General features: G+C 45.7%; 1 protein-coding gene across 1 annotated transcript; it reads right to left on the bottom strand.

The window, feature by feature from the left end:
* Positions 1–48,372: 48,372 nt before the first annotated feature.
* LOC145338784 (NACHT, LRR and PYD domains-containing protein 3-like) lies at positions 48,373–120,450 on the bottom strand. Its single transcript, XM_080183177.1, has 11 exons — positions 120,281–120,450; positions 110,714–110,885; positions 110,546–110,611; positions 106,896–108,633; positions 102,262–102,348; positions 93,363–93,533; positions 80,001–80,171; positions 66,621–66,783; positions 55,675–55,685; positions 54,774–54,941; positions 48,373–49,073 (listed from the first exon to the last, which is right to left on the bottom strand). Exons 1-11 carry the CDS (start codon positions 120,359–120,361, stop codon positions 48,986–48,988), a joined length of 2,916 nt encoding a protein of 971 aa, XP_080039303.1. The 5' UTR covers positions 120,362–120,450; the 3' UTR covers positions 48,373–48,985.
* Between the last annotated feature and the right edge of the window lie 23,581 nt (positions 120,451–144,031).

Below are 144,031 nucleotides of genomic sequence, written 5' to 3' on the forward strand. Positions count from 1 at the left end.
TCCCTCCCTGCGACTCAGGGTAAGGATGTGGATATGCCGGCATTGCACTGGGGTAAACACGGTTAAAAAGTCTGACAACAGGTTTGAATCCAAACGATTTATTTGATAGTACACTCACAAGCTTTCGAGTTTAAGCTCTTCATCAGGTGAATGGAGAGTTCTGGCCTCAGACAGAGCATATAAAGCACAGACAGTTTATAGATTACTGATTAGAATACGAATCTTTACACCTAACCTGCTGTTCAAGTCCTAAAGTGGCCGACAATGTGTGTGGAAGGAGCACTGATCACAGGTTAAAGAGATGTGTATTGTCTCCAGACAGTGCTCCTTCCACTCACATTGTCGGCCACTTTAGGACTTGAACAGCAGGTTAGGTGTAAGGATTCACATTCTAATCAGTAATCTGTAAACTGTCTGTGCTTTATATGCTCTGTCTGAGGCCAGAACTCTCCATTCACCTGAAGAAGAGTTTAACCTCGAAAGCTTGTGAGTGTACTATCAAATAAATCGGTTGGACTTAAACCTGCTGTTGTCAGAGTTTTTACTCAGGGTAAGGACATGGGAATCCTGTGCTCTTCCCTTTCACCATCATCCTTTTTATCATTTAATCACTCCGACACTTCCAATTTATTCTTTCCTTGTCACCCGCCCATCCCCAGCTCCCTGTCACTTCAAACAATTTAATTCACTGCTACTTCCACGTTCTAATTTTAACTAATTAAACTGAAACTAAATCTGTTTCTCTCTTCACAGATATTGCCTGACCTGATGAGAGTTTCCAACATATTTATTCATATTTCAGATTTACAGCATTAATCTAATTTTGCCTTCTGTATCAACTGAAGTTGTGTTTCTTGAATGTCCCGCGCTGTACATTATTATTGTTAATGATCTTATTCTTAAAAACACTGTGGATTTACCCTTATTCCTGTTATTTTTCTCTCTCTGATCTCCAGTCTCTGGGGTAATGATCTCACTGATTCTTGTGCCGAGGACCTGGCCTCTGCTCTCAGTACAAACCGCTCACTGATAGATCTCGATCTGGGTAACAATAAACTGGGAGATTCAGGAGTGAAACGGCTGTCTGAGGCTCTGAGGAATCCGGACTGTAAAATACAGAAACTGTAGTAAGTAGCAGACTGTGTGAGATTGTGTTTATAATAACTGAGTATTCAACAATATAATTTCACCACTGGTATTTGTATAAAAACACTGCCCATTACTATTGGTGTCAGTTATGAATAAGGAAAATTGTTTTTCCTCTGACTCCTGTTGCTTCTCTCTCTGATCCCTGAGCAATGGGATGTCAGTCCCACAGATCCTTATGTTGAGGGTGTGGGGGAATAATGTTATGGTTCACCCTCTGAGGTTCTCTCCTCCTCCTCAGATGTGTACAGCTCTCCCCGGACACAGCATCCATTGATTTGTGAAAGTGGGGAGAGTGAATAGATGACAGTAAATGGAGGACAGGACATGGTGGTGGAGTCTCGCTGTTAGTAACAGATGACAGTACAGCAGCGAGAGGTGAACTTAGTTCCAATGATCAAGATGCAGAATCAGTTTGGGTAAAGATAAGAATTAACAACGTTAAAAGGTCGCTTGTGGGAATTATTTATAGACCGCTAACAATATTCAGAATCTCTGACACAGGAAAAATAATGGGGTCTTGTAAAAACAAACTGCAATAATCACGGGCGATTTTAATCTCCATTTACAAAGAAGAACAAAGAACCACACAACACAGTAACAGGCCCTTCGGCCCACCAAGCCTGCGGTGACTCTTAATCCTTATGCAAACCCAGTACTTACTGCCCAATTTATATTCCTCTGTTTATCTCCTGTTCGTGTATCTATAAAGATGTATGTTGGACATTGGTAACATGCCTGATTCCATCACCTCCATTGGCAGTGCATTCAAGGCACCCACCACCCTCTGTGTGAAAAGTTTTCCATAATTGTGTAACCTCCATCAGGTCATCCCTCAGCCTCCCTTTTTGTAATAAAAACAATCCATGTTTATCCAACCTCTCCTCAAAACTTAACCCCCCCTTGACCAGGCAACATTCTGGTGAACCTTATTTACATCCTCTCCAAAGCATCCCCATCCTTCTGGTATTGTGGCAAACAGAACTGCAACCAATATTCAAATGTGGCCAACTAAAGTTTCATACAACTGTAACATAACTTGCTAACTTTTATACTCGATGTCCCAGTCGATGCTGTCTGCCTTCTTCACCACCTCATCCACCTGTGTTACCATTTTAGGGATCTGTAGACTTGTGCACACAGATCCCTCTGTAGGTCAGTGTTCCTATGGGTTCTTCCACTTACTGTATAAATCACTCAGATTGTCAAGTGTTGAATAGAAGATTAGTTCACAGAATTCAAGTAATTTCCTGGAGAAGCACGTTCCAGTGTCAATCACAAAACAAGCTGTTTTAGACAGGGTGATGTGCAAATGTGTGGCGTTTCCAACAAAAATAGATTCCTTTCATTTGAAAAAACAGCAGCAGAAGTGTTCCAACTGTTACTAATTCAAGGATTGTATTAGATGAAGTGAAGATGTGGCACTGGGGTTGGCACTGCTGCCTCACAGCGTCAGGGACCCGGATTCATTCCAGTCTGTGGAGTTTTCACGTTCTCCCCGTGTCTGTGTGGGTTCCACCGGCTGCTCCCACAGTCCAAAAAATGTGTAGGTTTGGTGGATTGGCCATAATAAATTGCCTGTTAGTGTCCAAGATGTGTAGGTGGGGGGATTAGCAGCGTTAATATGTGGGGTTACCGGAAACCGGGCAACTGCAGATCTATTAGTCTGACAGTGAGAGTATGGAAGATCCTATAATAATCCACAATAAAGGAAGTGAGAACAGAACATTTCAAAATTAATGTCAGGATTAGACAGGGCCAACATGGATTTATGAAAGACTGGCACGGTGACACAGTGGTTAGCATTGTTACACCACAGCCAGGGGCCCGGGTTCAATTCCAGCCTTGGGTGTCTGTGTGGAGTTTCTACATTCTCCCACTGTCTGTGTGTGTTTCCTCTGGGTGCTCCGGTTTCCTCCCACACTTCAAAGATATGCATGGTAGATGGATTCACCATGATAAAATTGCCCTTACTGTCCCAAGATGTGTAGGTTAGGTGGATTAGCCCCAGTAAATTGTGATGTTGTGGGGAGCGGATCTTGGTAAAATACTCCATCCGTGTGTATCCTACACTCGGGATTCTACAGTTAGATGATTCACACATAAGAGATTATTAAAGAAAATTGGAGCACATGGGATTGGGTGAAATATACCAGCATGGATTGAGAACTGGTTAGTGGACAGAAACAAGGAGTTGGAATAAATGGGTTATTTTTGGATTGACAGCCTCTAACTAGTGGAGTACGGCAGGGATCAGTGTTTGGGTCTCAGCTATTCAGAATCTATATCAATGATATGGATGTGAGGATCAAATATAATATTTCCAAATGTGCGAATAATAGAAAACCATGTGGAAATCTGAATTGTGAGGAGGATGCAGTGATGTTTGAAAGGGATGTGGAGAGGCTCAGGGAGTGACCAAACGTTTACCAGCTGGATGACAAGGTGGAAAAATATGAGGTTATCGAATTTTGTTAGAAAATAAAACTGACATTGAGACAACTCCAAAGATATACATGGTAGATGGATTCACCATGATAAAGATATTTTGATGTCCTTGTTCATGAGGAACTGAAAGTGAAGATGAGAGCAGTTAAGATAACAAATGGTATGTTAGTCATTATTCTAAGAGGATTTGAGTTGAGGAAAAAGATGTCTTCCTGTAATTATATGCAGCCTTGCTGAGACCAACCTGGAGAATTGTGGACAGTTTTGGTCTCCTGATCGAAGCAAAGATGTACTTGGCATGTAAAGAAGGTTCATTAAAATAGGTCCAGGGACAGATGGGTTGTCCTCTGAGGAACAAAAACACTTTATTCTCAGGCCTTTAAAAGAATGATAGCTGAACTTATTCAAACCTACACTATTTTACAGGGTTCAATAGGCCAGATGCAGAAAGGATGTTTCCCCTTGCTGGAGGGTCTGAAACCTGAGACACAGTCTGAGAATAAGGGAAAGTTATTTAGGCTGAGATGAGGGGTATTTGTTTCCCATTAGAATGCTGGTGAATCAAGGAATGCAGGGATAATGTTGGAAATGGTGTTGAAGCAGAGGATCAGCCATGGTCACATTGAATGATGGAGTGGATTTGAAGGACAGAATGGATGATTCCTGCTCCTGTTTCTTAAAGTTCTTATTGCAATAGGAATGGGAGGTAAGAGTAAGGAGGTTTTGCTGCAGCTGTACAGGACCTTCATTAGAACACAACTGGAGTAATGTGTATAGGGTTGAGCTCTTTACTGAAAAAAAAAGATAGAATTGTATTAGAACCAGTTCAGAACATTTATCTACTCCCTGAGCCTCTCCACATCCCCTTCAAACATCACTGCATCCTCCTCACAATTCAGATTTCCACATGGTTTTCTATTATTCACAAATTTGGAAATATGATATTTGATCCCCACATCCATATCATTGATATAGATTCTGAATAGCTGAGACCCAAACACTGATTCACTTGGCCGATTCCTGGGATGGAGAGGTTTATTTTATGAGGAAAATTTGAGCAGATTGGATATACATCTGGGAAAGTTCAGAAGATTGAAAGGTGATCGTATTGAGGTGATGAGACAGAGTGGTTGCTGAGAGGCTGTTTCCTCTTGTCAGAGAGACCAGAACAAGGGGACAGATTTTCAAATGTAATTATCAGTCCCTTAAGACTGAGGTGAGGAGAATTTATTTTTTAGATGGTTGCTGGTCAGTGGAATTCTCTTCCCTGGAGACTAGTGGAGGCAGAGTCATTGAATATATTCAAGGCTGAGTTAAGAATGATTTTGGATTGAGAAGTGAATAGGGGTTACAGGGAGCGAGCGGGAAAATAATTGTGACTCCAATTCGATCAGCTGTGATGGAGTCTGCTCGAGGGGCTGAATGGCCTTCTGCTGCTCCTAGTTATTTTGTTCTTATCCCAATACATCCTTCAGACTGCTCTCTGTGCCCAGTGATGGACACACAAGCTCTATGTTTTGTCCTCACCAGACTCTCTCCTGTGCCCATTCATTAGGCCACCCACTCAACCCATCTCACCAGCAGTAATGACCCACTCTGTCCCCAGGCCTTCCTGATCCAGCACTTCATCTTCCATTGGTGTAAGAATGGTAAGACCTGGATGTCTCCAGTCTTCTTCACTCATTCCCTGATGATGTTTGCTCTCTTTCCAAACACATAAATTGTTCATCACCATCAAACACATGCTCTAGCCCAGGGCTGTCCAACGTGTGGACCAAGGGGTGAATGTGACCCTCGAAGCCCCTCAATGCGGCCCCCGGAGCGAGTTTCCAGAATCTCAGTCACACAGTTCAGTTTGAATGGAAGAACCTGTATGGAGCTCCTCCAATCACAGGCCGTTTCTTTCCCATGTTTGCTGCTGATGGGTTTTTGAGCCAATCTGCAGCAAATGTGGGAGAGAAACAATTTGTGATTGATGAGGATTAAACTCTAATCATCATCTTTATTTATTCCTCATTATTGTGCTCAGCAAGTTGTTTCTTTTCATATCTCAGTTTAGTTTTTAATTGAAATTTCTGCTGTGCCAAACTTGATCATTCTGAAATTTACTCATTGGCCCCTTGAGTGAGAAAAACATTGCCATGTGTTTGCCCAGTGAATATGTTGGTGAACCCTGCTCTAGCCTATGCTGGTGCCAGCCTAACGGACATGTCTCTGACAGTCAATGCTGCTGCCTTTGCATTGCCGGTGTCTGGGTGGAGATGTTCTTTCTACAATTTCCCTCTCATCCTTATTCACATATCAGACTGTGCTGCACTCACCGTGTCAGAACACATCAGGACATTGATCCTTTTCCACACTGTAACCACGTGTCTTAAACCTGCTCACCTCCCGGCAATCTCCATCCAGACTGGCTTGTAATGATGGGATAACCTCCTCCCATCCTGAGGGAACAGGACCTCCCTCCGAGCCTGAGCAGCCGGGAGGAGCCCCTCCAGGGAGGAATTAGTGATTGGGGGGTAACCCTTGCTCTGGTTTCTGACATTTCAGCCCCTCATTCAGTAAGCAGAGCTCCCTCACTGCTCCCTCCAGAGCTGCTGTGTTTGAAAGTCCTGCTGGCTGCCTTTGGAGATGGTGCCAGCATTGCCTGAACCGGGACTGCCCCCTGCCCAGGCTGCCTCAGTGGGCAGCTCCCCCTGCCTGCCAGCCGTTAATTGTCCACCTCTGACAATATCACCTTCATAACTCTGCCTATCCTGCCCACACAGACACACCACCCATTTCCAATCCCCATGTTGGGAATTCACAGCTTCTGGTAAAATCACAGCCATTATCTTCACCCTCACCACAAACTGCATTCCCAAACCACTGACCATCCCATGTCCCTCCCGAGCCACTCCGAGTAAGGACATGGGGATCCTGTGATTATGGTCCTGTCCCATCATCACTTTTACCATTTAATCACTCCTGTCATTCCAGTTTGTCCTTTCTTTGTTTCATCCCCAGCCACCCACCGCTGTCCCTTCAAACCTGTCAATTCACTGCCAGTTCCCAGTTCCAATGGAAGCTCAAACTTTACCCCTGTTTCTCTCTTCACAAATATTTCCCTAACCTGCTGAACATTTCCAGTTTATTTATATTTCATTTTCAGCATTGAGTATTTCCTCATTCTACAGAAATGCAAGTTGTGTTTTTGGAATGTCTCCTACAATACATTATTATTGTTATTAACAGTATTATATAAAACACTGGGGATTGAGCCTGATTCCTGTTATTTCTCTCTCTGGTCTCCAGTCTGGAAGATAACCATCTCACAGATTCTTGTGCTGAGGATCTCGTCTCCGCTCTCTGTACAAACCAGTCACTGAGGATTCTGAACCTGGGAACAAACTGCTTCACAGATCAATCTGTCCCGGCTCTCCGCCGCCTCATACTGACCTGCAGGAGTCTGGAATGGATCTTGTGAGTGTTTGTGTTAATTTTTAGTGTAATAATTAAAATATAAATGGATTTAAAATATAAATGGGCCTGAATCTTCCAAGCAGCAGCAATGGTAAGCAGATTGCCGGAATGTGTGAAAATTCCCCCAACCTGAAACTGCTGCATATTTCTCCCAGAATCTTCAGCACACTGACCCCGGGGAGCTCCATCAGAGCAGAGTCGGGGAAGAGAGAGCACACACCCTATTTACAGCACAGTGACCCCGGGGAGCTCCATCAGAGCAGAGTCGGGGAAGAGAGAGCACACACCCTATTTACAGCACAGTGACCCCGGGGAGCTCCATCAGAGCAGAGTCGGGGAAGAGAGAGCACACACCCTATTTACAGCACAGTGACCCCGGGGAGCTCCGTCAGAGCAGAGTCGGGGAAGAGAGAGCACACACCCTATTTACAGCACAGTGACCCCGGGGAGCTCCGTCAGAGCAGAGTCGGGGAAGAGAGAGCACACACCCTATTTACAGCACAGTGACCCCGGGGAGCTCCATCAGAGCAGAGTCGGGGAAGAGAGAGCACACACCCTATTTACAGCACAGTGACCCCGGGGAGCTCCGTCAGAGCAGAGTCGGGGAAGAGAGAGCACACACCCTATTTACAGCACAGTGACCCCGGGGAGCTCCATCAGAGCAGAGTCGGGGAAGAGAGAGCACACACCCTATTTACAGCACAGTGACCCCGGGGAGCTCCGTCAGAGCAGAGTCGGGGAAGAGAGAGCACACACCCTATTTACAGCACAGTGACCCCGGGGAGCTCCATCAGAGCAGAGTCGGGGAAGAGAGAGCACACACCCTATTTACAGCACAGTGACCCCGGGGAGCTCCATCAGAGCAGAGTCGGGGAAGAGAGAGCACACACCCTATTTACAGCACAGTGACCCCGGGGAGCTCCATCAGAGCAGAGTCGGGGAAGAGAGAGCACACACCCTATTTACAGCACAGTGACCCCGGGGAGCTCCGTCAGAGCAGAGTCGGGGAAGAGAGAGCACACACCCTATTTACAGCACAGTGACCCCGGGGAGCTCCGTCAGAGCAGAGTCGGGGAAGAGAGAGCACACACCCTATTTACAGCACAGTGACCCCGGGGAGCTCCATCAGAGCAGAGTCGGGGAAGAGAGAGCACACACCCTATTTACAGCACAGTGACCCCGGGGAGCTCCGTCAGAGCAGAGTCGGGGAAGAGAGAGCACACACCCTATTTACAGCACAGTGACCCCGGGGAGCTCCATCAGAGCAGAGTCGGGGAAGAGAGAGCACACACCCTATTTACAGCACAGTGACCCCGGGGAGCTCCGTCAGAGCAGAGTCGGGGAAGAGAGAGCACACACCCTATTTACAGCACAGTGACCCCGGGGAGCTCCATCAGAGCAGAGTCGGGGAAGAGAGAGCACACACCCTATTTACAGCACAGTGACCCCGGGGATCTCCATCAGAGCAGAGTCGGGGAAGAGAGAGCACACACCCTATTTACAGCACAGTGACCCCGGGGAGCTCCGTCAGAGCAGAGTCGGGGAAGAGAGAGCACACACCCTATTTACAGCACAGTGACCCCGGGGAGCTCCGTCAGAGCAGAGTCGGGGAAGAGAGAGCACACACCCTATTTACAGCACAGTGACCCCGGGGATCTCCGTCAGAGCAGAGTCGGGGAAGAGAGAGCACACACCCTATTTACAGCACAGTGACCCCGGGGAGCTCCATCAGAGCAGAGTCGGGGAAGAGAGAGCACACACCCTATTTACAGCACAGTGACCCCGGGGAGATCCATCAGAGCAGAGTCGGGGAAGAGAGAGCACACACCCTATTTACAGCACAGTGACCCCGGGGAGATCCGTCAGAGCAGAGTCGGGGAAGAGAGAGCACACACCCTATTTACAGCACAGTGACCCCGGGGAGCTCCGTCAGAGCAGAGTCGGGGAAGAGAGAGCACACACCCTATTTACAGCACAGTGACCCCGGGGAGCTCCGTCAGAGCAGAGTCGGGGAAGAGAGAGCACACACCCTATTTACAGCACAGTGACCCCGGGGAGCTCCGTCAGAGCAGAGTCGGGGAAGAGAGAGCACACACCCTATTTACAGCACAGTGACCCCGGGGAGCTCCATCAGAGCAGAGTCGGGGAAGAGAGAGCACACACCCTATTTACAGCACAGTGACGCCGGGGAACTCCGTCAGAGCAGAGTCGGGGAAGAGAGAGCACACACCCTATTTACAGCACAGTGACCCCGGGGAGCTCCGTCAGAGCAGAGTCAGGGAAGAGAGAGCACACACCCTATTTACAGCACAGTGACCCCGGGGAGATCCATCAGAGCAGAGTCGGGGAAGAGAGAGCACACACCCTATTTACAGCACAGTGACCCCGGGGAGCTCCGTCAGAGCAGAGTCGGGGAAGAGAGAGCACACACCCTATTTACAGCACAGTGACCCCGGGGAGCTCCATCAGAGCAGACTCGGGGAAGAGAGAGCACACACCCTATTTACAGCACAGTGACCCCGGGGAGTTCCGTCAGAGCAGAGTCGGGGAAGAGAGAGCACACACCCTATTTACAGCACAGTGACCCCGGGGAGCTCCGTCAGAGTTGGGGAAGAGAGAGCACACACCCTATTTACAGCACAGTGACCCCGCGGAGCTCCGTCAGAGCAGAGTCGGGGAAGAGAGAGCACACACCCTATTTACAGCACAGTGACCCCGGGGAGATCCATCAGAGTCGGGGAAGAGAGAGCACACACCCTCTTTACAGCACAGTGACCCTGGGGAGCTCCGTCAGAGCAGAGTCGGGGAAGAGAGAGCACACACCCTATTTACAGCACAGTGACCCCGTGGAGCTCCGTCAGAGCAGAGTCGGGGAAGAGAGAGCACACACCCTATTTACAGCACAGTGACCCCGGGGAGATCCATCAGAGTCGGGGAAGAGAGAGCACACACCCTCTTTACAGCACAGTGACCCTGGGGAGCTCCGTCAGAGCAGAGTCGGGGAAGAGAGAGCACACACCCTATTTACAGCACAGTGACCCCGGGGAGCTCCATCAGAGCAGAGTCGGGGAAGAGAGAGCACACACCCTATTTACAGCACAGTGACCCCGGGGAGATCCATCAGAGCAGAGTCGGGGAAGAGAGAGCACACACCCTATTTACAGCACAGTGACCCCGGGGAGCTCCATCAGAGCAGAGTCGGGGAAGAGAGAGCACACACCCTATTTACAGCACAGTGACCCCGGGGAGCTCCATCAGAGTCGGGGAAGAGAGAGCACACACCCTATTTACAGCACAGTGACCCCGGGGAGCTCCATCAGAGCAGAGTCGGGGAAGAGAGAGCACACACCCTATTTACAGCACAGTGACCCCGGGGGAGCTCCGTGTTAGTTGATTGGGGGAGTGAATGGGTTGGTGTGTCGCTGGATGAATGGTTAGTCAGGGAGCTGGGGAGAGGTTGGAGGATTAGTTCTGGGTTTCGGGGGAGTGGACGAGTTGTATTGTGTTGGGTTGGAGGGTTAATCGGGAGTTTGGATGGTGGCTGGGAGTTGGTCATGTTGTTGGGGTCTAAACAGATGTGGTTGTGTGGTGGGGGGTTGGGATTGGTTAATAGCTTTGAAGAGGGTAGTGGGGTGGGGTTGGTTCTGGGGGAATGAGTTTAAGTCAGAGGTTTAGTCAAGAATGTATTCAAGAGGCAGCTGGATAGAGCACTTGGGGTGAACGGGATCAAAGGTTATGGGGAGAAAGCAGGATGAGGCTATTGAGTTGGACGATCAGACATGATGGTGATGGATGGTGGAGCAGGTTCGAAGGGCCAAATGGCCTCCTCCTGCTCCGATCTTCTATGTTTCTATGTCAGGTGAGGAGAGGTTGGCTCAGGATGAGGCCAAGTTGGGAGGGTCAGTCCGATTAGTTTAAGGGCTCATGGGAGGTCGCCAGGCTGGAGGGGAGGTAGGGATGAGTGGGTCTAGTCAGATTGTGGGAGGTGTAGTATGGGGGATCAGTGGGAAGTGACTGGGGGACTCGGTTGTGCTATTCAGGTATTAGCCCAGGTGGTGAGCTGTCTAACATTACCTGAGTAACTATCCAGGTAAATTTTGTGGATCTGTCCCAAGTCTCTGACTCTAACTGCAGCAGGGGACTTCCCCAATAGTAGTTACTACCTCTGGGACAATTCCCAGGTAGATCAGTGTGTCAGGACATCCACAGGGTCCCGATGCTCATCTTCAGTTGTGTGTCTGGGTCTCTGGTGATCCAGAGACCAGAAGATTTGTCCCATTAACTCCAGTCTCCTGTTATTTACCCTGTTGTTCAATCTGTTTATTTCCTGTTTCATCTTTAATCTGTTTCAGGCTGTGGGGAAATCGGTTCAGTTCAAATGGAAAGAGACAGCTGGAGTCACTGCAGGGATTCAGATTGGGACTGAGAGTGGAAGTGTGAACATTTCAATCTCTGAACATTGCTGCTCCACCGGTTACAGTGAAATCCTGAATTGTGAAGATCTTCGACAGCTCCTTCCAAACCCTTCATTCCTGCCCCTCTCCCTCCCTATTCCATCAGCCCCTCCGGCCTGGCAGTGATTTCCCTGCTTACCTGGTTTCCCAGCTGGAAAACTGTTGTAGTTTTAGTCTCCACATTGAAGGAAAGATTGCTGCAAACCATTGTTTAAGCAGCAATGTGTTGTCAGTGTTCTCAGTAACAGAGTCTTCACCCTCCTTTCAAAATGGAGCAGCAGAGATCATTCTCCAGAGAGAGGGAACAGTGTGTGTGATTCTGACAGTACCCAGCAGAGGACAGATTGGTCAATCTTGTCAGAGTTTCCTCTCTGTCTCTGTGAATGAATTAAAGGCTCCACCAGCCTCTCCTCAAAACCTCTTTCACTATCTGGGGATTAAAGTCACACAATGCCACCATCTGCTGGTGGCTCACACCTACTGCAGGCGCTGCTCTGTGTGAGCCTCAGACAAGTTCAGTCAGTCCCATGTCTGCATCTGGGAACCGGTTACTGCAGTGTGAATATTGAACAATATTGACAGGGATTGGAGTTTACAGCAGGAACCTCGCCTGGTGAATTAACCCTTTTATCACCAGACACTGTACATGAACTCTGTTCCCTCATTCCCTATGGGAGATATTGTCTGGAGATTGTCCTTAGGGATGATCTCAGACTGTAATGTGTACATTTGGTGCAGTTATTAGACACTAATCCCATTCAGAATGGGAGTGGGTAAACTGTGCTGCACTCTGTAATTCCTGTATCAGACATTCAGTGTTTAATCTTCCACAGTGGATCTTACTAATGGATCTTTTAATATTTCCCAGATAATAGTCTCAATCTCACAGACTGATACTTTGAAAATTGGAAATACAAACATTTTGAGACTCAATTACAACCATTCATCAATTTTGTCCACGCTCAAACAGAAAATAATTTCCAAACAAACTATTCCCCTTTTCCTTTTGCTTTACAATTCCACAGGTTGACACAGAGAGCAGTTCCATTGGAATCCAAACCTGCCAATTATCAACATCAACACAAGTTCCCACATATTTACCTGGGAAAGTTTCAGTGTTGACTTTGGTGAAGCAGGGTGTTGATTCCTTAACCCACAACACGCACGCACACACACATACACACACACACATACACACATACACACACACACACATACACACATACACACACACATACACACACACACATACACACACACACACACACACATACACACACACACATACACACACACACACACACATACACACACATACACACACACACACACACATACACACACACACACACACACGGTAAATGTTAATTCAATTATTTCTGGAACTGTTAAAATCCCAAATGCACAGGTTGATTAAAGTGTTTCCAAACCAAAGGTGGAATATGTTTCTGATTTATAATCTGAATCACACAGGGGCACTGACATTCGCCCACAAAAACATACAATCACAAGCATAATCTCACACACACACACACACACACACACACACATTCACACAGAGACACAGTGGCACAATCATGGAACCAAACATACAGATACATAATCATACACATACACACATCTGTGCATCCTACACACATCCCTCCAGACACACACACTGATACACACAGACACAAACTGACACCAACACACACACATTCACACACTGACAAACTCACACACAAGTTCCAGGCCACAGAGATACACACTCCCTGAAACACACACATACAAAGCTGGACAAGTCCACACTCTTACCCATGTACTGACACACAGAGAGACTTCAGAGGGAAACACAGAATCTCTCTTAAATACACACAACACACATCACAAACCCATGCATTACAGCGGTTAATAAATTCTCAGCACCCCATAAACAAATGAAATTTAATTTAGACAACAGGGGTAACATTTCCTCTGAAACCGACATCCCTAGACCGAAAATAACAAATGGACACTGGGGCAGCACTGGACACGATCGGAGCCTCGGAAATACAGTTTCCTCTTTCCTTGTTCCTTATATCTCACTGAGCAGATCCAGAGCTATCGCACAGAAAGCTAGAATTCACAATTTCACTCTGTCCCTGCACAGTCACCTCAGCTTTATTTAATTTCTGAATGTATGATTTATTTTGGATTGTCCCAAATATCTCAGGACTGATGCATGATGTCAGATATGACCATTATTTATCAAACTGTTTATTTTACCATGACAGATATTACCTGGGGTTTGTCAGATTGTTGTTTTTCATCCATCTGCAGTTGCAGATGTCAGCACTGAAAAGAGGAGAGATATTCTATACCATTAAAAGCATCACATTGAATGAGGGAAATTCTTCAAAGACTATGAATTAATCACTTTCAAATTAGTATCATTTCTTCAGAACAAACTATTCACATCATCTATTATTACAATTTAAACTCACTTTATTGTGTTGTCTGTACTAGTTTTAACTGAATACTGCTCAGTATGTGATATGATCTATGTTATTGAGTTTTGAAAGAGAAAGGGTTAATGTTGCTGCTCTGTAATTGTAATGGATATTCCTCATTTTATCATCTGTATCACTGTAGGTATTTGTAATTAAATATTGCATTTTTTTATGTTCAATGCTAATTGGTAATCACTGCACTCCTGAAACTAATACATACACAAGCTAATAAAGAGTGGGGGACTAGGATAAATACTGTAACTAACAGAGTGAGAGTGAAACTAAAAAGACCGTAAGATACAGGAGCAGAATTCAGCTGTTCTGCTCATTGAGTCTCCTCCGTCATTTAATCACAGCTGATAACGTTCTCAACCCCATTCTCCCACCTTTCCAATCAACTGCCTGTCTTTCCCTGTCTTAAATACAATCAATGAGAGAGACAGTAAGCAGAACATGTGAGGGGGAGGGTCGGTGAAGAGTGAGGGTGCGGGGAGAGGGCGATGGGAGATAGTGTGAGGGAAGGAAGTGAGGAAGGAATAAATTCAGAGTGAATGAGGAGGAGAGATGGTGAGGGGAGCTGATGAGAGAGAGTGATGGGGAGAGACAGAGGAGAGAGCAAGAGGACAGGGTGTGAGAGAGGGATGGGGAGAGTGTGTCAGGAATGGAGCGAGCTGGTGTGAGTGAGGGGGGGAATGGGGTGGGAGTGATAGGACAAGAGGCTGAGGGAGAAAGGGTGATGTCAGTGAGGGGGAGACACTGAGAGTATAGGGGAGAGAGTCGGGGAAGATTTTAGAAGAATAGTGTGAGATGCGGTGACTGAACAGGAGATATTGTAAGGGACAGATAGAGTGGGGGGAGGGATCATGAGGGTAGATAGAGTGAGGGGAGAGATAGGGAGGGGCGAAAGTGAAGGGAGGGAGCATTGGGAGATAGATTGAATGAAGAGGGGAGGGAAGGGGCAGGAGTAGTGAGAGAAGGTGAGAGAATGAGGGAGAGTGAGTCGGAGGGGGAAGAGGGAATGACTGGGAGAGAGCGCAATAGGAGATAGATTGAGTGAAGAGAGAGGGGGAAGGCATTCTGTGGGGGAGAGAAGGTGAATGAATGAGGGAGACAGAGGAAGGAGAGTGTAAGGGGAGAGAGTGAGAAGAGAGAGCAATGGGAGATAGATTGAGTGAAGAGAGAGGTGAGGGGGAGAAAAGTTGACTCAATGAGGGAGAGAGAGGAGGGAGAATGAAGGGGAGAGAGTAAGGGCAAGAGTAAGTGAGAGAGTGAGTGAGGGGTAGAGTGTGAAGGGAGATGGAGTGCTTTATCCAAGGAATGTTTCATCATATTTTTATTAATGTAGGAAAAGCAGGAATTAAATTGCTCAGCATCCCAGTGTGGCCTCGTGTTTATTTCAATCAGCCCCTTCACATTCAAACATGAAGTTGAAGTTTCAAATACTGTTTGTGTCAGTGTTTGTGGATTCAGTCCTTCTCTCACTTTTTTCACCTGTCTGAAGAATTTGAATGATAGACATTGTTGAATCATTCCTGGAACTGGTGAATCTTCAGGGGTGACAATCTCATCAAACTAACAAAGAACTGTATCTTTATTCATCCATCATTTCCAATCTCTGAATAGCTCACACACATTTCCAGAATGCAGGAAGCTCTCAATAATCTCCAATTATTTCCCAAAACAATTGTTCCCACTTTACTGTGAGCTACATTCCACTGACACTCCCAAAGCAGCAACAGAAAAGTGACTGGTTATTTTAAACCTTTAACCTGAGCTCTTTGAACTTACCATTCACTCACATTGTACAGAAATGTTGTCCCTGTTTTGATGAGAGTGACCAGATTAACATTAAATCATGAAAGCAGTTTCCGTACTGAGATTAACCACATTGGCAGCAATTCCAGAATATCAGAGACATTGCTGTGTGTACTGTGTGAATCCAGCTGTGAAATATCGGAATATTTTTCAGCTTCCACATTTTATTGTTTAATAAAAGACATTATTCCATCCATTTTCAATCTAAATCGTGTCAATTTACATCTCCCTGCACTGAAACTCTCCACGGAATAACTCTTTGCAATTTGATATTTCCAGCTATACTGCTTCCAGTGCTGGCTAATGTTTTGTGTCCTTGGCAGACCAGGGTGTTTAGCATTCTGTCACATTAAATGGTCAACAAATATGTCAAAACTGTGGATACATTTCAGTGTGTGGGGGTGGGGGAGGTTGTCAGCATGTGGGTCAATGTATTTAAATCTCAAATATGTGCAGTTCTCGGCCGTTTGACTGAACGAACCTGATCCGGTGGTGAAAATGCGGAACAAGAATTTTCAGAGAATAATATGAGACAGATGAGGCTCTTCGACCTGTTCATGGGACAACTAATATCATAATTAATTCAATATCTGGCTCACAGCTATGCATGTTATGATGCACCAAGTAATCATCCAGATTCTTTACAAAGGATGTGACACAACCCACCTCTACCAGCCTCCAGGAAGTAGATTTCAGACCATCACCGACCACCAAGTAAAACAAAATGGTCACATTCCCCACACGTCCTGCCTCTGACCCTTCAATTAATGGGAACGGATAGAAACGGATGCTCCTTATCCACTCGATCAATGGCCCTCATAATCTTGCACGCCTAAATTAAGTCACCCCTCAGTCATTGTTGCTCCAGTAAAAACAATCCAAGCCTCTCAATTCTATTTTCACAAGACCCTTGTCAGACCCCACTTGGAGTACTGTGTGCAGTTCTGGTCGCCTCACTACAGGAAGGATGTAGAAGCTATTGAAAGGGTACAGAGGAGATTTACAAGGATGTTGCCTGGATTGGGAGGCATGCCTTATGAAGATAGGTTGAGGGAGCTGGGACTCTTCTCCCTGGAGAGACGAAGGTTGAGAGGCGACCTGATAGAAGTTTACAAAATGTTGAGTGGAATAGATAGGGTGGATTCTCAGAGGCTATTTCCCCGGGTTGAAATGGTCGCTACGAGAGGACACAGGTTTAAGGTGCGGGGAGGAAAGTACAGAGGAGATGTCAGGGGGTAAGTTTTACACTCAGAGGGTGGTGAGTGAATGGAATCGGCTGCCGTCAGTGGTGGTGGAGGCGAACTCGCTGGGGTCTTTTAAGAGACTTCTGGATGAGTACATGGGATTTAATGGGATTGAGAGTTACACATAGGCCTGGTAGGTAGGGATATGATCGGCACAACTTGTGGGTCGAAGGGCTTGGTTGTGCTGTAGTGTTCTATGTTCTATAACTTCAATCTTCTAACACAGGCAACCCTCTTGTGAAGCTCCTCTGCGTTTCCATACACTGTCTTGGGACTCCCTGGCCTGTAGTTCGCTGGTTTGTATCCTCTAGAATATCTTCCGATTTTCAGTGCTTTTACCAGCCAGAGTATACCCGTGTACCCTCTTTACTTTTCTAATTACTTTCTTAAGCTCCGTTCTGTACTTGAATAATGCATCCAATCGTTTTAGTGCTCCTTCACAACTAAAAGTACATTTATTTTCCTTGTCGTGCTAACCTGTATATCTCTGGTCATTATGGATATTCGAGCTAGTTAGTCCTTGCTAACATACTTGAGGGAATATTTTGGGATTGCACTGTCCCCATTTCCTATTTCAGAATCCCCACCTGTACTTCAGCAGATCCTCCAACAATCGCTGCTCCTCTCTACCTCGGCAAGATCATTATTGAACCAAACGCCACTCCTGCTCAGTCCAAAGCAAGGTTTTGTTGTGAAGTGCTGAAGGTTTTATCTATACCAACTGTGCCTGAATGGAGTTTTAAGTTCAACATGCTGAAAGATCGCCAATCAGTCCAATTTATTTTTTTGGTTACAGTTGATTTATTTTGCATTACGTTGGGATTTCCATGTGGCTCGCAGCCTGGAATTTGTCAAAGAACAGAAGGTTTCAGATTCAATCCCTTTCCCTTGGCAGAGACGAGTTCTGAACAGGCTTTAGGGAGCCTGTGTTCCTTATCTGGGCATTGGAATGGAAACAATATGCACTGAATTGGCCCAGAGGTGACGTTTGGAGTGACCAATTCTGTTTGTATTGAATCGAACGATCCACGTGGGGTTCTGATCAATTCATTGTCGAGTTAGCAAGGAACATTTGGAGTTTTAACTCTGCTAACAGTCCATCTTGTTCAGAAAGTCGGGATGAAGAACCTGGGAATCAAGCTCACAAGGAGAGACAACATCTGGAAGACGAGGGCAAAAAACTGACTCTGTGTGACAGTGAAATCCTGAGCAGGTTTTAATTGCAAGTGGAAATCAATCGTAAGTTAAATACGGTAAGAGATAGTGAGCATTTCATTTATGTCTCACATGTAGCTTCAGGAAAAAAAAGGAAAAAGTATTTAAAATCAACTTTGTGTCTTTATTCTCTGCAGACTTTAAAACACAGGTTTGGAAACATAAGTGGCACCCGAGCTGTGACCCGACAAGAAATAGAGGTGGAAGTTGCTCCGGGTTAGACTCTGAAAACTTTTGAAGTGATTTTGACAAACCTGATATTGACTCTGATCCAATAAATGCAGTAAATGGTATTATAGCTTAAGCAATGGCGGGGGGTGGGGGGGTAACTCTAGAGCCGGCTGCAAGAAGAAATGATCTTTTGATAGTATTGTGGGGGTAAGGAGTGGATAGATTCACTTGTCTGATACCCCAGGCGTTCAGGGAATAGAAGATATTTCATTAGCACAAAGCGAGTTCCTGAGCTAAATGGCCTCATTCCCTCTCTTAGTTTACACCAGATGGAACGGAGAAAATGGCAGAGTGTTAGAAATGGGAAGAAATGTTGAGAAATAAACTCCATTAAAAAAAAATGGCCACATTGGGTGGAACTTGGCATCAATAGTGAAGAAGATCTGGGATCCCTCAAAAAGGGTGTGGAGCCCAAGGGGGGCGAGCAGATGAAATGATTAAAGTTATAGTGATTGTGAGTTGTTTGGGGGCAGTTAGAGGGAAAAATAAAGGGAAGTTAAGTGATGAAATGATAAACTGGAGAAAGCAGATTCAGCAATAGAGTAATAATGAAGATGAGTGAGCATATTGTAGATACAAAAGCAAAGGACGTGTAGGAGGATGCTAAAATTAAAATGGATAGAATGTAGGAAAAGGTGAAAGAACTTTGAGTTGAAGTGGCAGATCAAGAAAAAAAGAAACCAAGCTAATATGAGAAGATAAGAACTAAGAGCAGGAATAGTAGGCCATCTGGCTCCTGGAATCTGTTCTGCCATTCAATAAGATCATGGCTTATCTTATCGTGGACTCAGCTCCATTATCCCGCCTGGTTACACTAGCCCTTAAACCATCTACTGTTTAAAAAATGGTCTATCCTTGCCTTAAAAACATTCAGTTATGTCGTCTCAACTGCTTCACTGGGCAGAGAATTGCACAAATTCCCAACACTTTGAGTGAGGAACTCTGTCCTCAACTCAGTCCTCAATATAGGGGCACGAAGTGGGCTTGGCAGACAGGATTAAGGAAAATCCAAAGGCATTTTACTCCTATGCTCGGAACAAAAGGATGGTTAGAGGAAAAATCGGTCCCCTCAGGGACAGAGGAGGGGAACTGTGCTTAGAGTCCGAGGGAATGGGGGAGATCCTGAATGAATACTTTGTGTCAGTGTTCACGAAGGAGAGGGACTTGTTGTCTGGTACTGTCTTGGAGGGAGCTATAGACCAGTTGAAGGAAATATCCATTACGAGGGAGGAAGTGTTGGGATTTTTAGGTAGTATTAAAACCTCGTGTCGAACGAGGGACATACACGTGATGGGTTATACTGGGGCTGCTCTTGGTTGTTTGAGATTGGCCTAGTGCTTCATGTTGTTAGTGTGTGCCTAAACTGGACCAGATACTGGGCAAGACGACAGCTCAGTGACTATCACTGATTGCTGTGCAGACACATGGATTTGGGCCAGTGTCTGTGGGAGTTTGCGCATTCTCCCCGTGCTTGCGTGGGTTTTCTCCGGGTGCTCCGGTTTCCTCCCACATCCCAAAGATGTGCTGTTAGGCTGATTGGCAGTAATAAATTGTCCCTAAATTAGTTTCCCTCAGTCTGGATGGCCATAAAACATTAGACAGGGGTCATGGGGGGAGAGGGGGACTGGTGGTGTTGAGATCGCGGCGCGGGCTCGTTGGGCCGAAGGGCCTGTTTCCCGGCTGATTTTGTTCTTTATAAATCTCCAGCTCCTGATGGTATTTATCCCAGGCTGCTTAGGGAGGCGAGAGATGAAATTGCTGGGCCTCTGAAGCGAATCTTTGTCTGTTCTTTGGACACAGGTGAGGTCCCAGAGGACTGGAGGATAGCGAACGTGGTACCGTTGTTTAAACAGGGCAGTAGGGATAACCCGGGTAACTATAGGTTGGTGAGTTTGACATCAGTGGTAGGGAAGTTGTTGGAGAGGATTCTAAGAGATAGGGTGTATAAGCATTTGGAGAGTTACGATCTGATTAGGGATACGCAGCATGGCTTTGGAAAGGGGAGGTCGTGTCTTATGAATCTGGTAGAATTTTTTGAGGAGGTGACAAAAACGGTCGATGAAGGACAAGCCATGGATGTCGTCTGTATGGATTTCAGTAAGGCGTTTGACAAAGTCCCTCATGGTAGGTTGGTAGTAAAGGTTAAGGCTCATGGGATACGTGGCCAGGTATCTAGATGGGTAGAGAACTGGCTTGCAAAGAGGAGTCAGAGAGTAGTAGTGGAGGGGTCCTTTTCTAGCTGGAGGTCTGTCACTAGTGGTGTGCCGCAGGGTTCAGTACTGGGACCTCTGCTATTTGTAATATATATAAATGATTTGGAAGAGGGAGTAGGTGGTGTGATCAGCAAGTTTGCAGATGACACGAAGGTGGCTGGACTTGCTGATAGTGAGGAGCAGTGTCAGGCAATACAGCAGGATATAGATAGGCTGGCAAACTGGGCAGAGAAATGGCAGATGGAATTTAATCCAGATAAATGTGAGGTGATGCATTTTGGAAGAAATAATGTAGTGGGGAGTTATACAATAAATGGTAGGACCATCAAGAGTATAGAAACACAGAGGGACCTAGGGGTGCAAGTCCACAAGTCCTTGAAGGTGGCAGCACAGGTGGAGAGTGTGGTGAAGAAAGCCTGTGGTATATTAGCCTTTATAGGAAGGGGTATAGAGTATAAAAGCTGGTGTCTAATGTTGCAGTTGTACAGAACACTGGTTAGGCCGCATTTGGAGTACTGCGTCCAGTTCTGGTCGCCTTACTACCAGAAGGACATGGAGGCCCTGGAGAGAGTGCAGAGGAGGTTTACCAGGATGATGCCTGGTATGGAAGGACTAATATATCCTTTCTCAAGTAAGGAGACCAAAACTGTACACAGTACTCCAGATGTGGCCTCACAGCTGCAACATAATCGCTCTGTATTTAAACTCCATCCCTCTCGGGATTAAGGACAAAATTCCATTTGCTTCTTAATTATTATCTGTGAAAACTGCAAAGCAGCTCCTTGAGATTCCTGCACAAGCAAACCCAGGTCCCTCTGCATCGCAGCATGCTGCAATTTATTCTACAATTTAAACAGTCCATTCTGCTGATATTTCTACCAATATGGAAGAGATTGATTTTACTGCCATTGTACTTCATCTGCCAGACCCTCGCCCAGTCCCTTCAGCGTTCTCTATCCTTTGCAGACTTTCAGCGCCCTCTGCACATTTTGCCCTTCCAACATCTTATGTCGTCTGTGAATTTTGAGACACTGCACTTGGTCCCCAAGTCCAAATCATCGATAGAAATCGTAAACAATTGCGGTCCCAACACTGATCCCTGAGGCACGCCACTACTCACTGATCGCCAAACAGAAAAAAACCTACTCATGGACCATTCCCCCCACTCCTTCTTTCTGTTAGTTAATTAATCCTCTATCCATTCTAATATATTACCCGTAACAGAATGCACCTTTATCTTATCAATCAGTTTTTGCAGCTCTGCTGCACACAGCTCCGTTTCAGATTCAATGAGAAAAGTCTCACCATGAAAAGTAGCGAGTTATTCATGGAAAGGATGAGGCTGAAAAGCTGCCACTGCGTTAACAGAGAAATGCACAAATCTGCCGTCAGAGTTGAGTGTTTTTACACCAAGTCAGTAATGAAAAGCAGGTGCCTGCTGCTGCTCATTCAAAGCCCCAGTGAGAAACTGAAAAGTTGAAGTCACAGTGATCGATAGGGCAGGGAATGAAGTGTGTGTTTGAGATAGGATAGAGCCATGCAGGGTGAGGAGAATGCCTGTGCTGTCTTGCAGGTAATCAATGTTTATAATATGATGAAAATTGGGGAACCCCCCCACTTCCCTTCAGGGCCACATCCCGTTCCAATGCACCCGATAATCATTCTACGTAACTGGGACGATGGGTCGTATACAGTCACAAATTTAACTTTTTTTACGGTAGCTGAAGTAACAAATCCTATTTGGCCATCCAACTGCCAAAACGTACAGTTTCAAAGTGAATTTAACAAATGTAAGTGGAGGGGTAAAATGTCTCTGAGTGAAAAGGAGAACCCAACCAATCAAACCCACTTTTAATGGACAGATCCTCTCCTGTTTTTGTATTCGGTGACACGAGCCTCCATCCCTCAGGCACATAGAACATAGATTTCAACATCTATGTTACAGATCATACCGTACACATCTCACCTGCAAAGCACACGGCTCTGTCCCAATAAAAAACCTGTCATACATGTTTCTGTCACAGTATCAGCAGGCTTGGATTCCATTCTGTTAACATAGGGGGCTGTTTAGTTTAGCTGTCTGGATCGCTGATCTGTGACACACTCTGATACCAACACTCCATGTTGACTGAGGTATATGAAGGCCCACCAGTCCCACACTGCCCATCACCTGAGGCTCTGTCATCCTCAGCTTAAATCAGCACTGGTCAGCTCTCCCCATCAAATGGGGGAACAGAATATTGTCATAAGAACACAAGAAATAGGAGCAGGAGTAGGCCATCTAGCCCTTCGAGCCTGCCCCACCATTCAATAAGATAATGGCTGATCTGTCGTGTCTCAGTTCCACTTTCCTGCCCTCTCCCCATAACCCTTAATTCTCCTGTCTGTCAGAAACCCATCTACCCGTGACTTAAATATATTCAGCGAGGAAGCCTCCACCACTTCAACGGACATCCAGAGATTCACCATCTTTTGAGTGAAGACATTCCTCCTCAACTCCGTTCTAAACCGCACCCCCCCTCCCCACCTTATCTTGAGGCTGTGCCATCTAGTTCTGTTTTCCTTTCTAAGCGGGAAGAATCTCTCTACCTCTACCCTGTCTAGCCCCTTCATTACCTTATATATCTCTATAAGATCCCCCCTCAGCCTTCTAAACTCTAAAGAGTACAGGTCCAGTCTATTCAATCTCTCCTCATAAGATAATCCCCTCAACTCCAGTACCAACTGGTGAACCTTCTCTGTACTCCCTCCAAGTCCAATATATATAAATAGGAGCAGGAGTAGGCCATCTAGCCCCTCGAGACTGCCCCGCCATTCAATAAGATCATGGCTGACCTGATTGTGGTTCAGTTCCACTTGTCCGCCTGCTCCCCCTAACCCTTAATTCCCTTATTGGTCAAAAATCCATCTATCTGTGTCTTAAACATATTTAACGAAGTAGCCTCCACTGTTTGAATGGACAGAGATGTCATTTGTGACTACGAGGGCTTTATCTTACCTTTATCATAGAGACTGCACTTCTTTTATATTCCCACATGGCCCGACCCACCACATCCTTCAAACCAATATAGGAAACTACTGTTGGAATAGTACAGCAAACGTAAAACAAAACATGTGGGAACTTAGCGGCTGAGATGTTCCAACAATTGAACCACTCACAGAATTCAAATAAAGGGAGATTTCAGGAATTTCTTCAACTGCTCTCTGAACTTCGTCTGGGTCACTACATAAATAAATGTGTTTGTGCAGCAACTCGTGAGCTGCAACATGAATCCCAATTCCAGAACGTAATATGGCACAAATGTGTAAGTATATCCCATCCAAACCATTCGGTTCAAAATGGAGAATACCTTTAATGTTGACCATAGCAGGATGAAATTTGCTGAAATTACAAACAGTAAAACAATGGATTTCCTCTGCTTATCCTTCTCTGGGTCTCTGGGAGCCTCCCCACTGGTGTAAGTCCGGAGTCTTCTCCGGGCTCTGCTGGTCATTAAAATGTGTTGCACTGTGATAACATTAAGCAGCAAAATCAGGACAAATGGGACAAATGGTGTGAGAATATAGTGCAAGAATGAGATTGTTGTCCATGTCCGAGAGAACAGAACATCAATTGTTGTGAAACAAAACCTTGGTGAGTTCTGCATCATATACTCACCTGTTAACATAAAATACCAAAAACTGTTCTTTAAACAGCTCAGCACGGCCACTGTTCCCAACACAACAATCGCTGTTTTCTCAGTGCAATATTTACGGCTAAGCTGATGGCAACAAATGGCCACAAGTCTACCGAAGGTGAAAGAAATGGTAAACCAGACAGAACAATCAGCGGCTGTAAAAAGTAGAACGGCATGGATATTGTAAACAGGATTGATTTCAGGAAGATAAATTGCTCTTTATAAATAATTGGAATCTGTCTCATTATTAGGTCCAGTATAAGGAGTAGCAGATCTGCCGTTTCCATGGCCACTAAATAACAGGCGATACATTTGGAGAGACCGCGTTTTCCACGAGAGAGAACGATAATTGTCATTATGTTTACTGTAAGAAAGGGAAATGAAGATTAACATTACAAATCAGAATGGAGGAAAATTTAAGATATGATGAATTAATCATTTGGAACGCTTTCCAGAATTGGGTGACTTGTTACAATGTTTGTACATGAGCAAACAAACAGCCGTATATCTGCTAGATTCGAACCTACTCTGGTGTTGCAACTTACCCAATGACTGGGTCATTGAATCTGCTTTTATTCACACTTTGTGATGGGCACGGTTTGAATCACCGACTCCTCGTTGTTGACGGCTTTGCTCGGTGAGTCGACTGTAGTTAATTGCTGGCGCTTGTTCATTCTCCTTCTGATCCTGGCACTTGGTGCATTGAAATTACAAAAAAATGTTCAGAAACACGATTGTAAAGGAATCCGAGATTTTCGCAGTTGAATGCAAAAGTAAAACCATGTGTCTTGCAGCTACGAGGCTGTGTGTTGGCCTGTATTGACTCTTCACTTGTACAATTCCCCTTCCTCTTCTGCGGACAATGAATGACTTCTTCTACAGGCTGGGACTGACATTTATGTGTGTAAGAAAAGAAAAACATTTATCAAGTTGGTACAGAATGTTTGGGAGCTTTCTCTGTCAAAGGTGTTCCCAACTCAAGGAAGAGCGTGACTTTGCAGACTCCATCTCATTTGCTGATGATAGAATATGAGTTTGAAGATTAATAATGAATAGAACAGAAGTAATTGCTAAAGAACAATTTGTGGAACTCGCTGCCCCAGAGTGCGATGTAATCTGAACAATTGAATGGTGTCAAGGAGGCGATGGATATATTTCTGATAGCAAACAGTTACATGAATATATGGGGAGAATTTAGGGAGTTAAATTTGACACAACGATAAAGTTCAGCCATGATCTGATTGAATGGCAGAGCAGGCTGGGAGAGCTGACTTCGCCTAATCTTGCTCCGAATTCCGATGTTCCTATGGAATATTTTGGTGACTCATCAGTTTTGCAGCTGGACTGTAATAGGCACACGGTCAGGATGTACTGAGAAACATAATATTATTAAAAATAACAGAACTTGTTGAACTCTGATATAAAAGGTAATCTGGTTGCCCCGGTAACTGGACCATAAAAAGTTTACAAGAATTTAGAGAGAGTAATTACGAAGAAATATGTCTCAATGTCGCCCATTGAAAGTAGAATTTAATCCGACACAGAGGCTTTGTTGAGATAACATGTCGATTATTGTGTCAGTTGCTGTCCGGCAAAATCAGATTGATTGAGAATGAGCGGAGAGGAGTTTCATTGGGCTGGTTCCTCAGTTAAAAGGGTTCTCAGATCAGGCAGGATCTGCCCCACTGATTATTGGAAACCCGTCCTGATGGAACGCATATGATCCTGAGAGGTAGTGGGAGAATCGACGCTAAAAGGAATTTCCCCTTAATGTTGGAAACAGAACATGTGGACGTAAGTTTAGGAATTGTGTTAATGAAGAAGACTTTACTTGTTCTCATCACCTTGCCAGCTGCTTGAGGCAGGTCGAAGTCTGCTCACTGAAAGTATTGAGTTTTTGATTGAAATGATGGGGTGATAAGGTGTGTGTGGTAGTTATAAAAGCGGTGTGGAAACCACAACTGACCAGCGATGATTTTATCAAGTGCTCCAGGAGGGGCGGGAGAGCAGTTATTCAGAAGATGTCTTATTGAGTTGGCATTGCCCTCGGTGAGTGTATGTGAGGGTTTAGACCGAAACCATTCCTAAATCTCACTCACCCAGCACCCCATGGGGAGCAAATCCGCCAGCCCCCCCAGTCCCAACCCCACCTCAGCACCTCTCCAGGAAATTCCAGTCGTTCCAATCACTGGGAAGGAGGCATTTGTACAGAACAAATTCAGCACAGCCGCCTCCAGATCAACATACAGACTAAAGAGAATCCATTTCTGACGGCAATTTGAACTGCCCCGTTTTTCATCTCATTCCCTCCACAAGTGTTAACCGCTATGCCATGCCTTCGAACCCCACATGCTTCTGAACAGCACGATCAAACCTTATCTGAAGCATCTCCAATTAAAACAGTCCAGCATTCTCCAATAGGTTTGTGTAAAGGACATTCCCATCCCTGCAATGATGCTTGTGAATATTTCCTACTTTGGAATCAGTTTGGGTAAATTTGAATAGATTAGCAGATGGAATATGCAGCGTGTCTTAGGTGGAAAAGGTTGGACAAACTGTGCCCACATCGGTTGGAAGTTATATGAGTAGCCGGCGATTTATGTTAAACACACAATATTCTCAGGCATTTCAAAGGTGTAGATATGGATCCGATATTTCCCGAAAGGGGACTAAAGAACTCGGGTTCACTGTTACTATTAAAGGTTTACCATTAAGACCAAAGTGAATACATTGTTTTCCTCTCTCAGGGAGTTTCGGGATTCCCTTCCTCCAAAGCAGATTGGAACCACAGATATTGAATAAGGTTCATGCACAGACAGATAGATTATTGGGAAGCAAGTGGCCATTGGCTGCTTGCATATGTGAGGTCACTTCCTTTGACTGTGTCAAATGTTGAATGGAATGGGATGTTGGCCTTTATAACGAGGGGGATAGAATATAAAAGCAGGGAGGTCTTGCTGCAACTGTACAGGGCACTGGTGAGGCTGCAGCTGGAGTACTGTGTGCAGTTCTGGTCGCCTTACTACCGGAAGGACGTGGAGACTCTGGAGAGAGTACAGAGGAGGTTTACCAGGATGTTGCCTGGTATGGAAGGACTGGGTTATGAGGAAAGATTGAGCAAATTGGGGCTGTTTTCCCTTGAAAGACGGTGACTGAGTGGGGATCTAATAGAGGTATATAAGATTATGAAGGATATAGAGAGAGTAAACAGAGGTAAGCTATTTCCTATGTTAGAGACACACAGTACGAGGGGCCACGGGCTTAGGGTGAGGGGGGAGAGGTATAACATGGATATTAGAGGGAGGTTTTTCACACAGAGGGTAGTGGGGGTATGGAATGCTCTGCCAAATAAGGTGGTGGAGGCAGGCACACCGGAGTTGTTTAAGAGTAACTTAGACAGGCACATGAGTGGGTTGGAGATGGGGGGATATAGGAGATTGTTTTAAATAAGGTTCATTAGCATTGGGACGTTCCTGGTAATGTAGAAGGATGTGGAATGATACTAATGTTTTTCTCTTTTCATTCACAGGTTTTAAGTCGGTCCACCTCGTGTCCAACGAGGGACATACACGCGATGGGTCGTACTGGGGCAGCTCTTGGTTGTTCGAGATTGGCCTAGTGCTTCATGTCGTTAGTGTGTACCTAAACTGGACCAGATACTGGGCAAGACGACAGCTCAGTGACTATCACTGATTGCTGTGCAGACACATGGATTTGGGCCGGTGTCTGTGGGAGTTTGCGCATTCTCCCCGTGCCTGCGTGGGTTTTCTCCGGGTGCTCCGGTTTCCTCCCACACCCCAAAGATGTGCTATAAGGCTGATTGGAGGTAATAAATTGTCCCTAAATCAGTTTTCCCTCAATGTGGAATGCGATAAGCATAGATAAGGGTCATGGGTGGCGGGGGAACTGGTAATGTTAAAATGGCGGCGCGGGCTCGTTGGGCCGAAGGGCCTGTTTCCCGGGATGTTTTTGTTCTTTGTTCTTGGCAGTCGCTTATACATTCCTACCCTGAATGATATGCATCGAATGTTATAACCATCGAATCCCACGGTGCAGAATGAGATCATGACAATCTGCATCATTGAACCTATAATGGGAAGCGACCAACAGGGAGCATTGTAAACATGGAAAAGAAAGAACCTTTGCTGAACTGCTCAGAAAAAAGAGAAAGCCCCAGCCAGCGCAAGATCATTCAACATGTTTACTTCTCTGCTGGAAGATAGACTCTCACCCACAGGGTGTACTTTAGTCAAAGTCACCTAACAACACACAATCAAGGACAACACAACAAACTGCATCACCACAACCTAGTTCCATTCTTAGCAACAGGAAGATGTAATGTTATGTGAATTAGCAGAAGAATCTTCATTGACCAGTGGAACAATGGCACTCATGCGAACAGATATACTCTGGCTATGATCTACACTATATATGAATTATTTATTTATTTGATCATATCCCAATAATGTATTCAATGTGTTTAAAGAAGATGATGACAACACAATTGTGAGTACATTTTCTTTTCACATAAGCTGTTCAGCCTCATCCCATCCTTCTATGACAACATGCAATGCTCTCATAATTTCAATTCTCCCATTCTGCTCAGACTAAAGAATGAGGAATGAGGTGAAATATGCCCTCTGTTCCACACAGTTGTGTCATTTCTTTCCCCACCATTCCAATCTGTAGATACTAAAGGCATTCATATACTCACTTGGTCAGACAATAAGATCTGTAACCTGGAAAGACATTCAGTGCAGACAAAATAGACACAATTTCACATCTTGAAGAAACGAATCATTAGGGCTGGAAATGTTGTAGTAGTCATGGAAACTTTGTGAGTCTCTCTCAGATAAATTGAACTGTTTCCTCCTGACTAAACTGACTATTCAAGCAGTGAGAATGAGGCTAGTTTTCAGTTTGTGTTTGTGCCCCTGTTGAAACTAAATGAAAATCCACAGGAAGAGGATAGCCGATGCAACTAAATTGGTTTCAGGCTGAAAGACATCACTATCCTTGAAGCAGAGCTCAAAGCACGGATAGGTAAAGTAGTCAATATCTTTGAACAAATCAAAACACATGTACAGGATGACATGGAGCTAAAACTTAGGAACAATCTGCTGGATTGTAACGTTCGCATTCCCAGCACCAGATGCAATGGTTATGGAAAGTTGGTGGTGCATGGTGACTTAGAATTTAATTTTGCCTCCTTTCGTCTGCTGGCTTGCCATAGGTCTGTGCCGATTGAAAACCAATCACGAATTCTGAACTCCAACAAAGGAAGAACTGGGAAGTTTTGTGGGAATTGTCACATAGAGACAACTTTGGAGGATCACGCACAGCAACAGAATGGAACTATTTTGCAGCAATGTTGCCTCTTAATACGGTGAGATTGCCACAACTGGCGTCAATGTTCAGCTGAGGAATGCTGGAAAGAGGTTAAGGCTCGAAACATCGACTAATGCGGAGTATAGCCGGAGAAAAAGGGAAATAGCGACAGCTCATATGAGCTAACATCCATCGGGACAATTTGCAGTAACGATGGGATCTTGGGAAAAGGTGCCAAAGTCCAATATTACTACCAACCATGTCAGTTGACAGCAGAAGTATCGCAGTTTGTGGCAGGATCTGCCTCTCAAACATCTGCCTTGACAGGCACCAGGAAAGTTGCAATAAATGACGAGTTCATTGCTTCTTCCCTGCATGTTATCTCTCGGAGACGGAAATATTCATGGCCAGTGAATACATCGTGGATTGTTGTGTCCAGAATGAGGCACATCACGCCAGCTGAGACCTAACAAGTCATCGTTAATACTTTAATCTGATATTTTTACCATGTATCTCTCCTTATCTCCAAAGTATATTCTTTTTCATTTCTCTCTTCCTTATGAACATTTCCAACTGCCGATCCTGTTTCACCAATCTTTATCTTTAATACCCTGCATCCAACCAACTCACTGTTTATCACTTACACAAAAAAATGAAGTCATGTGAAAAAGACCCTTCTCCATTCACCTGTGATTCCTGTTTTATGGGGAAAAGAAAATAACCTCTATGCGGATACTGCCCGTGAATTGATACATTGCAGTTTGTATGACAACTCTGTTAAATTGCTCTTGATTGCACAACTTTTCGAAGCCCGTGCACACAACACCGACATCTCTGTCTCCTTCTGCCATTTCAGAAAATAAAGCTGTGACTTGATTACGTTCATGAGACAAAATTTTCCAATCACATATCTGCGCTGATTTCCATTTATTAAAGCATTTTTCTTACCAACAAACAATCCTGCTGTCCTTCATTGTGGCCTCGGACTTCCATCACCAGTAAAATCAGACCAACAGGCTAAAATTAGAAGATTCACAACCCTTAATCTCGCCATTAAGAACACACGTTCACACCCTGAGAATTAACCATAAACTATCGTGACGGACAGGTTTGCCAATGCATCCAGTATTTTCATCTTCTTTCCCTCAGGCATCCAATGTTATAGAACATAGAACATAGAACATTACAGCGCAGAACAGGCCCTTCGGCCCACGATGTTGCACTGACCAGTTTTTAAAAAAAAACACTGACCCACTAATCTAAACCAATCCCTTTTCGTCCATAAACCTATCCACGGATCTCTTAAACGCCCCCAAACTAGGCGCATTTACAACTGCAGCAGGCAGGGCATTCCAATCCCTCACCACCCTCTGGGTAAAGAACCTACCCCTGACATCCGTCCTGTAACTACCCCCCCTTAATTTAAAGCCATGCCCCCTCGTGCTAGATTTCTCCATCCGAGGAAAAAGGCTATCACTATCCACCCTATCTAAACCTCTAACCATCTTATATGTTTCAATAAGATCCCCTCTTAGCCGCCTTCTTTCCAGCGAAAACAACCCCAAATCTCTCAGTCTCTCCTCATAGGACCTCCCCTCCATACCAGGCAACATCCTGGTAAACCTCCTCTGCACCCTCTCCAAAGCCTCCACATCCTTCCTGTAATGTGGGGACCAGAACTGCACACAATACTCCAAGTGCGGCCGCACCAGAGTTGTGTACAGTTGCAACATGACGCTGCGACTCCTAAATTCAATCCCCCTACCAATAAACGCCAAGACACCGTACGCCTTCCTAACAACCTTATCTACTTGATTCCCAACTTTCAGGGATCTATGTACACATACACCTAGATCCCTCTGTTCATCCACACTATTCAGAGTCCTCCCGTTAGCCCTATACTCGACACATCTGTTATTCCTACCAAAGTGAATTACCTCACACTTCTCCGCATTAAATTCCATCCGCCACCTCTCGGCCCAGCTCTGCAATCTGTCCAAGTCACCCTGCAAACTTCGACACCCTTCCTCACAATCTACCACACCTCCGACTTTGGTGTCATCAGCAAACTTACTAATCCACCCAACTATACCCTCATCCAGATCATTTATAAAAATTACAAACAGCAGTGGCCCCAAAACAGATCCCTGAGGCACACCACTCGTAACCAAACTCCATGACGAATATTTACCATCAACCACCACCCTCTGTCTCCTATCTGATAGCCAATTCCTGATCCAATTACCTAGATTACCCCCAATCCCATACATCTGCATTTTCTGCAGAAGCCTACCATGGTGAACCTTATCAAACGCCTTACTAAAATCCATATATACCACGTCCACTGCCTTACCCCTATCCACCTCTTTGGTCACTTTCTCAAAAAACTCAATAAGGTTAGTAAGGCACGACCTTCCCGCTACAAAACCATGCTGACTATCTCTAATCAATTCATTACTCTCCAAATAACTATAAATCCTATCCCTAATAATTCTTTCTAAAACCTTGCCCACTACAGAAGTGAGACTCACCGGTCTATAATTCCCGGGGAAGTCTCTGTTCCCCTTCTTAAACAATGGGACAACATTCGCTATCCTCCAATCTTCCGGTACTATACCAGAGACCAATGACGACCTGAAGATCAGAGCCAGAGGCTCTGCAATCACCTCTCTTGCCTCCCAGAGAATCCTAAGGTAAATCCCGTCCGGACCAGGGGACTTATCTATTTTCAAGCCCTCTAGAATATCCAGCACATCCCCGGTATCAACTGCAATACTGTCTATTTTACACCATTATCCCACCATTCGTTGTTCCACTTTATTTTGGTACATTTGGATTGTAAGGGAATAACTGAACCAGTTTGTTCAGTGACTGTTAATTAATGTCATTGCCCCTGGAACCCAGCAGTGCCTCTGGAGTGATTGCCACGTCTATTAACAAGTCGAAGAATGAGGGTTGGTTCAGAATCTGAGGGAAAGAGTCTCGTATTTTAACAACACGCTGTGATGATCTGAGAATAGTCGATCGAATGGTTCAACAGTGGACAAGAGTCTTCGTCACTGTCCGCTCTGCCACAGATTTTGACATCATTTGCAAACTTGCTAACCATGCCTCCGAAATCCTCATCCAAATCATTAATATAAATGACAAATAACAGTGGACCCAGCACAGATTCCTGAGGCACCCTGCTGGTCACAGGCATCCAGCTTGAACATAAAACCCTCTACAACCACCCTCTGTCCTCTGTCATCACTGTATTTTGTATCCATTTGACGACCTCACCCTGGACCCTGTGAGATTTAACCAAATCCGGTCTACTTTTGTTTTTAAATGTGTTCATTTTTAAACATTGAAACCTCTTGCCTTTGTTGGGAAATATAAGTGCGGGTTGAGAAAAGCAAATGGTGATCCCACACCCAACACAGGACTGAGCAGAGGTTCTTGTATGTTATACAGACAAAACATACCGTACAGAATACATAGGGGAGAATGAGAGCAGAGGATGCAGAATATAATGTTGCAGTTACCGATAGGGTATAGAGAAAGATCAGCTTAATATATGGTGGGTCCATTGAAAAGTTGACATTCTCCCCAAGCACTAAAGCTTTCCACAAGGCAAGGTTCACAAATTCAACCCCACTTTCCTTTGTCCCCTCTCCCATCATGCTGTGTTCAGAGTCTCTGATCGATGCTCAGGGTCTAGTATTTGAGGCTCTGAGCTGAACCCACAATCTGATTCTGAGAGAAGATTACTGCCCACTCAGATACAGCTGGCTGCAATATCCCCTTGAAATATATCTATTGTGTACAGAGTTGTTTCTTTTTTTCACTGTGTCTGCTACCCTTAAAGAACTACTGAATCATCTTTAAACATCTGTATTAATTATCACAGAACAGGGCCAACATGGGGGAATCTAGTATCAGGGAGGGAATCATTTTAAATTCATACAGCTGCTATTAAAGAGGCAGATGAGGAGGAATTTTTCTTTCTCTCAGGGGGTGGTTAGTGTTTAGATTTCCCTTCCCCAGAGTGCAGTGGGCATTGGGTCGTTGAATACATTCAATGGGAACAAGTTAAAATGTTCTGCAGAAGGGAGACCTTGTATACCTCTCTCAATCTCTGTCTCGCTCTTTTCTTCAATCTCTGCGTCTGTGTATTCTGTCCCATCTCTCTCTCCCTCTCTGGGAATCTGTGAAAAATACCCACAAGCATCAGTCAGCCATTTGGCATTGCTTCACAGTGGCCATTCTATGTGAACACAACACTGAGTTATTTCTGACAGAGTTGTCTCATCACCAAGGTAACATCGTATTTTAAATGTGACAGAGATGCAGCTTTGGAGACAAAAACCAACCAGCTGGCAAGGTGATGAGAACAAGTAAAGTCTTCTTCATTAACACAATTCCTAAACTTACGTCCACATGTTCTGTTTCCAACATTAAGGGGAAATTCCTTTTAGCCTCGATTCTCCCACTACCTCTCAGGATCATATGTGTTCCATCAGGACGGGTTTCTAATAATCAGTGGGGCAGACCCTGCCTGATCTGAGAACCCTTTTAACTGAGGAACCAGCCCAATGAAACTTCTCTCCGCTCATTCTCAATCAATCTGATTTTGCCGGACAGCAACTGACACAATAATCGACATGTTATCTCAACAATGCATCTGTGTTGGATTAAATTCTACTTTCAATGGGCGACATTGAGACATATTTCTACGTAATTACTCACTCTAAATTCTTGTAAACTTTTTATAGGTCCAGTTACCGGGGCAACCAGATTACCTTTTATATCAGAGTTCAACAAGTTCTGTTATTTTTAATAATATTATGTTTCTCAATACATCCTGACCGTGTGCCTATTACAGTCCAGCTGCAAAACTGATGAGTCACCAAAATATTCCATAGGAACATCGGAATTCGGAGCAAGATTAGGCGAAGTCAGCTCTCCCAGCCTGCTCTGCCATTCAATCAGATCATGGCTGAACTTTATCGTTGTGTCAAATTTAACTCCCTAAATTCTCCCCATATATTCATGTAACTGTTTGCTATCAGAAATATATCCATCGCCTCCTTGACACCATTCAATTGTTCAGATTGCATCGCACTCTGGGGCAGCGAGTTCCACAAATTGTTCTTTAGCAATTACTTCTGTTCTATTCATTATTAATCTTCAAACTCATATTCTATCATCAACAAATGAGATGGAGTCTGCAAAGTCACGCTCTTCCTTGAGTTGGGAACACTTTTGACAGAGAAAGCTCCCAAACATTCTGCACCAACTTGATAAATGTTTTTCTTTTCTTACACACATAAATGTCAGTCCCAGCCTGTAGAAGAAGTCATTCACTGTCCGCAGAAGAGGAAGGGGAATTGTACAAGTGAAGAGTCAATACAGGCCAACACACAGCCTCGTAGCTGCAAGACACATGGTTTTACTTTTGCATTCAACTGCGAAAATCTCGGATTCCTTTACAATCGTGCTTCTGAACATTTTTTTGTTATTTCAATGCACCAAGTGCCAGGATCAGAAGGAGAATGAACAAGCGCCAGCAATTAACTACAGTCGACTCACCGAGCAAAGCCGTCAACAACAAGGACTCAGTGATTCAAACCGTGCCCATCACAAAGTGTGAATAAAAGCAGATTCAATGACCCAGCCATTGGGTAAGTTGCAACACCAGAGTAGGTTCGAATCTAGCAGATATACGGCTGTTTGTTTGCTCATGTACAAACATTGTAACAAGTCACCCAATTCTGGAAAGCGTTCCAAATGATTAATTCATCATATCTTAAATTTTCCTCCATTCTGATTTGTAATGTTAATCTTCATTTCCCTTTCTTACAGTAAACATAATGACAATTATCGTTCTCTCTCGTGGAAAACGCGGTCTCTCCAAATGTATCGCCTGTTATTTAGTGGCCATGGCAACGGCAGATCTGCTACTCCTTATACTGGACCTAATAATGAGACAGATTCCAATTATTTATAAAGAGCAATTTATCTTCCTGAAATCAATCCTGTTTACAATATCCATGCCGTTCTGCTTTTTACAGCCGCTGATTGTTCTGTCTGGTTTACCATTTCTTTCACCTTCGGTAGACTTGGGGCCATTTGTTGCCATCAGCTTAGCCATAAATATTGCACTGAGAAAACAGCGATTGTTGTGTTGGGAACAGTGGCCGTGCTGAGCTGTTTAAACAACAGTTTTTGGTATTTTATGTTAACAGGTGAGTTTATGCTGCAGAACTCACCAAGGTTTTGTTTCACAACAATTGATGTTCTGTTCTCTCGGACATGGACAACAATCTCATTCTTGCACTATATTCTCACACCGTTTGTCCCATTTGTCCTGATTTTGCTGCTTAATGTTATCACAGTGCAACACATTTTAATGACCAGCAGAGCCCGGAGAAGACTCCGGACTTACACCAGTGGGGAGGCTCCCAGAGACCCAGAGATGGATAGCCGGAGGAAATCCATTGTTTTACTGTTTGTAATTTCAGCAAATTTCATCCTGCTATGGTCAACATTAAAGGTATTCTCCATTTTGAACCGAATGGTTTGGATGGGATATACTTACACATTTGTGCCATATTACGTTCTGGAATTGGGATTCATGTTGCAGCTCACGAGTTGCTGCACAAACACATTTATTTATGTAGTGACCCAGACGAAGTTCAGAGAGCAGTTGAAGAAATTCCTGAAATCTCCCTTTATTTGAATTCTGTGAGTGGTTCAATTGTTGGAACATCTCAGCCGCTAAGTTCCCACATGTTTTGTTTTACGTTTGCTGTACTATTCCAACAGTAGTTTCCTATATTGGTTTGAAGGATGTGGTGGGTCGGGCCATGTGGGAATATAAAAGAAGTGCAGTCTCTATGATAAAGGTAAGATAAAGCCCTCGTAGTCACAAATGACATCTCTGTCCATTCAAACAGTGGAGGCTACTTCGTTAAATATGTTTAAGACACAGATAGATGGATTTTTGACCAATAAGGGAATTAAGGGTTAGGGGGAGCAGGCGGACAAGTGGAACTGAACCACAATCAGGTCAGCCATGATCTTATTGAATGGCGGGGCAGTCTCGAGGGGCTAGATGGCCTACTCCTGCTCCTATTTATATATATTGGACTTGGAGGGAGTACAGAGAAGGTTCACCAGTTGGTACTGGAGTTGAGGGGATTATCTTATGAGGAGAGATTGAATAGACTGGACCTGTACTCTTTAGAGTTTAGAAGGCTGAGGGGGGATCTTATAGAGATACATAAGGTAATGAAGGGGCTAGACAGGGTAGAGGTAGAGAGATTCTTCCCGCTTAGAAAGGAAAACAGAACTAGATGGCACAGCCTCAAGATAAGGTGGGGAGGGGGGGTGCGGTTTAGAACGGAGTTGAGGAGGAATGTCTTCACTCAAAAGATGGTGAATCTCTGGATGTCCGTTGAAGTGGTGGAGGCTTCCTCGCTGAATATATTTAAGTCACAGGTTGATCGGTTTTTGGTGGGCAAGGGGATTAAGGGTTATGGGGAGAGGGCGGGAAAGTGGAACTGAGCCACGACAGATCAGCCATGATCTTATTGAATGGTGGGGCAGGCTCGAAGGGCTAGATGGCCTACTCCTGCTCCTATTTCTGATGTTCTTATGACAATATTCTGTTCCCCCATTTGATGGGGAGAGCTGACCAGTGCTGATTTAAGCTGAGGATGACAGAACCTCAGGTGATGGGCAGTGTGGGACTGGTGGGCCTTCATATACCTCAGTCAACATGGAGTGTTGGCATCAGAGTGTGTCACAGATCAGCGATCCAGACAGCTAAACTAAACAGCCCCCTATGTTAACAGAATGGAATCCAAGCCTGCTGATACTGTGACAGAAACATGTATGACAGGTTTTTTATTGGGACAGAGCCGTGTGCTTTGCAGGTGAGATGTGTACGGTATGATCTGTAACCTAGATGTTGAAATCTATGTTCTATGTGCCTGAGGGGTGGTGGCTCGTGTCACCGAATACAAAAACAGGAGAGGATCTGTCCATTAAAAGTGGGTTTGATTGGTTGGGTTCTCCTTTTCACTCAGAGACATTTTACCCTCCACTTGCATTTGTTAAATTCACTTTGAAACTGTACGTCATTGCTGGGATTTCTCATTGGTCAGGACTGGAAAAATACAACACCCTCTCCCACCAGTGCCTCGGTGTTTCGATATCCCGTTAATTAATACATTTCTCCTCCACAGTTTTGGCAGTTGGATGGTCAAATAGGATTTGTTACTTCAGCTACCGTAAAAAAAGTTAAATTTGTGACTGTATACGACCCATCGTCCCAGTTACGTTGAATGGTTATCGGGTGCATTGGAACGGGATGTGGCCCTGAAGGGAAGTGGGGGGGGGCCCAATTTTCATCATATTATAAACGTTGATTACCTGCAAGACAGCACAGGCATTCTCCTCACCCTGCATGGCTCTATCCTATCTCAAACACACACTTCATTCCCTGCTCTATTGATCACTGTGACTTCAACTTTTCAGTTTCTCACTGGGGCTTTGAATGAGCAGCAGCAGGCACCTGCTTTTCATTACTGACTTGGTGTAAAAAACACTAAACTCTGACGGCAGATTTGTGCATTTCTCTGTTAATGCAGAGGCAGCTTTTCAGCCTCATCCTTTTCATGAATAACTCGCTACTTTTCATGGTGAGACTTTTCTCATTGAATCTGAAACGGAGCTGTGTGCAGCAGAGCTGCAAAAACTGATTGATAAGATAAAGGTGCATTCTGTTACGGGTAATATATTAGAATGGATAGAGGATTAATTAACTAACAGAAAGAGGAGTGGGGGGATGGTCCATGAGTAGGTTTTTTTCTGTTTGGCGATCAGTGAGTAGTGGCGTGCCTCAGGGATCAGTGTTGGGACCGCAATTGTTTACGATTTCTATTGATGATTTGGACTTGGGGACCAAGTGCAGTGTCTCAAAATTCACAGACGACATAAGATGTTGGAAGGGCAAAATGTGCAGAGGGCGCTGAAAGTCTGCAAAGGATAGAGAACGCTGAAGGGACTGGGTGAGGGTCTGGCAGATGAAGTACAATGGCAGTAAAATCAATCTCTTCCATATTGGTAGAAATATCAGCAGAATGGACTGTTTAAGTTGTAGAATAAATTGCAGCATGCTGCGATACAGAGGGACCTGGGTTTGCTTGTGCAGGAATCTCAAGGAGCTGCTTTGCAGTTTTCACAGATAATAATTAAGAAGCAAATGGAATTTTGTCCTTAATCCCGAGAGGGATGGAGTTTAAATACAGAGCGATTATGTTGCAGCTGTGAGGCCACATCTGGAGTACTGTGTACAGTTTTGGTCTCCTTACTTGAGAAAGGATATATTAGTCCTTCCATACCAGGCAGCATCCTGGTAAACCTCCTCTGCACTCTCTCCAGAGTCTCCACGTCCTTCCGGTAGTAAGGCGACCAGAACTGGACGCAGTACTCCAAATGCGGTCTAACCAACGTTCTGTACAACTGCAGCATTAGACACCAGCTCTTATATTCTATACCCCTTCCTATAAAGGTAAGCATGCAATATGCTGTCTTCACCACACTCTCCACCTGTGCTGCCACCTTCAAGGACTTGTGGACTTGCACCCCAAGGTCCCTCTGTGTTTCTATACTCTTAATGGTCCTACCATTTATTGTACAACTCCCCCCTACATTATTCCTTCCAAAATGCATCACCTCACATTTATCTGGATTAAATTCCATCTGCCATTTCTCTGCCCAGTTTACCAGCCTATCTATATCCTGCTGCATTGTCTGACACTGCTCCTCACTGTCAGCAAGTCCAGCCATCTTCGTGTCATCTGCAAATTTGCTGATCACACCACATACTCCCTCTTCCAAATCATTTATATACACTACAAAGAGAAGAGGTCCCAGTACTGAGCCCTGCGGCACACCACTAGTGACAGACCTCCAGCTAGAAAAGGACCCCTCCACTACTACTCTCTGACTCCTCTTTGCAAGCCAGTTCTCTACCCGTCTAGATACCTGGCCACGTATCCCATGAGCCTTAACCTTTACTACCAACCTACCATGAGGGACTTTGTCAAACGCCTTACTGAAATCCATATAGACAACATCCATGGCTCGTCCTTCATCGACCGTTTTTGTCACCTCCTCAAAAAATTCTACCAGATTCATAAGACACGACCTCCCCTTTACAAAGCCATGCTGCGTATCCCTAATCAGATCGTAACTCTCCAAATGCTTATACATCCTATCTCTAAGAATCCTCTCCAACAACTTCCCTCCCACTGATGTCAAACTCACCAACCTATAGTTACCTGGGCTACCCCTACTGCCCTGTTTAAACAACGGTACCACGTTCGCTATCCTCCAGTCCTCTGGGACCTCACCTGTGTCCAAAGAAGAGACAAAGATTCGCGTCAGAAGCCCAGCAATCTCATCTCTCGCCTCCCTAAGCAGCCTGGGATAAATACCATCAGGCCCTGGAGATTTATAAAGAACAGAATCAGCCCGGGAAACAGGCCCTTCGGCCCAACGAGCCCGCGCCGCCATCTCAACACCACCAGTCCCCCTCTCCCCCCATGACCCCTGTCTAATGTTTTATGGCCATCCAGATTGAGGGAAACTGATTTAGAGACAATTTATTGCTGCCAATCAGCCTAACAGCACATCTTTGGGGTGTGGGAGGAAACCGGAGCACCCGGAGAAAACCCACGCAAGCACGGGGAGGATGCGCAAACTCCCACAGACACCGGCCCAAATCCATGTGTTTGCACAGCAAACAGTGATAGTCACTGAGCTGTTGTCTTGCCCAGTATCTGGTCCAGTTTAGGCACACACTAACCACATGAAGCACTAGGCCAAACTCGAACAACCAAGAGCAGCCCCAGTACGACCCATCACGTGTATGCCCCTCGTTCGACATGAGGTTTTAATACTACCTAAAAATCCTAACACTTCCTCCCTCGTAATGGATATTTCCTTCAACTGGTCTATAGCTCCCTCCAAGACAGTACCAGACAACAAGTCCCTCTCCTTTATGAATACTGACGCAAAGTATTCATTCAGGATCTCCCCCATTCCCTCAGACTCTAAGCACAGTTCCCCTCCTCTGTCCCTGAGGGGACTGATTTTTCCTCTAACCATCCTTTTGTTCCTAACATAGGAGTTAAATGCCTTTGGATTTTCCTTAATCCTGTCTGCCAAGACCACTTTGTGCCCCTATATTGAGGACTGAGTTGAGGACAGAGTTCCTCACTCAAAGTGTTGGGAATTTGTGGAATTCTCTGCCCAGTGAAGCAGTTGAGACGACATAACTGAATGTTTTCAAGGCAAGGATAGATCATTTTTTAAACACTAGATGGTTTAAGGGCTAGTGTAACCAGGCGGGATAATGGAGCTGAGTCCATGATAAGATAAGCCATCTTATTGAATGGCAGAACAGATTCCAGGAGCCAGATGGCCTACTATTCCTGCTCTTAGTTCTTATCTTCTCATATTAGCTTGGTTTCTTTTTTTCTTGATCTGCCACTTAAACTCAAAGTTCTTTCACCTTTTCCTACATTCTATCCATGTTAATTTTAGCATCCTCCTACACGTTCTTTGCTTTTGTATCTACAATATGCTCACTCATCTTCATTATTACTCTATTGCTGAATCTGCTTTCTCCAGTTTATCATTTCATCACTTAACTTCCCTTTATTTTTCCCTCTAACTGCCCCCAAACAACTCGCAATCACTGTAACTTTAATCATTTCATCTGCTCGCCCCCCTTGGGCTCCACACCCTTTTTGAGGGATCCCAGATCTTCTTCACTATTGATGCCAAGTTCCACCCAATGTGGCCATTTTTTTTTAATGGAGTTTATTTCTCAACGTTTCTTCCCATTTCTAACACTCTGCCATTTTCTCCGTTCCATCTGGTGTAAACTAAGAGAGGGAATGAGGCCATTTAGCTCAGGAACTCGCTTTGTGCTAATGAAATATCTTCTATTCCCTGAACGCCTGGGGTATCAGACAAGTGAATCTATCCACTCCTTACCCCCACAGAGTTACCCCCCTACCCCCCGCCATTGCTTAAGCTATAATACCATTTACTGCATTTATTGGATCAGAGTCAATATCAGGTTTGTCAAAATCACTTCAAAAGTTTTCAGAGTCTAACCCGGAGCAACTTCCACCTCTATTTCTTGTCGGGTCACAGCTCGGGTGCCACTTATGTTTCCAAACCTGTGTTTTAAAGTCTGCAGAGAATAAAGACACAAAGTTGATTTTAAATACTTTTTCCTTTTTTTTCCTGAAGCTACATGTGAGACATAAATGAAATGCTCACTATCTCTTACCGTATTTAACTTACGATTGATTTCCACTTGCAATTAAAACCTGCTCAGGATTTCACTGTCACACAGAGTCAGTTTTTTGTCCTCGTCTTCCAGATGTTGTCTCTCCTTGTGAGCTTGGTTCCCAGGTTCTTCATCCCGACTTTCTGAACAAGATGGACTGTTAGCAGAGTTAAAACTCCAAATGTTCCTTGCTAACTCGACAATGAATTGATCAGAACCCCACGTGGATCGTTCGATTCAATACAAACAGAATTGGTCACTCCAAACGTCACCTCTGGGCCAATTCAGTGCATATTGTTTCCATTCCAATGCCCAGATAAGGAACACAGGCTCCCTAAAGCCTGTTCAGAACTCGTCTCTGCCAAGGGAAAGGGATTGAATCTGAAACCTTCTGTTCTTTGACAAATTCCAGGCTGCGAGCCACATGGAAATCCCAACGTAATGCAAAATAAATCAACTGTAACCAAAAAAATAAATTGGACTGATTGGCGATCTTTCAGCATGTTGAACTTAAAACTCCATTCAGGCACAGTTGGTATAGATAAAACCTTCAGCACTTCACAACAAAACCTTGCTTTGGACTGAGCAGGAGTGGCGTTTGGTTCAATAATGATCTTGCCGAGATAGAGAGGAGCAGCGATTGTTGGAGGATCTGCTGAAGTACAGGTGGGGATTCTGAAATAGGAAATGGGGACTGTGCAATCCCAAAATATTCCCTCAAGTATGTTAGCAAGGACTAACTAGCTCGAATATCCATAATGACCAGAGATATACAGGTTAGCACGACAAATAAATGTACTTTTAGTTGTGAAGGAGTACGAAAACGATTGGATGCATTATTCAAGTACAGAACGTAGCTTAAGAAAGTAATTAGAAAAGTAAAGAGGGTACACGGGTATACTCTGGCTGGTAAAAGCACTGAAAATCGGAAGATATTCTAGAGGATACAAACCAGCGAACTACAGGCCAGGGAGTCCCAAGACAGTGTATGGAAACGCAGAGGAGCTTCACAAGAGGGTTGCCTGTGTTAGAAGATTGAAGTTATAGAACATAGAACACTACAGCACAACCAAGCCCTTCGACCCACAAGTTGTGCCGATCATATCCCTACCTACCAGGCCTATGTGTAACTCTCAATCCCATTAAATCCCATGTACTCATCCAGAAGTCTCTTAAAAGACCCCAGCGAGTTCGCCTCCACCACCACTGACGGCAGCCGATTCCACTCACTCACCACCCTCTGAGTGAAAAACTTACCCCCTGACATCTCCTCTGTACTTTCCTCCCCGCACCTTAAACCTGTGTCCTCTCGTAGCGACCATTTCAACCCGGGGAAATAGCCTCTGAGAGTCCACCCTATCTATTCCTCTCAACATTTTGTAAACTTCTATCAGGTCGCCTCTCAACCTTCGTCTCTCCAGGGAGAAGAGTCCCAGCTCCCTCAACCTATCTTCATAAGGCATGCCTCCCAATCCAGGCAACATCCTTGTAAATCTCCTCTGTACCCTTTCAATAGCTTCCACATCCTTCCTATAGTGAGGTGACCAGAACTGCGCACAGTACTCCAAGTGGGGTCTGACAACAGCCTTGTGAAAATAGAATTGAGAGGCTTGGATTGTTTTTACTGGAGCAACAATGACTGAGGGGTGACGTAATTTAGGCGTGCAAGATTATGAGGGCCATTGATCGAGTGGATAAGGAGCATCCGTTTCTATCCGTTCCCATTAATTGAAGGGTCAGAGGCAGGACGTGTGGGGAATGTGACCATTTTGTTTTACTTGGTGGTCGGTGATGGTCTGAAATCTACTTCCTGGAGGCTGGTAGAGGTGGGTTGTGTCACATCCTTTGTAAAGAATCTGGATGATTACTTGGTACATCATAACATGCATAGCTGTGAGCCAGATATTAAATTAGTTATGATATTAGTTGTCCCGTGAACAGGTCGAAGAGCCTCATCTGTCTCATATTATTCTCTGAAAATTCTTGTTCCGCATTTTCACCACTGGATCAGGTTCGTTCAGTCAAACGGCCGACAACTGCACATATTTGAGATTTAAATACATTGACCCACATGCTGACAACCTCCCCCACCCCCACACACTGAAATGTATCCACAGTTTTGACATATTTGTTGACCATTTAATGTGACAGAACGCTAAACACCCTGGTTTGCCAAGGACACAAAACATTAGCCAGCACTGGAAGCAGGATAGCTGGAAATATCAAATTGCAAAGAGTTATTCCGTGGAGAGTTTCAGTGCAGGGAGATGTAAATTGACACGATTTAGATTGAAAATGGATGGAATAATGTCTTTTATTAAACAATAAAATGTGGAAGCTGAAAAATATTCCGATATTTCACAGCTGGATTCACACAGTACACACAGCAATGTCTCTGATATTCTGGAATTGCTGCCAATGTGGTTAATCTCAGTACGGAAACTGCTTTCATGATTTAATGTTAATCTGGTCATTCTCATCAAAACAGGGTCAACATTTCTGTACAATGTGAGTGAATGGTAAGTTCAAAGAGCTCAGGTTAAAGGTTTAAAATAACCAGTCACTTTTCTGTGCCTGCTTTGGGAGTGTCAGTGGAATGTAGCTCGCAGTAAAGTGGGAACAATTGTTTTGGGAAATAATTGGAGATTATTGAGAGCTCCCTGCATTCTGGAAATGTGTGTGAGCTATTCAGAGATTGGAAATGATGGATGAATAAAGATACAGTTCTTTGTTAGTTTGATGAGATTGTCACCCCTGAAGATTCACCAGTTCCAGGAATGATTAAACAATGTCTATCATTCAAATTCTTCAGACAGGTGAAAAACGCGAGAGAAGGACTGAATCCACAAACACTGACACAAACAGTATTCAAAACTTCAACTTCATGTTTGAATGTGAAGGGGCTGATTGAAATAAACACGAGGCCACACTGGGATGCTGAGCAATTTAATTCCTGCTTTTCCTAAATTCATAAAAATATGATGAAACATTCCTTGGATAAAGCACTCCATCTCCCTTCACACTCTACCCCTCACTCACTCTCTCACTTACTCTTGCCCTTTCTCTCTCCCCTTCATTCTCCCTCCTGACTCTCACTTCCTCATTGAGTCAACTTTTCTCCCCCTCACCTCTCTCTTCACTCAATCTATCTCCCATTGCACTCTCTTCTCACTCTCTCCCCTTACACTCTCCTTCCTCTGTCTCTCTCATTCATTCACCTTCTCTCCCCCACAGAATGCCTTCCCCCTCTCTCTTCACTCAATCTCCCATTGCACTCTCTTCTCACTCTCTCCCCTTACACTCTCCTTCCTCTGTCTCCCTCATTCATTCACCTTCTCTCCCCCTCAGAATGCCTTCCCCCTCTCTCTTCACTCAATCTATCTCCCATTGCGCTCTCTCCCAGTCATTCCCTCTTCCCCCCCGACTCACTCTCCCTCATTCACTCACCTTCTCTCACTACTCCTGCCCCTTCCCTCCCCTCTTCATTCAATCTATCTCCCAATGCTCCCTCCCCTCACTTTCGCCCCTCCCTATCTCTCCCTTCACTCTATCTACCCTCATGATCCCTCCCCCCACTCTATCTGTCCCTTACAATATCTCCTGTTCAGTCACCGCATCTCACACTATTCTTCGAAAATCTTCCCCCACACTCTCTCCCCTATACTCTGTGTCTCCCCCTCACTGACATCACCCTTTCTCCCTCAGCCTCTTGTCCTATCACTCCCACCCCATTCCCCCCCTCACTCACACACCAGCTCGCTCCATTCCTGACACACTCTCCCCATCCCTCTCTCACACCCTGTCCTCTTGCTCTCTCCTCTGTCTCTCCCCATCACTCTCTCTCATCAGCTCCCCTCACCATCTCTCCTCCTCATTCACTCTGAATTTATTCCTTCCTCACTTCCTTCCCTCACACTATCTCCCATCGCCCTCTCCCCGCACCCTCACTCTTCACTGACCCTCCCCCTCACATGTTCTGCTTACTCTCTCTCTCATTGATTGTATTTAAGACAGGGAAAGACAGGCAGTTGATTGGAAAGGTGGGAGAATGGGGTTGAGAAAGTTATCAGCTGTGATTAAATGACGGAGGAGACTCAATGAGCAGAACAGCTGAATTCTGCTCCTGTATCTTACGGTCTTTTTAGTTTCACTCTCACTGTTAGCTGCAGTATTTATCCTAGTCCCCCACTCTTTATTAGCTTGTGTATGTATTAGTTTCAGGAGTGCAGTGATTACTAATTAGCATTGAACATAAAAAAATGCAATATTTAATTACAAATACCTACAGTGATACAGATGATAAAATGAGGAATATCCATTACAATTACAGAGCAGCAGCATTAACCCTTTCTCTTTCAAAACTCAATAACACAGATCATATCACATACTGAGCAGTGTTCAGTTAAAACTAGCACAGACAACACAATAAAGTGAGTTTAAATTGTAATAATAGATGATGTGAATAGTTTGTTCTGAAGAAATGATACTAATTTGAAAGTGATTAATTCATAGTCTTTGAAGAATTTCCCTGATTCAATGTGATGTTTTTAATGGTATAGAATATCTCTCTACTTTTCAACGCTGACATCTGCAACTGCAGATGGATGAAAAACAACAATCTGACAAACCCCAGGTAATATCTGTCATGGTAAAATAAACAGTTTGATAAATAATGGTCATATCTGACATCATGCATCAGTCCTGAGATATTTGGGACAATCCAAAATAAATCATACATTCAGAAATTAAATAAAGCTGGGGTGAGTGTGCAGGGACAGAGTGAAATTGTGAATTCTAGCTTTCTGTGCGATAGCTCTGGATCTGCTCAGTGAGATATAAGGAACAAGGAAAGAGGAAACTGTATTTCCGAGGCTCCGATCCTGTCCAGTGCTGCCCCAGTGTTCATTTGTTATTTTCGGTCTAGGGATGTCGGTTTCAGAGGAAATGTTATCACTGTTGTCTAAATTAAATTTCATTTGTTTATGGGGTGCTGAGAATTTATTAACCGCTGTAATGCATGGGTTTGTGATGTGTGTTGTGTGTATTTAAGAGAGATTCTGTGTTTCCCTCTGAAGTCTCTCTGTGTGTGTCAATACGTGGGTAAGAGTGTGGATTTGTCTGGCTTTGTATGTGTGTGTTTCAGGGAGTGTGTATCTCTGTGACCTGGAACTTGTGGGTGAGTTTGTCAGTGTGTGAATGTGTGTGTGTTGGTGTCAGTTTGTGTCTGTGTGTATCAGTGTGTGTGTTTGGAGGGATGTGTGTAGGATGCACAGATGTGTGTATGTGTATGATTATGTATCTGTATGTTTGGTTCCATGATTGTGGCACTGTGTCTCTGTGTGAATGTGTGTGTGTGTGTGTGTGTGTGTGTGTGAGATTATGCTTGTGATTGTATGTTTTTGTGGGCGAATGTCAGTGCCCCTGTGTGATTCAGATTATAAATCAGAAACATATTCCACCTTTGGTTTGGAAACACTTTAATCAACCTGTGCATTTGGGATTTTAACAGTTCCAGAAATAATTGAATTAACATTTACCATGTGTGTGTGTGTGTGTGTATGTGTGTGTGTGTGTGTGTGTATGTATGTGTGTGTGCGTGTGTGTGTATGTGTGTGTGTATGTGTGTGCGTGTGTGTGTATGTATGTGTGTGTGCGTGTGTGTGTATGTGTGTATGTATGTGTGTGTGTGTGTATGTGTGTGTGTGTGTATGTGTGTGTGTGTATGTGTGTGTGTGTATGTGTGTGCGCGTGCGTGTTGTGGGTTAAGGAATCAACACCCTGCTTCACCAAAGTCAACACTGAAACTTTCCCAGGTAAATATGTGGGAACTTGTGTTGATGTTGATAATTGGCAGGTTTGGATTCCAATGGAACTGCTCTCTGTATCAACCTGTGGAATTGTAAAGCAAAAGGAAAAGGGGAATAGTTTGTTTGTAAATTATTTTCTGTTCGAGCACGGACAAAATTGATATGGTTGTAATTGTGTCTCAAAATGTTTGTATTTCCAATTTTCAAAGTATCAGTCTGTGAGATTGAGACAATTATCTGGGAAATATTAAAAGATCCATTAGTAAGATCCACTGTGGAAGATTAAACACTGAATGTCTGACACAGGAATTACAGAGTGCAGCACAGTTTACCCACTCCCATTCTGAATGGAATTAGTGTCTAATAACTGCACCAAATGTACACATTACAGTCTGAGATCATCCCTAAGGACAATCTCCAGACAATATCTCCCATAGGGAATGAGGGAACAGAGTTCATGTACAGTGTCTGGTGATAAAAGGGTTAATTCACCAGCTGAGGTTCCTGCTGTAAACTCCGATCCCTGTCAATATTGTTCAATATTCACACTGCAGTAACCGGTTCCCAGATGCAGACATGGGACTGACTGAACTTGTCTGAGGCTCACAAAAAGCAGCGCCTGCAGTAGGTGTGAGCCACCAGCAGATGGTGGCATTGTGTGACTTTAATCCCCAGATAGTGAAAGAGGTTTTGAGGAGAGGCTGGTGGAGCCTTTAATTCATTCACAGAGACAGAGAGGAAACTCTGACAAGATTGACCAATCTGTCCTCTGCTGGGTACTATCAGAATCACACACACTGTTCCCTCTCTCTGGAGAATGATCTCTGCTGCTCCATTTTGAAAGGAGGGTGAAGACTCTGTTACTGAGAACACTGACAACACATTGCTGCTTAAACAATGGTTTGCAGCAATCTTTCCTTCAATGTGGAGACTAAAACTACAACAGTTTTCCAGCTGGGAAACCAGGTAAGCAGGGAAATCACTGCCAGGCTGGAGGGGCTGATGGAATAGGGAGGGAGAGGGGCAGGAATGAAGGGTTTGGAAGGAGCTGTCGAAGATCTTCACAATTCAGGATTTCACTGTAACCGGTGGAGCAGCAATGTTCAGAGATTGAAATGTTCACAGTTTCACTGTCTGTCCCGATCTGGATCCCCGCAGTGACTCCAGCTGTCTCCTTCCATTTGAACTGAACCGATTTCCCCACAGCCTGAAACAGATTAAAGATGAAACAGGAAATAAACAGATTGAACAACAGGGTAAATAACAGGAGACTGGAGTTAATGGGACAAATCTTCTGGTTTCTGGATCACCAGAGACCCAGACACACAGCTGAAGATGAGCATCGGGACCCTGTGGATGTCCTGACACACTGATCTACCTGGGAATTGTCCCAGAGGGAGTAACTACTATTGGGGAAGTCCCCTGCTGCAGTTAGAGTCAGAGACTTGGGACAGATCCACAAAATTTACCTGGATAGTTACTCAGGTAATGTTAGACAGCTCACCACCTGGGCTAATACCTGAATAGCACAACCGAGTCCCCCAATCACTTCCCACTGATCCCCCATACTACACCTCCCACAATCTGACTAGACCCACTCATCCCTACCTCCCCTCCAGCCTGGCCACCTCCCATGAGCCCTTAAACTAATCGGACTAACCCTCCCAACTTGGCCTCATCCTGAGCCAACCTCTCCTCACCTGACATAGAAACATAGAAGATCGGAGCAGGAGGAGGCCATTTGGCCCTTCGAACCTGCTCCACCATCCATCACCATCATGTCTGATCGTCCAACTCAATAGCCTCATCCTGCTTTCTCCCCATAACCTTTGATCCCGTTCACCCCAAGGGCTCTATCCAGCTGCCTCTTCAATACATTCTTGACTAAACCTCTGATTTAAACTCATTCCCCCAGAACCAACCCCACCCCACTACCCTCTTCAAAGCTATTAACCAATCCCAACCCCCCACCACACAACCACATCTGTTTAGACCCCAATAACATGACCAACTCCCAGTCACCATCCAAACTCCCGATTAACCCTCCAACCGAACACAATACAACTCATCCACTCCCACGACACCCAGAACTAATCCTCCAACCTCTCCCCAGCTCCCTGACTAACCATTCATCCAGCGACACACCAACCCATTCACTCCCCCAATCAACTAACACTGATGGAGCTCCCCGGGGTCACTGTGCTGTAAATAGGGTGTGTGCTCTCTCTTCCCCGACTCTGCTCTGATGGAGCTCCCGGTGTCGCAGTGCTGTAAATAGGGTGTGTGCTCTCTCTTCCCTGACTCTGCTCTGATGGAGCTCCCGGTGTCTCAGTGCTGTAAATAGGGTGTGTGCTGTCTCTGATGGAGCTCCCGGTGTCTCAGTGCTGTAAATAGGGTGTGTGCTCTCTCTGATGGAGCTCCCGGTGTCGCAGTGCTGTAAATAGGGTGTGTGCTCTCTCTTCCCCGACTCTGCTCTGATGGAGCTCCCCGGGGTCACTGTGCTGTAAATAGGGTGTGTGCTCTCTCTTCCCCGACTCTGATGGATCTCCCCGGGGTCACTGTGCTGTAAATAGGGTGTGTGCTCTCTCTTCCCCGACTCTGCTCTGACGGGGCTCCCCGGGGTCACTGTGCTGTAAATAGGGTGTGTGCTCTCTCTTCCCCGACTCTGCTCTGATGGAGCTCCCCGGGGTCACTGTGCTGTAAATAGGGTGTGTGCTCTCTCTTCCCCGACTCTGCTCTGATGGAGCTCCCCGGGGTCACTGTGCTGTAAATAGGGTGTGTGCTCTCTCTTCCCCGACTCTGCTCTGACGGAGCTCCCCGGGGTCACTGTGCTGTAAATAGGGTGTGTGCTCTCTCTTCCCCGACTCTGATGGAGCTCCCCGGGGTCACTGTGCTGTAAATAGGGTGTGTGCTCTCTCTTCCCCGACTCTGCTCTGACGGATCTCCCCGGGGTCACTGTGCTGTAAATAGGGTGTGTGCTCTCTCTTCCCCGACTCTGCTCTGATGGAGCTCCCCGGGGTCACTGTGCTGTAAATAGGGTGTGTGCTCTCTCTTCCCCGACTCTGCTCTGACGGAGCTCCCCGGGGTCACTGTGCTGTAAATAGGGTGTGTGCTCTCTCTTCCCCGACTCTGCTCTGACGGAGCTCCCCCGGGGTCACTGTGCTGTAAATAGGGTGTGTGCTCTCTCTTCCCCGACTCTGACGGAGTTCCCCGGGGTCACTGTGCTGTAAATAGGGTGTGTGCTCTCTCTTCCCCGACTCTGCTCTGACGGATCTCCCCGGGGTCACTGTGCTGTAAATAGGGTGTGTGCTCTCTCTTCCCCGACTCTGATGGAGCTCCCCGGGGTCACTTTGCTGTAAATAGGGTGTGTGCTCTCTCTTCCCCGACTCTGCTCTGATGGATCTCCCGGGGTCACTGTGCTGTAAATAGGGTGTGTGCTCTCTCTTCCCCGACTCTGCTCTGATGGAGCTCCCCGGGGTCACTGTGCTGTAAATAGGGTGTGTGCTCTCTCTTCCCCGACTCTGCTCTGATGGAGCTCCCCGGGGTCACTGTGCTGTAAATAGGGTGTGTGCTCTCTCTTCCCCGACTCTGACGGAGCTCCCCGGGATCACTGTGCTGTAAATAGGGTGTGTGCTCTCTCTTCCCCGACTCTGCTCTGATGGAGCTCCCCGGGATCACTGTGCTGTAAATAGGGTGTGTGCTCTCTCTTCCCCGACTCTGCTCTGATGGAGCTCCCCGGGATCACTGTGCTGTAAATAGGGTGTGTGCTCTCTCTTCCCCGACTCTGCTCTGATGGAGCTCCCCGGGGTCACTGTGCTGTAAATAGGGTGTGTGCTCTCTCTTCCCCGACTCTGCTCTGACGGAGCTCCCCGGGGTCACTGTGCTGTAAATAGGGTGTGTGCTCTCTCTTCCCCGACTCTGCACTGATGGAGCTCCCCAGGGTCACTGTGCTGTAAATAGGGTGTGTGCTCTCTCTTCCCCGACTCTGCTCTGATGGAGCTCCCCGGGGTCACTGTGCTGTAAATAGGGTGTGTGCTCTCTCTTCCCCGACTCTGCACTGATGGAGCTCCCCAGGGTCACTGTGCTGTAAATAGGGTGTGTGCTCTCTCTTCCCCGACTCTGCTCTGACGGAGCTCCCCGGGGTCACTGTGCTGTAAATAGGGTGTGTGCTCTCTCTTCCCCGACTCTGCTCTGACGGAGCTCCCCGGGGTCACTGTGCTGTAAATAGGGTGTGTGCTCTCTCTTCCCCGACTCTGCTCTGACGGAGCTCCCCGGGGTCACTGTGCTGTAAATAGGGTGTGTGCTCTCTCTTCCCCGACTCTGCTCTGATGGAGCTCCCCGGGGTCACTGTGCTGAAAATAGGGTGTGTGCTCTCTCTTCCCCGACTCTGCTCTGATGGAGCTCCCCGGGGTCACTGTGCTGTAAATAGGGTGTGTGCTCTCTCTTCCCCGACTCTGACGGAGCTCCCCGGGGTCACTGTGCTGTAAATAGGGTGTGTGCTCTCTCTTCCCCGACTCTGCTCTGATGGAGCTCCCCGGGGTCACTGTGCTGTAAATAGGGTGTGTGCTCTCTCTTCCCCGACTCTGCTCTGATGGAGCTCCCCGGGGTCACTGTGCTGTAAATAGGGTGTGTGCTCTCTCTTCCCCGACTCTGCTCTGATGGAGCTCCCCGGGGTCACTGTGCTGTAAATAGGGTGTGTGCTCTCTCTTCCCCGACTCTGACGGAGCTCCCCGGGGTCACTGTGCTGTAAATAGGGTGTGTGCTCTCTCTTCCCCGACTCTGCTCTGACGGAGCTCCCCGGGGTCACTGTGCTGTAAATAGGGTGTGTGCTCTCTCTTCCCCGACTCTGCTCTGATGGAGCTCCCCGGGGTCACTGTGCTGTAAATAGGGTGTGTGCTCTCTCTTCCCCGACTCTGCTCTGATGGAGCTCCCCGGGGTCACTGTGCTGTAAATAGGGTGTGTGCTCTCTCTTCCCCGACTCTGCTCTGATGGAGCTCCCCGGGGTCACTGTGCTGTAAATAGGGTGTGTGCTCTCTCTTCCCCGACTCTGCTCTGACGGAGCTCCCCGGGGTCACTGTGCTGTAAATAGGGTGTGTGCTCTCTCTTCCCCGACTCTGCTCTGATGGAGCTCCCCGGGGTCACTGTGCTGTAAATAGGGTGTGTGCTCTCTCTTCCCCGACTCTGACGGAGCTCCCCGGGATCACTGTGCTGTAAATAGGGTGTGTGCTCTCTCTTCCCCGACTCTGCTCTGATGGAGCTCCCCGGGATCACTGTGCTGTAAATAGGGTGTGTGCTCTCTCTTCCCCGACTCTGCTCTGATGGAGCTCCCCGGGGTCACTTTGCTGTAAATAGGGTGTGTGCTCTCTCTTCCCCGACTCTGCTCTGACGGAGCTCCCCGGGGTCACTGTGCTGTAAATAGGGTGTGTGCTCTCTCTTCCCCGACTCTGACGGAGCTCCCCGGGGTCACTGTGCTGTAAATAGGGTGTGTGCTCTCTCTTCCCCGACTCTGCTCTGATGGAGCTCCCCGGGGTCACTGTGCTGTAAATAGGGTGTGTGCTCTCTCTTCCCCGACTCTGCTCTGACGGAGCTCCCCGGGGTCACTGTACTGTAAATAGGGTGTGTGCTCTCTCTTCCCCGACTCTGCTCTGACGGAGCTCCCCGGGGTCACTGTGCTGTAAATAGGGTGTGTGCTCTCTCTTCCCCGACTCTGCTCTGACGGAGCTCCCCGGGGTCACTGTACTGTAAATAGGGTGTGTGCTCTCTCTTCCCCGACTCTGCTCTGATGGATCTCCCCGGGGTCACTGTGCTGTAAATAGGGTGTGTGCTCTCTCTTCCCCGACTCTGCTCTGACGGAGCTCCCCGGGGTCACTGTGCTGTAAATAGGGTGTGTGCTCTCTCTTCCCCGACTCTGCTCTGACGGAGCTCCCTGGGGTCACTGTGCTGTAAATAGGGTGTGTGCTCTCTCTTCCCCGACTCTGCTCTGATGGATCTCCCCGGGGTCACTGTGCTGTAAATAGGGTGTGTGCTCTCTCTTCCCCGACTCTGCTCTGACGGATCTCCCCGGGGTCACTGTGCTGTAAATAGGGTGTGTGCTCTCTCTTCCCCGACTCTGCTCTGATGGAGCTCCCCGGGGTCACTGTGCTGTAAATAGGGTGTGTGCTCTCTCTTCCCCGACTCTGCTCTGACGGATCTCCCCGGGGTCACTGTGCTGTAAATAGGGTGTGTGCTCTCTCTTCCCCGACTCTGCTCTGACGGATCTCCCCGGGGTCACTGTGCTGTAAATAGGGTGTGTGCTCTCTCTTCCCCGACTCTGCTCTGACGGAGCTCCCCGGGGTCACTGTGCTGTAAATAGGCTGTGTGCTCTCTCTTCCCCGACTCTGCTCTGATGGATCTCCCGGGGTCACTGTGCTGTAAATAGGGTGTGTGCTCTCTCTTCCCCGACTCTGCTCTGACGGAGCTCCCCGGGGTCACTGTGCTGTAAATAGGGTGTGTGCTCTCTCTTCCCCGACTCTGCTCTGACGGATCTCCCCGGGGTCACTGTGCTGTAAATAGGGTGTGTGCTCTCTCTTCCCCGACTCTGCTCTGATGGAGCTCCCCGGGGTCACTGTGCTGTAAATAGGGTGTGTGCTCTCTCTTCCCCGACTCTGCTCTGACGGAGCTCCCCGGGGTCACTGTGCTGTAAATAGGGTGTGTGCTCTCTCTTCCCTGACTCTGCTCTGATGGATCTCCCCGGTGTCACTGTGCTGAAGATTCTGGGAGAAATATGCAGCAGTTTCAGGTTGAGGGAATTTTCACACATGCCGGCAATCTGCTTACCATTGCTGCTGCTTGGAAGATTCAGGCCCATTTATATTTTAAATCCATTTATATTTTAATTATTACACTAAACATTAACACAAACACTCACCAGATCCATTTCAGACTCCTGCAGGTCAGTATGAGGCGGCGGAGAGCAGGGACAGATTGACCTGTGAAGGAGTTTAATCCCAGGTTCAGAAACCTCAGTGACTGGTTTGTACAGAGAACGGAGACAAGATCCTCAGCACAAGAATCTGTGAGTGTGTTCTTATACAGACTGGAGACCAGAGAGAGAAATAACAGGAATCAGGCTCAATCCCCAGTGTTTTATATAATACTGTTAATAACAATAATAATGTATTGTAGGAGACATTCTAAAAACACAACTTGCATTTCTGTAGAATGAGGAAATACTCAATGCTGAAAATGAAATATAAATAAACTGGAAATGCTCGGCAGGTTAGGGAAATATTTGTGAAGAGAGAAACAGGGGTAAAGTTTGAGCTTCCATTGGAACTGGGAACTGGCAGTGAATTGACAGGTTTGAAGGGACAGCGGTGGGTGGCTGGGGATGAAACAAAGAAAGGACAAACTGGAATGACAGGAGTGATTAAATGGTAAAAGTGATGATGGGACAGGACCATAATCACAGGATCCCCATGTCCCTACTCGGAGTGGCTCGGGAGGGACATGGGATGGTCAGTGGTTTGGGAATGCAGTTTGTGGTGAGGGTGAAGATAATGGCTGTGAGTTTCCCAGAAGCTGTGAATTCCCAACATGGGGATTGGAAATGGGTGGTGTGTCTGTGTGGGCAGGATAGGCAGAGTTATGAAGGTGATATTGTCAGAGGGGGACAATTAACGGCTGGCAGGCAGGGGGAGCTGCCCACTGAGGCAGCCTGGGCAGGGGACAGTCCCGGTTCAGGCAATGCTGGCACCATCTCCAAAGGCAGCCAGCAGGACTTTCAAACACAGCAGCTCTGGAGGGAGCAGCGAGGGAGCTCTACTTACTGAATGAGGGGCTGAAATGTCAGAAAGCAGAGCAAGGGTTACCCCCCCAATCACTAATTCCTCCTGGAGGGGCTCCTCCGGCTGCTCAGGCTCAGAGGGAGGTCCTGTTCCCTCAGGATGGGAGGAGGTTATCCCATCATTACAAGCCAGTCTGGATGGAGATTGCTGGGAGGTGAGCAGGTTTCAGACACGTGGTTACAGTGTGGAAAAGGATCAATGTCCTGATGTGTTCTGACACAGTGAGTGCAGCACAGCCTGATATGTGAATAAGGATGAGAGGGAAATTGTAGAAAGAACATCTCCACCCAGACACCGGCAATGCAAAGGCAGCAGCATTGACTGTCAGAGACATGTCCGTTAGGCTGGCACCAGCATAGGCTAGAGCAGGGTTCACCAACATATTCACTGGGCAAACACATGGCAATGTTTTTCTCACTCAAGGGGCCGATGAGTAAATTTCAGAATGATCAAGTTTGACACAGCAGAAATTTCAATTAAAAACTAAACTGAGATATGAAAAGAAACAACTTGCTGAGCACAATAATGAGGAATAAATAAAGATGATGATTAGAGTTTAATCCTCATCAATCACAAATTGTTTCTCTCCCACATTTACTGCAGTTTGGCTCAAAAACCCATCAGCAGCAAACATGGGAAAGAAACGGCCTGTGATTGGAGGAGCAGCTCCACACAGATTCTTCCATTCAAACTGAACTGTGTGACTGAGATTCTGGAAACTCGCTCCGGGGGCCGCATTGAGGGGCTTCGAGGGTCACATTCACCCCTTGGTCCACACGTTGGACAACCCTGGGCTAGAGCATGTGTTTGATGGTGATGAACAATTTGTGTGTTTGGAAAGAGAGCAAACATCATCAGGGAATGAGTGAAGAAGAGTGGAGACATCCAGATCTTACCATCCTTACACCAATGGAAGATGAAGTGCTGGATCAGGAAGGCCTGGGGGCAGAGTGGGTCATTACTGCTGGTGAGATGGGTTGAGTGGGTGGCCTAATGAATGGGAACAGGAGAGTGTCCGGTGAGGATAAAACATAGAGTTTGTGTATCCATCACTGGTCACAGAGAGCAGTCTGAAGGACGTATTGGGGTCAGAACAAAATAACTAGGAGCAGCAGAAGGCCATTCAGCCCCTCGAGCAGACTCCATCACGGCTGATCGAATTGTAGTCACAACTTTTTCCCGTCACTCCCTGTAACCCTTATTCACTCCTCAATCCAAAATCATTCTTAACTCAGCCTTGAATATATTCAATGACTCTGCCTCCACTAGTCTCCAGGGAAGAGAATTCCACTGACCAGCAACCATCTAAAAAATAAATTCTCCTCATCTCAGTCTTAAGGGACTGACAATTACATTTTAAAATCTGTCCCCTTGTCCTGGACAAAAAGAAACAGCCTCTCAGCAACTCCTCTGTTTCATCTCCTCAATGCGATCACCTTCTAATCTTCTAAACTTTAACAGATTTTGTTCCAATCTGAAATTTTCCTCAGAAAATAAACCTCTCCATCCCAGGAATCAGCCATGTGAACTTTCTCTGAACTGGTTCTAATACAATTCTATCCTTTAGGTAAATAACTCAACACTATACACATTACTCTAGTTGTGTTCTAATGAAGGACATGTAAAACTGCAGCAAAACCTTCTTACTCTTACCTTCCATTCCTATTGCAATAAGAACGTTAAGAAACAGGAGCAGGAATCATCCATTCTGTCCTTCAAATCCACTCCATCATTCAATGTGACCATGGCTGATCCTCTGCTTCAACACCATTTCCAACATTATCCCTGCATTCCTTGATTCACCAGCATTCTAATGGGAAACAAATACCCCTCATCTCAGCCTAAATAACTGTCCCTTATTCTCAGATTGTGTCCCAGGTTTCAGACCCTCCAGCAAGGGGAAACATCCTTTCTGAATCTGGCCTATTGAACTCTGTAAAATAGTGTAGGTTTGAATACGTTCAGCTATCATTCTTCTAAAGGCCTGGGAATAAAGTGTTTTTGTTCCTCAGAGGACAATCCATCTGTCCCTGGACCTATTTTAGTGAACCTTCTTTACATGCCAAGTACATCTTTGCTTCGATCAGGAGACCAAAACTGTCCACAATTCTCCAGGTTGGTTTCAGCAAGGCTGCAGATAATTACAGGAAGACATCTTTTTCCTCAACTCAAATCCTCTTAGAATAATGTCTAACATACCATTTGTTATTTTAATTGCTCTCATCTTCGCTTTCAGTGCCTCATGAACAAGGACATCAAAATATATTTGGAGATGTCTTAATGTCTGTTTTTCCTACACAATTCGATAACCTCACATTTTTCCACCTTGTAGTCCAGCTGGAAAACATCTGTCCACTCCCTGGGCCTCTGCACATCCCCTTCAAACATCATTGCATCCTTCTCACAATTCAGATTTCCACATGGTTTTCTATTATTCACAAATTTGGAAATATTACATTTGATCCCCACATCCATATCATTGATATAGATTCTGAATAGCTGCTGTACTCCACTAGTTCGAGGTTGTCAATCCAAAAACAGGTAATTCTCTCACAGCACCAGGTTGAAGTCCATCAGGTTTATCTGGAAGCAAACGCCACTAACTTGCTACCAAATAAACCTGCTGGACTTTAACCTGGTGTTGTGACACTTCTTACTGTGTTTGTCCCAGTCCAACGCCGGCATCTCCACATCATAACCCAAAAATAACCTATTTATTCCAACTCCTTGTTTCTGTCCACTAACCAGTTCCCAATCCATGCTGGTAAATTGCTCCCAATCCCATGTGCTCCAATTTTCTTTAATAACCTCTTGTGAGTGAACCATGCAACTACAGAATCCCTCGTGTAGGAGGTCGTCATTCCACCTATCAAGACACTCTGACGGAGTATCTTACCAAGGTCCGCTCCCCATAACCTCAAATTTACAAGGGCTAATCCTCCTAATCTACACATCTTGGTTCACCAAAGACAATTTTATCATGGCGATTCATCTACCATACATATCTTTGGAGTGTGGGAGGAAACCGGAGCACCCAGAGGAAACACACACATAGAACATAGAACATTACAGCGCAGAACAGGCCCTTCGGCCCATGATGTTGTGCCGACCAGTTAAAAAAAAACAAACAATGACCCACTAACCTAAACCAATCCCATTTCATCCATAAACCTATCCACGGATCTCTTAAACACCCCCAAACTAGGCGCATTTACAACTGCAGCAGGCAGGGCATTCCAATCCCTCACCACCCTCTGGGTAAAGAACCTGCCCCTGACATCCGTCCTATAACTACCCCCCCTTAATTTAAAGCCATGCCCCCTCGTGCTAGCTTTCTCAATCAGAGGAAAAAGGCTATCACTATCCACCCTATCTAAACCTTTAATCATCTTATATGTTTCAATAAGATCCCCTCTTAGCCGCCTTCTTTCCAGCGAAAACAACCCCAAATCCCTCAGCCTCTCCTCATAGGACCTCCCCTCCATACCAGGCAACATCCTGGTAAACCTCCTCTGCACCCTCTCCAAAGCCTCCACATCCTTCCTGTAATGTGGGGACCAGAACTGCACACAATACTCCAAGTGCGGCCGCACCAGAGTTGTGTACAGTTGCAACATAACGCTACGACTCCTAAATTCAATCCCCCTACCAATAAACGCCAAGACACCGTATGCCTTCTTAACAACCTTATCTACTTGATTCCCAACTTTCAGGGATCTATGTACACATACACCTAGATCCCTCTGCTCCTCCACACTATTCAAAGTCCTCCCGTTAGCCCTATACTCAACACATCTGATATTCCTACCAAAGTGAATTACCTCACACTTCTCTGCATTAAACTCCATCCGCCACTTCTCGGCCCAGCTCTGCAACCTGTCTAAGTCTTCCTGCAAACTATGACACCCTTCCTCACTATCTACCACACCTCCAATTTTGGTGTCATCAGCAAATTTACTGATCCACCCAACTATACCCTCATCCAGATCATTAATAAAAATCACAAACAGCAGTGGCCCCAAAACAGATCCCTGAGGCACACCACTCGTAACCGAACTCCATGACGAATACTTACCATCAACCACCACCCTCTGTCTCCTATCCGCTAGCCAATTTCTGATCCAGTTCCCTAGATCACCCCCAATCCCATACATCTGCATTTTCTGCAGAAGCCTACCATGGTGAACCTTATCAAACGCCTTACTAAAATCCATATTCACCACGTCCACTGCCTTACCCCCATCCACCTCTTTGGTCACTTTCTCAAAAAACTCAATAAGGTTAGTAAGGCACGACCTACCCTCCACAAAACCATGCTGACTATCTCCAATCAACTCATTGCTCTCCAAATAACTATAAATCCTATCCCTAATAATTTTTTCCAAAACCTTGCCCACAACAGAAGTGAGACTCACCGGTCTATAATTCCCGGGGAAGTCTCTATTCCCCTTCTTAAACAATGGGACAACATTCGCTAACCTCCAATCTTCTGGTACTATACCAGAGGCCAACGACGACCTGAAGATCAGAGCCAGAGGCTCTGCAATCACTTCTCTTGCCTCCCAGAGAATCCTGGGGTAAATCCCATCCGGACCAGGGGACTTATCTATTTTCAGACCCTCCAGAATATCCAGCACATCCTCCTTATCAACTGTAACACTGTCAATTCTACTCCCCTGCAACCCAGTGTCCTCCTCAGCTATATCCATGTCCCCCTGCGTGAACACCGAAGAGAAATATTGGTTCAATGCTTCACCAATCTCCTCCGGTTCCACACATAACTTCCCTCTGCCGTCTATAACTGGCCCTAACCTTGTCCTAACCAACCTTCTGTTCTTGACATACCTATAGAACGCCTTAGGATTCTCCTTAACCCTATCAGCCAAAGTCTTCTCATGTCTTCTTTTAGCCCTTCTTAGCTCGCTCTTCAACTCCCTCCTAGCCAATCTAAAGCTCTCTAGTGCACTATCCGAGTGCTCACGTCTCATCCGAACATAAGCCTCCTTTTTCTTTTGAACCAACGAATCAACTTTTTTGGTGCACCACGGTTCCCTAGCCCTACCAATTCCACCTTGCCTGACAGGGACATACCTATCACAGACTCGCAGTAGCTGCTCCTTGAAAAAACTCCACATTTCAGACGTTCCCAGTCCCTGTAATCTCCTAGTCCAACCTATGTTTCCTAATTCTCTCCTAATAGCCTCATAATTACCCTTCCCCCAGCTAAAACCACTGGCCCGAGGTTCATGCCTATCCCTTTCCATCACTAAGGTGAACGTAACCGAATTGTGGTCACTATCACCAAAATGCACACCAACTTCCAAGTCTAGCACCTGGTCTGGCTCATTTCCCAGCACCAAATCCAATATAGCCTCACCTCTAGTTGGCCTATCTACATACTGAGTCAAAAAACCTTCCTGCACGCTTTGTACAAAAACTGACCCCTCTAACGAGCTAGAGCTATAACAATTCCAATCAATATTAGTAAAGTTAAAGTCCCCCATAACAATTACCCTATTACTTTCACTCCTAACCAGGATCGTCTCTGCAATCCTTTCCTCAACCTCTCTAGAACTTTTTGGAGGTCTATAAAAGACTCCCAACAGGGTGACCTCTCCTCTCCTATTTCTAATCTCCGCCCATACTACCTCAACAGACAAGTCCTCATCAAACTTCCTCTCTGACACTGTGATACAGTCCTTGACCAATAAAGCTACCCCTCCCCCCCCTTCTACCTCCTTCTCTACTCCGACTGAAGCATTTGAACCCCGGGACCTGCAGCATCCATTCCTGACCCTGCTCTATCCATGTCTCTGAAATGGCCACAACATCAAAGTCCCAGGTACTGATCCACACTGCAAGTTCATCCACTTTATTGCGAATACTCCTCGCATTAAAGTACACGCATTTCAAACCCTGCTCCGCCCCACCCCCACTATGCCGTGCATTGCAGTCCCCATCAATGCCCCCCTCACTTTCAACCCCTCTACTCAGGATCCCTCCCCCCCTCCGAATCAGTTTAAACCTTCCTGCATCGCTTTTGCAAATTTACCCCCCAGGATATTGATTCCCCTCTGGTTCAGGTGTAGACCATCCCTCTTATAGAGGTCCCACCTTCCCCAGAATGAGCCCCAATTGCTCAAGTACCTGAACCCCTCCCTCCTGCACCATCCCCTCAGCCACGAGTTCAAACTTTCCCTCTCTCTATTCCTCTCTAAACTATCCCGTGGCACAGGCAAGAGTCCAGATATAACTACTCTTTCTGACTTGGCCTTTAGTTTCCACCCCAACTCCATAAATCTTTGCTTAATATCCCCTTCCCTTAGCTTCCCTATGTCATGTGTCCCCACATGAACTATAACTTGGGGTTGATCTCCCTCTCCCCAAGAGTCCTGAATACCCTTTCCGATACATCCCGGACCCCAGTCCCTGGTAGGCAACACACCAGCCCTGAGTCCCTACCCTTACCTCCGACTCTCCTATCCGTCCCCTTAACTGTGGAGTCCCCAATCACGAGGCCCAATCTCTTACCCCTAACCACCTGAGCTTTTACAATAGGCTCACCCCCAGTGACCTGCTCCCTTTGACTATCCCCAGTTGTTACCTCCTCAACTGTAGCCTCCAGGACCGAAAACCTATTCTGGAGGGGAACAGCCCCAGGGGATTGATCCCCCCACTTGCTTCTTTCCCCTCTTCCTGGCAGTGACCCAAGACTGGTTTCTAGGAGTGACTATCTCCTTATAACTCCTATCAATGTCCTCCTCCGCCTCCCGAATTATGCGGAGTTCCTCTAACTCCACCTCCAGCTCCTTTACACGCTCCTCCAGAAGCTGCAATCTAACACACTTCCTACAAGTAAAATCCCCTGAAACACTACTAGATTCCCTCACCACATACATCCCACAGGAGATGCAGCTTACTGCCTGAACTGCCATCCCTGAAGCAATTACCAGCAGAAAAATAAATTTAAAAACAAAACAACAAACTTCCCCCACTCTTATAATTAGGTTAGAGGAGGTGGGAGGGTGGGATTCTCTGCCAGTGTAGAGGATCGGGTATCCTCTCTACACTAATTTATAGGGTTAGGGGCCCGAGAAAAAAAAACTACAACTCCCGGCAAGCGTCCTAGTCACACAGACACTGGGAGAATGGAGAAACTCCACACAGTCACCCAAGGCTGGAATTGAACCCGGGCCCGTGGCTGTGATACAACAACGCTAACCACTGTGTCATCGTGCCAGCCTTTCATAAATCCATGTTGGTCCTGTCTAATCCTGACATTAATTTCGAAGTGTTCTGTTCTCACTTTCTTTATTATAGATTATTATAGGATCTTCCATACTCTCACTGTCAGACTAATAGACCTGCAGCTGCCCGGTTTCCTGTAACTCCGCATATGTTGCTAATCCTCCTAACCTACACATCTTGGACACTAATGGGCAATTTAGCACAGCCAATCCACCTAACCTGCACATTTTTTGGACTGTGGGAGGGAACAGGAGCAGCCGGAGGAAACCCACACAGACACGGGGAGAATGTGCAAACTCCAGACAGTCGCCCAAGGCTGGAATGAATCCGGGTCCCTGACGCTGTGAGGCAGCAGTGCTAAAACTGGTGCCATATCTTTGCTTAATCTAATACATTCCTTGAATTAGTAATGGCTGGAACACTTCTGCTGCTGTTTCTCAAATGAAAGGAATCTATTTTTGTTGGAAACGCCACACATTTACACATCACCATGTCTAAAACAGCTTGTTTTGTGATTGACACTGGAACATGCTTCTCCAGGAAATTACTTGAATACATTCTGTGAACTAATCTTTTCAACTTCTGACAATCCGAGTGATTTATACAGTAAATGGAAGAACCCATAGGAACATTGACCTACACAGGGATCTGTGTGTACAAGTCTACAGATCCCTAAAATGGTAACACAGGTGGATGAGGTGGTGAAGAAGGCAGACAGCATTGACTGGGGCATCGAGTATAAAAGTTAGCAAGTTATGTTACAGTTGTATGAAACTTTAGTTGGCCACATGTGAATATTGCTTGCTGTTCTGCTCACCTCACTACCAGAAGGATGGGGATGCTTTGGAGAGGGTGTAAAGAAGGTTTACCAGAACATTGCCTGGCCAAGGAGGGTTGTTATGAGGAGAGATTGTATAAACACGGATTGTTTTCAGTACAAAAAGGGAGGCTGAGGGGTGACCTGATGGAGGTTACACAATTATGAGAGGCATCGACATGGTGGATCGTCAGAGACTTTTCCCCAGTGTGGAATGGTCAACTACAAGAGGGCACAGGATGATGGTGAGAGGGGCAAAGTTTAGGCGAGATGTGTAGGGAAGGTTTTCACAGAGAGTGGTGGGGTGTGGAATGCACTGCCAATGGAGGTGGTGGAAGCAGACATGTTACCAATGTTCAACACACATCTTACAGTTTCCTCGAACAGTGTGTGTTGGAGCCGACGACGGAGCGAGCTGTCTTGGATCTGGTGTTATGTAATGAGGCGGGTAGAATTAGGGACCTTGTGGTGAAGGATCCTCTTGGGGAGAGTGATCATTGTATGGTGGAGTTTCTGGTGCAGATGGAGGAGGAGAAAGTGGGTTCCCGGACACGCGTCCTTTGTTTGAACAGAGGGGAGTACGGTAGGATGAGAGAAGAATTGGCGAATGTTGACTGGGGGAGCGAGTTGGAGGGAGGGTCTGCTGAGGAGCAGTGGAGGATCTTTAAGGAGATCTTTCTTGGTGCTCAGCAGAAATTTATTCCGATGGTCAAAAAGGACTGTAGGAGGAGAGATAATAAGCCGTGGATAACGAAGGAGGTGAAGGAAAGTGTTAAATTAAAAGCGGAGGAATTTAGAGTAGCTAAGAGTAGTGGGCGAGAAGAGGATTGGGAGAGGTTTAAATGTCAACAAAAATTGACAAAGAAGTTGATAAAGAAGGGTAGGAGAAACTATGAAGCTGGGCTAGCGCTTAATATAAAAAAGGATAGCAAGAGTTTTTATAAATATATAAAAAGGAAGAGGCTGGCTAGGGTGAATGTTGGACCGTTAGAGGATGAGAGGGGGGACTTAGTGGTAGGGGATGGGGATATGGCTAAGGTCTTGAATAACTTTTTTGTTTCTGTCTTCACGGAGGAGGACGTGAATAATTTGCCGGGTGTTAGCGATGGAAAGGTGGTAGGACTGGAGGGTCTTAATGACATTACTGTTACTAGAGAGGCGGTGCTCGACAGACTGGAGGGGCTGATTGTGGACAAGTCCCCAGAACCGGATGGAATGCATCCGAGGGTTCTGAAAGAAATGGCGGAGGAGATAGTGGATGCCTTGGTGGTTATTTTCCAAATGTCGCTGGATTCCGGGGAAGTGCCGGAAGATTGGCAAATGTGAGGTTGTCCACTTTGGTCGGAATAATGGTAGGAAAGACTCTTACTTACGTGGCGAAAAACTGCAGCAGGCGACGGTGCAGAGGGACCTCGGGGTCCTTGTGCATGAGTCGCAAAAACCCAGCCTGCAGGTGCAGCAGGTGGTCAGGAAGGCGAATGGGATGCTGGCCTTCATAGCGAGGGGGATAGAATATAAAAGTAGGGAGGTCTTGCTGCAGCTGTATAGGGCATTGGTGAGGCCCCAGCTGGAGTACTGTGTGCAGTTTTGGGCGCCGTACTTACGCAAGGATATTTTGGCCTTGGAGGGAGTGCAGAGGAGGTTTACTAGGCTGATACCGGAGTTGAGGGGGTTGAGCTATGAGGAGAGGCTGAATAAACTACGCTTGTACTCGTTAGAGTTTAGAAGAATGAGGGGAGATCTCATTGAGACGTATAAGATGATGAATGGGATGGATAGGATAGAGGTGGAGAGATTCTTCCCGCTCAGAAAGGACAGTAGGATTAGGGGGCACAGCCTCAAGATAAAGGGGGGGTGGTTTAGAACGGAGTTGAGGAGGAACTTCTTCACTCAAAGGGTGGTGAATCTCTGGAATTCTCTGCCCGTTGAAGTGGTGGAGGCTGCCTCGCTAAATATATTTAAGACGCGGGTTGATGGGTTTTTGATAAGAGAGGGGATTAAGGGTTATGGGGAGAGGGCGGGAATGTGGAACTGAGCCACGACAGATCAGCCATGATCTTATTGAATGGTGGGGCAGGCTCAAAGGGCTAGATGGCCTACTCCTGCTCCTATTTCTTATGATCTTATGGACACAGGAACAGGAGACAGAGGAATAGAAACCACGTATGGGCAGTAAGGACTGGGTCTGAATAAGGATTAGGAGTCAGGCTTGGTGGGCCGAAGGGCCTGTTACTGTGTTGTGTGGCTCTTTGTTCTTCTTCATGGATGAAGATTAAAATCGCCGTGATTATTGCAGTTTGTTTTTACAAGACCCCATTATTTTTCCTGTGTATTGTGTCGGAGATTCTGAATATTGTTCGGGGTCTATAAATGATTCCCACAAGTGACCTTTTAACTTTGTTAATTCTTATCTCTACCCAAACTGATTCTGTATCTTGATCATTGGAACTAAGTTCACCTCTCGCTGCTGTACTGTCATCTGTTACTAACAGCGAGACTCCACCACCATGTCCTGTCCTCCATTTACTGTCATCTATTCACTCTCCCCCCTTTCACAAATCAATGGGTGCTGTGTCCGGGGAGAGCTGTACACATCTGAGGAGGAGGAGAGAACCTCAGAGGGTGAACCATAACGTTATTCCCCCACACCCTCAACATAAGGATCTGTGGGACTGACATCCCATTGCTCAGGGATCAGAGAGAGAAGCAACAGGAGTCAGAGGAAAAGCAATTTTCCTTATTCATAACTGACACCAATAGTAATGGGCAGTGTTTTTATACAAATACCAGTGGTGAAATTATATTGTTGAATATTCAGTTATTATAAACACAATCTCACACAGTCTGCTACTTACCCCAGTGTCTGTATTTTACAGTCCGGATTCCTCAGAGCCACAGACAGCCGTTTCACTCCTGAATCTCCCAGTTTATTGTTACCCAGATTCAGATATGTCAGTGAGCGGTTTGTACTGAGAGCAGAGACCAGGTCCTCGGCACAAGAATCTGTGAGATCATTATCCCAGAGACTGGAGATCAGAGAGAGAAAAATAACAGGAATCAGGGTAAATCCACAGTGTTTTTAAGAATAAGATCATTAACAATAATAATGTACAGTGCGGGACATTCAAGAAACACAACTTCAGTTCATACAGAAGGCAAAATTATATTAATGCTGTAAATCTGAAATATGAATAAATATGTTGGAAACTCTCATCAGGTCAGGCAATATCTGTGAAGAGAGAAACAGATTTAGTTTCAGTTTAATTAGTTAAAATTAGAACTTGGAAGTAGCAGTGAATTAAATTGTTTGAAGTGACAGGGAGCTGAGGATGGGCGGGTGACAAGGAAAGAACAAAATGGAAGTGTCGGAGTGATTAAATGATAAAAAGGATGATGGAGAAAGGGATGAGCTCAGGATTCCCATGTCCTTACCCTGAGTCACAGGGAGGGACATGGGATGGTCAGTGACTCAGGAATGGAGTGTGTGGTGGGGTTGAAGATGATGAGAGAGAAACCTTTTTCACACTGCCAGTGGTTCGGGTCTGGAATTACAGCCGGGAAGTGTGGTGGAGGGAGGCTGTATCGAAACAGTCAGAAAGGAATTAGATGATTATTTGAATATAAACAATGAGCGAGGATACGAGAAAAAGGCTGGAGAATGACACACATTCCTAATGCTAATTTGGTGAGCTAGTACAGACTCAATGGGCCAAATGGCCTCATTGTGAACCGTAACAATTCTGTGAAGATAATGGTTGGAAACGTATCGATATTTCAGCTGGGAGTTGGTGATGTTGCCGTGTGGACAGTGTTAGTAGCCATAGTCCCCAATGAAATATTAATATTTCTCTCCAATAGAGAGAGAGACAATTTGTTACATGGAGCTTCAGGGTGACAGGTCTCCTCCTCCACTCCTGAGGGAACAGAACCTCCCTCCAAACCGATATATATATATATATATAGCCGAAGGGCCTGTTCTGCGCTGTAATGTTCTATGTTCTATGTTCTATGTTCTAATTGGGTTTAATCTGCCTTCTGCCTTTGTTCATTAACCAGGGCTCCCTCACTGCTCCCTTCAGAGCCTTTAAAAGTGCTGCTGGCTGCCTTTAAATCTGGTGCCAGCTTTGCCTGAATGGGATCTTCCCCTGCAGCCAGTGGTTAAGCTCTGGAACGACCAGAGCCCCGGAATAGATCACCAAACTTAAAAGAATGGGTCAAAGTACAGTAGGTGCAGTAGATGTTCATCTGTGATGAAAGAGTGTGAGAGTGTGTAAGAGGTCTGAACTGAACATATACGGACAAGGAGGCATTTGTCTTTACAGACCCAGCCTTAGACCGGTAAGAGGAGTAGCCCCCCCCCACGTGAAGATCAGGATGTTGAAATGGGTGTGGAGAAAGATGCCTGGGGTGTGATGTTCAGATGTGAGTAAGAACGAACCTGAGTGGACAGTGTTAGTATCCACAGTCCTCAATGAAATATTTGTATTTCTCTCCAATAGAGAGAGAGACAATTTGTTCCATGGAGCTTCAGGGATAAAACTTAGTAAACGTGGGGCACTGGGAGGAGATGGGACTCCATGAATCCCACAGCCGGTACGAGGACCAAACCCTCAACATTAGCATCATTCCACATCACACTCCAGACACCAAACCAACTGAACTAACCAACTCCACACAGAACCAGAACGGACACATTAATATCTGACAGGTTAGGGGAATCCGTCCACTCAGGCAGCACAGGCAGAGTCACAGAATTGTTACAGAGCAGAAGGAGGCCATTCGGCCCATTGTGTCTGTACTGACTCTCCGAATGAGCAACTCACTAAGTGTCATTCCCTCACCTTCCCCCAAAACCCTGTGTATTCCAGAGTTTAACCACTGGCTGCAGGGGAAGATCCCATTCAGGCAAAGCTGGCACCAGATTTAAAGGCAGCCAGCAGCACTTTTAAAGGCTCTGAAGGGAGCAGTGAGGGAGCCCTGGTTAATGAACAAAGGACTGAAATGGCAGAAGGCAGATTAAACCCAATTCACTGACACTACCCTGGAAATTCTCAAGGCTATATCGGTTTGGAGGGAGGTTCTGTTCCCTCAGGACTGGAGGAGGAGACCTGTCACATCAACCCAAGCAAGTCTGGATAGAAACTGCCGAGGGCCAGAGCAGGCAGCACGTGGCGGCAGTGAGGCAAAAGGATCAATAACCTGATATGTTCTGACAAGGTGAGCGTTAAACTTACAGGCTGATATGTGAATAAGGATGGAAGAGAAATTGTGGAAAGAACATCTCCACCCAGACACTGGCAATGTCCAAACAGCAGCATCAATCTTCAGGAACATGTCAGCCTCTCTGTGAAGGGTTCCGGTCAGTCAGAGATGACTGCTGCACTGCCCACACTGAGTGACCATCCTGGTGGGCCCATGATGGGCAGTCTGGCAGCACCATAGGCTTGTGTGTGTCTTTGATGGGTGAGTAACAATGGAAATTTATGTGCTTGTAGAAGAGGGCACAGAGCATCAGAGAAGGAGCCAAGAGTGAGAGTGTCTGGATTGTGTTATCCTTATGTCAATGGAAGATGAAGTGCTGGAGCTGGGAGACCTGGAGACTGGGTGGGCAATCACTGATGGTGAGATGGGTTGTGGATCCAGAGAGAGTGAGTGAGTGATGGGCACAGGAGAGACTCTGCTGCTGAGTCCAAAACCTGGTGTTTGTGTGTTCACCATTGGTCAGATGGAGCTCTGGGTTAGGAACAGTCTCCAGGACATGTTGGAATGTGCATTACCCTCTAACAATCTTCACTCTCTCAGATCAACAGCTGTGGTGAGTGGGAGACAAGTGTCTACCTTGGAAGAGGAGGGGTCCTCAGAGGGTGTTCTGTTACATTATTCCCCATAACATCCGCCAGAGCAGATACTGTCTCACACGAGTAGCAAAGGGGTTACAATCTGGCAGCACAGGACAGCACACACAAACCCGAGCAGCTGATGGGGGCAGCAATAGCTGAGTTCACTCACACTCTTGAGGGGAGAGAGCAGAGCCAGCTTGTGGAAGGTGAAATGTGACTGGAGTCTTTAACAATACAGCAGATACTGGAGCTGCAGTGTAAGGTATTTTAACATCCGGTGGAGTTTCCAAAGGCTGTGTGTATCCATACACAAAGGATGGAGGAGTCAATCCAGACCAGCAGTGTTACCATGTCTCAGGTATGAACACAAATAACATCCTCCACAGAGAGATTGGTGACCTTCATGGAGAGTCACATCCAGCCTCTCACCCACAGGAAATACACATGAGCTGCATGTTCTCACCACCTCCAGGAGCTCTGTGGGACACGGGCTGTGGGAGGGATGGGAAAATGATCCTGGAGTCACTGTCAGGACTTCCCAGCTGAACAGGGAGGGTCCAGTTTGTCCTGAATGGATAGAGGAGCGGCTGCCTGCAGCATTTGGGAGCTCCTCTCAGGATGCCCCTGGTGTGGGCAGTGGGTCCTCTTCTGCTCCGACTGTAACACAAACACCTCATGAAGCTATGATGACAGGGACAATTCCAATATCTGTGCAGAGGATTCACATTCAGCTGGATCCTTCCAGGACTCAGGAAATCTGAGGACAAAGGCCACTGTCATCGAAATTCCCAGAGGAGGGGGTAAAGATCCTGCCTGTAGCTCAGGGGAAAGTGCAGGGATGGGGGTGATTGTCATGGTGGGGTTGCTGCCTTGGGTTTCACAGGGTTATACTTTGTTGTTACCGGTCACTTTGTTATGTTTGTATTTTCAGTAAATTCAGAGATGGAACACCACTAAATAAATCCTTCACCATATTACTGGGTCTTTAACAGTTCACTGGGAATGTGAGATGGGAAATACAGCACTGAATGAGCTCAATGTCTTTGTTTCATGTAGTGACGGCTCCAGGGAAATTATAAAACATTCACAGAAACAGTAACAGTGCTGGAGATGGTGGAAGATTTATTACACTGAATGGCTGTGAGAATTAAGGTCCATGGAAAACATGTCTGTATTACTGAATCTCCATCCTCCCTGACACAGATCCCATGTCCCTGGCCTGTGGTCCATGGGGTTCCTCATCATGAAGCATCTGGTCAACATTGTATTGCATCACACTTTGTTCAAAGCTTCTCCACTCTAACTCCAGGTTGTAGAGAACACAGCACAACACCAGGACATTGAGACCCTCGCTGGGTATATTGAATAGTTCCATCAGATCTATCTTTAGAAACCCTCCGGCCTGCTCAATGGTCACCCCAGTTGCCCTGTTGCAGCTGTTGTGTTTCTCCTCTGTAACTGAGTTTGGGTTACACACAGGCACAATTACTCAATCCTTCAGTGGGTAGAGCTGGTCTTCATTTTTTCATGGGATGATGGTGTTACAGGGAATACCAACACTTGTAGCCCATTCCCAATTGCCCTTGAGAAGGGGGTGGTGAGCCATCTTCCTAAATTCTGCAGCCGCCTGGTACAATGCCATTCGGAAAGGACATCCAGGATTATGATGCCACAGTAGTGATGGTAATGCAATACTTTCCAAGTCAGCATGGTGTGTGGCTTGGAAAGGAATCTGAAGCTGGTTGATGTTCCATTCTTCTGATATCCTTGTCCATCTCGGTGATAATTAGTACACATTTAGAACATGCTGTCTCAGGAAATGTGGTGAGTTGCTACAATCCACCTTGTACGTGGTACACACTGCTGGCACTGTGTGTCAGTGATGGAGAGAGTTAATGTTTAATTTGGTGGATGGCCTGCTGGTCCATTCAGCTCCTCTGACACGGATGAGCTTCTTGAATATTTCTGAAGCTGCACTCATTCCAGTAAGACGAGCGGATTCCATCACACTGCTGACTTGTGCCTTGTTGATGGAGAACAAGCATTTGCGAGACAGGAGGTGAGTTCCTCATCTCTGAATTCCCAGACTGTGATCTACCCTTGGAGCCACAGTGTTTACAGTTCAGTGTCTGTTCAATGGTCCCAGTGCAGCCCCCACCACCCAGATGTTGGTGGTCAAGGATTCTGTGATGGTGCTGTCATTCAATGTAAAGGGAATGTGGTTAGATTGCCTTGTGTTTGAGATGGTCCTCTCCTGGCACACAACATACTGAAGCCAAACTTGCGATTTATCAGGTTAAGCCTGAATGGTCTTCAGCCCCCGAGCTCCGATGAAAAGTCCAGACTCGAAGGGTTCGCTGTTCTCTCTCCACAGAAGCTGTCAGGATGCTGGGATTTTCCAGCGTTTTCTGTTTTGTTCAGGTCTTGCTGTTTATGGACATGGACTGCTTCAGTATCTGAGGAATTGTGAACAGTACTGAACATTGTACAATCATTAGTGAGCATCCTCACTCTGACCTTATAATGGAAGGAAGGACATTGATAAAGCAATTGAAGGTGGTTGGGCTTCAGACATCACCCTGAGGAACTCCTGCAGTGATGATCATGAGGCATTGGAAGGATTCCACATTTTCTGATGATCAAGAGCAGACTGATGGATTAGTAATTCACCAGATTGGATTTGTCCTGTTTTTTTCCCCATTGTCCGGTAGATCCAGTGTTGTAGCTGTACTGGAACAGCTTGGCTCGGGGAATGGCTAGTTATGGAGCACAATTCTTCAGTACCATTGCTGGGGTACTGCCAGGCTGACAGATTTTACAGTACACAGTGCCTTCAGTCATTTCTTTACCTCACATACAGTGAATCAAATTGATATCTGTAACGCTGGGGACCTCAGAAGGAGGCTGAGATTAATCATTCTACTCAGCACTTCTGGCTGAAGGTGGCTGCTAATGTTTCAGCCTCGTTGTTTGTACTGATGGTCTGGGTTCCCTCATCAGTAACGATGGGATTCTTGTGGCTTGTTTCTGGAATCATAGAATTCCCAGAATGCAGGAGGCCATTGGGCCCATCGAGTCTGCACCAATTTTTAAGAAGTATCTTACCCAGGGCCTGTCTCTGAAACTCCACATATATGGCCCACTGATCCCCCTAACCTACACACCCTGAGAATGCTAGGGACAACTTAGCACAGCCAATCAACCGAACCTGCACATCTTTGGACTGTGGAAGGAAACCGGAGCACCCGGAGGAAACCCACACAGACACGGGGAGAATGTGCCAACTCCACACAGACAGTCACCCAAAGTCGGAATTGAACCCTGCTCCCTGGCACTGTGAGGCAGCAGTGCTGACCACTGTGCCACCGTGTCACCTAATGTAACCGGCATATCCAACATTTGTTCCATGTCTAACACTATTTATGAGTGGATATGGCAGGACTGCAGATCTCTGATCTGATCCAGAGCTCGGTTTATCATATGCTGCTTCCTCTCTCTGGGCTGCAAGTGGCCGTGTGCTGGAGCTTCGCCAGGTTCACATCTCATTTTTAGATACACCCAAGTCTAATTTGTTAATATATGTAAAGACAATTAGCCACAGTAACACTGTACTGATTGCTGGGAAAAGCCACTGTAAGCTTCCTCTAACTGAAAGAGTACAGTTCACCCACTCCAGTCTGTCTCACAGATAACTTCATATCCATGCTGCCACTGTCTGTTTTATTTCATGGTCTTTAATTTTACTGCCAAGCTGGTTATGTGTCTATTAACAGTGGACAGTGTTTCTAACACGAATATTGATAGCTATGGGACTTGTAGTATCATTATTTGTGTTATTAAAAACACTGCCGATTATTAATAGGGATATAATTCTGACTATTCTGTTCTGTGATTATTACCATTGACAGCTGAGCTGAGTCTTCAGCTCATTAATTCACGAGTTCATAAGATACAGGAACAGAATTAGGCCATTCAGCCCATCGGGCCTGCTCCGCCATTCGATCATGGCTGATATGCTCCTCATCCCCATTTTCCTGCCATCTCCCCATAACCCTTCAACCCATTACCGATTAAAAATCTGTCTAAATCCTTTGTAAATTTACCCACCGCACTTTGGGGTAGTGAATTCCACAGATTCAGAACCCTTTGGGAGAAGTAGTTTCTCCTCAACTCTGTTTGAAATTTGCTGCTCCTTATCCTAAGATGAGGATTTCTCATCCTAGAATGTCCCACCAGCGGAAGCTACTTTATCCATACCTTTTATCATCTTCTATATTTCAATCTGATCTCTCCTCATTCTTCTAAATCCCAGAGAGTCTGAGCCTAAACTGTTCGATCTCTCTTCATACGACAAACCCCTCACCTCTGGAATCAATCTAATGAACCTCCTCTGAACTGCCTCCAATTCCACTACATCTTTCCTCAAATAAGGGAACCAAAACTGTGCACAATATTCCAGGTGGGCCCTCACCTTGTATCGCTGCAACAATACTTTCTTACTTTAATATTTTATTCCTTTCATTCACATTCACTTCCTTTATTATCTGCTGTAGCTATATGCTAGTTTACTGGGACTCATGAACGAGGACATCCACATTCCTCTGCACCGGAGGACCTTGAAGTCTCTCCCCATTTGGATAATAAGTCACTCTGCTATTTCTCCAACTGAAATGCACGACCTCACACTTATCCACGTTAAAGTCCATCTGCCTGATTTTGGTCCACTCTCCTCACCTATCTATATCCATTCTTATTTCCTCATTGCAACTTACTGTCCCACCTCCTGGGGTATAAGAATGATGAAACAAATTGCTATCACTGGTTTGTCTACTGGTGAAAACCACCTGTTTACCTCTCAAAGTATGTTTTTGTTCAATTGTTCATGGATAGGGGTGTCACTGGCAAGACCAGCGCGTGTTACCCACTGCTACAGGCCCCTCGGGGATGTGAGGGTAATTAGTGATGGGCAATGAATGCCGGTCTAACCAGCAATGTCCACACCCTGCACCCACATTTACTGCAGATTGGCTCAAAAACCCATCAGCAGCAAACATGGGAAAGAAACGGCCTGTGATTGGAGGAGCAGCTCCATACAGATTCTTCCATTCAAACTGAACTGTGTGACTGAGATTCTGGAAACTCGCTCCGGGGGCCGCACTGAGGGGCTTCGAGGGTCACATTCACCCCTTGGTCCACACGTTGGACAGCCCTGGGCTCGAGCATGTGTTTGATGAGTGAGGAACAATTTATGTGTTTGGAAAGAGAGCAAACATCATCAGGGAATGAGTGAAGAAGAGTGGAGACATCCAGGTCTTACCATCCTTACACCAATGGAAGATGAAGTGCTGGATCAGGAAGGCCTGGGGACAGAGTGGGTCATTACTGCTGGTGAGATGGGTTGAGTGGGTGGCCTAATGAATGGGCACAGGAGAGTGTCTGGTGAGGACAAAACATAGAGCTTGTGTATCCATCACTGGTCACAGAGAGCAGTCTGAAGGACGTATTGGGGTCAGAACAAAATAACTAGGAGCAGCAGAAGGCCATTCAGCCCCTCGAGCAGACTCCATCACAGCTGTTCTAATTGTAGTCACAACTTTTTCCCGTCGCTCCCTGTAACCCCTATTCACTCCTCAATCCAAAATCATTCCTAACTCAGCCTTGAATATATTCAATGACTCTGCCTCCACTAGTCTCCAGGGAAGAGAATTCCACTGACCAGCAACCATCTAAAAAATAAATTCTCCTCATCTCAGTTTTAAGGGACTGACAATTACATTTTAAAGACTGTCCCCTTGTCCTGGACGAGAAGAAACAGCCTCTCAGCAACTCCTCTGTCTCATCCCCTCAATACGATCACCTTTTAATCTTCTGAACTTTCACAGATTTTGCTCCAATCTGCTCAAATTTTCCTCATAAAATAAACCTCTCCATCCCAGGAATCAGCCGTGTGAACTTTCTCTGAACTGGTTCTAATACAATTCTATCCTTTTTTACGTAAGTAGCTCAACACTATACACATTACTCCAGTTGTGTTCTAATGAAGGACGTGTAATACTGCAGCAAAACCTTCTTACTCTTACCTTCCATTCCTATTGCAATAAGAACATTAAGAAACAGGAGCAGGAATCATCCATTCTGTCCTTCAAATCCACTTCATCATTCAATGTGACCATGGCTGATCCTCTGCTTCAACACCATTTCCAACATTATCCCTGCATTCCTTGATTCACCAGCATTCTAATGGGAAACAAATACCCCTCATCTCAGCCTAAATAACTGCCCCTTATTCTCAGACTGTGTCCCAGGTTTCAGACCCTCCAGCAAGGGGAAACATCCTTTCTGAATCTGGCCCACTAAACTCCGTAAAATAGTGTCGGTTTGAATACGTTCAGCTATCATTCTTCTAAAGGCCTGAGAATAAAGTGTTTTTGTTCCTCAGAGGACAACCCATCTGTCCCTGGACCTATTTTAATGAACCTTCTTTACATGCCAAGTACATCTTTGCTTCAGTCAGGAGACCAAAACTGTCCACAATACTCCAGGTTGGTTTCAGCAAGGCTGCATATAATTACAGGAAGACATCTTTTTCCTCAACTCAAATCCTCTTAGAATAATGTCTAACATACCATTTGTTATCTTAACTGCTCTCATCTTCGCTTTCAGTGCCTCATGAACAAGGACATCAAAATATATTTGGAGATGTCTTAATGTCTGTTTTTCCTACACAATTAGATAACCTCACATTTTTCCACCTTGTAGTCCAGCTGGCAAACATCTGTCCACTCCCTGAGCCTCTGCACATCCCCTTCAAACATCATTGCATCCTTCTCACAATTCAGATTTCCACATGGTTTTCTATTATTCGCAAATTCGGAAATATTACATTTGATCCCCACATCCATATCATTGATATAGATTCTGATTAGCTGCTGTACTCTACTAGTTCGAGGTTGTCAATCCAAAAACAGGTAATTCTCTCACAGCACCAGGTTAAAGTCCATCAGGTTTATTAGGAAGCAAACGCCACTAACTTGCTACCAAATAAACCTGCTGGACTTTAACCTGCTGTTGTGACACTTCTTACTGTGTTTGTCCCAGTCCAACGCCGGCATCTCCACATCATAACCCAAAAATAACCCATTTATTCCAACTCCTTGTTTCTGTCCACTAACCAGTTCTCAATCCATGCTGGTAAATTGCTCCCAATCCCATATGCTCCAATTTTCTTTAATAACCTCTTGTGAGTGAACCATGCAACTACAGAATCCCTCGTGTAGGAGGTCGTCATTCCACCTATCGAGACACTCTGACGGAGTATCTTACCAAGGTCCGCTCCCCATAACCTCACAAATTTACAAGGGCTAATCCACCTAATCTACACATCTTGGGAAACTAAAGACAATTTTATCATGGTGAATCCATCTCCCATGCATATCTTTGGAGTGTGGGAGGAAACCGGAGCACCCAGAGGAAACACACACTGACATGGGGAGAATGTAGAAACTCCACACAGTCACCCAAGGCTGGAATTGAACCCGGGCCCGTGGCTGTGATACAACAATGCTAACCACTGTGTCACCGTGCCAGCCTTTCATAAATCCATGCTGGCCCTGTCTAATCCTGCCATTAATTTCGAAGTGTTCTGTTCTCACTTTCTTTATTATAGATTATTATAGGATCTTCCATACTCTCACTGTCAGACTAATAGACCTGCAGCTGCCCGGTTTCCTGTAACTCCGCATATGTCGCTAATCCTCCTAACCTACACATCTTGGACACTAATGGGCAATTTAGCACAGCCAATCCACCTAACCTGCACATTTTTTGGACTGTGGGAGGGAACAGGAGCAGCCGGAGGAAACCCACACAGACACGGGGAGAATGTGCAAACTCCACAGACAGTCGTCCAAGACTGGAATGAATCCGGGTCCCTGACGCTGTGAGGCAGCAGTGCTAAAACTGGTGCCATATCTTTGTTTAATCTAATACAATCCTTGAATTAGTAATGGCTGGAACACTTCTGCTGCTGTTTCTCAAATGAAAGGAAACTATTTTTGTTGGAAACGCCACACATTTACACATCACCATGTCTAAAACAGCTTGTTTTGTGATTGGCTCTGGAACGTACTTCTCCAAGAAATTACTTGAATACATTCTGTGAACTAATCTTCTATTCAACTTTTGACAATCCGAGTGATTTATACAGTAAATGGAAGAACCCATAGGAGCATTGACCTACAGAGGGATCTGTGTGTACAAGTCTACAGATCCCTAAAATGGTAACACAGGTGGATGAGGTGGTGAAGAATATATTAATATTTCATTGAGGACTATGGCTACGAACACTGTCCACTCAGGTTCGTTCTTACTCACATCTGAACATCACACCCCAGGCATCTTTCTCCACACCCATTTCAACATCCTGATCTTCACGTGGGGGGGGGCTACTCCTCTTACCGGTCTAAGGCTGGGTCTGTAAAGACAAATGCCTCCTTGTCCGTATATGTTCAGTTCAGACCTCTTACACACTCTCACACTCTTTCATCACAGATGAACATCTACTGCACCTACTGTACTTTGACCCATTCTTTTAAGTTTGGTGATCTATTCCGGGGCTCTGGTCATTCCAGAGTTTAACCACTGGCTGCAGGGGAAGATCCCATTCAGGCAAAGCTGGCACCAGATTTAAAGGCAGCCAGCAGCACTTTTAAAGGCTCTGAAGGGAGCAGTGAGGGAGCCCTGGTTAATGAACAAAGGCAGAAGGCAGATTAAACCCAATTCACTGACACTTCCCTGGAAATTCTCAAGGCTATATCGGTTTGGAGGGAGGTTCTGTTCCCTCAGGACTGGAGGAGGAGACCTGTCACCCTGAAGCTCCATGTAACAAATTGTCTGTCTCTATTGGAGAGAAATATTAATATTTCATTGGGGACTGTGGCTACTAACACTGTCCACACGGCAACATCACCAACTTCCAGCTGAAATATCGATACATTTCCAACCATTATCTTCACAGAATTGTTACGGTTCACAATGAGGCCATTTGGCCCATCGTGTCTGTACTAGCTCACCAAATTAGCATTAGGAATGTGTGTCATTCTCCAGCCTTTTTCTCGTATCCTCGCTCATTGTTTATATTCAAATAATCATCTAATTCCTTTCTGACTGTTTCGATACAGCCTCCCTCCACCACACTTCCCGGCTGTAATTCCAGACCCGAACCACTGGCAGTGTAGTTATATTACAGCTGTATGAAACTTTAATTGGCCACATGTGAATATTGCTTGCTGTTCTGCTCACCTCACTACCAGAAGGATGGGGATGCTTTGGAGAGGCTGTAAAGAAGGTTTACCAGAACATTGCCTGGCCAAGGAGGGTTGTTATGAGGAGAGATTGTATAAACACGGATTGTTTTCAGTACAAAAAGGGAGGCTGAGGGGTGACCTGATGGAGGTTACACAATTATGAGAGGCATCGACATGGTGGACAGTCAGAGACTTTTCTCCAGGGTGGGATGGTCAACTACAAGAGGGCACAGGATGATGGTGAGAGGGGCAAAGTTTAGGGGAGACGTGTGGGGAAAGTTTTCACACAGAGGGTGGGGTGTGGAATGTACTGCCAATGGAGGTGGTGCAAGCAGACATGTTACCAATGTTCAACACACATCTTTATAGACACAGGAACAGGAGACAGAGGAATAGAAACCATGTATGGGCAGTAAGTACTGGGTCTGAATAAGGATTAGGAGTTAGGCTTGGTGGGCCGAAGGGCCTGTTACTGTGTTCTGTGGCTCTTTGTTCTTCTTCATGGATGAAGATTAAAATCACCCGTGAATATTGCAGTTTGTTTTTACAAGACCCCATTATTATTTCCTGTGGATTGTGTCAGAGATTCTGAATATTGTTAGGGGCCTATAAATGATTCCCACAAGTGACCTTTTAACTTTGTTAATTCTTATCTCTACCCAAACTGATTCTGTATCTTGATCATTGGAACTAAGTTCACCTCTCGCTGCTGTACTGTCATCTGTTACTAACAGCGAGACTCCACCACCATGTCCTGTCCTCCATTTACTGTCATCTATTCACTCTCCCCCCTTTCACAAATCAATGGATGCTGTGTCCGGGGAGAGCTGTGCACATCTGAGGAGGAGGAGAGAACCTCAGAGGGTGAACCATAACATTCTTCCCCCACTCCCTCAACATAAGGATCTGTGGGACTGACATCCCATTGCTCAGGGATCAGAGAGAGAAGCAACAGGAGTCAGAGGAAAAACAATTTTCCTTATTCATAACTGACACCAATAGTAATGGGCAGTGTTTTTTATACAAATACCAGTGGTGAAATTATATTGTTGAATATTCAGTTATTATAAACACAATCTCACACAGTCTGCTACTTACTCCAGTTTCTGTATTTTACAGTCCGGATTCCTCAGAGCCACAGACAGCCGTTTCACTCCTGAATCTCCCAGTTTATTGTAACCCAGATTCAGATCTATCAGTGAGCGGTTTGTACTGAGAACAGAGGCCAGGTCCTCGGCACAAGAATCTGTGAGATCATTATCCCAGAGACTGGAGATCAGAGAGAGAAAAATAACAGGAATCAGGGTAAATCCACAGTGTTTTTAAGAATAAGATCATTAACAATAATAATGTACAGTGCGGGACATTCAAGAAACACAACTTCAGTTCATACAGAAGGCAAAATTATATTAATGCTGTAAATCTGAAATATGAATAAATATGTTGGAAACTCTCATCAGGTCAGGCAATATCTGTGAAGAGAGAAACAGATTTAGTTTCAGTTCAATCAGCTAAAATTAGAACTTGGAAGTAGCAGTGAATTAAATTGTTTGAAGTGACAGGGAGCTGGGGATGGTCGGGTGACAAGGAAAGAATAAAATGGAAGTGTCGGAGTGATTAAATGATAAAAAGGATGATGGTGAAAGGGAAGAGCTCAGGATTCCCATGTCCTTACCCTGAGTCACAGGGAGGGACATGGGATGGTCAGTGGCTCAGGAATGGAGTGTGTAGTGGGGTTGAAGATGATGAGAGAGAAACCTTTTTCACACTGCCAGTGGTTCGGGTCTGGAATTACAGCCGGGAAGTGTGGTGGAGGGAGGCTGTATCGAAACAGTCAGAAAGGAATTAGATGATTATTTGAATATAAACAATGAGCGAGGATACGAAAAAAAGGCTGGAGAATGACACACATTCCTAAAGCTAATTTGGTGAGCTAGTACAGACACGATGGGCCAAATGGCCTCATTGTGAACCGTAACAATTCTGTGAAGATAATGGTTGGAAATGTATCGATATTTCAGCTGGAAGTTGGTGATGTTGCCGTGTGGACAGTGTTAGTAGCCATAGTCCCCAATGAAATATTAATATTTCTCTCCAATAGAGAGAGAGACAATTAGTTAAATGTAGCTTCAGGGTGACAGGTCTCCTCCTCCACTCCTGAGGGAACAGAACCTCCCTCCAAACCGATATAGCCTTGAGAATTTCCAGGGTAGTGTCAGTGAATTGGGTTTAATCTGCCTTCTGCCTTTGTTCATTAACCAGGGCTCCCTCACTGCTCCCTTCAGAGCCTTTAAAAGTGCTGCTGGCTGCCTTTAAATCTGGTGCCAGCTTTGCCTGAATGGGATCTTCCCCTGCAGCCAGTGGTTAAGCTCTGGAATGACCAGAGCCCCGGAATAGATCACCAAACTTAAAAGAATGGGTCAAAGTACAGTAGGTGCAGTAGATGTTCATCTGTGATGAAAGAGTGTGAGAGTGTGTAAGAGGTCTGAACTGAACATCTATGGACAAGGAGGCATTTGTCTTTACAGACCCAGCCTTAGACCGGTAAGAGGAGTAGCCCCCCCCCCCCACGTGAAGATCAGGATGTTGAAATGGGTGTGGAGAAAGATGCCTGGGGTGTGATGTTCAGATGTGAGTAAGAACGAACCTGAGTGGACAGTGTTAGTATCCACAGTCCTCAATGAAATATCTGTATTTCTCTCCAATAGAGAGAGAGACAATTTGTTACATGGAGCTTCAGGGACAAAACTTAGTAAACGTGGGGCACTGGGAGGAGATGGGACTCCATGAACCCCAAAGCCGGTATGAGGACCAAACCCTCAACATTAGCATCATTCCACATCACACTCCAGACACCAAACCAACTGAACTAACCAACTCCACACAGAACCAGAACGGACACATTAATATCTGACAGGTTAGGGGAATCCGTCCACTCAGGCAGCACAGGCAGAATCACAGAATTGTTACAGAGCAGAAGGAGGCCATTCGGCCCATTGTGTCTGTACTGACTCTCCGAATGAGCAACTCACTAAGTGTCATTCCCCCACCTTCCCCCAAAACCCTGTGTATTCCAGAGTTTAACCACTGGCTGCAGGGGAAGATCCCATTCAGGCAAAGCTGGTACCAGATTTAAAGGCAGCCAGCAGCACTTTTAAAGGCTCTGAAGGGAGCAGTGAGGGAGCCCTGGTTAATGAACAAAGGGCTGAAATGGCAGAAGGCAGATTAAACCCAATTCACTGACACTTCCCTGGAAATTCTCAAGGCTATATCGGTTTGGAGGGAGGTTCTGTTCCCTCAGGACTGGAGGAGGAGACCTGTCACATCAACCCAAGCAAGTCTGGATAGAAACTGCCGAGGGCCAGAGCAGGCAGCACGTGGCTGCAGTAAGGCAAAAGGATCAATAACCTGATATGTTCTGACAAGGTGAGCGTTAAACTTACAGGCTGATATGTGAATAAGGATGGAAGAGAAATTGTGGAAAGAACATCTCCACCCAGACACTGGCAATGTCCAAACAGCAGCATCAATCTTCAGGAACATGTCAACCTCTCTGTGAAGGGTTCCGGTCAGTCAGAGATGACTGCTGCACTGCCCACACTGAGTGACCATCCTGGTGGGCCCATGATGGGCAGTCTGGCAGCACCATAGGCTTGTGTGTGTCTTTGATGGGTGAGTAACAATGGAAATTTATGTGCTTGTAGAAGAGGGCACAGAGAGTCAGAGAAGGAGCCAAGAGTGAGAGTGTCTGGATTGTGTCATCCTTATGCCAATGGAAGATGAAGTGCTGGAGCTGGGAGACCTGGAGGCTGGGTGGGCAATCACTGATGGTGAGATGGGTTGTGGATCCAGAGAGAGTGAGTGAGTGAGTGATGGGCACAGGAGAGGCTCTGCTGCTGAGTCCAAAACCTGGTGCTTGTGTGTTCACCATTGGTCAGATGGAGCTCTGGGTTAGGGACAGTCTCCAGGACATGTTGGAATGTGCATTACCCTCTAACAATCTTCACTCTCTCACAAATCAACAGCTGTGGTGAGCGGGAGACAAGCGGCTACCTTGGAAGAGGAGGGGTCCTCAGAGGGTGTTCTGTTACATTATTCCCCATAACATCCGCCAGAGCAGATACTGTCTCACACGAGTAGCAAAGGGGTTACAATCTGGCAGCACAGGACAGCACACACAAACCCGAGCAGCTGATGGGGGCAGCAATAGCTGAGTTCACTCACACTCTTGAGGGGAGAGGGCAGAGCCAGTTTGTGGAAGGTGAAATGTGACTGGAGTCTTTAACAATACAGCAGATACTGGAGCTGCAGTGTAAGGTATTTTAACATCCGGTGGAGTTTCCAAAGGCTGTGTGTATCCATACACAAAGGATGGAGGAGTCAATCCAGACCAGCAGTGTTACCATATCTCAGGTATGAACACAAATAACATCCTCCACAGAGAGATTGGTGACCTTCATGGAGAGTCACATCCAGCCTCTCACCCACAGCAAATACACATGAGCTGCATGTTCTCACCACCTCCAGGAGCTCTGTGGGACACGGGCTGTGGGAGGGATGGGAAAATGATCCTGGAGTCACTGTCAGGACTTCCCAGCTGAACAGGGAGGGTCCAGTTTGTCCTGAATGGATAGAGGAGCGGCTGCCTGCAGCATTTGGGAGCTCCTCTCAGGATGCCCCTGGTGTGGGCAGTGGGTCCTCTTCTGCTCCGACTGTAACACAAACACCTCATGAAGCTATGATGACAGGGACAATTCCAATATCTGTGCAGAGGATTCACATTCAGCTGGATCCTTCCAGGACTCAGGAAATCTGAGGACAAAGGCCACTGTCATCGAAATTCCCAGAGGAGGGGGTAAAGATCCTGCCTGTAGCTCAGGGGAAAGTGCAGGGATGGGGGTGATTGTCATGGTGGGGTTGCTGCCTTGGGTTTCACAGGGTTATACTTTGTTGTTACCGGTCACTTTGTTATGTTTGTATTTTCAGTAAATTCAGAGATGGAACACCACTAAATAAATCCTTCACCATATTACTGGGTCTTTAACAGTTCACTGGGAATGTGAGATGGGAAATACAGCACTGAATGAGCTCAATGTCTTTGTTTCATGTAGTGACGGCTCCAGGGAAATTATAAAACATTCACAGAAACAGTAACAGTGCTGGAGATGGTGGAAGATTTATTACACTGAATGGCTGTGTGAGTTAAGGTCCATGGAAAACATGTCTGTATTACTGAATCTCCATCCTCCCTGACACAGATCCCATGTCCCTGGCCTGTGGTCCATGGGGTTCCTCATCATGAAGCATCTGGTCAACATTGTATTGCATCACACTTTGTTCAAAGCTTCTCCACTCTAACTCCAGGTTGTAGAGAACACAGCACAACACCAGGACATTGAGACCCTCGCTGGGTATATTGAATAGTTCCATCAGATCTATCTTTAGAAACCCTCCGGCCTGCTCAATGGTCACCCCAGTTGCCCTGTTGCAGCTGTTGTGTTTCTCCTCTGTAACTGAGTTTGGGTTACACACAGGCACAATTACTCAATCCTTCAGTGGGTAGAGCTGGTCTTCATTTTTTCATGGGATGATGGTGTTACAGGGAATACCAACACTTGTAGCCCATTCCCAATTGCCCTTGAGAAGGGGGTGGTGAGCCATCTTCCTAAATTCTGCAGCCGCCTGGTACAATGCCATTCGGAAAGGACATCCAGGATTATGATGCCACAGTAGTGATGGTAATGCAATACTTTCCAAGTCAGCATGGTGTGTGGCTTGGAAAGGAATCTGAAGCTGGTTGATGTTCCATTCTTCTGATATCCTTGTCCATCTCGGTGATAATTAGTACACATTTAGAACATGCTGTCTCAGGAAATGTGGTGAGTTGCTACAATCCACCTTGTACGTGGTACACACTGCTGGCACTGTGTGTCAGTGATGGAGAGAGTTAATGTTTAATTTGGTGGATGGCCTGCTGGTCCATTCAGCTCCTCTGACACGGATGAGCTTCTTGAATATTTCTGAAGCTGCACTCATTCCAGTAAGACGAGCGGATTCCATCACACTGCTGACTTGTGCCTTGTTGATGGAGAACAAGCATTTGGGAGACAGGAGGTGAGTTGCTCATCTCTGAATTCCCAGACTGTGATCTACCCTTGGAGCCACAGTGTTTACAGTTCAGTGTCTGTTCAATGGTCCCAGTGCAGCCCCCACCACCCAGATGTTGGTGGTCAAGGATTCTGTGATGGTGCTGTCATTCAATGTAAAGGGAATGTGGTTAGATTGCCTTGTGTTTGAGATGGTCCTCTCCTGGCACACAACATACTGAAGCCAAACTTGCGATTTATCAGGTTAAGCCTGAATGGTCTTCAGCCCCCGAGCTCCGATGAAAAGTCCAGACTCGAAGGGTTCGCTGTTCTCTCTCCACAGAAGCTGTCAGGATGCTGGGATTTTCCAGCGTTTTCTGTTTTGTTCAGGTCTTGCTGTTTATGGACATGGACTGCTTCAGTATCTGAGGAATTGTGAACAGTACTGAACATTGTACAATCATTAGTGAGCATCCTCACTCTGACCTTATAATGGAAGGAAGGACATTGATAAAGCAATTGAAGGTGGTTGGGCTTCAGACATCACCCTGAGGAACTCCTGCAGTGATGATCATGAGGCATTGGAAGGATTCCACATTTTCTGATGATCAAGAGCAGACTGATGGATTAGTAATTCACCAGATTGGATTTGTCCTGTTTTTTTCCCCATTGTCCGGTAGATCCAGTGTTGTAGCTGTACTGGAACAGCTTGGCTCGGGGAATGGCTAGTTATGGAGCACAATTCTTCAGTACCATTGCTGGGGTACTGCCAGGCTGACAGATTTTACAGTACACAGTGCCTTCAGTCATTTCTTTACCTCACATACAGTGAATCAAATTGATATCTGTAACGCTGGGGACCTCAGAAGGAGGCTGAGATTAATCATTCTACTCAGCACTTCTGGCTGAAGGTGGCTGCTAATGTTTCAGCCTCGTTGTTTGTACTGATGGTCTGGGTTCCCTCATCAGTAACGATGGGATTCTTGTGGCTTGTTTCTGGAATCATAGAATTCCCAGAATGCAGGAGGCCATTGGGCCCATCGAGTCTGCACCAATTTTTAAGAAGTATCTTACCCAGGGCCTGTCTCTGAAACTCCACATATATGGCCCACTGATCCCCCTAACCTACACACCCTGAGAATGCTAGGGACAACTTAGCACAGCCAATCAACCGAACCTGCACATCTTTGGACTGTGGAAGGAAACCGGAGCACCCGGAGGAAACCCACACAGACACGGGGAGAATGTGCCAACTCCACACAGACAGTCACCCAAAGTCGGAATTGAACCCTGCTCCCTGGCACTGTGAGGCAGCAGTGCTGACCACTGTGCCACCGTGTCACCTAATGTAACCGGCATATCCAACATTTGTTCCATGTCTAACACTATTTATGAGTGGATATGGCAGGACTGCAGATCTCTGATCTGATCCAGAGCTCGGTTTATCATATGCTGCTTCCTCTCTCTGGGCTGCAAGTGGCCGTGTGCTGGAGCTTCGCCAGGTTCACATCTCATTTTTAGATACACCCAAGTCTAATTTGTTAATATATGTAAAGACAATTAGCCACAGTAACACTGTACTGATTGCTGGGAAAAGCCACTGTAAGCTTCCTCTAACTGAAAGAGTACAGTTCACCCACTCCAGTCTGTCTCACAGATAACTTCATATCCATGCTGCCACTGTCTGTTTTATTTCATGGTCTTTAATTTTACTGCCAAGCTGGTTATGTGTCTATTAACAGTGGACAGTGTTTCTAACACGAATATTGATAGCTATGGGACTTGTAGTATCATTATTTGTGTTATTAAAAACACTGCCGATTATTAATAGGGATATAATTCTGACTATTCTGTTCTGTGATTATTACCATTGACAGCTGAGCTGAGTCTTCAGCTCATTAATTCACGAGTTCATAAGATACAGGAACAGAATTAGGCCATTCAGCCCATCGGGCCTGCTCCGCCATTCGATCATGGCTGATATGCTCCTCATCCCCATTTTCCTGCCATCTCCCCATAACCCTTCAACCCATTACCGATTAAAAATCTGTCTAAATCCTTTGTAAATTTACCCACCGCACTTTGGGGTAGTGAATTCCACAGATTCAGAACCCTTTGGGAGAAGTAGTTTCTCCTCAACTCTGTTTGAAATTTGCTGCTCCTTATCCTAAGATGAGGATTTCTCATCCTAGAATGTCCCACCAGCGGAAGCTACTTTATCCATACCTTTTATCATCTTCTATATTTCAATCTGATCTCTCCTCATTCTTCTAAATCCCAGAGAGTCTGAGCCTAAACTGTTCGATCTCTCTTCATACGACAAACCCTTCACCTCTGGAATCAATCTAATGAACCTCCTCTGAACTGCCTCCAATTCCACTACATCTTTCCTCAAATAAGGGAACCAAAACTGTGCACAATATTCCAGGTGGGCCCTCACCTTGTATCGCTGCAACAATACTTTCTTACTTTAATATTTTATTCCTTTCATTCACATTCACTTCCTTTATTATCTGCTGTAGCTATATGCTAGTTTACTGGGACTCATGAACGAGGACATCCACATTCCTCTGCACCGGAGGACCTTGAAGTCTCTCCCCATTTGGATAATAAGTCACTCTGCCATTTCTCCAACTGAAATGCACGACCTCACACTTACCCACGTTAAAGTCCATCTGCCCGATTTTGGCCCACTCTCCTAACCTATCTATATCCATTCTTATTTCCTCATTGCAACTTACTGTCCCACCTCCTGGGGTATAAGAATGATGAAACAAATTGCTATCACTGGTTTGTCTACTGGTGAAAACCACCTGTTTACCTCTCAAAGTATGTTTTTGTTCAATTGTTCATGGATAGGGGTGTCACTGGCAAGACCAGCGCGTGTTACCCACTGCTACAGGCCCCTCGGGGATGTGAGGGTAATTAGTGATGGGCAATGAATGCCGGTCTAACCAGCAATGTCCACACCCTGCACCCACATTTACTGCAGATTGGCTCAAAAACCCATCAGCAGCAAACATGGGAAAGAAACGGCCTGTGATTGGAGGAGCAGCTCCATACAGATTCTTCCATTCAAACTGAACTGTGTGACTGAGATTCTGGAAACTCGCTCCGGGGGCCGCACTGAGGGGCTTCGAGGGTCACATTCACCCCTTGGTCCACACGTTGGACAGCCCTGGGCTCGAGCATGTGTTTGATGAGTGAGGAACAATTTATGTGTTTGGAAAGAGAGCAAACATCATCAGGGAATGAGTGAAGAAGAGTGGAGACATCCAGGTCTTACCATCCTTACACCAATGGAAGATGAAGTGCTGGATCAGGAAGGCCTGGGGACAGAGTGGGTCATTACTGCTGGTGAGATGGGTTGAGTGGGAGGCCTAATGAATGGGCACAGGAGAGTGTCTGGTGAGGACAAAACATAGAGCTTGTGTATCCATCACTGGTCACAGAGAGCAGTCTGAAGGACGTATTGGGGTCAGAACAAAATAACTAGGAGCAGCAGAAGGCCATTCAGCCCCTCGAGCAGACTCCATCACAGCTGTTCTAATTGTAGTCACAACTTTTTCCCGTCGCTCCCTGTAACCCCTATTCACTCCTCAATCCAAAATCATTCCTAACTCAGCCTTGAATATATTCAATGACTCTGCCTCCACTAGTCTCCAGGGAAGAGAATTCCACTGACCAGCAACCATCTAAAAAATAAATTCTCCTCATCTCAGTTTTAAGGGACTGACAATTACATTTTAAAGACTGTCCCCTTGTCCTGGACGAGAAGAAACAGCCTCTCAGCAACTCCTCTGTCTCATCCCCTCAATACGATCACCTTTTAATCTTCTGAACTTTCACAGATTTTGCTCCAATCTGCTCAAATTTTCCTCATAAAATAAACCTCTCCATCCCAGGAATCAGCCGTGTGAACTTTCTCTGAACTGGTTCTAATACAATTCTATCCTTTTTTACGTAAGTAGCTCAACACTATACACATTACTCAAGTTGTGTTCTAATGAAGGACGTGTAATACTGCAGCAAAACCTTCTTACTCTTACCTTCCATTCCTATTGCAATAAGAACATTAAGAAACAGGAGCAGGAATCATCCATTCTGTCCTTCAAATCCACTTCATCATTCAATGTGACCATGGCTGATCCTCTGCTTCAACACCATTTCCAACATTATCCCTGCATTCCTTGATTCACCAGCATTCTAATGGGAAACAAATACCCCTCATCTCAGCCTAAATAACTGCCCCTTATTCTCAGACTGTGTCCCAGGTTTCAGACCCTCCAGCAAGGGGAAACATCCTTTCTGAATCTGGCCCACTAAACTCCGTAAAATAGTGTCGGTTTGAATACGTTCAGCTATCATTCTTCTAAAGGCCTGAGAATAAAGTGTTTTTGTTCCTCAGAGGACAACCCATCTGTCCCTGGACCTATTTTAATGAACCTTCTTTACATGCCAAGTACATCTTTGCTTCAGTCAGGAGACCAAAACTGTCCACAATACTCCAGGTTGGTTTCAGCAAGGCTGCATATAATTACAGGAAGACATCTTTTTCCTCAACTCAAATCCTCTTAGAATAATGTCTAACATACCATTTGTTATCTTAACTGCTCTCATCTTCGCTTTCAGTGCCTCATGAACAAGGACATCAAAATATATTTGGAGATGTCTTAATGTCTGTTTTTCCTACACAATTAGATAACCTCACATTTTTCCACCTTGTAGTCCAGCTGGCAAACATCTGTCCACTCCCTGAGCCTCTGCACATCCCCTTCAAACATCATTGCATCCTTCTCACAATTCAGATTTCCACATGGTTTTCTATTATTCGCAAATTCGGAAATATTACATTTGATCCCCACATCCATATCATTGATATAGATTCTGAATAGCTGCCGTACTCCACTAGTTCGAGGTTGTCAATCCAAAAACAGGTAATTCTCTCACAGCACCAGGTTAAAGTCCATCAGGTTTATTTGGAAGCAAACGCCACTAACTTGCTACCAAATAAACCTGCTGGACTTTAACCTGCTGTTGTGACACTTCTTACTGTGTTTGTCCCAGTCCAACGCCGGCATCTCCACATCATAACCCAAAAATAACCCATTTATTCCAACTCCTTGTTTCTGTCCACTAACCAGTTCTCAATCCATGCTGGTATATTGCTCCCAATCCCATATGCTCCAATTTTCTTTAATAACCTCTTGTGAGTGAACCATGCAACTACAGAATCCCTCGTGTGGGAGGTCGTCATTCCACCTATCAAGACACTCTGACGGAGTATCTTACCAAGGTCCGCTCCCCATAACCTCACAAATTTACAAGGGCTAATCCACCTAATCTACACATCTTGGGAAACTAAAGACAATTTTATCATGGTGAATCCATCTCCCATGCATATCTTTGGAGTGTGGGAGGAAACCGGAGCACCCAGAGGAAACACACACTGACATGGGGAGAATGTAGAAACTCCACACAGTCACCCAAGGCTGGAATTGAACCCGGGCCCGTGGCTGTGATACAACAATGCTAACCACTGTGTCACCGTGCCAGCCTTTCATAAATCCATGCTGGCCCTGTCTAATCCTGCCATTAATTTCGAAGTGTTCTGTTCTCACTTTCTTTATTATAGATTATTATAGGATCTTCCATACTCTCACTGTCAGACTAATAGACCTGCAGCTGCCCGGTTTCCTGTAACTCCGCATATGTTGCTAATCCTCCTAACCTACACATCTTGGACACTAATGGGCAATTTAGCACAGCCAATCCACCTAACCTGCACATTTTTTGGACTGTGGGAGGGAACAGGAGCAGCCGGAGGAAACCCACACAGACACGGGGAGAATGTGCAAACTCCACAGACAGTCGTCCAAGACTGGAATGAATCCGGGTCCCTGACGCTGTGAGGCAGCAGTGCTAAAACTGGTGCCATATCTTTGTTTAATCTAATACAATCCTTGAATTAGTAATGGCTGGAACACTTCTGCTGCTGTTTCTCAAATGAAAGGAAACTATTTTTGTTGGAAACGCCACACATTTACACATCACCATGTCTAAAACAGCTTGTTTTGTGATTGGCTCTGGAACGTACTTCTCCAAGAAATTACTTGAATACATTCTGTGAACTAATCTTCTATTCAACTTTTGACAATCCGAGTGATTTATACAGTAAATGGAAGAACCCATAGGAGCATTGACCTACAGAGGGATCTGTGTGTACAAGTCTACAGATCCCTAAAATGGTAACACAGGTGGATGAGGTGGTGAAGAATATATTAATATTTCATTGAGGACTATGGCTACGAACACTGTCCACTCAGGTTCGTTCTTACTCACATCTGAACATCACACCCCAGGCATCTTTCTCCACACCCATTTCAACATCCTGATCTTCACGTGGGGGGGGGGCTACTCCTCTTACCGGTCTAAGGCTGGGTCTGTAAAGACAAATGCCTCCTTGTCCGTATATGTTCAGTTCAGACCTCTTACACACTCTCACACTCTTTCATCACAGATGAACATCTACTGCACCTACTGTACTTTGACCCATTCTTTTAAGTTTGGTGATCTATTCCGGGGCTCTGGTCATTCCAGAGTTTAACCACTGGCTGCAGGGGAAGATCCCATTCAGGCAAAGCTGGCACCAGATTTAAAGGCAGCCAGCAGCACTTTTAAAGGCTCTGAAGGGAGCAGTGAGGGAGCCCTGGTTAATGAACAAAGGCAGAAGGCAGATTAAACCCAATTCACTGACACTTCCCTGGAAATTCTCAAGGCTATATCGGTTTGGAGGGAGGTTCTGTTCCCTCAGGACTGGAGGAGGAGACCTGTCACCCTGAAGCTCCATGTAACAAATTGTCTGTCTCTATTGGAGAGAAATATTAATATTTCATTGGGGACTGTGGCTACTAACACTGTCCACACGGCAACATCACCAACTCCCAGTTGAAATATCGATACATTTCCAACCATTATCTTCACAGAATTGTTACGGTTCACAATGAGGCCATTTGGCCCATCGTGTCTGTACTAGCTCACCAAATTAGCATTAGGAATGTGTGTCATTCTCCAGCCTTTTTCTCGTATCCTCGCTCATTGTTTATATTCAAATAATCATCTAATTCCTTTCTGACTGTTTCGATACAGCCTCCCTCCACCACACTTCCCGGCTGTAATTCCAGACCCGAACCACTGGCAGTGTAGTTATATTACAGCTGTATGAAACTTTAATTGGCCACATGTGAATATTGCTTGCTGTTCTGCTCACCTCACTACCAGAAGGATGGGGATGCTTTGGAGAGGCTGTAAAGAAGGTTTACCAGAACATTGCCTGGCCAAGGAGGGTTGTTATGAGGAGAGATTGTATAAACACGGATTGTTTTCAGTACAAAAAGGGAGGCTGAGGGGTGACCTGATGGAGGTTACACAATTATGAGAGGCATCGACATGGTGGACAGTCAGAGACTTTTCTCCAGGGTGGGATGGTCAACTACAAGAGGGCACAGGATGATGGTGAGAGGGGCAAAGTTTAGGGGAGACGTGTGGGGAAAGTTTTCACACAGAGGGTGGGGTGTGGAATGTACTGCCAATGGAGGTGGTGCAAGCAGACATGTTACCAATGTTCAACACACATCTTTATAGACACAGGAACAGGAGACAGAGGAATAGAAACCATGTATGGGCAGTAAGTACTGGGTCTGAATAAGGATTAGGAGTTAGGCTTGGTGGGCCGAAGGGCCTGTTACTGTGTTCTGTGGCTCTTTGTTCTTCTTCATGGATGAAGATTAAAATCACCCGTGAATATTGCAGTTTGTTTTTACAAGACCCCATTATTATTTCCTGTGGATTGTGTCAGAGATTCTGAATATTGTTAGGGGCCTATAAATGATTCCCACAAGTGACCTTTTAACTTTGTTAATTCTTATCTCTACCCAAACTGATTCTGTATCTTGATCATTGGAACTAAGTTCACCTCTCGCTGCTGTACTGTCATCTGTTACTAACAGCGAGTCTCCACCACCATGTCCTGTCCTCCATTTACTGTCATCTACTCACTCTCCCCTCCTTTCACAAATCAATGGATGCTGTGTCCGGGGAGAGCTGTGCACATCTGAGGAGGAGGAGAGAACCTCAGAGGGTGAACCATAACATTCTTCCCCCACTCCCTCAACATAAGGATCTGTGGGACTGACATCCCATTGCTCAGGGATCAGAGAGAGAAGCAACAGGAGTCAGAGGAAAAACAATTTTCCTTATTCATAACTGACACCAATAGTAATGGGCAGTGTTTTTTATACAAATACCAGTGGTGAAATTATATTGTTGAATATTCAGTTATTATAAACACAATCTCACACAGTCTGCTACTTACTCCAGTTTCTGTATTTTATAGTCCGGATTCCTCAGAGCCACAGACAGCCGTTTCACTCCTGAATCTCCCAGTTTATTGTAACCCAGATTCAGATCTATCAGTGAGCGGTTTGTACTGAGAACAGAGGCCAGGTCCTCGGCACAAGAATCTGTGAGATCATTATCCCAGAGACTGGAGATCAGAGAGAGAAAAATAACAGGAATCAGGGTAAATCCACAGTGTTTTTAAGAATAAGATCATTAACAATAATAATGTACAGTGCGGGACATTCAAGAAACACAACTTCAGTTCATACAGAAGGCAAAATTATATTAATGCTGTAAATCTGAAATATGAATAAATATGTTGGAAACTCTCATCAGGTCAGGCAATATCTGTGAAGAGAGAAACAGATTTAGTTTCAGTTCAATCAGCTAAAATTAGAACTTGGAAGTAGCAGTGAATTAAATTGTTTGAAGTGACAGGGAGCTGGGGATGGTCGGGTGACAAGGAAAGAATAAAATGGAAGTGTCGGAGTGATTAAATGATAAAAAGGATGATGGTGAAAGGGAAGAGCTCAGGATTCCCATGTCCTTACCCTGAGTCACAGGGAGGGACATGGGATGGTCAGTGGCTCAGGAATGGAGTGTGTAGTGGGGTTGAAGATGATGAGAGAGAAACCTTTTTCACACTGCCAGTGGTTCGGGTCTGGAATTACAGCCGGGAAGTGTGGTGGAGGGAGGCTGTATCGAAACAGTCAGAAAGGAATTAGATGATTATTTGAATATAAACAATGAGCGAGGATACGAAAAAAAGGCTGGAGAATGTCACATATTCCAAATGCTAATTTGGTGAGCTAGTACAGACATGATGGGCCAAATGGCCTCATTGTGAACCGTAACAATTCTGTGAAGATAATGGTTGGAAATGTATCGATATTTCAGCTGGAAGTTGGTGATGTTGCCGTGTGGACAGTGTTAGTAGCCATAGTCCCCAATGAAATATTAATATTTCTCTCCAATAGAGAGAGAGACAATTAGTTAAATGTAGCTTCAGGGTGACAGGTCTCCCCCTCCACTCCTGAGGGAACAGAACCTCCCTCCAAACCGATATAGCCTTGAGAATTTCCAGGGAAGTGTCAGTGAATTGGGTTCAATCTGCCTTCTGCCTTTGTTCATTAACCAGGGCTCCCTCACTGCTCCCTTCAGAGCCTTTAAAAGTGCTGCTGGCTGCCTTTAAATCTGGTGCCAGCTTTGCCTGAATGGGATCTTCCCCTGCAGCCAGTGGTTAAGCTCTGGAATGACCAGAGCCCCGGAATAGATCACCAAACTTAAAAGAATGGGTCAAAGTACAGTAGGTGCAGTAGATGTTCATCTGTGATGAAAGAGTGTGAGAGTGTGTAAGAGGTCTGAACTGAACATCTATGGACAAGGAGGCATTTGTCTTTACAGACCCAGCCTTAGACCGGTAAGAGGAGTAGCCCCCCCCCACGTGAAGATCAGGATGTTGAAATGGGTGTGGAGAAAGATGCCTGGGGTGTGATGTTCAGATGTGAGTAAGAACGAACCTGAGTGGACAGTGTTAGTATCCACAGTCCTCAATGAAATATCTGTATTTCTCTCCAATAGAGAGAGAGACAATTTGTTACATGGAGCTTCAGGGACAAAACTTAGTAAACGTGGGGCACTGGGAGGAGATGGGACTCCATGAACCCCAAAGCCGGTATGAGGACCAAACCCTCAACATTAGCATCATTCCACATCACACTCCAGACACCAAACCAACTGAACTAACCAACTCCACACAGAACCAGAACGGACACATTAATATCTGACAGGTTAGGGGAATCCGACCACTCAGGCAGCACAGGCAGAATCACAGAATTGTTACAGAGCAGAAGGAGGCCATTCGGCCCATTGTGTCTGTACTGACTCTCCGAATGAGCAACTCACTAAGTGTCATTCCCCCACCTTCCCCCAAAACCCTGTGCATTCCAGAGCTTAACCATTGGCTGCAGGGGAAGATCCCATTCAGGCAAAGCTGGTACCAGATTTAAAGGCAGCCAGCAGCACTTTTAAAGGCTCTGAAGGGAGCAGTGAGGGAGCCCTGGTTAATGAACAAAGGGCTGAAATGGCAGAAGGCAGATTAAACCCAATTCACTGACACTTCCCTGGAAATTCTCAAGGCTATATCGGTTTGGAGGGAGGTTCTGTTCCCTCACGACTGGAGGAGGAGACCTGTCACATCAACCCAAGCAAGTCTGGATAGAAACTGCCGAGGGCCAGAGCAGGCAGCACGTGGCTGCAGTGAGGCAAAAGGATCAATAACCTGATATGTTCTGACAAGGTGAGCGTTAAACTTACAGGCTGATATGTGAATAAGGATGGAAGAGAAATTGTGGAAAGAACATCTCCACCCAGACACTGGCAATGTCCAAACAGCAGCATCAATCTTCAGGAACATGTCAACCTCTCTGTGAAGGGTTCCGGTCAGTCAGAGATGACTGCTGCACTGCCCACACTGAGTGACCATCCTGGTGGGCCCATGATGGGCAGTCTGGCAGCACCATAGGCTTGTGTGTGTCTTTGATGGGTGAGTAACAATGGAAATTTATGTGCTTGTAGAAGAGGGCACAGAGCGTCAGAGAAGGAGCCAAGAGTGAGAGTGTCTGGATTGTGTCATCCTTATGCCAATGGAAGATGAAGTGCTGGAGCTGGGAGACCTGGAGGCTGGGTGGGCAATCACTGATGGTGAGATGGGTTGTGGATCCAGAGAGAGTGAGTGAGTGATGGGCACAGGAGGGGCTCTGCTGCTGAGTCCAAAACCTGGTGCTTGTGTGTTCACCATTGGTCAGATGGAGCTCTGGGTTAGGAACAGTCTCCAGGACATGTTGGAATGTGAATTACCCTCTAACAATCTTCACTCTCTCACAGATCAACAGCTGTGGTGAGCGGGAGACAAGTGTCTACCTTGGAAGAGGAGGGGTCCTCAGAGGGTGTTCTGTTACATTATTCCCCATAACATCCGCCAGAGCAGATACTGTCTCACACGAGTAGCAAAGGGGTTACAATCTGGCAGCACAGGACAGCACACACAAACCCGAGCAGCTGATGGAGGCAGCAATAGCTGAGTTCACTCACACTCTTGAGGGGAGAGGGCAGAGCCAGCTTGTGGAGGGTGAAATGTGACTGGAGTCTTTAACAATACAGCAGATACTGGAGCTGCAGTGTAAGGTATTTTAACATCCGGTGGAGTTTCCAAAGGCTGTGTGTATCCATACACAAAGGATGGAGGAGTCAATCCAGACCAGCAGTGTTACCATATCTCAGGTATGAACACAAATAACATCCTCCACAGAGAGATTGGTGACCTTCATGGAGAGTCACATCCAGCATATCACCCACAGCAAATACACATGAGCTGCATGTTCTCACCACCTCCAGGAGCTCTGTGGGACACGGGCTGTGGGAGGGATGGGAAAATGTGCCTGGAGTCACTGTCAGGACTTCCCAGCTGAACAGGGAGGGTCCAGTTTGTCCTGAATGGATAGAGGAGCGGCTGCCTGCAGCATTTGGGAGCTCCTCTCAGGATGTCCCTGGTGTGGGCAGTGGGTCCTCTTCTGCTCCGACTGGAACACAAACACCTCATGAAGCTGTGATCACGGAGACAACTCCAGTATCTGTGCAGAGGATTCACAGTCAGCTGGATCCTTCCAGGATTCAGGAAATCCGAGGACAAAGGCCACAGTCATCGAAATTCCCAGAGGAGAGAGATAAAGATCCTGCCTGTAACTCAGGGGAAAGTGCAGGGATGGGGGTGGTTGTCATGGTGGGGTTGCTTCCTTGGGTTTCACAGGGTTATACTTTGTTGTTACCGGTCACTTTGTTATGTTTGTATTTTCAGTAAATTCAGAGATGGAACACCACTAAATAAATCCTTCACCATATTACTGGGTCTTTAACAGTTCACTGGGAATGTGAGATGGGAAATACAGCACTGAATGAGCTCAATACAATTCCAATGTCTTTGTTTCATGTAGTGACGGCTCCAGGGAAATTATAAAACATTCACAGAAACAGTAACAGTGCTGGAGATGGTGGGAGATTTATTACACTGAATGGCTGTGTGAGTTAAGGTCCATGGAAAACATGTCTGTATTACTGAATCTCCATCCTCCCTGACACAGATCCCATGTCCCTGGCCTGTGGTCCATGGGGTTCCTCATCATGAAGCATCTGGTCAACATTGTATTGCATCACACTTTGTTCAAAGCTTCTCCACTCTAACTCCAGGTTGTATCGAACACAGCACAACACCAGGACAGTGAGACCCTCACTGGGTATATTGAATAGTTCCACCAGATCTATCTTTAGAATTCCTCTGGCCTGTGCAATCGTCACACAATTTGTCCTGTAGCAGCTGTTTTCTCTCTCCTCTGTGACGGTGTTTGGGTTACACACAGGCACAATTACCCATCCCTTCAGTGGGTAGCGCTGGTCTTTATTAATTATTTCAGGGGATGATGGTATCACGGGCAATGCAAACACTCACAGCCCATCCCCAATTGCCCTTGAGAAGGAGGTGGTGAGCCATCTTCTTAAATTCTGCACAGCATCTGGTACAAAATCTAACAGACTTTTTCCCAGATTGGAGACAAATATCACGAGGGGCCACGAGCTTAGGGTGAGGGGGGAGAGGTATAATTTGGGTGCGAGAGGGAGGTTTTTCACACAGAGGGTCGTGGGGGTATGGAATGTACTACCGAGTAAGGTGGTGGAGGCAGGCATGCTGGACTTGTTTAAGGTTTACTTCGATAGGCACATGAGTGAAACAGGGATGGAGGGTTATAGGAGACGGTTTTAAATAAGGGTCAGAGACTCGGGACGTTCCTGGAAATCTAATGCTACGTGTTGATGTTTTGTCTCTTTTACTCCGCAGGTGTGTCGGTCCACCTTGTTGTCTAACGGGGGGCATGCACACGGGGGGTCGTGTGTGGGCTGCTCTTGGATGTTTCGAGAGTGGCCTAGTACTTCACATCGTTTGTGTGTCCTTCAAACTGGACCAGCAGATGGGCAGCATGACAGTTCAGTGACTATCACTGCTAGCTGTGCAGATACATGGATTTGGGCCGGTGTCTGTGGGAGTTTGCGCATTCTCCCTGTGGTTGCGTGGGTTTCCTCCGGGTGCTCCGGTTTCCTCCCACACCCCAAAGATGTGCTCTTAGGCTGATTGGTGGAACAAATTGCCCCTAAATTATTCTCCCCTGAATCTGGTTTCCAATGGGGGTACCATAAGCATAGACACGGGTCAAGGGAGGTGTAGGAAAAATACATTGTTAAGATGGCAGCGCGGGCTCGTTGGGCCGAAGGGTCTGTTTCCCGTGCTGTGTTGTTCTTTGTAAAACCGTTAGGAAGGGACATCTGGGATTCTGATCCCACATCAGTGAAGGAAAAGCAATATATTCCAAGTCAGAATGGTGTGTGGTTTGGAAAGAAATCTGAAGCTGGTTGGTGTTCCATCCTTCTGATAGCCTTGCCCATCTCGGTGATGGATAGTGCCTGTTTGGATGATGCTGTCTCAGGAACCTTGGTGAGCTGCTCCATTCCACCTTGTATGTGGTAAAATCCTGCCACTGTGTGTCAGTGGTAGAGACAGTCAATGTTTAATTTGGTGAATGGCCAGCTGATCCAGTGGCTCCTTTTCCCTGGATGAGCTTCTTCAGTGTTTCTGAAGCTGCATCAATCCAGCAAGATGGGCAGATTCCATCACACTGCTGACTTGTGCCTTGGGCAACAATTTGGGAGACAGGAGGTAAGTTCCTCATCTCTGAATTCCCAGGCTGTGATCTACCCTTGGAGCCACAGTGTTTACAGTTCAGTGTCTGTTCAATGGTCCCAGTGCGGCCCCACCACTCAGGATGTTGATGGTCGAGGATTCAGTGATGGTGCTGTCACTCAATGTAAAGGGAATGTGATTAGATTGCCTTCTGTTGGAGATGGTCCTTCCCTGGCATTTGTGTAGTGAAACATTACTTGCCATTTATCAGATTAAGCCTGAATGTTCTTCAGACCTTTAGACATTAGATCCGTTGAAGAGTCATCCAGACTTGAAGGGTTCACTGTTCTCTCTCCACAGAAGCTGTCAGGATGCTGGGATTTTCCAGCATTTTCTGTTTTGTTCGGGTCTTGCTGATTGTGGACATGGACTGCTTCAGTATCTGAGGAATTGTGAACAGTACTGAGCATTGTACAATCATTAGTGAGCATCCTCACTCTGACCTTATAATGGAAGGAAGGTCATTGATAAAGCAATTGAAGGTGGTTGGGCTTCGGACATCACCCTGAGGAACGCTGTAAATGCGCCTAGTTTGGGGGCATTTAAGAGATCCGTGGATATGTTTATGGACGAAAAGGGATTGGTTTAGGTTAGAGGGTCATTGTTTTTTAACTGGTCGGCGCAACATCGTGGGCCGAAGGGCCTGTTCTGCGCTGTAATGTTCTACGTTCTATGTTCTAACTCCTGCAGTGATGATCATGAGGCACTGGAAGGATTCCACATTTTCTGATGATCAAGAGCAGACTGATGGATTAGTAATTCACCAGATTGGATTTGTCCTGCTTTGTTCCCCATTGTCCGGTAGATCCAGTGTTGTAGCTGTACTGGAACAGCTTGGCTCGGGGAATGGTTAGTTATGGAACACAATTTTTCAGTACCATTGCTGGGGTACTGCCAGGCTGACAGATTTTACAGTACGCAGTGCCTTCAGTCATTTCTTTACCTCACATGCAGTGAATCAAATTGATATCTGTAATGCTGGGACCTCAGGAGGAGGCTGAGATTAATCATTCTACTCAGCACTTCTGGCTGAAGGTGGCACTGATGCTCTGGGTTCCCTCATCAGTAATGATGGAATTCTTGTGGAATGTTTATAGAATCATATAATTCCCACAGTGTAGGAGGCCCTTTGGCTCATCGAGTCTTCACCAATTCTTTGAAAGAATATCATATCCAGGCCCTGTCTCTGTAACTCCACATATATGGCCCACTGATCCCCCTAACCTACACACCCTGAGACACTTAGGACAACTTAGCATAGCCAATCAACCGAACTTGCAGATCTCTGGACAGTGGGAGAAAATTGGAGTACCCAGAGGGAACCCGCACAGACACTGGGAGAATGTGCAAACTCTACACATGATGTCACCCAAGGCTGGAATTGAACCCTGGTCCCTGGCGTTGTGAGGCAGCAGCGTTAACCACTGTGCCACTGGGTCGCGTAATGTAAACGGCATGTCCAACATTTGTGGCATGTCTAACTCTATTTCTGACTGGATACGGTAAGACAGGAAATCTCTAATCTGATCCATTGGTTTTGGTGTGATGGAGCTCGGTCTATCATATGCTACATCCGCTCTGTGGTCTGGTGGCCGTGTGCTGGAGCTTCACCAGGTTCACATCTCATTTTTAGATAAACCCAATTCTCATTTGTTGATATATGTAAAGAAAATTAATCGTAGAAACACAGTACTGGTTGCTGGGGAAAGCCCACTGTCAGCTTCCTATAAATGAAAAGGTACAGTTCACCTCTCCTGCCTGCTTCCTGTCATGATGTGGAGATGCTGGCGTTGGACTGGGGTAAACACAGTGAGAAGTCTGACAACACCAGGTTTTAGTCCAACCGATTTATTTGATAGTAAACTCACAAGCTTTCGAGGTTTCCCTGTACGTCAGGCGAATGGAGAGTTCTGGCCTCAGGCAGAGCATATAACAGCACAGACAGTTTACAGAATACTGATCAGAATGCGAATCTTTACACCTAACCTGCTGTTCAAGTCCTAAAGTGGCCGACAATGTGAGTGGAAGGAGCACTGATCACAGGTTAAAGAGATGTGTATTGTCTCCAGACAGTACAGTAAGTGAGGTTTTGCAAACCCAGGCAAGTCACGGGGGTTGCAGATAGTGCGACATGAACCCAAGATCCCTGTTCAGACTGTCCTCATGTGTGTGGAACTTGGCTATCAGTCTCTGTTCAGCGACACTCAGATAACTTCATATCCAGCCTGCCTTTGTCTCTTTTATTTCATGGTCTCCAACTAAGCTTATTATACATCTACTAATAGCGGACAGTGTTTTTAATAACAGGAATACTGATAGCAATGGTATATTTAGTATCGCTATTTATGTTCTTAAAAACAATGTCCATTATTAATAGGGAGATGATTCAGACTATTCTGCACTGGGATTATTGCCATTTCCAGCTGAGCTGTGCCTTGAACTGCTGGACTGTGAGCTCTGGAATTCTCTTCATAACCCTCCCCACCTCCATCTCTGCATTCTCTTTTAAGATGCTCCTTAAGCTCCGTTTAATATAAATTTGAGAGTGGATCCCTCGGGATAAAACTCATCAGAATTCCATGTAGTTTGTAATCTGCCTTACCAATATACAGCAGTTTTCTTTGTTTAATTAAACTGAGAAGCTGACAGACAGAAACATCTATAATCTGAATGACAAATTAAACTAAATTAAACATGTGACCAGCCATATCTGGTAATTCTATAAACATTTAATTGTTTTGTCCACCTTTTTTATTCTCATGAATGGTTTTGAGAATAATTATAAATGATTAGTTAAATCTTTCACTCGTGAATCTCGCAGTTTATTGTAACTCAGGTTCAGACACATCACTGACTGGTTTGTACTGAGAGCAGAGGTGAGAATATCTGAGGCTGTTACTCTCCAAACTGGAGATCAGAGAGAGAAAGATTTCAGGAATCAGAGTGAATCCGTGATGTTTAACACGAATACTGACAGGAATGATGTGGAATGGTTATTAATGACACTATTACTGACACTGATAATAATTTACAGTGTTATACATTCACTGATTATTAACACAATCTCACACAGTCTGATACTTACTCCAGTTTCTGTATTTTACATTCTGGATTCCTCAGAGCCGCAGACAATAGTTTCACTCCTGAATCTCCAACTTTATTGCCACCCAGACTGAATGGAGAAAGTGAGAAACACATTAAATTCAGATTAATGTTCAGCAGGAGAAATAGCTGGATCTATTTTTGTGTCAGAAACTTAGCACCAATGGTGAACTGATTTAAGTTACGATACCTTACCCAAGTTGATCTTTCTCTACACCCTAGCTATGACTGTAACACTACATTCTGGACTCTTTCCTTTCCTTCTCTTTGTACGGTAAGCTTGGGCACTAATAAATGTGACAATAATAAATAATATCAAACCCTTTCTGTTGAATGGAAAAGGCAACAGTCAGCATTGAAAAATGATGAACAATTCACTCTCACTGGTTTGCCTATTGGGGGAATCCACTTCTACATCTCTCAAAATGTATATTTTGTTTAATTGTCCATGGGATATGGGTGTCGATGGCTAGACCAGCATTTATTTCCCACTGCTAATGGCCCCTGGGGGAGGAGATGCCCATATCCTGTGAACAAGAAAGTAATTTTAAACATGTCCCACATTCTGGTCTCATTTCCTGATCATCAGAATTACCCTCCTGAATCTCACTGACCCTGCTACATTTCCGGAAATTCAAATCATTTCTGCTGTTACAGAAATCCAGGATTTTATGAGAATTGTAGATTTTACGGAGAGTTAAATGGTAAAGCTGTGAGAGTGGATCTCTCTTAGTGCCTCTTAACTATTGACATTGTATCATCTATCTCAGTTTGTTGGAGTGGATGAAGGGAGGGCCAGGAGCCAGTAACCACAACCTAAAAGAGTGGGTCTATCTAATTTAGTCAAGTCTGTGGCTCCAGCCTGGAGCAGTGCTGTTAAACTTAGCTGATTGTCGGAGGGTCAGTTAATCATTTAACTACTCTGAGGCGGCCCACACTGAGTTCAAAAGGGAAATGGTGAATCTAATAGTGACACAGAGGAAAACTAAATCCATTGGTTGGTAAACAAAAAATGCTGTTTGCTACTGGCTTTATATTGCTGTGAATTGGAGGAAGCAACAGAAAGGGTCAATGACGGTTCTGCTGTTGATGTGGTGTACACGGATATTCAAAAATCATCTGATGCAGTGACACAACAGACTTGTGACATAAGCTCATTAAATAAATGGGAAAGTATTAATGTGGATACAAAATTGGGTGAATAAAGAGTAATGGATATTTTCCAGGCTGGAGGGTGTCTATAGTGGAGAACCCTAGCGGTCAGTATTGGGATTCCTGCTTTTCCCTGATATATATGAATGATCTCGGTGTTTACAGTCTTGGGGAAAATTTCAAAGTTTGTTGATCACAGAAATTTTTTGAGGCATCAGAAACTGTGAGGAGGGGAGCTTGGGACTGAAAAACAGACATAAGAACATAAGAAATAGGAGCAGGAGTAGGCCATCTAGCCCTTCGAGCCTGCCCCGCCATTCAATAAGATCATGGCTGATCTGTCGTGGCTCAGTTCCACATTCCCGCCCTCTCCCCATAACCCTTAATCCCCTCTCTTATCAAGAACCCATCAACCCGCTTCTTAAAAATATTTAGCGAGGCAGCCTCCACCACTTCAACGGGCAGAGAATTCCAGAGATTCACCACCCTTTGAGTGAAGAAGTTCCTCCTCAACTCCGTTCTAAACCGCCTCCCCTTTATCTTGAGGCTGTGCCCCCTAGTCCTACTGTCTTTTTTGAGCGGGAAGAGTCTCTCCACCTCTATCCTATCCATCCCATTCATCATCTTATACGTCTCAATGAGATCTCCCCTCATTCTTCTAAACTCTAACGAGTACAAGCCTAGTTTATTCAGCCTCTCCTCATAGCTCAATCCCCTCAACTCCGGTATCAGCCTAGTAAACCTCCTCTGCACTCCCTCCAAGGCCAAAATATCCTTGCGCAGGTGCGGCGCCCAAAACTTCACACAGTACTCCAGCTGCGGCCTCACCAATGCCCTATACAGCTGCAGCAAGACCTCCCTACTTTTATATTCAATCCCCCTCGCTATGAAGGCCAGCATCCCATTCGCCTTCCTGACCACTTGCTGCACCTGCAAGCTGGGTTTTTGCGACTCATGCACAGACCATGGTGGAGTGTACAGATCGGTGGCAGATTAAGTTCAATGCAGAGACAGGTGAGGTGAGACTTTCAGGAAACATGTACATGAGGAAGCAATATAAAATAATCGGTAGAATTGTTAACGGATTGCAGGATCAGAGGGACTGGACGTATATGTACATCGATCATTGCTGTTAGCAGGGTAAGTGTAGGTAGCAGTTAATAATGAATACAGCATCTTGGGCTTCACTGTTATGAAATAGTTTATGTTTGTGGGTATCAGATAATAATCCCTGAGTTTAAGTTTAATTTGTGTTTCTGTGCTTGTGAGCTCAGAAAGGGCCAAAACTTTAATTTCACTTCATGTTAAACAAAGCTGCCTGCCTGGTTTCACATTAAACTGTCCCTGCATTTTAATTTAAGGGTTACGATACTGTAAGAGTTATAGAGGTTAAGAAAATGGTTGCTTATATTCAGAGACCCACAGTGAATGATAGAAACACTGAGTTTCAGTTGTAACCAGTTAACCCAAGAAGCAAGACGGTGTTTACAGAGGCTGCCAGGAGAGGCAGGGCAATGCAGGGATTCAGAAAGCAGAACCCAAAATTTAAATCACCATCAGAAACCAAGAAGGGAAAGAGGAGTGTCAGGAAGATAGAAGTCAAAGTGACAATAAAACCTGAATCTGAACAAGCTACTGCTCCCAAAGTTAAAGAGAGGAGCAGAGAGAGGCTCCCAGTTCCAGACAGAGCTGCTAAATGTGGACATGGTAAAGTTTGCTCACGAGTATCCAGACATCTGATATAATCCTAAAGTTGGTGACACCTTCATACAGCCAAGAGGAGCTGTGTACTGCTGGCCTGGCTGAGTATGGAGGAATACTGAAAGGAAACATTGAAATATTGGAGGGGGATCCTTGGTGAAGGCATCTGAGAGGAAGTGTTGGTTGGGAAAAGATTCCAAAGGCTGTTTTTCCCCTGGAGTGAAGTTTCTGGAGCAGAAGGAAGAGTCCCAGTGAGACGAGTTTTCTCACATTGTTACAAACATTTGGGGGGATTTGATGAAGAATCCACTGCAGTTACTTTGGGCGGCATCTGTCACTTGGTTTCAGAGATGGGGTAGCTGAACACGGGTGGCTTGTTGGTTTACACTGACTGTGTACTTACTGAGAGCATTAGAGCAAAGATCTATTCTGTAACTCATGTCATCCTTACAGATCTGCAGACATCTGTGAAGTTAGAAGGGTGAAGTAGTGGGGCACTGTAGTTTTTTCTTAACAAAGGTTTTAGTCTTTTGTTAAAAGTTAATCGACTGCCTTGTTATTCTGTTCATCTACATTTCTAAACAATAAATAAAAGTCACGATTTACTAAGCCGGTGTTCTGCTCTTAGACCTGACTGTCCAGAAATCAGCTGGGATCATAACATTGTCAATAGGGGCATCGAGTACAAGAGCAAGGAGGCTGTGCCAAATCTGAAAAAAGATCTCACTGCACCGTGTCATACTTTAGGAAGGCTTAGAACACATTGGAGAGAGTGCTGAAGATGTTTACAAGATTGGCTACAAGGATGTGAAACTTAAGTCACGAGGATCGATTGGAGAGGTTGTTCTCCTTGGAAGGAAGAATGCTAAGAGGAGATTTGAAATATTCAAAATAGTGATGGTGCTGGACAGAGCAGGTAGCAAATCAACATTTGCTGTTTGGACAAGGATCAACAACACAATTTAAATTGATTTGCAAAAGATGCAAATACAGTGTGAAAAAAACAACTTTTTTTTAAACAGAGTGAGTGGTTCAGGTTTTATGAGGCTGCAGTGAAAGAGAAAACTGGTGGGCTGCTGTAACCTAACAGGGAGGTTTATTTCCATAACTGCCCAATGTAAAGTTTAATACAAGACTGAACTTCCACTTCAACCCTGATTGATGTCACCGGTGATCACATGAATTATAAAGGGACACTGTCCGATATAACACACACCAACTATAATACATGAGAGGCAGCGTATAGGAAAATAATCCTGATTATAATGAGCTACAAACTGTAAGCTGTACTGAACACAGAAACAATTATTTTTCTAGCATCATACAGAATCAGATGGTTTTTGTTGGGAGAGTGAAATATTTATTTTTAAATTTTGTAGGGAGGCCTTTACACCTCTAATTATTTAAAATGTATCCCAATAATGCTTTCATTCACTCAAGGAATGTGATCATCGCTGGTTTTGCCAACATTTACTGTCCATGCCTATTTGCCCACGAGAATCTGCCTTCTTGAAATGATGTAGTTTTATCAGAGAATCATCGATTTATTACAGGTTCAGAATGAGGCCAATCGGCCCATCATATCTGCAGCTGCTCTGAAATGAACATTATTACTTTACACCATTCTCCCACACTTTCTCTGTGACCATTGGACATTGTTTCTCTCTCGACTTCCTTAACTGAACATGCCTCTGTTTTATTAGAACAAAGGAAATGGTTTTTCAACAATGAAAATATTCGCTATGAGACCAAACAAACAGTTACCTCAACTCCTGACACTTGTGCAGAACGGGTCCCAGCCGCTGGAGCCCTTCACACTGAATGTGGCATTGCTGTAGATCGAGGTGTTTTATTGTATCACAGAGTCCAATGACATGAGACAGGGCTGCACAGTCAATCGGGGTCAGTCCCAATCCACTAAATGAAAGTGTTTTCACAGATCCCACTGTGTTCTCAGCCAGTGCTTTATTCTGAGACTCAAACAGGTAGTGGAATGTATTCAGGAGCTTCCTTTTCCCAGTTTCAGTCTCTGTGTCTCCAATCTGCCCTTCAACCTTCTCCTTCACCCAGTCAATCACTCGGCAGGTTGTTTGATGAGGAAATTTACCCAGAAACTCCTCCAGGGGTCGAGCTGACTGTGGGGAGGAGAGACCAGCAACAAAACGGAGAAATATCTCAAATCGCCCATCTTCCTCGCTGTGAGCTTCACTGAGGAGTTTCCCGATATCCCCGGGATCTGGAGTCAGGAATTGTGTGAGTGCAGATACAAACTCTTGGATGGTGAGGTGTGGGAATGTGTAAACCACACTCTGGGCAGAATCATCTCTCTCCAAAAGTTCCATCAGGAACCCAGATAGGAACTGGGAAGGTTGTAGATTGTACTCAATCAAATCTGCATTTCCAAACACAATCTTCTTCTGGGAGACTCCTGTGTAGGCCATCTCACCAAGCTTCAGTAACACATCACGGGGGTTTTCAATCTCATGGCCATGGTTTTTCAGAATGTTGTAAATATAGTAGGAATATAGTTGGGTGATGGTCTTGGGAACTTGCTGCTGTTTCCTGTCTCTTTGTGTAAAGAAGGGACCCAGTGACAGAGCGAGAATCGAGCAGTAGGAAGGGTTGTAACACATGGTGTACAGGATCTCGTTCTCCTCCACGTGTTTGAAAACAGCTGCTGCCACCGTCTGATCTTCAAAAAACTTGTTGAAATATTCCTTCCGTTCATCACCAACAAATCCCAGGATTTCAGCCCAGACACTGATCTCAGCCTTTTCTAATAAATGTAATGCAGTGGGGCGGCTGGTCACTAGCACTGAACATCCTGGGAGCAGCTTGTGCTGTATTAAACTGTACACAATGTCAGACACTTCACACCAGCATTCAGGATCTGTGCACATGGACTGAGGGTCTGTATTTCTCCGATTGTCGGCAAAATCAATCGTGTCCTTGAATTCATCCAAACCATCGAATATAAACAGCAATCCCTCTGGGTTCTTCCAGAGCTCTCCCAGAATATTCCCAAGGTAAGGATAGAAGAACAGTATCAGATTCCTCAGGTTTATTCTACAGTTAATAGTGTTCAAATCCCGGAATTTAAAACTGAAGACAAATTGAAAGTGTGGGTATATTTTCCCAGTGGCCCAGTCATAAACAATCTTTTGTACCATTGTTGTTTTTCCGATTCCCGGGACTCCGCTCACTGCTGCTGAATTCCCAGATTCGGATTTTCTCTGGGAAAAGCTGCTCTGGAACAATTGATCAGTTCGTATTTTTTCCAGTTCTCTCCGGAGATGTTTCTCTCTCCATTCTTCATGGTCTCGGCCTCTTGCCAGCAGTTCATGTTCGACAAGTGTCCGATCTCGAACATTGGAAATAACCGTTAGCTCAGCGTATCGATCAACCAGCTGGAAAATCTTAACCTTCTCCTTTATGAGGATAGTGTTCACTCTCAGTGTTTCAGTTTGTACCCGGAGTGTCTCCTTGTGTTTCTGTTGGAGATCTTCAATCAGAACAGAGAGAAAATGTTAGTTGCATTAAGACACTGTCTTTGCTGATTTGAGGGATTTATTTTACAGTCAGTCAAGGTTTGAGTAGGATATAAAATTGAGTTAATTGGAAACCTCATTTGACAATGATTAATTTCCACAACGTTTCAGATCGTCACTTAATTCCAATATTTCTATAACGTGTTGGGGGTGATTCTCCCAAACAGGAATCTAAATGTCGAATGTGTGTAAAAACTGGAGTAAATCATGCTGGACTTTTCAGCGGGAGTTTCAGAATGAATCTCCCACAATCTGTGCACAGCAGAGTGGACGAGTGTGAATCAGATGGAAGATCAGTGAATGGAGCCTATTCCGGTTGGAGAGACCGGCAGCATCGCACTGAGTGGCTACTGTGCGTGCGATGTGTCAGCACAAAGATCGGCGCATGCGTAGTGACCCCACACTGCCGGCACCCTGGTCATTAGGCCCATGAACACACCCAGGCCATCATTACCCTCCACCCCCACACAGTCCTGACCCATCCCCCCACCCCGACATAGGTTTCACACCCCCCAGCAGGCTGGTCCCCTCTCCCCACCCTGATGGCCAGCCCCAATCGCTGTCCCTCCCTCCCTCTGTCACTCAGCCAGAATGCAGAGTGGAAGCGGGACTCCCCACCCTCACTCCCACAGGCCAGATCCCCATTAGGCCCTGAACTCTTGGCACTGCTCAATACCCAGTAGACAGTGCCAAGGTGTCCTGGACATTAGGACTCTGCCCCTTTGGCAGTGCCAGGGGCCCAGGCTGGCAATGCCCAGGGTACCCCAGCCACCTCCACCCTCCTAGGGGCTTCGATGTCATCCCCTTCACTCCAGTGGGGTCTGTTCGTCAGCTCCCTACAAAATCCTGTTGGAGTGAACAACTCCTGACGTGAGGTGGTGACAGGGAGAGAGGCTAACGGGCATGGAAATTTCAGTGCTGGGCTTGCTAATGACTTTTAAGCAGATTCAAATGCACATTGTAATAATTTATACAGCTCCGCACTGATCTCTGGCACAGAGCTGACGGCACCCCCTCTCATGTCAGTATACCTTTATCTAGGAAGGAAACCAAATCTATACACAGTACTCCAGGTGTGAACCTACCAGCACCTGGTGCAGCTGCAACATAGCCTCCCTGTTTTTAAACTCCATCCGTCTATCAATGAAGGACAAAATTATATTTGAGTTCTTGCACAGTGACACCCAGGTCCCTCTGCACAGCAGCATGCTGCAATTTTTTACCATTTAAATAATAATCCATTTTACTGTTATTCCTACCAAAATGGGTGACCTCACATTTATCAATATTGTACTCCATTTGCCAGAGCCTCGCCCACTCACTTACACTATCTATATTACATTGTAGACTTTCATCAGCCTCTGCACACTTTTCCCTGCTACTCACCCTAGTGTCATCTGCCAATTTTGACATACAACTCAAAATCATCACTGTAAATCATAAACAATTGCAGTCTCAATCCTGAGGCACACTAGTCATTGATCGCCAACCAGAAAAAAACACCCATTTACCCCCAATCTTTTCTTTCTGTTAGTTAGAACATCCAGACACACAGGAACTCTGTACTGAGATTCACACAGTACCGGGTTTCGACTGGGTGTGTACAAGACTTCAGAATTAATAGCAATTAACAGCTGGATTAAGTGAAAAGATGCATTAGTCACATAATTTTGGGAAAAAAAGGAGAGATGATATGAATTGTAATTTGAAACTATGTATGGTTGAGTATTAATGATAAAACCGAATCATGCTCCACCCAATTTCCACAGTCTTTAATTTTCACTATCCCAGATTTTCACAATCTCTTAAAAAATCATTCAGATTCTCAGAAGTGAAATAGTTTATTATCTCCATTTCCTCTCTTACCTTTCAGGTTACTGGGTAATTCAGATAAACCATGTGCGATGTCCATATAATCAAACGAATCAGCACCTGTTTAAATAAATGAACTTCCATGAAAACAGCTCTGTGTAATATTACACTGATATCAGCAGTGTTTAAATGGGAAATTGAATTCACTGTGATTTACCGTACCAAGCTCCTGTATTTCTTTCAGTATTTTATTCAGCTTTGGGACTCCGTGACGCATTCTCACAAAGGATTCCCACATCACCCTTCGAGCCCGAGATCCTTTTCCCATCACCAGACTGAGGAGAAGTTTGGAACTGTCCGCCCGGTTTCCCTTATCCACGAGCTCAGTGACTTTCTATGAAGAATAATAATGAAGAATAATGAGACACAGAGTGAAAGATAAACACTGAGAATGAGATGGAAAGGATCTGCTCAGTGATGGGATTTCCCAGTTGTTTTCAGCTCAGAAATCAGTCACTGGGACAAGTCCTGATCCATAATAAACACAGACTGAAAATTCTCCTGAAATCTCGTTCCAATCATTAACAATAAACAAATGTGAATCAACTGAACTAGAAATCATGTGATTAGTTGTCTGTCCTTCAGTGTCCAACGCGATGGGACGGCACATTGACACAGTGGTTAGCACTGCTGCTTCACAGCTCCAGGGACCTGTATTCGATTCCTGGCTTAGCTCACTGTCTGTGTGGAGTTTGCACATTCTTCTAATGTCTGTGTGGGTTTCCTCCAGATGCTCCGGTTTCCTCCCACAGTCCAAAGATGTGCAGGTTAGCTTGTTTGTGCATCTGTTCTCCTGTAACGGAGACCAGCTAAGGATGTATCAAATGCCCATTATGGCTATCCATTATGATGTCCAGCAGTGGTAGGGAAATTACTGGACAGGAATCTTCAAAACAGGATTTATTCCCACTTGGAAATAAGTGGACGTACTTGTGAAGGGGAGGCCGTGTCTCACTAACTAGATCGAGTTTTTTGAGGAAGTGACGAAGATGATTGATGAGGATAGGGCAGTGGATGTTGTCTCTATGGGCTTCAGTAAGGCCTTTGACAAGGTCCCTCATGGCAGACTGGTGCAGAAGGTGAAGATGCATGGGACCAGAGGTGAGCTGGCAAGGTGGATATTAAACTGGCTCAGTCAAAGACAGAGGATTAGCAGTGGAAGGGTACCTTTCTGAAAGGAGGGCTGTGACAACTGGCGGTAGTCGGAGATCAGTGCTGGGAACTTTGCCATATATATATATATATAAATGATTTGGGGGAAAATGTAACTGGTTTGATTAGTAAGTTTGCTGATGAGACAAAGGTTGATGGATTTGTGGATAGCGATGAGGAACATCAGAGAATATAGCAGGATATAGATCGGTTGGAGACTTGGGCAGAGAGATGGCGGATGGAGTTTAAATTGGACAAGTGAGAGGTAATGCGTTTTTGATGTCTAATACAGAAAGGAAATACACAGTTAATGGCAGAACCCTTCGGAGTATTGATAGGCAAAGGGATCTGAGTGCACAGTTACACAGGTCACTGAAAGTGGCAATGCAGATGGAGAAGGTAATCAAGGCAGCATACGGCACACTGGCCTTCATCGCCTGGGGCACTGAGTTTAAAAATTGGCAAGTCATGTTATAGAACCTTAGTTGGAATATTGTGTTAAATTCTGGTCGCCACACTACCAGAAGGATATGGAGGTTTTGGAGAGGGTTCGGAAAAGATTTACCAGGGTGTTCCCTGGTGTGAAGGACATTAGCTATGAGGAAAGGTTGGAGAAACTTCCTTCTCACTGGAGTGATGATCTGATAGAAGTTTACAAGATTATGAGGAGCATGAACTGAGTGGATCATCAGAAGCTTTTTTCCCCAGGGTGAAGAGTCAGTTACTAGGGGGCACAGGTTTACGGTGCGAGGGGCAAGGTTTAAAGGAGATGTACAAGGCAAGTTTTTTAACAGAGGGTGGTGGGTACCTGGAACTCACTGCCGGGGAAGGTAGTGGAAGCAGATACGATAGTGACTTTAAGGGACGTCTTGACAAATACATGAATAGGATGGGAACAGAGGGATATGGTTCCCTGGAACCATAGACGGAATTAGTTAAGTCAGGCAGCATGGTCGGTGCAGGCTCGGAGGGTCGAAGGGCCTGTTCCTGTTTTTGTTCTTTGGGGTTAGCCATTTCCCAGTAATTCTATAATGATGAGGGCAGCCTTTGTTGTGGTGATGTGATTCCCTTGTATATCTCTGACTCTGGAAGAAGGAATAGCAGCATGGTACGGTCGGGTATTGGCCATGGTTTCTTCACTAGGCAGCACACGTTTTACCGATTCCTGTAATTTCACCTTGGCTGTGCCCTTTGGCAGTACTTGTAATAATTTATTGTCTGGTATCCACAACTCTCTGGCATATGTTCCCTAACACTCTTCGGGTCATCACTGCCTTTCGTTGATGGTCTTTTAAAGTTCCGATCTCACAAAGGTTGTCAAATAGGAGGCAGAGAGTGGGCGTCAATGGGTGCTATTCGGATTGGCGGTTGGTGACTAGTGGAGTGCCCCAGGGGTCGGTGCTGGGGCCTCAGCTTTTTACCATTTATATAGATGATCTGGAGGAGGGAACCGAGTGTATGGTGTCAAAATTTGCTGATGACACCAAGATTGGTGGAAAGGCAAATTGTGCGGAGGGTGTGGAGAGTCTGCAGAAGGATCCAGATAGGCTGGGCGAATGGGCCAGGAAATGGCAAATGGAATTTAATGTTGGCAAGTGTGAGGTGGTCCACTTTGGTAGGAAAAATGGTAGGAAGGACTATTACTTACGAGGCGAAAAACTGCAGCAGGCGACGGTGCAGAGGGACCTCAGGGTCCTTGTGCATGAGTCGCAAAAACCCAGCTTGCAGGTGCAGCAGGTGGTCAGGAAGGCGAATGGGATGCTGGCCTTCATAGCGAGGGGGATTGAATATAAAAGTAGGGAGGTCTTGCTGCAGCTGTATAGGGCATTGGTGAGGCCGCAGCTGGAGTACTGTGTGCATTTTTGGGCGCCGCACCTGCGCAAAGATATTTTGGCCTTGGAGGGAGTGCAGAGGAGGTTTACTAGGCTGATACCAGAGTTGAGGGGGTTGAGCTATGAGGAGAGGCTGAATAAACTGGGCTTGTACTCGTTAGAGTTTAGAAGAATGAGAGGAGATCTTATTGAGACGTATAAGATGATGAATGGGATGGATAGGATAGAGGTGGAGAGACTCTTCCCGCTCAGAAAGGACAGTAGGACTAGGGGGCACAGCCTCAAGATAAAAGGGGGGGGCGGTTTAGAATGGAGTTGAGGAGGAACTTCTTCACTCAAAGGGTGGTGAATCTCTGGAATTCTCTACCCGTTGAAGTGGTGGAGGCTGCCTCGCTAAATATTTTTAAGACGCGGGTTGATGGGTTTTTGATAGGAGAGGGGATTAAGGGTTATGGGGAGAGGGCGGGAAAGTGGAACTGAGCAGCGACAGATCAGCCATGATCTTATTGAATGGCGGGGCAGGCTCGAAGGGCTGGATGGCCTACTCTTGCTCCTATTTCTTATGTTCTTATGTTCTTAAAGGGTCCTTTAACACCTGGTTTACACAAACCCTCTCTATTAAAGACTGTTTACACAATGAGACTCTCCCCAGTTGGATGACTTTGCTGCCTGATGCCCCTTGCAGTTCCTGAGCACCTCGTCTGCTTTATTCTCACATTAGGTTATTGGAATTATTTGTTGTAAATCCAGACTGAGTTATACCAACAGCTTCTTTTGGTCTAGTTAGATTATTGATGCTGCAGACCAATCTATATCACCACAATTCATCTCGAGGCAGCAAGATTTCACAAATGTTCTGCTAATTTTCACCATCCAGACAGGAATTGGGTGACAGGTTCCCTACAGGTTTCTCAGCCACGTTGAAGTGGTATCTCTGGAGTATAACAGAGGGATTCGGGTCATGGAGGTTTTTCCCTCGCTCTACTAGTTCATCAATAGTTTAAGTCAGGAACATGCAGCAAGGTCAAACTTTTTAAATCATACTGAATGTCAGGGCCTCGCATGCTCTCAACAATATTACATTTGTTTTTCATCTCCTTCAATGTTGCTAACATGAAATTAGTAATGCACGCTCTCTGTACACTCTTATCATAGGGCTCAGGTTTCCCAAAAACAAACATATTTCCTTTTCATTACTGAAGCTACTTGATGAATGTAGTCGTCTGCAGAGGCGAGTCCTCATCGCCAATGCAGAAAGCCTCCAAATCCACTTCCCCATAACCAGAAACCATTTATTGAAAATCAAAAGGAAGAACAGCAATCACAACTTACAGCAAGTCTGTATCCCAGAACCAGCAGTCCGGTTAAAGCCTCCGCTCAAACAGAAAATTTGTACTTCAAAAAGCCAGCAGGAGATTTAATGACCATCTCCCATGTCCTTTCTGGCCATCATAACACTCATCTACACAACTCATTGAGCCAGGGTTAGGCCTCTGGTTTGATTATAATGGTGGAGTGATGGATGTGTGATGTTATTATTGAATAGATTGAGGTGATCAGCAATGCTGCACCTGATAAATCTATTACATTTCACAGGGACATAGCATCACACAACACCACACCCACTCCTCAGTTTGAAGAAGGTTCTTCATCTCCAACACAGACAGTACACTGAGTCTTACCAACACTGTCATAAACAAGTGAATCTGCCACAAGTTCAGCCTGGATAGTTCAGTCAGTAATCGTGCTGCCAAGACATCCTTGATTGGAGAAATTAAGCTGTTTTGCCTCTTTTTCTAGACCATTTCAGAGGGCAGTGAGTAGTCAAACACATTTCTGTGTGTCTGGATCCACAAACAGGCCAGCTTGAGTCAGGACAGCAGGTTTCCTCAGCTAAAATCACAGGTAAGATGCCTGAAGATTGAAGGGTGGCAAATGTTGTGCCTTTGTTTAAGGGCCGAAGAGAAAAGTCTGGAAACTAGAGGCTGGTGAACCTCACATCTGTCATCGGGAAGTTGTTTGAAGATATTTTGAAAGACAGATTCTACAGACATTTAGAGACGCAATGACTGATAGAGGACAGGCAGCATGGTTTTGTGAATGGAAAATCATGTCTCTCAAATTTGATTGAGTTTTTTGAAGGAGTAACCAAGAAGGTAGATGAGGGAAGTGCAGTTGATGTTGTCTACATGGACTTTAGTAAGGTCTTTGACAAGGTACTGCATGGTAGGTTGCTGCATAAGGTTAAATCTAACGGGATCCAGGGTGAGGTATCTAAATGGATCCAAAATTGGCTTGATGACAGAGGGTGGTTGTATTGGGCTGTTTTTCAAACTGGAAGCCTGTGACTAGTGATGTGCCTCAGGGATCGGTGCTGGGTGTACTGTTATGTGTCATTCATATTAATGATTTGGATGAGAATTTAGTCAGCATGGTTCGTAAGTTTGCAGATGACATCAAGATTGGTGGCATGGCAGACAATGAAGACAGTTATCTAGCATTGTAACAGCCAGTGGGCTGACCAATGGCAGATGGAGTTTAATTTCGACAAATGCAAGGTGATGCATTTTGGTAGATTGAACCAGGACAGGACTTACTCAGTTAATGGTAGGGCATTGGTGAGAGTTACAGAACAAAGAGGTCTAGAGGCACAAGTTCATAGCTCCTTGAAAGTGGACAGAGTGGTGAAGAAGGCATTCGGCATGCTTGGTTTTATTAGTCAGAACATTGAATACAGGAGTTGGGATGTCTTCAAGTTGTACAAGACATTGATAAGGCCACACTTGGGATAACGTATCCAGTTCTAGTCACCCTATTATAGGAAGTATATTATTAAACTAGAAAGAGTGCGGAAAATATTTACTAGGACGCTACTTGGACTTGATGGATCGAGTTGTAAGGAGCGGCTGGATAGACTGGGAGTTTTTTCCTCTGGAGCATAGAAGGCTGAGAGGTGATCTTATAGAGGTCTATAAAATAATGAGGGGCACAGATCAGCGAGATAGTCAACATCATTTCCAAAAGGTAGAGGAGATTAAACTAGAGCGCATAGTTTAAGGTGAGAGGGGAGAGATACAAAAGGGTCCAGAGGATGGTGTGTGTCTGGAACAAGCTGCCAGAGGTAGTAGTAGAGGTGGGTACAACTTTGTATTTTAAAAGTCATTGGGAGTTACACGAGATGGGTATGGAGGGATATGGGACAAACGGGGCAATTGGAACTAGCTTTGGGGTTAAAAATGGGGCAGCATGGATAAGCTGGGCTGAACGGACTGTTTACATGCTGAAAATCTCTATGACTTTATAAAGGGCCTTTGACGAAAATTGAATATTAATGTCAAAGCATGTTCCATGGTGTTTTAAAGCTCCGATCTCATAAGGGCTCCTTTAACACTGGTTTACACAAGCACCTGAGTGGATTTCTGGATTTTGAGACCAGATCTCCAGTTTGTGTATCCAGTAATCTCCCAATAAGCTGCGGGGCGAGTGCAGCCAAGCCCCTGTCCCCGGGGGGGGGCGAGTGCAGCCGAGCTCCTGTCCCCGGGGCGAGTGCAGCCGAGCTCCTGTCCCCGGGGCGAGTGCAGCCGAGCTCCTGTCCCCGGGGGGGGGCGAGTGCAGCCGAGCTCCTGTCCCTGGGGGGGGCGAGTGCAGCCGAGCTCCTGTCCCCGGGGGGGGCGAGTGCAGCCGAGCCCCTGTCCCCGGGGGGGGCGAGTGCAGCCGAGCCCCTGTCCCCGGGGGGGGCGAGTGCAGCCGAGCTCCTGTCCCCGGGGGGGGCGAGTGCAGCCGAGCTCCTGTCCCCGGGGGGGGTGAGTCCAGCCGAGCTCCTGTCCCCGGGGGGGGCGAGTGCAGCCGAGCTCCTGTCCCCGGGGGGGGCGAGTGCAGCCGAGCTCCTGTCCCCGGGGGAGGCGAGTGCAGCCGAGCTCCTGTCCCCGGGGGGGGCGAGTGCAGCCGAGCTCCTGTCCCCGGGGGGGGCGAGTGCAGCCGAGCTCCTGTCCCCAGGGCGAGTGCAGCCGAGCTCCTGTCCCCGGGGGGGGCGAGTGCAGCCGAGCTCCTGTCCCCGGGGGGGGCGAGTGCAGCCGAGCTCCTGTCCCCGGGGGGGGCGAGTGCAGCCGAGCTCCTGTCCCCGGGGGGGGCGAGTGCAGCCGAGCTCCTGTCCCCGGGGGGAGCGAGTGCAGCCGAGCTCCTGTCCCCGGGGGGGGGGCGAGTGCAGCCGAGCTCCTGTCCCCGGGGGGGGCGAGTGCAGCCGAGCTCCTGTCCCCGGGGGGGGTGAGTGCAGCCGAGCCGCTGAGTATAAGAACATAAGAAATAGGAGCAGGAGTAGGCCATCTAGCCCTTCGAGCCTGCCCCGCCATTCAATAAGATCATGGCTGATCTGTCGTGGCTCAGTTCCACTTTCCCGCCCTCTCCCCATAACCCTTAATCCCCTCTCTTATCAAGAACCCATCAACCCGCGTCTTAAATATATTTAGCGAGGCAGCCTCCACCACTTCAACGGGCAGAGAATTCCAGAGATTCACCACCCTTTGAGTGAAGAAGTTCCTCCTCAACTCCGTTCTAAACCGCCTCCCCTTTATCTTGAGGCTGTGCCCCCTAGTCCTACTGTCTTTTTTGAGTGGGAAGAGTCTCTCCACCTCTATCCTATCCATCCCATTCATCATCTTATACGTCTCAATGAGATCTCCCCTCATTATTCTAAACTCGAACAAGTACAAGCCTAGTTTATTCAGCCTCTCCTCATAGCTCAACCCCCTCAACTCCGGCATCAGCCTAGTAAACCTCCTCTGCACTCCCTCCAAGGCCAAAATATCCTTGCGTAAGTACGGCGACCAAAACTGCACACAGTACTCCAGCTGCAGCCTCACCAATGCCCTATACAGCTGCAGCAAGACCTCCCTACTTTTATATTCAATCCCCCTCGCTATGAAGGCCAGCATCCCATTCGCCTTCCTGACCACCTGCTGCACCTGCAAGCTGGGTTTTTGCGACTCATGCACAAGGACCCCGAGGTCCCTCTGCACCGTCGCCTGCTGCAGTTTTTCGCCCCGTAAGTAATAGTCCTTCCTACCATTATTCCTACCAAAGTGGACCACCTCACACTTGCCAACATTAAATTCCATTTGCCATTTCCTGGCCCATTCGCCCAGCCTTTCTAGATCCTTCTGCAGATTCTCCACACCCTCCGCACAATTTGCCGTTCCCCCAATCTTGGTGTCATCAGCAAATTTCAACACCCTACACTCGGTTCCCTCCTCCAGATCATCTATATAAATGGTAAATAGCTGAGGTCCCAGCACCGACCCCTGGGGCACCCCACTAGTCACCATCCGCCAATCCGAATAGCACCCATTGACCCCCACTCTCTGCCTCCTATTTGACAACCAATCATCTATCCACACTAACACCCTACCCCCAACTCCATGCCCCCTGACCTTCTGCAATAACCTCTTGTGAGGTACCTTGTCAAACGCCTTCTGAAAATCCAGAAAGACCACATCCACCGGCTCTCCTCTATCCACCGCCCTAGACACATCCTCATAGAACTCCAGTTAATTTGTCAGACACGACTTCCCTTTAATGAAACCGTGCTGCGTCTGCTCTATCAAGCAATTCCCCTCAAGATGCCTCACTATTTCCTCCTTGATGACGGATTCTAACATTTTACCTACCACAGACGTTAAACTAACCGGCCTATAATTCCCTGCCTTTTGCCTGGCACCCTTCTTAAACAACGGCGTAACATTAGCCGTTTTCCAATCTTCTGGCACTTCCCTGGAATCCAGCGACGTTTGGAAAATAATCAGCAAGGCATCCACTATCACCTCCGCCATTTCTTTCAGAACCCTCGGATGCATTCCATCCGGTCCTGGGGACTTGTCCACAATCAGTCCCTCCAGTCTGTCGAGCACCGCCTCTCTAGTAACAATAATGTCATTGAGACCCTCCAGTCCTACCATCTTTCCATCGCTAACACTCGGCAAATTATTCACGTCCTCCTCCGTGAAGACCGAAACAAAAAAGTTATTCAGGGCCTCAGCCATTTCCCCATCCCCTACTACTAAGTCCCCCCTCTCATCCTCTAAGGGTCCAACGTTCACCCTAGCCAGCCTCTTCCTTTTATATATTTATAAAAACTCTTGCTATTCTTTTTTATATTAATCGCTAGCCCAGCTTCATAGTTTCTCCTACCCTTCTTTATCAACTTCTTTGTCAATCTTTGTTGACATTTAAACCTCTCCCAATCCTCTTCTCGCCCACTACTCTTAGCTACTCTAAATTCCTCCGCTTTTAATTTAACACTTTCCTTCACCTCCTTCGTTATCCACGGCTTATTACCTCTCCTCCTACGGTCCTTTTTAACCATTGGAATAAATTTCTGCTGAGCACCAAGAAAGATCTCCTTAAAGATCCTCCACTGCTCCTCAGCAGACCTACCTTCCAACGTGCTCCCCCAGTCAACATTCGCCAATTCTTCTCTCATCCTACCGTACTCCCCTCTGTTCAAAATCCAAAAGGATCTCCAGATCCCAGAATTCCCAATCTCAGAGGTTCCCCTCTCCTCATACCTGGGTCCGGTGTAGACTTACAGACAGGAATATTATTAGTCAATAACTCCATTATCAGTGCAGCTTGTGATTCCGTGTATGCCAGAAGATCATTTGAACAGAACCTATTCTTTTACCATCATTTGTCAATATATCCTGAAAGATTTGCACTGATTGAAATAATTCACTGTGTTCCTCTCAGTTACCCGATGTTCTTGTTCAGTGAAAATCCCCTTGTCTTTTAAAAATGAGCTGATTCCATTCACTCCTCCTTCCATCGCCTGCATGAGTCTGTCCCGGTAGAATTTTGTCAATTTGAACAGTTGGTAATCATCACAGCTTATCAGGAACTCAGGGATTGTGGAGTTTGGATCTGTGAACACAAATGGAGAAAAATAAACACTTCAATGAGTTTCTATCCATGTCGTTACGCTTTACAAGAAGAAACTGAAGCCCCCTGTGAACCGTATTATCAAACACCTTCTGGGAACACAGAAACATGTGGAGATGCCAGTGTTGGACTGGGGGAAACACAGTAAGAAGTCTTACAACACCAGGTTAAAGTCAAACTCTAACCTGATGTTGTGACTTCTTACTGTGTTTAACAGAGAAACATTCGGTGAAAGCATATTTGACCGTACCCCTGTAATGAACTTAGTCCCAAATCCATGAACATCCATTGTTAAAAGAGGCTACGAATTTCAAATATGAAACCAACATTTTTTTAATTGTTCTCTAGATGTGGGGGTTGCTGGTGAGGCCTGAATTTGTTTTCTTTTCTTAATTTACCGTTGGAAGGAAACTTGCAGATAGTGGCCTTCCCATATATCTGCTGCCCTTGTCCCTCAAGGGTGACAGAGATCGTGGATTGAGAAACGTTGAAGGAGCTTTGGTGGGTTGCTGCAGTTCCTGTAAATGATGCATATTACTATCACTGTGCATTGGTGGCTAAGGGAGTGAGGTGCTGCTCAACTTGGTTGTCTTAAGAACATAAGAAATAGGAGCAGGAGTCGGCCATCTAGCCCTTCAAGCCTGCCCCGCCATTCAATAAGATCATGGCTGATCTGAAGTGGATCAGTTCCACTTTCCCGCTTTCTCCCCATAACCCTTAATTCCCGTGTCTATCAGAAACCTATCTACCCGTGACTTTAATATGTTCAGTGAGGCAGCCTCCACCACTTCAACGGGCAGAGAATTCCAGAGATTCATCACTCTTTTGAGTGAAGAAGTTCCTCCTCAACTCCGTTCTAAACTGCACCCCCCCTACCTTATTTTGAGGCTGTGCCCTCCAGTTCTGTTTTCCTTTCTAAATGGAAAGAATCTCTCTACCTCTACCCTGTCTGGCCCCTTCAGTCTTCTCCTGGGTAGTACAGAGCTTCGAGTATTCATGGAGCAAGTTGCAAATTTTCCAGTTGTGCCTTGCAGATTGTGGGCTTTGGGGAGATAGGTGGTGACTTACTCTCCACAGAATGCCCCATATCTGACCTGTTGTTGTTGCTGCTGTGTGTATATGGCTGATCGAGGTCTGTTTCTGGTTAAAGTCACTGTTACTATCTATAAAGTAAGGCAATGACATACATTTGGTATCAGAATGGGTTGGGGAGGGGCTGCCAATCCTCTAAGTGCTGGGACAGGGGTAGAGGGCTGGGAGAGAGTGTGGGGAGGGTCGCTTCCAGATAATACACACAGGGCGTATGCAAAATTTGAAACACAAAATTGCAGGACAACATGCATCCCAGCAGGAGACAAGCCAGAGCCTCATTCTTTGAGATCATCATTCCTTCCCATTTGGTCAGCTGGCCTGGCAGAGGCAAGAGATCCTTCCTGATGGCAGTTTAAGTCTTGCTGTTCTGTCCTATGGCCCTTGTTTTTTTTCCAAAAATATACTTTATTCATAAAAAAAACTCAAAACGTTGCAAACCAACATCTAAAAATTACAAACAGTGCAAAAAAAAGTCATTTTTACAGACCTATACAGTCGTATTTACACAAAGTTATAGGCATTTCAAAACTTAAGACTATATCCATGCCTCAATAAATTACTGCTGTTATTGCTCAGATCGGCACACAGCTCCGCAGGTCGAGGGTGTTCTGCAGCTCCTGGGCCCTCGGTCTGCCTCCGTTAAAAGGCCTTACAGTCTGGCCTTTCCCCACTGTGCCTTTGCGGCAGCTGTGTCCCTCAGCACGTAGTCCTGGACCTTGGAATGTGCCAGTCTGCAACACTCGGTCGAGGACAGTTCTTTCAGCTGGAAGATCAGCAAGTTTCGGGCGGACCAAAGTGTGTCCTTCACCGAGTTGATGACCTTCCAGCAGCAGTTGATATTTGTCTCAGTGTGCGTCCCCGGAAACAGCCCGTAGAGCACAGAGTCCTGCGTCACCGAGCTGCTCGGGACGAACCTCGACAAATACCACTGCATCTCACTCCAGACCTTCTTTGCAAAGGCACATTCCATAAGCAGATTACCTGAAGGTGCTGGGGATATGGTTTGGAGAGGCAGGGGCTTGCGTCAAAAACTGGGAGGAGCACATTGCCAAAGCCAGGCAGAAACTGGGCTTGTGGGAGCAATGCTCCCTCTCCATGACAGGGAAAAACCTGGTGATCCGGTGCGAGGTGCTGTCCGGGTTATTGTACGTGGCGCAGGTGTGGCCTATCCCCAAATCCTGCGCTGCAGCAGTGACACGGGCCATCTTCAAGTTCATCTGGAGATCAAAGATGGATCGCGTCCGGAGGGAAGCGATGTACAAATCTCCAGAGAACGGAGGGAAAAACGTTCCCAACGCCGCCCCCATCCTGATGGCCACCTTTGTGTGCGGCTGCATCAAGCTGTGCGTAGATCCTCGGTACACTAACAGCAAGTGCCATTTTGTTTTGTGGTTCTACCTGTCCCCAGTGTTGCGAAGGATGGGTCTGGCCACACTGCCGCGGAACGCTCCGAGTAGTTGGACCGTCCCGCAGCACCTGTCCTTCGTGGAGGAATTTCTCCGCAAACTCACCTTTGACCACATGGCGATTAAGCAGTGGTCAGCACGTAACGTCCTTGGGGCCCTGAGAGAAAAGGAGACGGCGGATCCTGTCAGATGGTTCCCTCAGCAGACCGTCAGTATCATCTGGCAGAACGCCTCATCACCAGAACTCAAGATCTGGCTTGGCTGGTGGTGAGAAGGGCACTCCCCGTCAGATCCTTTGTGCATGCTCGAAGTCTCAGCATCACAACACGCTGCCCTCGAAGCGGCTGTGGGGCTGATGAGGCGGTTGCACACCTCCTTGTGGAATGTGCCTATGGCCCTTATTTTGTTCAGAACATTCCTTGTCATGTGAAATTAGACACGTAAATTTTCAGCCTGAGTGGGGGACTGTGGGCCACTGCATCACCTCTAGGATGAGGTGGCTTAATTAAAAATTCAGAATTCCACCTTTCAGGAGTGAAATCAGAAGAAAGCTTTGTACACAAGGACTCTCATCTGTAAATGATGAGAGCTGTAAGGGAGGGGACAGGGTAGTTGCCTTTGACATCAAGGGAATATTTGACTGCTTGTGGCATTCGGATGTCCTGATAGAATTCAAACTAATGAGAATCATTGCACTGGTGAAATCTTTCCACTGCCTGGAGTCAAACCGAACAAATAGGAAGGTTGTTGTGAAGGTTGGAGGGGAATCATCTTTACTCCAGGTCTTTGCCAGAGTTCTGTAGATAGGGGCTAGGCCCAATCATCTTCATTTGCTTCATCAATGATCTCCTTTTCATCATAAGGTCAGAAGGGAGGATTTGGGCTGATGATTGCACGATGTTCAGTTCCATTCATGACTGTTTAAATACTGAAGCAGTCCATGTTCCTACACAACACGAACCAGACTGTATCCAGGCATGGGCAGATAAATAGCAGGTAACATTAACACCAGACAACTGTCACACAATAAGCATTGCCAACAGCAGAGAATCTAATCATCTCCCCATGGCATTCAACAAAATTACCATCACTGAATCTTCCACTGACCATATTCCCTGGGTTACCATTGAGGCAAAACTGAACTTGACAAACAATATAAATTCTGTGGCTATAAGGACAGGTAAGAGGCTGGGAATTCTACAGCAGATATTTCTCATTTCCCAATTCCCTAAAGCCTGTTCACTGTTTAAAATGCACAATCAGTAAAGTGATGGAATATTCATCTCTTGCCCAGAAGAAACCAGCTCCATTCACATGCAATAAGCTCAACACCAATGACAAAACAACATGTTCGATTGGCAACCACAAAAACACCTTCCAAGCCCATGACCTCTATCCACCAGCAGGGCAGCATATGTATGGGAACAGGACCACATCAACGTTCTCCTCCTCCCTATCCTGACTTAGAATTATGTCCCACTTCTTTCATCAAAATCCCAGGACTCCCTTCCTAATATACTGTGGGTTTACCTGCACCACATGGACTGCAGAGGTTCAAGTCGGCAGCAGCTCATCACCACCTTTCAAGGGAAAATAAGATGGGTAATAAATACTGGTTTTACCAACAAACCTCTAATGAATCTGAGAAAAATGCCTCACCGACTTTGTTTAAAATGCTGGAACGAACCTTACCTCTGATTCAACATTAGATTCCTGGAGATGTCTGGCATGTCGTTCCCTAATTTACTGTAAATTCTCATGCAAATTTGACATATCCCCATTTCCATATTTTCACCGACAATATCACTATTATCAGTTTTCACAGGGTCTACATTATTACTGACCACCGTCTGTTCCCAAATGTAACCAAAAAATAACTGTGTTGATTTAATACCACTGCAAGTTTCATTTCATGCTCTCGAAATATGTTTGTTTCACTTGTTGCTGTTCTTTCCAGGTAACAGTATCTATATTAATTTTGTATTGTGTAAAAGGGGTGTAAGGGATACATAAATATGATGGAGTAAGATGGTGACCGAGAGCAGCAAATCAGCGTCAACTGGGACTTCAGTGCATGGGAGAGAGGTGTGGTATACATAGGAATTATTCTAAGTTAATTAAATGAGCAATCAATTTAAGTAAATAACGTAAGTAGCAAAGGCACCACTGGTGCTACGTTGCAGCTGTGGAAATGTGGGAGCTTTTGAATTACAAGGCGATTTGCTGATGTATTTGTCAGGAAAAGTATAAGCAGCTGGAGGAAATTCGTATCAGGATTACTGATCTGGAAGCTGAACTGAAGACACTGTGTAATATCAGGCAGAGAGAGAAATAGCCGGACACTTTGTTCCAAAAGAATTTAGTGAGGGGGAATGACACTGTTCACTGCAGTAAACAGCAAGAGTGTAAAAAATGTTGCCTGACAAGAACCAGGTTGAGGCTGAAGAATGGGTCTAAGACTTGTGTTGTCCACTGAAATAAACAGGTAGCCGGTAAAAATGGTGAAAGTTGATAGTAGGAGTTTTTACAAGTATTCAAACAGGAAAAGAGTCGGTACAGTTGGTGCTGGCCCTGTGGAGAGTGACAGTGGGGAGAGACTAGCAGATAATAATGAACTAGCGGATGAAGTGAACACAATTTGCTGTTGTCTACACTCTAGAGGATACAGAAGCATTCAGTAATAGCTGTAGGACAGCGATTAGGAGAGGAACTTGATGAAGGAGGATTGGTACTGAGCAAACTGCTAGAGCTGAGGCTGACAGATCTCCAGATCGAGATGGCATTCATCCTGGGATCACAAAGACGTGGTTAATGAGGTACTGGATGCATTGGTGTTAATTTTCTAAAATTCCCTAGTTTGTGAAACGGTTCCATCAGGCTGAAAACCTGATAAATTTAACCCATGTATTCAATGAGGGATGGAGGTTAAAAAAAGATACACTAGGTCAGTTACTTTAACTTCTGTCAGAGATCAAGCACTCAAATCAATTATTAAGAAGGTCATACCTGGACACTCAGAAATTCAAGGAAATCTGGAAGAGTCAGCATGGAAAGGGAAATCGTGCCTAACTAATTTAACGGTGTTCTTTGAAGGTAGCCACACCCCCACTTCTTGCCTTCAAACAACCGCAGAACCTCAAACAGACCATTGTCCTCAGCAAACTACCCAGCCTTCAGGAGAACAGTGACCACGACACCACACAACCCTGCCACAGCAACCTCTGTAAGACATGCCAGATCATCTCACGTGAGAATACCATCCACCAGGTACACGGTACATACACCTGCAACTCTGCCAACATTGTCTACCTGATACGCTGCAGGAAAGGATGTCCCGAGGCATGGTACATTGGGGAGACCATGCAGACAACAGATGAATGAACACCGCTCGACAATCACCAGGTAAGACTGTTCCCTTCCTGTTGGCGAACACTTCGGTGGTCATGGGCATTTGGCCTCTGATCTTTGGGTAAGCATTCTCCAAGGCGGCCTTCACAACACACGACAGCGCAGAGTCATTGAGCAGAGACTGATAGCCAAGTTCCACACACATGAGGACGGTCTCAACCGGGATCTTGGGTTCATGTCGCACTATCTGTAACCCCCATGACTTGCCTGGACTTGCAAAATCTCACTAACTGTCCTGGCTGGAGACAATACACATCTCTTTAATCCGTGCTTAACCCTCTCTCCACTCACACTGTCTGTACCTTTGAGACTTGATTGCCTGTGGGGACTCACATTCCAGCCATTATTTTGTAAACTGAGTTTGTGTCTTTAGATGCCCTGTTTGTGATCTGAAATCCCAGTTGCCTGATGAGGGAGCGGTGCTCCGAAAGTTAGTGGCTTTTGCTACCAAATAAATCTGTTGGACTTTAACCTGGTTTTGTGAGACTTCTTACTGTTCGAAGGATCAGTGACACTGTGGATAAAGAGGAGCCTGGAGACATGCTGCAATTGGATTCCAGAGGCCATTTGATGGGGTGTCACATTAAAACTTGTTGGAAAATGAAAGATCATGATTATAGGGAGTAACATAATAGCACTGATAGAAGATTGGCTGACTGGTAGAAAACAGAGTATTTACAAATTGGTGCTTTATCTGATCTTCAGGCTGGGACGAGCGGAATGCTGCAAGCATTTATGCTGCGGCATCAACCTGATACCACTTTTACGAATGAAATAGTTGAGAGAAGCGATGGCAGAGGTTAAATTTACAGCTGATACAAACATCGGTAAAAAAGGTTCTTGTGAAGGGGATATAAAGAGGTTGTGCATGGGTGAGTAAAACTGACAGATGGAGTATTCTGTGGGAGAATGTGAATCTGTTTGCTTTGGCAGGGAGAATAAAATAAGCAGAATTACAAAACAGGAGAATGGCTGCAGAATTCTGATGCATTTGGATTTGGGTGCTCTAGTGCATGAGTCAGAAAATAATAATTTACAGGTACAGGTTAATGGAATATCGTCCTTTATTTTGAGGGGACTTGAATATAAAAGGATATTATGCTACAGGTTTACAGGGAATTGGGAAGACCACATTTTATGGATGAAAAGGGATTGGTTTAGGTTAGAGGGTCATTGTTTTTTAACTGGTCGGCGCAACATCGTGGGCTGAAGGGCCTGTTCTGCGCTGTAATGTTCTATGTTCTACATCTCAAGTGGCTGATGAACACAGATGGAGTTTAATTTAGATAAATGCGAAGTGATGCATTTTGGTAGATTGAACCAGGGCAGGACTCATTCAGTTAATGGTAGGGTGTTGGGGAGAGTTACAGAACAAAGAGATCTGGGGTTATAGGTTCATAGCTCCTTGAAAGTGGAGTCACAGGTAGACAGAATGGTGAAGAAGGCATTTAGCATCAACATAGAACAGAACAGGCCCTTCGGCCCTCAATGTTGTGCTGAGCTTTGTCCGAAACCAAGATCAAGCCATCCCACTCCTTATCATTCTGGTGTGCTCCATGTGCCTATCTGATAACTGTTTGAAAGTTCCTAAAGTGTCCGACTCCACTATCACAGCAGGCAGTCCATTCCACACCCCAACCAGTCTGAGTAAAGAACCTACCTTGGACATCCCTCCTATATCTCCCACCATTGACCTTATACTTATGTCCCCCTAGTAACCACTACATCCACCCAAGGAAATAGTCTCTTAACATCCACTCTATCAATGCCCCTCATCATCTTATAAACCTCTATTAAGTCGCGTCTCATTCTCCTCCGCTTTTAAAGAGAAAAGCACCAGCTCCCTCAACCTTTCCTCATAAGACCTACCCTCCAAACCAGGCAGCATCCTGGTAAATCTCCTTTGCACTCTTTCCAATGCTTCCACATCCTTCTTATAGTGAGGTGACCAGAACTGAACACAATATTCCAAATGTGGTCTCACCAACATCCAGTATAGTTGCAGCATAACCCCACAGCTCTTAAACTCAAACCTCCTGTTAATAAATGTTAACACACTATAAGCCTTCTTCACGGCTCTATCCACTTGAGTGGCAGCCTTCAGAGATCTGTGGATATGAACCCCAAGATCTCTCTGTTCCTCCACATTCCTCGGAACCCTGCCATTGACCCTGTAATCTGCATTCAAGTTTGTCGTACCAAAATGAATCACCTCGCACTTATCAGGGTTAAACTCCATCTGCCATTTTTCAGCCCAGCTCTGCATCCTATCAATGTCTCTTTGCAGCCTACAACAGGCCCTCCACCTCATCCACTACTCCACCAACTTGCAGTCAACAGCAAGTTTACTAACCCACCCTTCAGCCCCCTCCTCCAAGTCAATGATGAAAATCACTAATAGCAGAGGACCCAGCACTGATCCCTCTAGTGCACTGCTGGTAACTGGCCTCCAGTCTGAAAATTTTCCATTCACCACCACCCTTTGTTTCTATGAGATAGTCTGTTACTTATTCAATTGGCCAAATTTTCCTCTATCCCACACCTCCTTACTTTCTTCATGGGGAACCTTATCAAACACCTTACTAAAATCCATGTGTACAACATCAACTGCTCTACCTTCATCTACACATTTAGTTACCACCTCAAAGAATTCAATCAAATTTGTGAGGCAAGACTTATCCCTCACGAATCCGTGTTGACTATCTCAGATTAAGCTGCATCTTTCCAAATGGTCATAAATTCTATTCCTAAGGACTTTTTCCATTAACTTACCGACCATTGAAGTAAGACTGACCAGCCTATAATTACCACAGCCATTCCTATTTCCTTTCTTGAACAGAGGAGCAACATTCACCACTCTCCAGTCTTCTGGCACTATCCCCGTCCACAATGAGGACCCAAAGATCAAAGCCAAGACTCTGCAATCTCCTCCCTTGCCTCCCAAAGAATCCCAGGATATATCCCATCTGCCTAGGGGACTGAAGGCATTTAGTAACGGGGGTTTGAATTTAAGAGCCATGGGGTTATGCTGCAACTGTACAGGACTTTAGTAAGATGAAATTTGAAACATTGTGTGCAGTTCTGGTCACTTCACTATAAGAAGGATGTGGAAGCATTAGAAAGAGTGCAAAGGAGATTTACCAGGATGCTGCCTGGTTTGGAGGGCAGGTTTTCCAAAATTGCTAATACATCTTCCCTCAGAACACTGACCTCCTCCAGCCTATCAGCCTGTATCACAATCTCATCCTTAAAAACATGGCCCCTCTCCTTGGTGAACACTGAAGAAAAGATTCATTCATCACCCCTCCTATCCCTTCTGACTCCATGCACAAGTTCCCAACACTGTCCTTGACTGGTCCTAACCTAACCCTGGTCATTCTTTTATTTCTCACATAAGAGTAAAAAGCCTTGGGGTTTTCCTTGATCCGACCCGCCAAGGACCTCTCATGTCCCCTCCAAGCTCCCCTAAGCCCTTTCTTTAGTTCATTCCTTGCTGCCTTGTAACCCTCAAGCGACCCATCTGAACCTTGTTGTCTCATCCTTACCTACGCTTCCTTTCTCCTCTTGACAAAACATTCAAATTCCTTTGTGAACCATGGTTCCCTCGCTTGGCCAATTACTCCCTGTCTGACAGGGACATACCTATCAAGGACACGCAGAATTTGTTCCTTGGACAAGCTCCACTTTTCATTTGTGCCTTTCCCTGACAGTTTCTATTCCCATTTTATGCTCCCTAATTCTTGCCTAATCACATCATAATTACCTCTCCCCCAATTATAAACCTTGCCCTGCCATGTTACCCTATCCCTCTCCATTACAATAGTGAAAGACACCATCTCCAAAGTGCTCTCTCACAAACAAATCTAACACTTAACAAAAGAACAAAGAACAACCCAGCACGGGAAACAGGCCCTTCGACCCAACGAGCCCGCGCCGCCATTTTAACAAAGAATTTTCCGACACCTACCTTGCCCCGTGTGTATGCGAATGGTACCCCTTTGTAGCCAGATTCAGGGGAGAATAGTGTAGGGTCAATTTGTTACACCAATCAGCCTAAGAGCACATCTTTGGGGTGTGGGAGGAAACCGGAGCACCCGGAGGAAACCCACGCAACTGCAGGGAGAATGCACAAACTCCCACAGACACAGGCCCAAATCCATGTGTCTGCACAGCTAGCAGTGATAGTCACTGAGCTGTTGTGGTGCCCATCTGCTGATCCAGTTTTAAGCACACACAAACGACGTGAAGTACTAGGCCACTCTCGAAACATCCAAGAGCAGCCCACGCACGACCCACCGTGTGCATGCCTCTCGTTAGACAACAAGGTGGAGCGACACCTGTGGATTAACGTACTATTTCCAGTATCGTCCCGAGGCTCTGACCCTTTTTAAAACCGTCTTCTATAAGCCTCTATCCCTGTTTCACTCATGTGCCTATCTAAGTAAACCTTAAACAAGTCCAGCGTGCCTGCCTCCACCACCTTACTTGGTAGTGCATTCCATACCCCCATGACCCTCTGTGTGAAAAACCTTCCTCTAATATCCAAATTATACTTCTCCCCCCTCACCCTTAGATCGTGACCTCTCGTGATATTTGTCTCCAGTCTAGGGAAAAGCCTGCCACTGTTTATCTATTCCCTTCATTATTTTATACACCTCTATCAGATCCCCCCTTAATCTCCGTCTTTCTAAGGAGAAGAGCCCCAGTTGTCCCAATCTTTCCTCATAGCCCAGTCCTTCCATACCAGGCAGCATCCTGGTAAACCTCCTCTGCACCCTCTCCAGGGTCTCCACGTCCTTCTGGTAGTAAAGGTGACCAGAACTGGACGCAGTACTCCAAATGCGGTCTAACCAACGTTCTGTACAACTGTAGCATTAGACGCCAGCTCTTGTACTCTATACCCCTTCCTATAAAGGCTAGCATTCCATAAGCTTTCTTCGCAACCTTCTCCACTTGTGTTGCCACCTTCAGAGACTTATGCACATGCACTCCCAGGTCCTTCTGCATTTCTATACTCTTAATAGGTCTACCCTTTATCATGTAACTCCCCTCTACATTATTCCTTCCAAAATGCATCACCTCGCATTTATCAGGATTAAATTCCATCTGCCATCTACCTGCCCAATATACCAGCCTATCTATATCCTGCTGTGTCACCTGACAGTCCTCACTATCCGCCAATCCAGCCATCTTTGTGTCATCTGCAAACTTGCTGATCACACCACGTACGCCCTCTTCCAAGTCATTTATATATATTACGAATAGAAGAGGTCCCAGTACTGAGCCCTGCGCCACACCAGTGGTGACAGACCTCCAGCCAGAAAAGGACTCTTCCACTACTACTCTCTGTCTCCTGTTGCCTAGCCAGTTTTCAATCCATCTAGCTACCTGTCCTTGTATCCCATGTGCCTTAACTTTTTCTACCAGCCTACCATGAGGGACTTTGTCAAACACCTTACTAAACTCCATATAGATGACATCAATGGCTCGACCATCGTCAATCGTTTTTGTCACCTCCTCAAAAAATTCTACCAGATTCGTAAGGCAAGACCTCCCCTGAACAAAGCCATGCTGCGTATCCCTAATCAGATCGCAATGCTCCAAATGCGTATACATCCTAAGAGTTTTTTCCAACAATTATCCTACTACCGATGTCAAACTCACTGGTCTATAATTACCAGGGTTATCCCTACTGCCCTTTTTAAACAGAGGTACCACATTTGCTACCCTCCAGTCCTCTGGGACCTCACCTGTGTCCAAAGAAGAGACACAGATTTGTGTCAGAGGCCCAGCAATTTCATCTTTCACCTCCCTAAGCAGCCTGGGATAAATACCATCAGGCCCTGGAGCTTTATCCGTTTTTATGATACCTAAAAACCCTAACACTTCCTCCCTCGTAATGGATATTTCTTTCAAATGATCTACAGCTCCCTCCAAGACATTACAAGACACCAAACACCTCTCCTTTGTGAATACCGATGCAAAGTATTCATTCAGGATCTCCCTTGGCCCAGTTCATTACCCAGTACCAAATTCGATGTAGCCCCACCTCTTGTCAGCTGATCCACATATTGTGTCAGGAAACCCTCCTGAACACACTGTACAAACACTGCCCCATCCGAACTATTTGACCTATAAAGATTCCGATCAATATTCAGAAAGTTAAAGTCACCCACGACAACTATCCTGTGACCTTCACACCTATCCATAATCTGCTTTGCAATTTCTTCCTCCACATCTTTATTACTATTTGGGGGCCTATAGAAAACTCCTAACAACGTGACCACTCCTTTCCTATTTCTAACTTCAGCCCATATTACCTCAGGAGGCAGATCCCCTTCGAACTGCCTTTCTTCAGCCGTTAAACTATCCTTGATTAGCAATGCTACTCCACCTCTTTCACCACCTGTTTGGTTTCATTGGTCAGAACATTGAATAGGAGTCTACAAGACATCTGTGAGGCCATACTTGGAATACTGGGTACAGTTCTGGTCACCCTATTATTATAGGGTGATGTAATAGAACATAGAACATAGAACATAGAACATTACAGCGCAGAACAGGCCCTTCGGCCCACGATGTTGCGCCGACCAGTTACAAAAACAATGACCCACTAGCCTATACCAATCCCTTTTCGTCCATAAACCTATCCAGAGATCTCTTAAACGCCCCCAAACTAGACGCATCTACAACTGCAGCAGGCAGGGCATTCCAATCCCTCACCACCCGCTGGGTAAAGAACCTACCCCTGACATCCGTCCTGTAGCTACCCCCCCTTAATTTAAAGTCATGCCCCCTCGTGCTAGCTTTCTCCATCCGAGGAAAAAGGCTATCACTATCCACCCTATCTAAACCTCTAATCATCTTATATGTTTCAATAAGATCCCCTCTTAGCCGCCTTCTTCCCAACGAAAACAACCCTAGATCCCTCAGTCTCTCCTCATAGGACCTCCCCACCATACCAGGCAACATCCTAGTAAACCTCCTCTGCACCCTCTCCAACGCCTCCACATCCTTCTTGTAATGCGGGGACCAGAACTGCACACAGTACTCCAAGTGCGGCCGCACTAGAGTAGTGTACAGTTGCAACATTACACTGCGACTCCTAAATTCAATCCCCCTACCAATAAACGCCAAGACACCGTACGCCTTCTTGACAACCTTATCTACTTGATTCCCAACTTTCAGGGATCTATGTACACACACACCTAGATCCCTCTGTTCATCCACACTATTCAAAGTCCTCCCGTTAGCCCTATACTCGACACATCTGTTGCTCCTACCAAAGTGAATTACCTCACACTTCTCCGCATTAAATTCCATCCGCCACCTCTCGGCCCAGCTCTGCAACCTATCTAAGTCTCCCTGCAGACTATGACACCCTTCCTCACAATCTACCACACCTCCAACTTTGGTGTCATCAGCAAATTTACTAATCCACCCAACTATACCCTCATCCAGATCATTAATAAAAATTACAAACAACAGTGGCCCCAAAACAGATCCCTGAGGCACACCACTCGTAACTGCACTCCATGATGAATATTTACCATCCACCACCACCCTCTGTCTCCTATCTGATAGCCAATTCCTGATCCAACTTCCTAGATTACCCACAATCCCATACATCTGCATTTTCTGCAGAAGCCTACCATGGTGAACCTTATCGAACGCCTTACTAAAATCCATGTATACCACGTCAACTGCCTTACCCCCATCCACCTCTTTGGTCACCTTCTCAAAAAATGGATATTATTAAACTAGAAAGAGTGCAGAAAATATTTACTAGGATGTTACCGGGACTTGATAGTTTGAATGAAAAGGTGAGACTGGGACTTTTTTCCCCAGAGCGTCGGATGTTTAGGGGTCATCTTATAGTGGTCTGTAAATTAATGAGGGGAATAAGTAAGGTAGACAGTTAACAACTTTTCCCAAATGTAGAAGGGTCTCAAACTAGACAGAACAGGTTTAAGGGGAGGGGGTGGGTACACAAAACAGACTAGAGGGGCAGTATTTTCCACAGGGGGTGGTGAGTGTCTGGAACAAGCTGCCAGAGGTGTTAATAGAGTCAGATACAATGTTTTCTTTTAAAAAGCATTTAGAAGTTACATGGGTAAGATGGGTATGGAGGGATATGGGCTAAACACAGGCAATTGGGACCAGCTTACTGGTTTAAAAAAAGGCTGGCATGGAGAAGCTGGGCCGAAGGGCCTGTTTCCCTGCTGTAAACCTCTGACTAAATGACTTTATGAATATTATGTCTAGTTAACGAGCTCATTATTTAACAATTCGTGCATTAGATTCTATTGAAAGGAAGTTAACTGGATTAATATCCAGAAGAAGTGGGTTATCTTATGAGGAAACACGAGACAGACTGGGCTTGTTTCCTTCAGAGTCCAGAAAAGTGAGCAGTGACTTGATTGAAGCCTCTAAAATCCGGTATTGACACTGAGGACATGGAAAGGATGTTTCCCCTTGTGGGTACGTCCAGGACACTATTTAAAACAAAGTTGTTTTTTTAGGTCAGAGATGATGAGTTTTTTCTTCCAGAGGCTGTTGATTTTGAAACACAAACAGATCAGTGATGATCCCATTGAACAGCAGAAGTGATGAAGGGGCTGAACGGCCTCCTTCTGCTCCTATTTCCTATTGGTATGAATTGTTTGTTCTCCCTTTTCCACTTATCTTTCCATTGTCCTTGATGGGTTCATGGTACAGACGCTGGGGCCCTTCCTTCTGAAACCGAGAATGAGAAACCCCACTCCTGTTCCAGCCTTGCAGTTTCACATTGACCCAGCCTCTTATTTCCCTCCTGACCTGACCCAGCACAGAATAATCCCGATATCACTAACTCATGCTTTGTTTTTCATTCCAGTGCTTCAGTTTTAACAGCTCCTCTATGAACATCTTTCCATCTGTGTCACTACTTCAAAACATGGATCTTTTTGGTCTTTCCTCCTTCTCAAAGACGATCCCACCAGTTCCAGGATATTCTTTCCTCTGGTACGAGGGGGTAACTTACCATGTGTGATGTGCCAGGGCTGTAGAAGAATCTGTCTATTCTCCTGACAACAGAATCTCCAACCACTATCACTCCTATTTCTGTGGCCCACGTCTCTCACTGTTACTCAGGAACACTCTGCTCGAGTCACCCTTTGTCAACCTTACAATGTCCAAATTTGAATTTGAACTCAGCTGTTTGACAACAATTTGAAAACTGCCTCCGGGGACACAGAGGAGATTCACAAATCACACCCGGCCCCTGGGCTGAACTTTGGATAAACCCGCTCTAGATGGTGCCTCACTCCCACTTTCTACTCAGTCCCTGTCCTGTTCCCTCTTCCTGTGTGAGCAGCAGACAAGACAGAAATTATATCTGTATTTTTTGTGATCCTACCTGTGTCCAATCTCATTCTTTTTGGAGATGTTGAACATTCTCCCCAGTTTGAACCTTCAGCCATGATATTGACAGACGTTCCCTGATTCTGAGACTCTGTAATAAGGATAATATCAGGGTCAGGGTCAGATGTAAATATGAAAATCAGAAGCAGAGCGTTGAGATCTTCACTGTGATGTAAGATATATTTCAGAATATTACAATTACACATGTTACCGCGATATTAGTGGCAGCTGTTTCACAAAATACCAGTCACCCTCATCAGGTCCCCTGAAAAATCCACCCTTCACCCTTGCGATCCTCTGTCCCATTCCCAGTTTCCACTTCCCTCTCCAAAGTCACTGAACATGTTGTTATCTCCCAAATCCGGGACCATTTTTGCAGAAGCTCCATACAGTCAAGTTTGTACCCTGTCACTGCTGTTAAAAATCACAAATACTATCCTATCCAACTCTGAAGGGGGAGAAGTTTAAAGGGAATAGAGTAGTAGGTAAGTTACTGGAAGGAGTACTAAGCGATAGGATCTACAAATACTTGGATGGACAGGGGCTTATTAGAGAGAGTCAACATGGCTATGTGCGTGGTACATCATGTTTAAGCAACCTGTTAAAGTTTTTCGAGGAGGTTACCATAAGAACATAAGAAATAGGAGCAGGAGTAGGCCATCTAGCCCCTCGAGCCTGCCCCGCCATTCAATAAGATCATGGCTGATCTGTCGTGTCTCAGTTCCACATTCCCGCCCTCTCCCCATAACCCTTAATCCCCTCGCCTATCAAAAACCTATCAACCCGCGTCTTAAATATATTTAGCGAGGCAGCCTCCACCACTTCAACGGGCAGAGAATTCCAGAGATTCAACACCCTTTGAGTGAAGAAGTTCAGGAAAATATTGAGTGGTGGGAGTGTGGAATGAGCTGCCAGATGTAGTGGTGAAAGGGGGCTCACTTTCAACATTTAAGAAAACCTTCTTCAGGTACATAAATGAGATGGGAGTGGAGTGATATGGTCCAAGTGCAGGTGAGTGGGACTAGGCAGAACAATGGATCAGCAAAGCCAAGAAGGGCCAAAAGGCCTGTTTCTGTGCTGTAGTGTTCTATAGTTCCACAATTCTATGGTGGAGCAAGGGAATTCAAATCTGAAAAAGTATCAGTCAGCTACACATCATCTGGAAAGCTCAGAGCAGATACAGGAGCAAAGGAATCCATATCATTCCAAAAGGCTTTGGATAGTAATGGATAAGGACAAGAGTGACTCGCGGTTCAATTGGACAAGGGCCAAATACATCCAAATTAGACAGGAAACAGGGGAATGCGGATTGGGAGCAGCTCTTTGAGGACAGATCCACCTCTCTCATGTGGGAAGCTTTTAAAGGCCAATTGATTGAAATGCAGGAAATGCCTGACCCGGAAAAATGAAGGATAGAAATACCAGAATTCGGGAACCATGGATGACCAGGAAAATTGTAAGCTTAGTCAAAAAGGAAACATACAATAGGTCTCGGCAACTAAAAAACTGACAAAGCCCCTGAGGAGTAGAGAGAAAATAGGAAGGAATTTCATCGTCAAATTACGAAGGCTGAAATTTTTCAGCAAACAGGGCGAAGGAGAATCCCAGGTCTTTTATGCCTGTATACTGAGCAAGAGGGTAGCCCAAGAAAGAATAGGCCCACTCACGGCCAATGGAGGGAAGTTACGTGTGGAGTCACAGGAAGGTGGTGAGATCCTTAATGAGTCGTTTGTATCTGTATTCATCAAGGAGATGGGTGTGAAGGATGTTGAGGCCAAGGATAGGTGTGTGAACACTCGAGAGAATGTCAATACATCGAAGGAGAAAGTGATAGGTGTCTAAATTAAATTAAGGTAGACAAGTCCTTGGGGCCAGATGGGATTGACCCCAGTTTACTGTGGGAGGAAAGAAATAGGGGAGTAAAAAAGATATCGTCACATCCTCTTTAACCACAGGTGAGGTTCCAGATGACTGGAGAATAGCCATTGGCGATCCCTTGATTCAGAAAGAAAGCAGGCATAATCCAGGAAATCAAGGGTTACTGAGCCTAACGTCTGTGGTGGAGAAGCTTCTGGTGAGGATATGTGCACATTTGGAAGACATTGACAAGCTTGTGTCAGGCAGTGTGGTTTTTATAAGGGAAATTCATGTCTCACCAACTTGACTGAGGTTTTCGAAGAGGTGATAAAGATATCAGATGAGGGAAGGGCTGTGGGTGTAGTTTATATGGACTGTACTAAGGCGTTTGACAGGATGCCACATGGCAGACTTGTACAACAACTGAAATCACAAGGAATTGGGTGGGCTGGCTAGACGGAAACAGAACTGGCTTGGTGATAGAAGACAGAGGGCAGGATGTTACGGCTGTGCTCGTCCCAAAACCGTAAAAGCCAACCCGATGTCAACAAACCTTACCTCGGCTTTCGGATTCCCATGGTGGGCAGAAGAGGAAAATTCGCCCCAGAAAGCAGCAGGGCAAGGGTTTTTTTTTTCAGAATGGTGATCTATAGTTAGTAATGTTCTGCAGGAATTAGTGCTGGGACCTATTTCATTTGGGGAAAACTGGATGGGCTGATTAGTAAGTTTACGGGTGACACGAAGATTGGTGGAGAGGGCAATAGTGTTCAGTTTACAACAGGATGTCGATAGATTGGAAACTTGGGCACAGAAATGGCAAATGAAATGTAATCTGGATAAATGTGAAGTGATGCATTTTGGAGGATCAAGTTTATGTGTGAATTGTTCAGTAAACGGCAGAAGCCTTTGGAACATTAAGACACAGAGGGATCTGGGTGTGCAGGTCCACAGTTCCCTAAACATGGCAACATAGGTGGCCACAGTTATTAAGACGACATACGGCCAGGGTATTGATTACAAGCTTTGGCAAATCATGTTGCAACTATATATAACGTTGGTTTGGCCACATTTGGAGTACTACCTGCTGTTCTGGTCACCACACTACCAGAAGGATGTGGAAGCTTTGCAGAACACAAATAAGGTTCACCAGGATGTTGCCTGGTCTGAAGGGTGTTGGCTATGGTGAGAGGTTGAATAAACAAGGATTGTTTTCACTGGACAGCCAGAGGCTGAGTGGAGACCTGATAGAGGTTTAGAAACTTATGAGATGCACAGACATGGTGCAGATTCAGAAGCTTTTTCCCCAGGGTGTAAGTGTCAGTAAAAGGGTTCAAGGTGAAAGAGGGGGAAAGTTTGAGACAAATGTGCAGGGGAAGTTTTTCACACAGAGAATGGTTGGAGCCTGGAACAAGCTGCCAGAGGTGGTGGTTGACACAGGCACATTCGCAACATTTAAGGCCATCATAGAATCATAGAAACCCTATAGTGCAGAATGAGGCCATTTGGCCCATTGAGTCTGCACCGACCACAATCCCACCCATTCCCTATCCTCACAACCCTTCATATTTACCCACTAATCCCTCGAAACTACACATCTCAGAACACTAAGGGGCAATTTTAGCATGGCCAATCAACTAAACCGCACATCTGTGGGAGGAAACTGGAGTACCCGAAGAAAACCCACGCAGACACGAGGAGAATGTGCAAACTCCACACAGACAGTGACCCGAGCTGGGAATTAAACCCAGGTCCCTGGAGCTGTGAAGCAGCAGTGCTAACCACTGTGCTACCCCTAGATGGCATCTGGATGGGTAGATGGATAAGGAAGGAATAGAGGGATACAGACCGAGTAAGGGCAGAAGGGCTTTTTATTTCAGTTAGCACATCATAATCAGCACAGGTTTGGAGGACTGAAGGTTGTGTTCTTGTGTTGTACTTTTCTTTGCTCTAGGAGCACTCTTACAACATGTTTAATGTGAGTCAGGGTGTGTGAAACCTATCTATGAAATAGTGAAGGTCGGTGGAAAACAAACCAAGGTGGTGGTGGACACGGGAACCTCTGCCTCTGTAATCAGTGAAAAGACCAGCAAGATAACTTGGGACTTTAACCAGGCACCAGCCCTTACTCAGACAGGGATCAAACTTCAGATGTACACCAGAAAGCCCATACCATTGCTTCCAGTGTTAGAAATGGGCATTGCACACAAAGGGAGGACACATGTCCCTGTGGTAAAAGGGAAGGAGCCTTATCCATAGGGTATGGCTGCTCAGTGAAGTTCTGTAGAACTGGGATGAAATAAAGCACACAAAGGTGACAGAGGATTCCAGTCAGAAATATTCAGGTGAACTGGGTACATTGCGTGGCACCATAGTGAAGCTGTTTGTCGATCCACAGATTATCCTCTTCACTTTTTCAAGTACTGGACAGTGTCCTTCACCATGAAAGGTAAAGTGGAGGAGGAGGAGTTTGATTCTTTGCAGCCACTCGATGGGTCCATTCAGTTGGGGAGCATCAAATATCCCTGTTATTAAAAATGATGATACTGTGTGTAGGTGATTACCTGGAGTTTCTGTTTTCAAACCGTGCTGGGAACAATGGATAATCTGTGACAACGTTTTCCTCCTGGAGGAGTTCATTTTTATGGCATCTAATTACAGGGAAAACTGAGGAGGAGCACCACCTCAGCAACCCTGAATCAAGTGTTAGAGTCTTCAGAAACAGCATTGCATCAGAATTGTACCAAATGCATTTTCTAGGCGCAAAGTGTGGAATATCTCGGTCACAAAACCATAGTGCAGTGTTCATCACTTGTGAAGGAAAAAGCTCCAGATTCCAATAATGTGCCCGGGCTCAAGTAATTTTTGGGTTAAGTTAACTATTTTCCAAGGAAAATAACCACAACCTATTTAATCTCTCCTCATAGCAACAGTATTCTAGCCCTGGCACCATTTTTGTAAACCTCCTCTACATTCATTCCAGAACATTTCCATTCTTACTGTAATATGGGGACAAGAACTGCACACTACATTTCAGCTGTGGCCTGATCAGTATTTTGTCCAATTCCAACATTACATCCCTAGTTTTATATTCTATACCTCTGGCAGTGAAGGAGAACATTTCCTGTGCCTTCATTACAACCTTATCTACTTGAACTGCTGCATTTAGGCACCAGTGTAGTTGTACACCATGATCATTCACCTTATCTATTCCTCTTAATATATTTCCATTTATCGTGTAATCTCTATAACTGCTTTACCTCCCTAATGACATGACTTCACACTCTTCTGTGTTAAAATGCGTCTGGCTCTTCACCGCCTACTCCACCAACCCATTTATATTATTTCAAAATTATAGCTACCCTCTACACTGTTCACTACTGGGCCAATGTTTTTCCTATCTGCAAATTTTAGACTCCCCTACCCAAAGGTAGATGAGTCTAAAACTAGAGGTTTAAGGTGAGAGGGGAGAGATACAAAAGTGTCCAGAGGGGCATCTGTTTTCATACAGAGGGTGGTGAGTGTCTGGAACAAGCTGCCAGAGGTAGCAGTAGAGGCGGGTACAATTTTATCTTTTAGAAAAACATTTAGACAGTTACATGGGTAGGATGGGTATAGAGGGATAAGGGCCAAATGCGGGCAATTGGGATTAGCTTAGGGGTTTAAAAAAATAAGGGCAGCATGGACAAGTTGGGCCAAAGGGCCTGTTTCCATGCTGTAAACCTCTATGGCTGTGACTCTGTAATTTCCAAATCGTGCTGCCCCATTCATTTCCACAATGTTAATCTGTAACACAAAGTGTAAGGAGCTGCAAAAGTGAGCACTGTGGAACATTTTATCCAGTTTGCCACATTACACTCTACCCCGTGGGTTTTTACACTTTTCACCAATCTGCCATATGGGACCTTGTCAAAGACCTGGCTAAGTTCCATGTACACAACGTACACAGCACTACCTCCAGCATCCTTTCTCATCACATCCTCAAAGAATCCAATCAAATTTGTGAAGCAAGATCTTCCTTTAACAAATACACATTGACCATTCCTGATAAATCTGTGCCTTTCTACTTGACAATTAATCCGCCCACTCAGGATTATTTCCATTAATTTGCCCACCACCAATTTAAGGCTAACTGGCCTATAATTGTTTGGCATTTCCCTTGACATCTTTTTTTAAAACAATTGAAGAAAGTTTGCCTTTCTGCAGCCCTCAGTTAGCTCCTCTATATCTAGTGATGATTGGAAAATCATTATCAGATTAGTCAGTGGGGTGTTGGCCCGGCTGTGGAAGATGGGCTGGAATTCTGTGCTATGTTGGGTGGTTCTCGATGGGTGCACTGAGCTGCAAGTGAGGCAGTGTTGTATCCATCAGCTGGTGGGGGGACAGTTATGTTGCCCTATTCAGGATGGAGGGGCTAATCTTGTGGTGAAGGGAAACCATTTTGTCCCATGGATCTCTGGGAGGTTTGTAGGCAGGTCACGTGATGGGAGTGGGTTTTGGATGTAGTGTGGGACCTGTGGGCAATGTTAGGCCTTTGGGTGGTCAAGGAAGTTGCCAGAGGGACAGGTGGCCAGGGGGATGATCAGTGAAAGGCTTGGACACATGTTTAGTGTGGTGTTGTCAGACGGTGAATGAAGTTCCTCTGGGGTGTCATATTTTCAATGACGCCGTTACTTGGTGGAGATCGGTCAGATTGTCAGCCGGGTCAGTCATTAGAATGGTCAAGTCTTTGGATGGTGCTCAATGGGGAGGGTGGGCTGCAGGGGGATGTTCAGATGGTCTGGATGATCAGTGGGTATAGGGGTCAGTAGTGAATGGTGCTCAGTGGGGAGGGTGGGCTGCAGGGGGATGTTCAGATGGTCTGGATGATCAGTGGGTATAGGGGTCAGTAGTGAATGGTGCTCAGTGGGGAGGGTGGGCTGCAGGGGGATGTTCAGATGGTCTGGATGATCAGTGGGTATAGGGGTCAGTAGTGAATGGTGCTCAGTGGGGAGGGTGGGCTGCAGGGGGATGTTCAGGTGGTCTGGATGATCAGTGGGTATAGGGGTCAGTAGTGAATGGTGCTCAGTGGGGAGGGTGGGCTGCAGGGGGATGTTCAGATGGTCTGGATGATCAGTGGGTATAGGGGTCAGTAGTGAATGGTGCTCAGTGGGGAGGGTGGGCTGCAGGGGGATGTTCAGATGGTCTGGATGATCAGTGGGTATAGGGGTCAGTAGTGAATGGTGCTCAGTGGGGAGGGTGGGCTGCAGGGGGATGTTCAGATGGTCTGGATGATCAGTGGGTATAGGGGTCAGTAGTGAATGGTGCTCAGTGGGGAGGGTGGGCTGCAGGGGGATGTTCAGATGGTCTGGATGATCAGTGGGTATAGGGGTCAGTAGTGAATGGTGCTCAGTGGGGAGGGTGGGCTGCAGGGGGATGTTCAGATGGTCTGGATGATCAGTGGGTATAGGAGTCAGTAGTGAATGGTGCTCAGTGGGGAGGGTGGGCTGCAGGGGGATGTTCAGATGGTCTGGATGATCAGTGGGTATAGGGGTCAGTAGTGAATGGTGCTCAGTGGGGAGGGTGGGCTGCAGGGGGATGTTCAGATGGTCTGGATGATCAGTGGGTATAGGGGTCAGTAGTGAATGGTGCTCAGTGGGGAGGGTGGGCTGCAGGGGGATGTTCAGATGGTCTGGATGATCAGTGGGTATAGGGGTCAGTAGTGAATGGTGCTCAGTGGGGAGGGTGGGCTGCAGGGGGATGTTCAGATGGTCTGGATGATCAGTGGGTATAGGGGTCAGTAGTGAATGGTGCTCAGTGGGGAGGGTGGGCTGCAGGAGGATGTTCAGATGGTCTGGATGATCAGTGGGTATAGGGGTCAGTAGTGAATGGTGCTCAGTGGCATTTAGTCAGTGACGAGTTGACTGGGGGTAATTAAATTTGTAGTCCTGAGGAAGGGAGGTGGGGTTTCCCCAAGGGGCTCATAATAACTCACGTGGCAGTGTCTGGTAGGCAGGCATGGTCTGGTGGGCTCACACGGAAGACACAGTCAGAAGTACTCCGTAGATCAGGTGGTTTTCCGTGGGATCCAGTAGAATGTTGGAGGTGGTGAAGTCGGGACACGGGGAGGGGAACAGATGTTCTATGGATTTGGCCAGAGGGGATCGAGGGGACGGTCAGGATGTTAGAAAGTTAGATGTGGAATAACATGGAGTGTCATGGCAGTCTATTGTTCTTATTGGATTATTAGCCACTGGTGGGTGGTCTATGGATCTAAAGATCTATCGATCACCATATTATCAACAGATACCTCAGTAATCTAGTGAGATCTAAATTTGAAGTAGATTTAATTCTTCTAAATTGGTCTAAGTGATGACTATTGTCAGTCAATCTGAACAATCGGAAGTTTGTAATTTACATCACAA

This window comes from Carcharhinus amblyrhynchos, unplaced genomic scaffold (assembly GCF_965287045.1).
Source record: "Carcharhinus amblyrhynchos unplaced genomic scaffold, sCarAmb.v2.hapA chromosome_172, whole genome shotgun sequence".
Taxonomy (NCBI): Eukaryota; Metazoa; Chordata; class Chondrichthyes; order Carcharhiniformes; family Carcharhinidae; genus Carcharhinus; species Carcharhinus amblyrhynchos.

Bases quoted from the DNA above. Each gene is read 5' to 3' on its own strand.
- LOC145338784 (XM_080183177.1), bottom strand. From the start codon at position 120,361: ATGCAGGCGATGGAAGGAGGAGTGAATGGAATCAGCTCATTTTTAAAA. The intron at 110,886-120,280 runs GTAACTGAGAGG...TATTCTTCATAG, and splicing joins TCACTGAACAAGAACATCGG to AAAGTCACTGAGCTCGTGGA. The intron at 66,784-80,000 runs GTAAGTAGCAGA...TCTGATCTCCAG, and splicing joins TGTAAAATACAGAAACTGGA to TCTCTGGGATAATGATCTCA.